At 35.8% G+C, this 144,179-nt stretch overlaps 2 long non-coding RNA genes across 2 annotated transcripts; one reads left to right on the plus strand and one right to left on the minus strand.

Annotated features, from left to right (window-relative positions):
* Positions 1–43,582: 43,582 nt before the first annotated feature.
* LOC135578212 (uncharacterized) lies at positions 43,583–98,823 on the minus strand. Its single transcript, XR_010469558.1, has 5 exons — positions 96,249–98,823; positions 64,045–64,271; positions 52,346–52,427; positions 50,917–51,031; positions 43,583–50,691 (listed from the first exon to the last, which is right to left on the minus strand). It is a non-coding gene; the product is annotated as an uncharacterized LOC135578212 (long non-coding RNA).
* On the plus strand, positions 91,552–100,552 carry LOC110363495 (uncharacterized). Its single transcript, XR_002421627.2, has 3 exons — positions 91,552–94,422; positions 95,789–95,846; positions 99,452–100,552. It is a non-coding gene; the product is annotated as an uncharacterized LOC110363495 (long non-coding RNA).
* The last annotated feature ends 43,627 nt before the right edge of the window (positions 100,553–144,179 follow it).

Raw genomic sequence — 144,179 nt, forward strand, 5'->3', positions numbered from 1 at the left:
CTTTAATCACTTAGACAAGCTTATATTAAAGACAGAAAATTTTATGGTACCTTGGTTGGCAATTGAAAAAGGCAGCTTTAGGATTTCATCTCACCCTAATGTAGACTTCAGAATAAAACAATAGACACATTCTTTTGACGTAACTATACTTCTTCAACAACTAGAAGGGAAGGCTAAGGGTCTGCTCAGATGTTGATGGCTACTATGCCATGATGAATCTCATTTCAGGACTCTATGATGGAAATATAGGTTGATTAAAGCAAGTGACAATATTCCACAGAAAAAAACATTGGCTCAAATTGCACTTTTTTTTTTTTTAAGCCATTAAATCAAACAACATGATGTTGCTCTCCATTTGTTTATCTGACATCATATGCTGTATCATCACTTTTGCCATCCATTTATTTCCCTGTCATCATAAGAATTTGTCTCTTATAATTTTTTTTTTTTTTTTTGCAGAAGCCATCCACTTGAAGAACAACAAACATAAAAGAGAAAACAAAATAAAGAGTTTTCTAAAATGGCTAGTCCTTGATATTCTTTCTTACTAGGCGTGCTGTGCCTTTAGTATTGACTTTTTGTACTTTACTTGTACCTTTTCTTTCTTCCAGGTTTTTTTGAATACCCTTATACATTGCCTGAGAAAAAAATAATCTCCAATGAGTTAGTGGTAGCTGCATTGTTTTTGCTTCTTTCCTCCACCCATAATATAGCTCTTTTTGAGTGTATTTCAGCAAGATATCTCTGCTGCTGTGCTTGCTGAGAAAGGTTTGTAGTCCTCATTCCATCTTTAAACTGGATGATTGTCTACAGTGTATATTCAGTCTATTTCTTAATGATGTCCTTCTTTCAAAGAACACAGAAAAGCCTTTTCTTTGTGGTGTACAACGTAGGCTGATTCTTTGTTCTGATCAGTCTTATAACTCTGGATTAGTTACCTAGCCCAATAACTGTTGAAGCTATTTTGACATTTATTAGGATGCTCACAGGAGCTTCTCGACACCAGAGCAATGTAGTCTGAAACACTTGTACTTCTGTTTTGTTTTGTTTTGTATAACAAACATTCCCACCGAGTGCCTGGAAACCATGCTTGTGGTTGATTATAGAATTCAAGTTGCTCCATTACGTGAGATATTAAATGCTGTGTTCTATGTATTAGCTTCTTACCTTTGTGTTTTTATTGACTAGGGAGAGATAAATAGGATTTTCTAACTGTTTTTCTGTTTGAAATACATCTGACATTCAAGGCTCAGTTTATAGCTTCTACTTGAGCCAGATCTCAACACTGGCACACCTTCTTCCAGATGCTTCCCTTAGTCAACCTCTTGCCTCGTGGGTTTTCATGCTGAGGTTGAGTGATCTTCACACTTCTGACACACCTTCTTCACATGCTTCAGCTGGACTGAACTGATATTCTTAGATCTTGACTCAGGCTCCTTCTTCTCCTCTAAGCTTTGTATAAATTCTCTACATTTGTTACAGGTTCAGACATGAAGCTGACCACTAGTGGAAGCTTTCTCTCTTTGAGTATCAAATTCGGTGAAAATAGTGAGCTAATTCTTCTAATAGTATCAGAGTGTAGCTCCAGGCAAGAAGAAGAGTAAAGCTTTTCCTACAGACAGAGGAAAAGACGTGCATAGAGAAAGACCTTTTTTAAATAACGTGGGAGATCGAGTGTGGTTTTTATTTGGTTATTTGGTTGTTTTTTTGTTGGTTGGTTGTTTAAAGATTTCCAGAACTAATATTCTGGTTTTGTGTGCTGTAAAATGACTGAGAATCAATGCAGAGACCATTCACTCAGTGAAGAGTCTGATGAATAGAAAACATTAGGAAATTTAAACGTAAGTAGTATATTCTCAATATGAGATGTTTTTCGAAGAGCAGTTTGAAACAAAGTATGCAGATGGCTTTTTAAAATATGAGCCAGTCAAAGAAAATATAATGAAAATATATAATAAATGATATATTTTAAGTCATTGCACTTGTGAAAATGCATTATCATTAAATATGTAAATTGCTAACTGATGCACGATTACATGTATTTTAATCCGTGAAGATCTGGAATTCTTGTTAACTAACACTGGACTTTTTACAGAAGGAGAATAAAAGTGCCCAATTCTGTTGAATTTCAATGGGATTTGTTTACTTGACCTCTTTTGGATATCAGTTATTGCTTAAAATCACAAGCTTTTTAAAAAGGCATTAAACTGTGGGAACTTTATGAGCACCCTTGAAATATTATGAGAGAAGGAAGGAAGGCAAGAGTAAAGAAGGAGAAAAGGATGTGGGGATAAATGGCAATAGGAATAATTACATATGCACAAACTTCTAAATAATATATATTTGCCCATAATAAATAGTATGCGACTGAAAAAAAGACCAACCAACACTGCTGAGGTCAATGATCTATGCCTAGAAGTAACCTTGGTAACATCAAATTGTGTGTGTATGAATTATAATGAACACTTTCTCTTATTCTAACGTAAAATATGAATAGAACATCAGGGACTTGAACCAACTTGAACTTTAACTATTGAAAAGGAGATTGAATCATACTAAAGTTCACATCTTTAAAAATTCTCTTTTAAAATGTGATAGAAGTAATAAATTCTATTAAGATCAGAACATGTTTTATAAATAAAATTTCACTTAAATGTGAAAGTCTGTTAAAATCTAAAAATTAGGAAGCAAACAAATTGAAAGTCATGTAATAGCAAAAACAACAACAACAACAACAAAAAGACCCCACACAAATGCCCAGCAACTCCCCACCCCAGTTAAAATGGATCCTGAAAGTGAACAGGCCTAAAATAAGATTAAAAGAGAAAGATCACAGAGGAATGGAATTAGTTTATTCAGATGAATATGCAGTGTAAGACACTAAAATGCAAAGAACAAACCCAAAGGTTAACAATACATCCTTGACATTTTCTGACTTATCTGGCAAAGATGCTGTATATCAGTAAGGCTTTGAACAGTCAACAGCTATATAGCCTTTCTATGATAGCTTCCATGATTTGTAAAAAGAGGTTGAAATGTAAGTTTTCTATAGAAGATATGCTGTGTTAGATGTCTCTGGTGCAATCTGTAATACTTTATTAAAATCTGTGTAGCAATAAATAGTCAATTTAAAAAGTGATGGCATTTTAATGTTTCTCTTTAACAAAATAACATTTGATATTAAGTAATAGGAATTAATCTAATGTGAGTAAACTAGAAAAATCTCTAAAGATGTTTCTTTACTAATGTCTTTCGGATAAGGCATGCAGGAAAGAGGGGCAATAGTGTATAGGGGAAAAAAATATTAGATAATGTTATCAAGGCTTCAGTTTGATAGCTGAGTAGGAAACATATGAACAACTTTATTCTTCATAAGATTTGCAGAAATTTGTTTCAGTAATTGCCCATTGTCTTCAAAAGCCTCACAAGAAATATCCAAAGATCATTTTTAAATGCATTTGAGACTGTTTTGGAAGGCTGCCTGTGCTTTGGCATGCTGAAACTCAGCCTTTTATCGTCCCAGCAACCAGACAGTGCTGCAACACAAATGTAATGGTCAAGAGAAAGGAAACTAGCTCAGATTATGCACAGGCAAAGAAGAAAGGACCAGTAGATTGAAAATGTTCAAGATAACAATGCCTCGATGAGGTAGCAGTAAAGTGGAGAACTTCTTGGAGGACATATCACAGGCTGAGATATTTCTGTCATTAGGAGAACTTCCTTGAATGTGGGACATAAGGCAGAAGGAGTAAATCTATGGATTTATTAGAGTGAAGAAAGGAAAAGATACATGGCCATATAATAAAAAGAGATTAGGAAAAGAATGGGACCAAATGGAAGGATTCAATTGCAGGATCCAATTTCATGATCCTTTGACATCAAACACTGCAGCTTTCATGGGTCCCAAATGAACACACTTCAGCTCCTATTTGCTGTTAAGTTGTATGTGAAAGGAGAAGGCATCTTAGATCTTAATCACTATTAGCAGTAGTATGACAGGCTATTTTTTTGCTTGACACTTCCGCTAATTCCTAGACTTGATAATAGCTTTCTTTCCCTATGACACAGAATACTTTTAAAATGATTGACACTAAATGTTATTATACTGTTAGTGGACTCAGAATTAATTTTAATCAAATGCTGTAGAAATGCTTTAGTTGTGTTTCTAATATGTTGTTACAGATTTCAGTGATATACCAAACTGGTAATTTATCATTTTCTGCATATGCCAATTGACACATTAATATTCAATCTATTTGTAGCAAAAGTAAAAAAAGAATAACAGATCTAAAACACTCTTTTTTACAAATGTTAAATAAAGTATTTAAGGGCTAAAAAATAAAAAATCCCATCTTTGATTGGAAATGTTGAACAAGTCAAAAAGTGATCAGCCTCAGAGAGTAAAATAATTATTATCTATATCTCTTCTGGATTCACTGGGCCAGATTTTTAATTCTAGTTAGGTGATGTTCAGTACAGGATCAGTAAGTAACAGTAGGCAGTTACTTTATTTTAAATTTTGTTTGGAATCAGCTGGGCTATGGACTGACCTTTCATGAAGCTGTGCCAGCGGTGGTGGATCAGCAAAATGATTTCACACGTGGCTTATTTTGACTACATCTACTACACAGATTCAGCAGAGAACACCACAAATGATTTCCCTATGCTGTCTTCATACATCAGTTATCCTTACAAGAGCCCTGTGGGGAAGATAACTATGAATTTCTTCATAAGTAGCTTCTTTCTTTTGCTTTTCTTCTCCAGATCTGTGATCTGGAGATTCAAAAATTTCCACTGATTCCCTCAATTTATTTTGTCTGCCTTTGCTCTACAAGAGATAGGTTATTAAGACAGGGAGTGGCAGAAACAGTTAAACTTTATTTCCTACATTTGTGTATTAAAACTATTGCTACATTTGAGAAAAGAAGAGCTCTACCTGGTGTATATTTTCTGTTGTCTAAAGAGATGGGAACTTGCCATACAGCCTTTGCCTCTGCTACAGAGGGCTCTATTTTTCCAAAAGTGGTGAAACATGTGGGAAAGTAACACTTTTTGAAGTCTCAATTCCTTTGCTGATCTAGACTGAGACTGGCAAGGTTTCTAAAGAAATCAAGAGGATAATGCATGTGGAAAGACAGAATTTATTTACCTAAACTGCTTACCCCTGAGAAAATGAGATGAAAAATGACTACCCACCACTTATTTTCACCATGGTTAAGGGCTTACAAATGTTAATTAAATTCCTCTCTTACTCTCAATTACTTGCTACATTTTAAGTTTCCCCTAGTATTAAAAATCAGTCAGGATTTTCAGTGTTTGACTAACTTTTTAGGGACAACATTGACTCACTTTAGCATGGCTTCGATGTGGTGCCAGCCAGAAATATTGAGGATGCTTCAGTAAAAGTGATATTAAAATAAATGGCATCTGGAAATCTTAAATTATATGACATTATTTTGCATTGGTCTGAAATTTGAATCCCATGATTTATCTATTTACACCATAAAAGCTATCACTGGAGTAGTTACAGCCATCTAGAGGGTCACACGTTGACTTAAATCTTACCATAGAGGTATAATGAAGTCTCCAGGAGAAATACACATGATTCCTGTATTTTTCTACCAGTACAAGTTTGCAACTCAGTGTGCAAATTCTCAGCAGAATGCTCACAGGTCTTTGTGACTTACTGTGGAATTTGTGAAAGTAACATTTCAAAAGAAAATTTTGCAGCAGGGGCAAGAAAAAGTGGCATTTAACTACTGGAGTGGGATGCTGTACACTGTGTACAAAAAGGCTCAACATTTGAGAATAAGGTCAAATAGAAACCTCTCTCATTCACTACATGACTTAAAGATGCTATTGCAGAGTTTCAAATGCAGATTTGAATTACTTTTGTTTGGATGTATATCTGTTAGGAGGGTTAATACCATATGATTAGACTAAAATACATTTTCTAATTTTCGTCTTAAGAATTATTACCTGACAATTATTTACCCTAAGTGGTATGTCCTGTTAGAAATAGTAATATTCTCTTCTTAACTGTTGACAATCACTTACTTTGCTGTATACAGTGTAGAATATGAGTTACATTAACTATAACACTATAACTAAAACAAAAGTTAAAACATAATGTTGTTGTTGGGGTTTTTTTGTTTGTTTGTTTTGTTTTTGTTTTTGTGTGTTTTTTGTTTGTTTGTTTTTTTTTTTTCTCTTTGAGGTTATTCATTATAGAATCCCTCTCCAATAATATTTCCTTTTTAAGGGAAATCTCAGTAGACATTTTGAAATAGAACTAAGGACAAACATGTTTGTTCATATTATTTAAACAAAATATTTTCTGGTGGGAAAGAATCTGAGCAACAAGTCTGAAAGTTAATTAGGCAATTCAGTGGCAAGCCATTTGGAGAATCCTAAAAAAAATCCCTCTCAGGCATTTTGAAAACTCAATAAGAGCAGAGGGAATTTGTGAATTGTTGTCAAACTTTCAAAGCAGCATATTAGAACATTAAAAAGTCTTTTGACATTTGAAACTTTTAAGACCTATCCACCAGGGTTACTTGCTGTGGTAAGGAATACATTAACCAGAATAATCCTTAAAATAAAGTATGATAGTCAGTTGAATTTGATTATATTGACAGAATTAAAATAATTAATTCAAAGAAAATTTGCACTCCAGAATGCCAAGAGGAAACTCAGAATTGCTATATTTCATGCAACAAAACTGAGTTTGCATAAATATAGCCCAGCTTTACATAAGTAGAATGTGAGGAAGAATGCAGGGAGAAAAACTATGTTTTAAAATAAATTTTTAAATGCCTGCTTAGTTGAGGGATCAAAGAACTAATGATGTTTAGCTCATCTGAGAGACTGTGGGCTTATTAGTGATTGCTCAGCTACTGAAGTGCAAAATGTGAGGACATTTGTATGATTCACACACCCAAATGAGCTGAATATTTGCCTAGATTCCAACATAAATATGAGGAATAAAGTATGCTATGTTGATCACTTTCAGCCACTTTGCCCTGCATTTCATGTGTTCAAATTTTATATTGTAATCATTTTGGGAAAGGAGCACTCTGAATTGAATTGATATGGACTATTTCTGACAATGAAACAGAGAAGATCTTCTGAAACTCAGGGAATGAGTGATTCACTAAGGAGTAGAGTATTATTCAGGAAATATAAGAAATAAAGTGTTAAGGCTAAACCATATTTTCACACAGAGGGTCCATCCATCATGTAGCCTAACCCCCTTTATAAGTAGTGGTCCTTGAAAAGAGCACTGATGAACCATATACGCAAATACCCATACTGAGTGAAAAAGTGTCCATTGTCATTAGCTTCACTTGTGCTGCAGAGAGACAAGGGATTCTGCTCCGTGCTAGGGAATGAGAGAGGAATGAACTCTGTTTTATGTCAGGGAAAATGCTCTGTTCAATAAAATTTGCCTTGTATTACCCATCCATATGTATAACCTCGAATACTGCTGAATTAATTTTTTTTTGACAGATAACCTGTAGGTTAGTCACATGAAAATACGGCACTTACAAGAATTGCTCATTTTGCAAACATAAAACTTCTTAATAAAATTCAGTTACAGTTGTGACTTTTTAGTATTTTGCAAGCTAATACAGTAACACTTCACTTCTCGGGAACCTAGAGAAAAAAAACTAAGAAACTTTAATATTGCAATGTCATCTTCTGAGATTAATATCCCATGAATTTTGGAGCACTTTCTGCTTCAAATTGTTTAGAAACTCACAGAACCTTCAAACGTGACTGTATGCCACTACTAATCTTGGTTTGAGGCATGGGGACATACATTAAATTAGAAAGCAGGTACAAAAAGACACTGTGTGGTCCCTTTGGTCGAATACTTTGGTCAAGTAACTTACTGTCACGCCTAGAGTAAACTCCAGGAAGTTAATATTTCAGGGTTCTTGTGACATTTGTGAGGGATTTGGCTGATTTTTATGAATTAATTAACTGGTTAGTTTTCTTAGATTTGTTCTGTAGTCAGAGGAATGAGTCTTCTTTAGGAAGTAGTTCAAAGGGCAATTCCTGTTCTGTCATTATAAATCAATGAATGACACCATCCATGAGCAAGGAAATAGCTAGCTAAGATTTCATAAAGGTGGATACCAAAAACATTTTTTAAAAAGATCTCTCTGTAACATTTAATGATAGGGAATAAAATTAAGGTATCAGGTTGAAGGATGCAAAGGTCATGTTCTGATGATCAGAGCTTGGGTGCTTGACCCTGTGGAGCTGGTCAGAACTCCTGCAGTCTTCAGACAGCAAGAGAGGTTGTTTATACTGAAATTCCTTCTATATTAAAATTCCCACATGAAAAAAAACCTGTGTTGATTGCTCTGCCTATATGACCATTTACACAGTTGTACAGCAAGCTGGCCACTGCCCTGACATGAGTGACCAGGGTTTGAACTTTAACTTCTTGTTTGATCATACCAGAGGAACATTCATAATATTCAGGTTGTGTATGGGTTCTCAAGCAATATCAGAGGTAGCGGGATGTGGTTTGCATGGTAATGTAGTCTGACAACGTAAGTCAAACTTTATCAAGGCATAAGAAAGATGAGTAACAATGCACCCACATGACAGCTGACCAGACTACTAATCGCAAACACAATATCACAAGCGATGCCACAGGTCCAGTGGTTCTCTCTTTTGAATGCAGGTAAGAGTTATGCCACCCCTTGGCTCTGCCAAAAGTAGTACGATTTGAGACATTCATATCCTACATGGCAGTAGTGTGCCCTCTATATCATTTTGGTTGATGTGGGTGGCATCCTGCCTACATGTCAATGTTGGTCAAGGGGCAGAGTGCCAACGTTTTAAACAGATGTATATAATACAATTTCAGGTGTTGTTGGCCTACAGTTACCACACCAGAGATGCAGCAGACCCTAAGTCCATTTCCTAGTTGTCATCCCCTTGTAGATGTTCTACATGTACCCAAAGTTTCTAGTGATCTGTGTTAAGAAAGATAGATCCTATCCCTTAACAACATCTCCTAAGAAACTAGATAGTATATAGAGAACTGAAATCTCATGTCATAAAGCAACATGAAAATGAAGGAAAGGCTTAGTATGCCTTCTGTTTATCTTTCTGTATAAAAATTAGTGCTTGTTTATACACAGTCATGGATAGGAACATTACACAGTCTTGTGTTTCTCTTAGAACATCATCTGTAAAACTAAAAACTGGAACCCAGGTTGCAGAGTCCCTGGAATGTCTTTCCAGCCATCTTTGCCCTATGTGTTGGCAACAAATTTTCATTTTTTAAAATGCATACCTGAAAAACTTAAATCCATCCCAAATAAAGCATTGTATTTTTATTTTCAGATACTTTTCCAGATCTTGTAAAAAAATCTCAAAACTTGAACTACTCAACCTACATTTTCTTTAGCAGCTAAGAAGCCGACTTGGCAGCCTTTAAAGAAAAAGAAAGAATTGCAAGTTTTTTGAAAGCTTTCAAGTTGTTATATAAAGTGTGTGGTAGATTGAATGGCTTTCTTGATTCATATGCTGAGAGTAAGAGATGTCTTGCACAGCCGCTGTGCTATCAATTGGTCTGACCTAGTTGTACTGCCAAATTCTCCTACAGTTCAGAACTTGCACTTTATCTCTTCCTTACACACTGAACCTCAGTAAAACTCACCTGAAACTGTAGGCAGTTTTCAGATAGTGACTCTTTACTAGTGTCTGTGTCCATTCAAGAGTCTGAACCTTGAAAAGCAAACAAACACTTGCAAAACATACTACATATATTAACCATGTCTTGCAGAACTGAAGGTAACTCTCTTGAGTGTCACGGCTATGAATTCCATGTTTGAATTACTAACAATCTGTGCCACTGAGATGACTGTAAAATCAATAGGCTTACACTGGAACTCTGTCTACTGCAACTTTAGCCATAAGAAGCAAAGCAAAAGGCAACCGTCTGATCATTTAAATCATTGTGTGATGGTAAATGCTATCGACTAGTTGTTGATGAGGGAGAGAAGTAGGAAATAGAGGGGTTAGGTACACCTGTCCCTATGCTTTGCATCAGCTTGTCTTTTACAAACATTTTTTTCTGTGACTGTCTCCAGAGTTTCTGTCAGAAAGGATTCGAGAGAGGGGAGGGATTTTTAAGTCTTTGACTGTAAACATGGCACTGTGTGGGTTTTGTCTGAGGCTCAAACTCTCAGCTTGGATGTGTGGTAGCCGCATTCCCCTGTTACCCTTTGCTGAGAGGTGGAGAACAGCAGTGTAAATGTCTTCACTTTCCTACTTTAAGTATCAGTAAGAGGTCTGCAGAGAGACATGAATGTCAGCAAGGCCTCCTTGTACTTAACACTATTACTTAAATAAAGTCAAGTGGATCTGCAGCACTGTTTTATTCAGACACTCTTCCACAGTCAGGCATGTGTGGCTGCTGTGACAGTGAGAAGCCTCTCAAAGCTTTGAACATTCACAGTGGCACCTTATGGGAAACAACTGGTGCTGCTGATACCTCTCAGCAGTAATTATACTGTCTGCAAATTCAGACAGGTTTTGCTGCCCAGATACAGTTGGGTTGAATTTTCATACTGTATTTCAAAATCTGTAGAGCAATATTTTTTTGTTTTAAACTAAAGATTTGAGCTCTTCATATACTAATAGACGCCAGGAGCTCTAGGGATGGATGTATCTTTCCTATATCTTTGTCTGGTCACTTTTGGGTGGGCTTTTTCTTCAACTGGTAAGGAATCGTGATATTAAAATCATCAAAGATGAGAGTAGTCTGCATCTGGAAGATGCTGCAATCCATTGATGGCCTAAAATCCTCACAAAGCATGAAGTACTTCATATCCTGCTCCTTATCTCTGCTACTGCTAGCTGAAAAGAGCATCAAAACTTCTGCCAAGTGCCTTATCTTTTTTTAAGACCATCGAGCACATTCCACCCACAAGTAGTATAATATGTTCCAACATCTTCATGCTACTAGATTTTCTTGAAGTATTTTGCAGTTAATACATTTCTAAATCCATCTGGGACAATTATTTATATCACAGAAACCATCTTAAAATATATACATGACGTTGAATTGTCAATATAGTCGTGTTACAGAATGAAACGTTATTTACCATTGCCCTAGTCTTCTTTTCATAATTGTGTTTCCTGCTGCTTTTCAAATAGCTTTTACATAGTTGCAATTGCCAACTGCAAATTGAAAATATATGCATATTGATATAACAGAAATAAGAACACAATTACATTAAAATCCAAGCAATTTTTAATGCCTATTGCTTTCTTTTCCTGGTATATTGCTTAAAAATAAATATTTATGCTTTTGGCATCTTCAGGCATAAATAAACATGTTTATACCTGTGTAAACGTGTGTGTCATCTTGCATTAATTGTAAGTGGCATTACAAGACCACAAGCTTTGAGAAAGAAGGAATCTTAACAAGGAAATATACATAAATAACATTTCTTCTTGTTTCTGAGAAATTCACACAGTCTTGAAAAAGGAACTGAATAGCTATTTTTTTTTCCACTTCTTTGATAGCATTAGTATGTTTTTTCCTTGAATAAAAAAATAGGTCATGCTCATTATTTGGTGACTGCATAAAAAATTCCTAGTATTTTTTTTCTTCACCTCTGAATTACTAACTGAAGCATATTATGGAACTGATAGGAACACAACTTGCAACATAACGGTAATGAAAGTGAAATAAAGCTATTATTACTGCTTTGTCTTTTGTTCTTCTTCTCTTGTCAGAAACAAACAATATTATTTAGACCACTAGTGAGCTATTTACCACAGCTCTAGAAAAACCTTTCAGCTTGCATGACAAACCATGGGTTAATCTTTACTTTCACTCATTAAAACCACCTCCTTCATAGCTCATTTTATTTGCTTGTTACTTAGCAATTAATCTAGTCCCAGTCCAATGTTAAGTCCTGGTTTCCGGTCTCAAAGCAGACAAAAAGTGTTTACTTTTTCTGAAGGAGGATACCAAACCTAAAGAAAAATTATTAGAGTGCAGTATTAGCCTTATTCCTCTGCCTGATCTCGCAATGAACATTGCCAGGCCTTCTTTAGACGAACTTCTAAAGCAAAATCCTGCTTACTGAATGTCTCTACCCACTTTGTCTGTACAAGGGAGTATTTTTGTCCTGAAATCAGGAAGTTATCTGTCCTGAAACTGCATAGAAAGGTAAGGATAAATATGGGTAAATAAGGCATTGGTTTATTTACCTTGCATAGTAGCTACAAGTAGGGATTTATTAAGTGTTCTGGATGGAATCAAAGTTACTGTTTCCTAGAATAATACTTTAAAGAGACCAGAGATAGAAACGCTGCCTACTATCAGTCAAGGATTCATTCCAGATGAACTTTATTGGCAGAGAAAATTCAAATTTTATCTTCATGGATGGTAAACTTAAATTGAGGTGCCTAAAACCGAAAAATGAATTACACATCTAGACATCACCTCAGTGCCAGTTTAAGCAGCTAAGCTTAGTAATGACGCTGTAAATACATCATCTTCAGAGAAATCTAATTCATATATTATCTTTCCAGCCATTTATTTTGGTGTTCATGCATTTTAAATTTCTGTATATTCTGTTCAAACCATAATATTTTCCTTATAGTCTTTCAAAGAACATTTATACTTGTGTTGCAGTTGTGGTTTATATTCTTCTTGCTTCAGTCCCTTAAATTTAAGTGCTACTTCTGTGTGTTGAATAGGGTATTAAACTTGACAGTAAAATGCAAACCAAAAGCACTAAAATTCAACTAGTTTTAATACTTAACTCTTTTCCTCTGTAAATGATGGTTTTGTTGACTAGAACAAACTTTTCCATTCTTACTAGCTCTGTTCAAATTCTTGAGTCAAATCATTTGGAAGGCAAGTGTTCTGGCACATGAAACAAATGACTCTTTTCTAACTCATGCAGTGGAAGAAGTCAATTATTGTTCAAATGCATCTAAGGTAGAAACTTCATGCCTACATTTCAATAGAACTACTAGACCTGCTGGGCTGAAACACTGCACTCTTTTTCATCAGAAATGGTGACTAGGCTGAAGACTTAATGTTGGTTGTAAATACTTGGTAAACATTAATTGTTTTACATTATTTAGAACATGCTTAGTACATCATTTTCATTCTTGTTATTTTAGACATTTCATTCTCCTACTCTCTTTCCTAATGTAATTAACATTAAGATGTTTGTCAAGGATACAATTTTAAGGACACCTTCTGCCAAAGAGACCTCATTAAGAGCTTTGAAATATAGAATACTAATGAAAGCCTCTTGTGGCAAGACATTTAGTTAAGGACCCACGCAGCTTGGGGTGTCTCAGTTTAAGATATTACTGCTAATGATGCAGACAGTCTCATTTAAGGAAGTATCCGTTCACTGTGTTCTGCTGAATTTAGTTACAGCAATAAAGACCCAACAAAATCACTCATTCACAAGAAAAAAATACCTCAAAATAACCTGAAAGGAACATACATTATTCATTTTTTTTCCAAGAAATTACTTACAGAGAAAATAAAGTAATATCCAACACTGAGAAGGTGTGCAAGTTTACCATATATGGTTTGAATTTCTGTTTACTCTGCTTTCAAGCAAAAGCAGACTGGTTTAATGGAATAAAATTTCAAGGTCATAAAACTAATCTGTTAGCACTGCCTGTATCATTTCAAGCCTAAGTGGCCCATGCCTCCCCATGACAGAGCAGCGCCTCAATGGGACATAACTGATATGTGCTTCTGGAAACTGTATTCTTGGTACAGTTCTGTTGGTTTTACATCTGTAACTGTCACTAGAACCACTGAAGAGTAAGGCTATATGCCTGTGGCGTTGAGCAAAAGGTGAATGAGGATTTTGAAGCTTCTAGTGCTGCATAAATACAAGACAGCTGTGCTTAAGTGCCATCTAATGTATTTCAGCCTTCCTTATCATCCTCCAGCTAGCTCTCCAGCACCTACATGACCACTGTCACTGTATCAAATCCTGTGTCACTGCACACTTATTCTGTCTTTATCCTCTTTTACAGATGTTCACTGTCAGAGGTAGGGCACTGTCAGAGGAAAGAAAATGGAATAGATGGATCCTTCGTCTGAGGGTATGGCTATATCATGTTATTTTCATATGCTGCTACTCTTTTCTCCCTGTGTAACCCGTGTTACAGCCATAGCCTCTTTTTATATAATGAATTCTGTTAAAGAGACAGAAACTACAGATAGTTACCTGAGATGTAGTCATTCCTTACAGAGGACAAATAGAGAGTGTTAAATACCATTTTGTTGTACCTATTTGTTAATGCTGATTAGTGATGAGCTTTAAAAAAAGTATTATTTTTTTGGAACATTTATTTCATTTAAATAATACCTGGAGAACATTCCTCATTATACCTCAATGTTCTTTCAAATTTTGTGGTGGTTTTTTTTTTTTTCAATTTATCAACCAATCTAGTATCTAGGTGCTAGCCAAAGGATTCAGTCTTCAAAAAATATACTCACCCTGCTTAAAATGGAAACACTTCCCATGGACTAAAATAGAAGAGAGCATGAGTAGAATGTTTTACTCCAGCATCACAAATAGAAGGGAAATACTTCACAAAAAAATGGTGGTTTCTGAAATGTTTGTCTAAACATATATCTTATCATTGTACATAATGATGCTGCTCAGTTTCATGGCCATTTTTTAACTGCTTTTTGTGCTTTCAGATAGCAAGCATCAATTTTTCCACAGTCATATTAAAGATATTTTTCTCTTTTTTAATGAGGTCAATGTCAGTTCTGTTACGTACTATTAGAAAATCAATCCAGTGTTTACATATTTCTTCTTCAATAATACAGTGTTCTCACCAGTGATGAAATACCCTGTAGTATTTTGACCCTGTTTCTGGGCATCCTGACTCATCCAGCCTTCTGTCTGTCCTTGGCCTCTTTCAAGTTCTTATTCCAAATAAAAATGAATTCTATTTGAGGGACATTCGAGTAGTTGAGGAAAAGGGAATAGAAGAAGTCCGAGGGATTGGTGGATACTGAAAGTGCATGCATAGCTGGTAATGCTTACGCGACTCTTTATAAAATACAACAGTCCCTGATTACAAACATTTTTCTCACTCTGTAATGGATTGCTATTTGTGGAGGAAGGAGTTATCTGCCATTCTTGGTCAGCCAGCAGGGGTCAAATTGAAGCTAACTTATGCTGGCTTTGAATGGTCATGCCTAAGTAGTGTGTCTCACTCTTTTTCCAGAAGGGCAGAAAGTTCAGAAGAAGTCAGAAATGTTAATGTTCCTTGCTGTCCCAAACCAGCCAAAATACAGTCCTCTTGCTCATTAGCAGAAAATTCGAATGGGTTCCCGGATTAACTCAGGGCAATAAACATGTAAATTCAGGACTTCTAGCCATGGGAGATTTTAAAAACAGGTTTGGCTTCTAGCTCTGGAAAGAGACATCTGAAACATTTGGGTTTCTGTCATCCCCAGCATTCACAGAGAATTTGTCAATTAGACATGTTTATTATTGTTTAGTTGTGATACCATGTACAGGGCAGTTGTATCCAATTTCACAAAATTAGGTGGCCATTTAGACCCGAATATGTTAGTCTATTTTATCATGTTTATAAATACAGAAACCCATTATCTACTGATTTATCATGGTGCTTAGAGTTGTTCTACAGTTTATGACAATTTACTTACCAAATAAAGCATGAATATTGTTTTCAATTTCTTTGTGCTCCCGGGAGAGTGGTAAAACTATTTTGGGTAATAGGCTAGTAACAATAAGAGAGTTAAAACTGGAGGGTTTCTGGAGTTTCTGGAGAGATGTATTTCAGCTTGAACTGCAATACTTACCTGTGGCATGAATGAACTAATATGACATTTGCAGACTGTGAGGGTCATTTAAAAATTCTCCAAACCACCAGAGCACTGATATTTGAATAAAATAATAAAAGCACACAAAAAGATGCAAACCTTTGTATTTAAATGTCAGCTTTTCTGAATAACTAATTTTGTAGTTAAATTACTACCTTTATGAAGAGATCTTTCAATCAGTGCTTTCCCCTTCTGTTCTGAAAAGTGGGTGTCTATAGCACCATTCTTTCCATGGGGAAGCGATGGATTCCCCAACATTGAACACTTTTAGGATTCAGCTGGATGGGGTGTTGGACCATCTTGTCTAGACTCTGCTTTTGCCAAGAAAGATCATTGTGGTCCCTTCCAACCTGGTGTTCATTGATTCTATCATTCTGTGCTTTCTGAACTGCTAGGAGCAACACAGTCTCACTCTGACTTGGGCAAAGTGGTATGGAAGGGTTGTGTAGTGATTTATTTGTCTAAATTTATCTTACTCTCCTCAGCTTTCTCACTGTTTTTTGTTTTGGTGTTGATTGGGTTTTTTTGGTTGTTTGTTTTTTTTTTTCTTGTGGTGGGAAATGGGATCTCTTACTGTCTCATGCACCAGCTCCTTTCCTATAAGTGCCAGCTTTAATCTGATCTGCTTGCTTTCCTCAGAGACTCATGCTCACAGGAAACATACATCGGCTGAAACTCTTTCCTTATATGACTAACAACACAGCCATTCTCTCCTGGACCAAAGACTCTGCCACCTCTCACCTGGTGCTATCCACAAGGCACAGGAAGAGATCTGCTTGACATAAACAAATTACTGTGGGGAGTTCCGTCTCCCTTCCTAGATATATTGCAGGTGGGAACAATTTGAAAGGTACAAAATTAAATGATGCTATTTTGCAGCAGCTCTTTGATGTTTCCATGTGGGTGCATCTGGCTGTATTAAAGTTCACTGGATTTTGCAAATGCAATGAAGTATTTTTTTTTTTTTTCCCTGGACATTGCAGCTGTGCAGCAATTGTATACTTCATCACATCACTCATTTGTCATTTACTATCTGTGCATGCCTAGGGAGCAGTAGGTCTACTTGGTCATTTCTAGAAAGATGTACCTAGATGGCCAGGAATGAGTCAGTTATGCAGTTATGCAGAATCTAAGTTGACAGGTCTTGAAACAGAAGCCATGCAGCTGCATTATGTGTTATTGTGTCTTAGTATGGCCGCAAACGTATCTGCTTCTAGCTGATGGTTTGCACCCTGTCAAACAGAAAGACTGGAAAAAATGGTAAAGACTTGGTCTGAAAAGCATCAAATAAAGGCAATCCGTAGTCATATAGGCATATTTTAAAGACTTGTATCATGTGTGTATTTACTAGGAACAAGTTGAAAATGCATGTTCTGGACATCTAGAGGTTCCAAACCTAAAAGCTCTTGATAAATGAAGTTAGAAATGGCTGGGCAAGAGGTGACCTGTGACAACAGGCTCTTTACAGAAAACAAATACATTCAGTTTCTTTTCCAGATCATTCTTTTTCTTCATTTTTACCTTGCTTCTGGTACTTTCTAACAATATCACTGGGCAAGGAATTTTGTACATAGTGTAATTTTTTCTGTTCACAAAAATCAATTTTGCAATTCACAAAAATAAATTTGAAAAATCAATGTCAATGTCATGTTTGTTATGTAAGAATAGAGTCACACTGGTTGCTATTTGCCTGCAAGTTCCAACATCGCATACTGGTGGCATAAATACATAATTTTTCAATCACAACAAATATTTGATTTAATTTCCATTCTATAACAGATATGATTATAGCTTATTTAAATAAGAATTAGCTGAAATAAATTTAGAAATAGAAATAAGTTAAATTTTTGCTAGTGTTTTTACTTTTTTTTCATTATTCTTGTTAATATATTGCTATTTCTCATGAACAGTAGCAGAATTTATACCTGCATTACTGGGCAGTGAAGCTGCACTTTGCTTTTTTTATGGAAAATGACAACTTTAGTCAGACTTCCCTTGAAAAACGAATGAGGGTGACTTTATCACATTAGAGTTTGAAAAGTAGAAACTTGAAGCCCAAGCAACATCTAGTAGACAAAGCTATAATAATGGCCAGTCAAAAGTGAATGAATCACAGGATCATAGAATTGCTGAGGCTGCAAGGCACCTCTGGAGATCGTCTAGTCCAACTCCGCTGCTCACAGCAGGGCTAGCTAGAGGAAACTACTACAGGAAGTCTCCAGTGAGATTTTGAGTATGTTCAAGGCTGGAGACTCCATGACCTCTCTACACAACTTATGCCAGTGTTTGATGACGATTACCATAAAAAAAAAAAAAAAGGTTATTTTTTTCCTGATGTTTAAATGGAATTTCCTCTGTTTCAGTTTATGCCTTTTGCCTCACCAGGCACCATTTAGAAGAGTCTTGTCTCTGTCTTCTCTGGTTCCCCACCAGGTATTTATATACATGCATAAGACCTCCCTGAGCACTCACTTATCCAGACTGAACAACACAAGCTCACTCAGTTATTCCTTGAATGTCAGATGCTTTAAGACTCTGATGCTGAAGTTTTTCCAATATGTCCAATATGATGCTTGTACTGGGTTCCACAGGGTTGAACCCAGCACTGCAGATTTGTCTTACTGGTGCTGAATAGAAGGAAAGGTCACCTCTCTTGATGTGCTGGTGGCACTCTTTCTAATGCAGCCCAGGAGGTCTTCTGTTCTGCAAGTGCACATTGCTGTCTTCTGGGCAGCTTGTTGTCCACAAGAACTCCCAGGTCCTAGTCTATAAAGCTGCTCTCCAGCTGATTGGCCTCTGCTGTGTGTACTGATGCACAAGGCTATTCCTACTCAGGTGCAGGACTTGGCTTTTTGATTTGTTGACCTTCATCAGGTTCCTGTAGGCCCATCTCTCCAGCCTGTTGACCATCTGGTATATTAGCCACTCCTTCCAAGTTGATATCATCACAGTTACTGAGAGACCAGTCTGTCCCACTATCCAGGTCGTTAATGAAGACGTTAAACAGTACTTGCTGTAATATGAGCCCCTGGGGTCCACCAGCAGTGACTGACCTATCAGGCTGGTCAGGTCTGACTTCCCAGTCAGTCCATGTTGACTACTCACAGTCACCTACTTTGTGACTTGATATCCAAGCCTTCTTAACAGGTTTGGGAATGGCTTCCAGGGATGAGGTGATACTGACCAGTCTGTAGTTCCCTGGATCCTCTTCCTTGCCCTTCTAGAAGACAGTTTTCAGTACTCAGGAACCTCCTTTGACTCCCATAAATTTTCAAAGGTAATTGAGAATGGCCCAGCAGTGACATTGGCCAGCCCCCTCAGTACTCATTATGGATGCATCCTATGAAGAAAAAAGACACATTCAAACTGTAAAAAAGGAACAACTTCCTGAATGTATATAAAGCAGGCACTGTTAGAAAAAAATCTGGAAATCAAAACAAAATGTGTTTTGAAAGGAAGGTTTTAATTCAATCACAGCTATTAATGCTAAAATAGGAGTTACTGTGGCATAGTGCATTATAAAAATCCTGTTTTCTATTAAAATTTAGTCATGTCTTGTACAGAAATAAATTGCGTTTAGAGCACAAAGTCTAAAATTGTTTGGAATTTCAGGTTAGTGCAGAGTCAATCTGGCTTCTTGGTAAGAGGTCTCTGACATTGATAGAGAGTGGTGTGTGAACTTCCGATAACTTTTCCAATAGAATATAACACTTGGCTTTTGACCCAGAAGGGCCAAAGTGATTTTGATTTCCTAAAAGAAATTCTTTCTTCACAGACTGTACTGCCATAATCCAAATCACTGGCAGTTTTCAAGTAGACACATTTGAAAAGGAGTGACTGGGGTAAAGAACAGAGCAAAATGGTTATTGATATTGGTCTGTTCCTTTCATATGGAGTAAGGACATGTCTTTGAACTCCATATCTGTATCTCTGCCTACTGCAGGTGTCCTGAACTTCCTGCAACTATACAGGAGATAAAAACTCTTTTATAACCTGCATGAATTGCTACCCAGAATCTGTACCTGAAATAGAATAAACCACCTTGATACTGGTAGATTGATTTTAATATTGTTCTAGTCATTCTACTGTCATTCCCTATTATTGGCCATTGTCAACTTTTCCCGGTAAAGTAAGAATCTTAATATGTTGGGTCACAATGGACTGAAATACATTGTTACCATAATTTATGCATGTTTGGCATCTTACAAAGCACAGTGAAAGCTTTCTGCTTACTGGGATGATGGGAATCAGTTATATAGCACACAGGATGCTCTTGAAAAGGACAGGTCCAGGTCAATAATATATAAAGGACTTCAGAGACTCTTTAGCACCTGTCTGCAGTCAATAGGACCTAATGTAGAAAATTATTAAAATAAAATAAAAAAGTATTTTCCCTGAATTACCTCAGTAGTTTAAAGTATTTAAAATAATTACTGTCTCAAATACTGTTCTCAAACTTCTTTCACCTCGCTGGGAGTAATTGTCTTCTTCCTTGCAGTATCACACACTAAGCCAGAATTACTGCCATTTAACTTGGCAATGTTATGCTAGACTAAATGTGGCATAATAATTACAAAAATCTTGAGCCAGTCTGATAAAAGAACTGTTGGGTTCCTAAAAGAAATGCATGGATTATCTATGTATCCAGCAGCTTGGATATTTTCTAATAAATTAATTTTTCTGGAATCTAATGGTGTCAGTTATCCTAGGACTGAAATGACCCTGTATAAATGGCCTTGATAAAACCTTAATAAATGAAGAGTTTTACATTGTCATTACAGCAGGAAACGAAAGAAAAACTGTTCTTCTCAGCATGTGGCAGCTATTCTTACTGCCTGGCAAAGATAACTTTCACCAAATTACTCTACTCAGCCCTCCTTTCACTTTGATGCAAAGTGTGGCTGTTCATTGCTTTTGTTCCTTTCTACCATGTGGAAGGATAATAAACCGTACTTTCTTGATCTTCTTTCTGCTTAGTATCTCAGTCCCTCAACATATCTATGAAACGTTCTTCTCCAGTATTCCAAGGAAAAAATTACATCTGCTTGCTGCCATGGTCTGTTTAAGTGATATACATCTTTTGAACACAATGGCAATGTATCTGAAATGATTGCTTCTGAGAATATGACAATTGGCAGCCTGGTAATACTTGCCTACAGGTAAGAATGACACCATAGCACTCACAACACTGGAAATTCAATGCCTGACATAACCTCTCAGCAGTTCATAAATAGTGGAAAAACACTAGCCTAGCTGAGAAAACAATGCCGTATAGTTCTATATATCAGTACGAAATATGGCATTGCCTCAGCACACAATGTGTTGTGGTTTGTTTACAGAATAATTATTCTGATCTCATAAACTACATGCGACTGTCATCTGTTAATATTGAATCACCTTATATTCCATGACAATTGCTTTTGAGTTATTGTCTTGTTCCCTGCTGAATGCCATCTCTTTTAATGAGACAGTATCACCTTATTAGAATGCACTTAGGAAAGTGTGACTGTGGCCAGGGCATTTCTAAAATGGTTGAGACAAATTAATATTGTCAAACCCAAGAGAGAGATTATAAATTCCCCTTTAAGCTGCCTTTGTGTCTTTCAAGGACAATTTACCCCCTGCAGATTCAGCTGGTGCTTTAAGTACCTCACACTGTCATTCTGTAAAGTGTTTTAAAATGTTTTTTAAACTCTTTTTTTTTTTTTTTCTGCTTACTATTACTTTATCTATAAAATAAGAAAAAAATAACTGCAAGTTTTAAGTTGTTATAGATAATAAATGAAGTTATAAACAGCATTGTCAAGGGAAGAAAATTATTTTAAGTAATTTTAAAATGTAATAGTTATATTTGGCTGATACATCTAGAAAGAACAGTTGAATTAGTCACCATTCAGGTTCAGTTTCATTTCAATAATTTGTTTTAGAAGTAGCAGACCTATGCTATTGAATATTTATTTCATTTCAGAATGAATTATTTTCAAATTCAACATATACAATTCTAAAAGAATTTTCAAGTTCAAGGTAGCTTTAGGGTTTCTTCTATAACAAATTCATCACGGATATAAACTACAGTGTCCAAACACATCTCCTGCAGTGACACAACTCACAAAATTTCAGCTTCTTTACCTCAGGCAGATCCAAAGTCAAATGAGCTTAAACATTTTCACAACTCACCTTTCTTCTTGCAGCGTCACAAAGTGAGGTCTCTGCAGACTAAATTTACATGGACATCGTTTGCACACCACTCTTCACTCAGTGAACTCAGTAAGAAATGCTTTTGCTTCTTTCTCCCAGCTAAACCTCCACTCGTGTCTTCCCACAAAGCCTTCTGTGAGAGGCTCTCCGTGCTTGTAGAAGGAGCACCTGCTCAGGATATATCTTGCTACTGCTTTAGAACAGTTTTCTTGTGCATTGTTTCTGACCCCATAGAAAGCTGGCCCATAAAAATGCAATTATTTGAAAACAGATGGGGCCTAAAACGACCCAGATAATAAATGAAACTGTTGTATTTGTCTTCTGTATTTTTTGCCTTCAGTGACAAATTTGATCATACTACTAAAATTCATTTAACAACAGTAAGGGTTTGAAGTTTCTCTCTTCCATAGCTTATTTTTGCATCTGATTATGATATTGGAAGAACTGGGTCTTGAAAAAGACACTAAATATTTGAAGATTTACTGTGAATGTTTCAGGCCAAATATGGGAAACAAACTCATAAAAATCAAAACATTACCTAAGAATATGTCAACTTGTTAGAAAGTCTACTGAGGAACAAATTCTGTTCTTCAATTCTTTTTTTTTTTTTTTTTAATTTAAAACAAATATTCCTGTTTATATTTAGTATATCATTAATGAAAATTTTAATATCTCAATGACCTGTTTTAAAAAATATTTACAGAGAAATTTCAAATATTTAGGAAAGTATAAAAGTGTATAGTTATTTGGGCCATCATTATAATCAAAAAAGATCAACACAACAAAAATTCTGAATGTTGAGAGAAGTATTTCCTCACAATAACTGGTATAATTTCTTTTCTTCCTCCTTTTCTGAAACAAATTTAACACTAGCTAAAGGAATAAGTCAGTCAAACTTATTCTAACTACAATTGGTACAGGTGCCGTATTTCATGTTCCCTGAATATTTGCCTTTGTCCAATATCTCATCTCTCTTACACCAACACACAATTTCAGTGCAGACTCGGAGGTCCAGAAGCTGACCAGAAGAAGAATGCTCTGAATTACAGTACACAATAGAAAATTGTATAGGAAGAGATGAGAAGATCAAGGTATAGTTCAGTTTCTTCTTTGAGTTACATTCTTTGTATTTGAAAGAATATTGATTTATTGAGGTCACAGGTTCAATAATGTTTATGGGTGCTGGTCTTCATCATGCTCCCATTTTACTGATGGTCACACTCGCATTTAGAGGTTTCATTCATTTTTTTACCTTGGTCAACTTCTTACTCCTTTTTTACTTGAGCAGTGAAATAATCAGACTTAAAAATATGCACCATTACCATTAAGACTATTTCAAAATATTTTTGATTAGTGTTTACCTTTGCCTCAAAGGAGACTTTCAACTAATTTTAGTGTCAGCATAATCTTGAAGTAGAGCAGCTTTGATGTGCTTTGCATTAATGTTTTTAAATCCAAAATTAAAGTAAACTGACAAGTACAGTCAGGAAGGAAGCTATCTTTAGCCTCCTGTGTATTTCTTCTGCAGAAGAGGATTCTATATTATTTAGATACAAATCCTATTAAAGTAATTGTTTTGCTTTGTTTTCTTTCTTTTTTTTTTTTTTTTAAATGACATTTTGTTAACTGGTTTTAAAATACTGTAGTATAAGGGAATACATAAAATTCTTTAAATAGTCCTGTTTGGGCTATTTATGAACTTTTGTATCAAAAGTTCATTGCTGACATATAAACATTATAGTAATGCAATGTACTTCTAGGTGGAGAAAAAATGGTCTTGTAGATGGGGTGGAGGGAGTAAAAGGGATAAGTATACTTTGAAAATAGCTATTCCTTGCTTTCTTATCCATCCCCAGCTTACAATTTGTGATAAACCCACCTATTAATTTTCAATACTTCATGGTCATTAAGTTTTCCGATAAATGTAGCTATTGTACCTAATGATGCAATATCATATCCAAACTCAGACTAGGTAACCCAGGACTGTTTATTTTACAATAATAGATGCATTTAGCCCAATCTTGTCAGGATGTTTTTGAAGTCCAGAATGAATTAATTAAAGCAAGGAAACATAACTTACAAACTTTTGTCTTAAATCCATGACTTTTCAGACTAATGAAACAGACTCCTTCAGTGACTACAGATTTGTGTCTTAGGCAATCTGAAGAAGTAGCTTTTAGGCAGAAAGAATTAGTTTGTGTATTAAAAAAATCAAATAAAAAGATGCCTTGCATTATGTCTGGCTACCCAAACAAAACACCCTATCATCTTGTCAAACAAATGAGAGCTATGTAGGATGGAAAAGGAAGGTTTCCTAAAACTTTATTCATAAGAGGTGGCAGTTTTCTTTCAAAATGAAAGAACTCAATCATACTGTGACTTGAGTTTCTGTTGAGAAAACATTAGCACTACATTATCACTTTTCCTCACTCATTTATTCTGCACTAGTAAAGCTAATTTTTCAGTGGATTTCATTTTCATACTGCAGAAAATATCTGAACACATACTGTGTTAGAGTAAAATTCTTTTATAATATTCAAAATCAAATTATAGTGAATGATGAACTCTACCTTTTTTTCCTTAAATTTCCAAAAGTCTTCTACCTGGACTGTCATCTTTGTGTTACTTCCATCCTCTTTCTTGAAGAGGGCAAAAAGATAGCCTTGACATCAGGGCAGTAACCTAAGAGTGATCAGAGCGGACCATGAGTACCTGATCTTTTCACGTCTCTGTGAACTTGTGTAAACCTTTTATGACCAAGTCTAAGAAGCAAGTTTTAGTTTCAAGTGATTAGCTCTAAAGAGAAGAAAGAAGAGATCCATAGGTCTGTATTAAGTCCACAAAATCAAGCATACTGGCTAAAGGATTGTGTCAGAAGTTGAGAACAGGGGAATAAATGTTTCCCTTCCCTACAGCTTAAGTACCAGCCCACCTTTAAGACTTTAGGTCTAAACACAAATTTATAATTAAATACCTAATGTCATTCCTTTCAGTCCAGGGAGACCTTTGTTAAATGTTTAATTCCTCCAAGCATATTGGAAGCCAAAGAAGTGTTTCAATCATTAGGCTTCATCAGGAAGATGAGCTGAGGGACCCTCAGTGTGTCTTCATCATATGGTTTCACTTTGCGTAAGAAAATAAGTATCTTCTAAAGAGATTAATTTTATTGCTCATTATAGAGCACTCATCTCCAAAGAAAGAATCAGGGTTCTAGTTCCTTCTTCCAATAATATTTTGCTAATTTATGCTGGAAAGAGAAAGCTGTGTTTCCCTCCACTTCTGCATATGAACTGACCAAAATTAGTCTCTCATGGCCTTTAGCTGAGTCAATGTTTAATTACTATGTAGTGATTTCAACAGAAAAAGAAAATGAGAGCACCCAAGTTACTAGCAGTTAGTAGCAGGTACAAGTACTTAGTATATGGGTTTCTAAATTAAAAACCAAGCCTAAGGCTACACAGTTGGAAAATAGAAAAGAATAAGATCTATATTCTGAAAACACTGTCTGTTTACTTGTTAGCTGAAAGACTTTCCAGGCACTATCAGCAATTTTTTAGTTTTGCTTTCTGTGTGACTTAATCTGTAAAGTGTTCTTGGTAAATGTTTTGCTTAAGCTCTCTAGATAAGTGATTAGCATACTTGTCTTGCCAAAGCACTCAAAGCCGACAGGTCTGAAACAGTTATAGACCTGATCAGAAGGTCTCTAGGCACCTAAGGAAATTTAACATTGGAAATTTATATCCTGATGGACTTAATTTACCTTAAGTCTTAGCATGAGATTTTGGGATACAATTAGGAATTTAAATGCTTGAAGTTATAATACTTAATTTTATGATCTAATATTTGCTTCTTCTATAAAATGTTTCTGTCCTAAGATATTCTATAAAAAGGATAAAGCAGAATTACTCCAATGTACAAGTATTGAATAACCAAATGTATTAAATCTCACAATATTTAATGATCAGGTATGAGGCAATGGAGCAAAATGCCAGCTCTTATAGATAACTAACAAAAGACACCTGCTATTTTGATATAGTAGAATTTACTCAGGGGCATTACAGAACGTTTTACCTTTGTCAGCAAAAAAAAGCCCTGCAATGATAACACTGTTACAGTAATAGCTAAAGATTTTTGCTTATATTCTTAGGCTCTGCAGACATTAACTAATCTATAATCAACTATGGCATAATATAATATGACCATGTAGGAAATGGGATAGATTTTGGAAATAAAAGTTACAGTCAGGTTTTCCTTTTTGAAGTTACTCTGTAGTTAATGCTTTATTTCTGTGTAATGTGAAAATATTTCCAAGATGATAGAACGCATAAATTTAGTGTAGTCAGTCTTACCAAAAGCAAGGGATATTTAGTTTTATCTAAAGAAAAAATCAGCAAAACATGGCATATTTTCATTAGTCAAGGGCATACCGGTGATGAGAAGATAATACTAGAAAAAGAAACCGGAAACTTTGCTTCAAATCCAAAGTTAGGAATTGGGTAGACCTGTGTCCCAAGAAGAGGTGGTTGTCATAGGGTGGAGATGGACATGAGAGCTCTGGGTTTCAGCTGTGCCACAAAGCTGCACCTTTATTTACTCAGCAAGCTTTAATCTGAGCTGACGGAAAACATCTTAACCAGATGAAGTCCTTTCATCTTAACTGCCCTCAGTGTTCGTGTCTTGCACCACCATGAACATTGGCAATAGCTAATAAGGAAAATGATGAGTAGGTCGCTGTTGAAGCAAAATGAGCTTATTACCTGACACTTCAACATCTTCATTAGAGAAGATTTATGCTAACTACAGAGACAACATCATTAGATTTATAGACCTAAATTAATAAAAGGCAAAGTTGCTCTTTACTCAATGAAAGCACTATTTTTGAGATTTATATCAGAAAGACACTTCATCAGCTTCTGTTTAATAATTTATTAACAGCATGGACTCATTCAATTATTTATTTCTAATATTTTCACTTTCTCCACCAAAAATACGATTCGTTATAAAATGCTGTCAAAGGCAACTAATGTAGCTGAAGATTAACCTCTTAAAAAAAGCCATAAAATTCTTGTTTAGAAACCCATATCCCCAAGTTAATGACTAATGATGACCTAAAAAATGGCTAATAATTATCGTCTTAGAACAGTATCTGACCATCCACTATTGCTTCCTGAAGACAAATATTTGGAATACATTTTTAAAGAGATTAATAATTTTGCTACTGACAATATAATCTGTACCTTATAGAAATAGAACACTTATTAGGAGTAACGGGATGAAACTAAGGATAAGAAAATTTGTTCTGAATATCGAGACAAACTTCTTAACAGTGAAATCTGTTATACTATGCAGTAATTTCTAAGTGCACATTATTTTCGTATTTATTTTATCCTCACTGCCCTCCTAGTCATCCTGGTTTCCGGAGTGAAGTACTTCATGGAGTCTGATTTTAAACACAGATGACTGAAAAAGAAATCCACATTTCAACCTATCCTTTCCATGATTGCTTCTGTTTTCTTCTTTCTGTACAACACTTGCCTACTGGGCAAGTAGGCAAGCTCTGAATAAGAAATAAGTCTACCTGCTGTGGTAACAAATTACTTTTATTTTTAAACTCCATTTGCAAAATATTCTTCCAGATGCTATAATATTGTCAGATATACAACAACATACCATTTTTACTGTTTCTTTTCAAAACAGATATTGGCCTGGGAAAGGATTTCTCTAAATGCTTTACATTCTGCCACTTCATAAATTATTTAAACAAACAAACAAACAAACAAACAAAAAACAACAAACTTTAACACACTTGGGAAGGAAAGAGGTCAGATAATAATACTGTAATGCCAGATGTTCACATATATTTTCCCTGATAGTTTGGAAGAGTGCATGGGAGAGTCTTCCATGATCCTGGGAATCATCTTTCTTGAACCAATTAAGAAGGAAAGACATCAGGAAACAAAAAACAAACAAAACAAAACAAAATGAATTATTGTTTGATTTGGGGAGGAAAGCTTTACCAAAGATCAGTGATGATTTCTTGGATTTGGTGTCTACATGAGGCAACATATATATGTATGTGATACATACCTCTAATTGAATTTATAAGAAAAGCTGCACTCAATTTCTGACCTTTTTGCTCTTACTCGGTCTACCCTCAGCCTGGCACATGATGATGAGCAAGCAATCCAGGAGGATGTCTAACCAATATGAAAAACACACATTTTATTAGTTAATTTCACACAAAGCTATGTGCAACCAGTAATAACTCTTTACGCCTGTCTGTTCTTGCTAGGTATGAGTAGATTATTTTAGGATGGACTCTCTTTAGGACATAAGCAATACTTTATTTCATTCAGTCACCATGAGGGAGATGGGTATAAATAGGACATAATTAATTATGGATTTGTAGTAAATAATGTCACTTATTTTCTCCTCAGAGATTCATCAGAGGAAAACTAGACATTTTTAAATTAAGAAAAGTATTGGTTATAAAGGGTTTTGTACATAAAATGCTAAGGGGGTCCTGAGGATAAAAGTAAAAAAAAAAAGGAGAATTCATTACAGATTCAGAATTAGAGTTATATGATACATTGCCTCTCTTCCCATGTTATTCCTCCACAACTGAGAGTCGTGACTTAAATATTATATTCCTGTTGTGTTTTTTAATATATGGAATATTTATACTTGAATAGCTTTAGATAAGCATCTATAGAAAAGTGCACATATGGGTCAGATGGTTGTCCCAGCCTCAGATCTCTGACAGTGGTCACGAGGAAAAGCTCAGAGAAAATCATGGGTCAAAGGGTGACATTTTCCCAAAAAATTTTCCAAGTCTTCTGTGAAGTGTGGTTCAGAAATTCGCTAGGCCATAAATGATCACCTGGATCACCTGCATCCTAGACTGAACAATCCTTGCCATTCCTTCTGTAGAGGTGACACACCTATCAGTAAAATGTGGAAATCCTGTAAGTGTATTTTGTTTTGTGATGATTGCTTCATCCTTTTAAGTCTTTGCTGTATTGCTTTCAAGTCTCTTAATAAAGTCTCTCTTTTGATAATGCAAAATATTATTTGAGTCCAGAGAAACACACAAAATCTGCCATTGGTTAAGTAAGAAAGAGAACTCTCAAACCATTATCTTTAGTAGTATGTACTATATTTAGTCCATACTCTCTTCTTTTTTAGATATAAATTCTGCAAAGTCCTTAGGTTATAAATTACTTGTTCAGTCAGTAGCTGTCAACACTCAACAAGTGCCTTCAGAATACTTTCTGATCTATAAGTCCTTAGACAACCATGGTATATTACATACTACTTTATCATGTCAATCACAATTGCGAACCAAAAATCTAGCACAAATCACAGAATCACAGAATGTTAGGGATTGGAAGGCACCTCAAAAGATCATCTAGTCCAATCCCCCTGCCTGAGCAGGAACACTTAGATGAAGCTACACAGGAATGTCTGCAGGTGGGTTTTGAATGTCTCCAGAGTAGGAGACTCCATAACGCCCCTGGGCAGACTGTTTCAGTGCTCTGTCACCCTCACCGAGAAGAAATTGCTTCTCAAATTCAAGTGGAACCGCTTGTGTTCCAGTTTGAACCCATTACCCCTTGTCCTACCATTGGCTGTCACTGAGAAGAGCCTGGTTCCTTCAGTGTGACACTCACCCTTTACATATTTGTAAACATTAATAAAGTCACCCCTCAGTCTCCTCTTCTCCAAGCTAAAGAGACCCAGCTCCCTCATTCTTTCCTCATAAGGAAGATGTTCCACTCCCTTAATCATCTTCATTGCCCTGCGCTGGACTCTCTCCAGCAGTTTCCTGTCCTTCTTGAACTGAGGGGCCCAGAACTGACACAATATTCCAGGTGTGGTCTCACCAGGGCAGAGTAGAGGGGAAGGACGACCTCTCTCAACTCACTAACCACCCCGCTTCTAATACACCCCAGGATGCCATTGGCCTTCTTGGCCACAAGGGCACAGTGCTGGCTCATGGTCATCCTGCTGTCCACCAGGATCCCCAGGTCCCTCTCCCCTACGCTGCTCTCTAATAGGTCATTCCCCAATTTATACTGGAACCTGGGGTTGTTCCTACCCAGATGCAATACTCTAAACTTTCCCTTGTTATATTTCATTAAATTTTTCCCCTCCCAACTCTCCAGCCTGTCCAGGTCTCGCTGGATGGCAGCACAGCCTTCTGGCGTGTCAGCCACTCCTCCTAGCTTGGTGTCATCAGCAAACTTGCTGATAGTACACTCTATTCCCTCATCCAAATCATTGATGAATATATTGAATAATACAGGCCCCAGTACTGACCCCTGAGGCACTCCACTTGATACAGGTCTCCAAATAGACTCTGCCCCATTGACCACGACTCTCTGGCTTCTTCCCTTCAGCCAGTTCGCAGTCCACTTCACTACCCGATTGTCCAGACGGCACTCCCTCAGTTCAGCTGTGAGGATGCTGTGGGAGACAGTGTCAAATGCTTTACTGAAGTCCAGGTAGACCACATGCACCACTCTGCCATCATCTATCCACCTGGTTACGTCCTCATAAAAGGCTATGAGGTTGGTCAAGCACGACTTCCTCTTGGAAAGTTGGAAATATTAGTGTGTTGTTTTTCTCTATTAGAAACATAGAAGTGATATACGTTAGAAAATCATTAGCAACTATTTATCTTCAAAGCTAACTTGTTTCTATATGGTTTTGGTATTTTCAACTCTAAAAAGGAGTGTGGTATAGTTTATCAAACTAAACATTCCCAAAGGACTGCTGAAGAAAGCAGCCATAGGTGGTATATATCCTGATTTTTGAAAGGTGAAATTATTTTAGCCAATAATATATTAAAAGTCTTTTATTATGAGTTGTTTCTGTGATTCTTAGATGACCTATTATTTCATTTTGAATGCTTTTAAAATGAAAATTGAGACGCTTAAAATACTTTATTTTCAATATGTATACTTTCTAAGAAGGTAGTTGCACTTCGCATATGCCAATAAGAAGCTTCCATTTAAAATAATGCTCACATTTATTCTGGCATGAAAGAAACAGACCTATATTTCACTCAGTGAAATCATAAAAAATGAATATTTTTATTCTCCAAATATGGAACTATGGTATGAAGTCTTGTATAAGGCACTAAGGGATCTCCTTGTGCCTTCCTCTCTGTGAGAATGAAAAACATCTGGCACCATAATCCTCTTCTTGTCCAAAACTTTATATGTTTTAAACAAAGGTTTTTTAAAACATGAGCCTCCTTTTTCGTACAGGAAATTTGTTAGCTCAGGATTTCTGCTTACCGTATCACTGTTTTTTCTGTATTTTTTGTCTCCTGCTGAAAGTAAAAAAGTACCTTCTGGTGACCATTTAGAAAAGATAAATACAAAAAAGCTGACAAATGACTGAAGTTTAATACAGAACATAGTCTGTTGGTCAGAAGGGGCTCTGGGGAAACAGGGTGCTTATAAGTGAGGTGTCATACTCAACAAAATTTTGCTGTTCTCTATATGAGAAGGAAGAGGACGAATATTTCTGATAATAAAATAGAAAAGTTTGTTTCCTGTAGATTTTTTTTTTAATGCAGAATTGCTTACCTGTCAGTTAAGGTCAAAACTATTATGTTTTGTGTTTTGTTTTGTTTTGTTTTGTTGTTTTGTGTTTGGTTGGTTGGTTGGTTGGTTTTTTGTTTGTTTATTTGTTTGTTTTGTTTGTTTGTGTGTGGTTTTTTGTTGTTTTTGTTTTTTTTTTTTTTTTATATGGTTGGAATGTAACTATACTTAACTGTGAATTCTCTCTTTGTATTGTATCTTCTGTCTTGGATCATATCCTCCACTAAAATAATGTAGTATGATCTCCATGTTGGATTATGATCTCCATGTTGAATTACACTAGAGAGAAAAGTGATATCCTGGATAAGAAGAAATTTATTACTTTAAAAATCTGGACAAGAATTATGGATATTCTGCTTCAATACCACTGAAATCTGTAACAGACTTGTTATGTGCAACACATTTAGTATAGATAAAAATGTTTTTCATATTATTAAAACCTAATGTTCCTAGGAATAGTGGGAAATCATTAGTTGTCTTAACTTTCCAAATACCTGTGAAGCTGAAGATACAAGATTATCTTGGACCTACACCCAGATCTGGGTGGGGAGGTGGCAGAAATAACACAGAAGCATTCCGGTGATTATTCATGTTAAAATGCTGTTAGGATTAAGCAATACACCAGAAAAGAATGGAAAAATTACTCAGTTTGACAAAGAAAACAATGCTTTAAATGTCAGAAAGTATTTAAATAAGAGTTGTCAGAAGTCAAGCAGAGCTAGATCAAGCAAATGAAATTATACAAGAGTAGTTTAGAATGCATGCAGAGGTTGAGCTTTCCACTTTCTATAATTTTAAAAAGTAGATGTCTGCAGCAAATAGCTGGCATTTACAATTTGATAGCTTCCAAAGTGTATAAGGAAATCTTCGTTTATTTTGGGGTTTGGGATTTTTTTTCCAAGTTTCTTGATGATATATTCCTCCTTCTCTGCTCTCTGCATTACAAGTGCTTGGGTGGAGGCAGCATGTAAAAAGAAAAAACAAATGGCTTGTCTTCCAGGAATAAGGCTTTGAGGCTGGTATTTTGATATCTGTCAAGTAATGTGTGTATATCTATCACCCTGAAAGGGAGATATGTTACTGAGGACTTTGGGCACATTGACCTATGCAAAGAGATACATTCTGGCTGCTACTCCCCTTTCTCCGCAGTTCCTGTCTCCTATACACAGCATTGGGGTGGTGGTGTCTGTGAGCATAGTTTTCCTCTCAAACCAGGCCTTTCTTTCCAATGCTTTGGAGTTTCAAGTGTGGTATGCCAGTGTAGGAGCTGGGTGGCAAGTTCCTGTACCATGTCCCTTATACACCTGAATATTTTTGTTTGAAATTCTCCCTATTATTTCCCATTCAATCATTTCTGTTAAGCAATTTGCAAGGAAACATAACATGACAAAAAAGATGAAATTGAGAGTGAAATTGGAAGTGACAGATCACCATAAAATGTTATCCGAAAACCAAGAAATGAAATAGTCTTCTGCAAAACAAACGTTATGGAAACAATGGTTTTCAGTATAGAAAGAAGTCTTTTTTAAGAACTATAAAATCTCGAACTTTCACATCTTGTCAAACTTCACAAAGTCTGGGGTTTGTTCAAAGTTCCATTTAGCTGCCATGTATTTTTCCCTTTATTTCCTTTTCCATCATTTTTGATTACCAAGATTTGATGAAGTGTTATCAAAAAAACATAAGTACTGGCCACTTGAATCAACTTGCTTTTCTGTCAAGAATGTCTCAGCAGTAGATTTCATTCCTCCTTTGAAAGATTTCACTTCAAGTCAGATGGAAAGCATTATTTTGTAAAGAAGTACCTTACTGCTTTATAGCTCAATTTCCCAGTGCTTTTGGAGAGAGACAGAAAGACTTAGGAGTTGAAGGCACTTGACACCCTCCAGGAGGCACTCTGCACGGCAGAGGATTGAATCATTAGATATGGTACTTTTTATCGTGCATATACCAAAAATATTGTTTTTTCAGGTCTGTTTTGTTCATTTGTAGAATGTTCCACTTTCTGGTAATACTTTTATAAGTAAGCGCTGTACTTGCTATACAGTAATTGAGGGGGTTTGGGTTGATTTTTAACCTGCTTCTGTAAATATTATAGAAGACCTGTCATTGCAAAATAAAATATTAAATATAACTTCTTGAGGTGGTTTTACTGGATAGGTTTTATTCTTTTATTTGTTGTGGAGCGTCTATTTAAGATGGAGTGAATATTGTTTATTTTTTTATGTGTTTTCCAACACATTTGTGAAGTTCATTACATTATTATTGTTATATGGATTATGTGGATCAGAAGAACAAGTAGAAAAATGGAGCAGAAGTGCTATGCACTCAGGTCAGCTACAAGAATCCTGGCATATAGGTAAAATAACACAGCAAGGGTTAAATTAAAGAGAATGGCGAATGATGTGTAAACAGGTGGGACAGTTACATCAAGACCAACAGAGGTGCTACGAATGGCAATTAGTGAAATGAGAGTTCCAAATGCTGAGAACAAAGAGGGAAGAGGTTTTTTTAAGGAGAACAATTACGGAAACTCTGCTGGGTGTACTACTTTGTCTTGGGTAGACTTCAATAGATAATGGTCAAGGAAAGAAGTGACAGCCTGGGCAGAAGTGGACAAAAAAACTATTAAATAGGAGAGATTTTAAAAAAAATGTATTTTGGGGGTAAAATCTAAATGGTTTTAGAAGTGAACTGGAACATTTAATGTTGATTTAAGAAACCCTTTCAAAATACAGTAGTTGTGAAACTACTGCAGTAAAAGCCACTGCAGCTTTGAGCAAGTCTGTGCAGACACACCTCTTGGTGTATCTGGAAGTTATTTTGTTATTATCATACTTGGTAATATATATTGTGCAAACTAAAAGACATCTAGTCAAGAAGGCTCTGGTGTAGAATATCTATTATTGTGTACTTCAGCTGCTGACTGCCAAACAGAGATATTTAAAACTTTTTTTTTCTCTATCATTATATCATGCATTGTTCTCATGAAGGTTTCATGGACTGGAAGCTGTGGAAATCTATTTCTTCTTCAATAAATCTCATAAGTAATATTGAGTCAGAATATCACACTATAAATCAAGAGAGATTTCCTTAGCTGAAAATAGTATGAGGAGCTATACATTTTAACCATCTCAGATATTTCATCATTTATTCATATTACATCAAGTTACAGCTGCACTGGTACATTATGCAAAAGTGCTAGGACAATTTGGGAGAACAAAAATAAACACAAAATACAATTGGAATAGACCTACTGAATACATTCATTTCAGGTGAGCAAAAGTCAGAAAGGAAAGTTTCCATGCTTCAGCAATAGTTCTCCATTTTTAGCTCTTACCTGGGACTCTGTAAACAGTGGAGAATAAACGCTCCTTTTACCCTTTGATTTTTTTCTACTTTTACTGTGCTCTAATGCCTGAAGAATTCAGTGTAATAAATTAAACAGAAGACCATATTCAAATATATAACCTCTTCTTAAAACAAATGAGGTAATTCAATTGGGTTAATTTGTTACATAAATTTGAATTTTTTGGCAATATAACAAAATGTATGAAACACTGCATTCAATTGGATTATGCTCCATTAGATCAATTAAGTGAATATAACTCAATCATAACGTGACAGAATAAAGACAAATATTGAAAATTGATGAGCATTTACTTTCCTAGATGCATGAAAAGGTGAAAATTCATATGACAAAGAACATAGCTTGTATTAGGCAAAATTGCCTTTTTTGAATTGTCAGTTTACTATCGTGAGGTGAAGACATCTAAAGATGCCTTTTATATGAGATTTGCAGATTTATCTGAGCTGGAGAGAGCTATAAAAAGGAATGTCTCAATATATAGTGTCCCATAGGCACATATATAATGCCCTAATTCACCATATCTCTTAATGGTCAAAATCCTAAGGCCATTAATATGAATATTGTTCCTTTCTTAAAGTACTAATTTTAGCAGAATAATTGCTCCTCTCTGTTGTCCTGTATCTACAAATTCAAGAACTCTATTTTGACAAATATATGAATTTACTCTCCTAGCTTTATTCTGGAACAACATGGAGATTACAGAACTTTCAAAGCTGTAGCAATGATCAGCAGGAAATACCAGTATCATCACAGAATTACTTTGTTTTTTCAGACCTTCCTGATTTTCCAGAGACACTTCATCTCTTAGAATCTTTAGCCTGTATTAATTGTAGGAACATCTCTAAGAAACAGTTTTGTTGGGGTTTTTTTTCAACTTCAGTTGCTGACACTGTCACTTTTTTTCACAGATAACATTGAAGCATGATTTCAAAACTATTCTTGGTGTTTCTTAGTTCTAAAATTGAATGAAAAAAGCTAGAGTCAAACACTTCTGAACTTTTTCAAAAAATTGAAGTTTTTACCTCAGTATTAGAAATGGTTAAATGTTTGATGATTTTTTTTCCTATGCACCCATGAAATTACTACTTCTTAAAGGCTCATATGAACAATAACCATTAATGGGGAATGGAGTTTTTCAGAAAGTTTGGTTTGTTTGTTTGTTTGTTATCTGGTAAGTTGGTGAATCCAAATGCTGACAAGGAAACAGGAATTCCAAATGAACCATACAATGACAAAACACCAGAGTTCACACATCATGATAATATGTTAGTGTAAGTGCCTACACCTTTTTTTGTTTCAGTTCCATCATCTTAAATATTTATTTTCTTATTTTTTTCAACTCAATAAATCACAATATCAAAAAGACTGAAATTTTCTGACTTGCATTTGACATTTCCCACTGGGCGGAGTTTATTCCTTCTATTTATTGGTGTCAACCAGGTTTCAGTCTCATGCTGAGCAGATGCTTCACTAATGCTTTGCAGAGTAGTTAATCAAATATTTATGCAGCACATGAAGGAAATATACTTACATTTCACTGCAGATGATTGAATAAGTTCTATACCATTTCCCCAGTGAACAGAGTCACTTCCAAACACTTTCAATTATTCATGTCCTAATTTGCAAATATTGTAAGGAATTCTTATCTGGAAATACATGCTAGTCCTGCAGCTGAAGAGAAAGAAAAAAATAATTCTTTCCATGTATAGCAGATGTAAGAAAAAGAATTATTCTGTTCTCTCAGTATTGCGTGTTCAGTGTCAGCTCCTGACTAATTTAGAAATCAATGTTAATCTCTAAGCATAGGTAATTTTTATTACCTTTGTTACATTTGGAATATTCTGATGCTTTGTATGCTCTTGTGTCTTGAAATGTCCAAGTGGTTTAATCCTGAATAAGACAAAAAAGTAATATATCAAAAAAAGTCATGTATGCAATATCTTGCCTCTGCCCTCTTAAGTGTGAATGAAAGCATTTTGAGGAATTTGAAATTGAAAGGTAGGAAAACCAAGGTCCTGTTTCAGCAGACTTTTTGTTTAGGTAGTCCTTACTCATGTAAACAGTTTAATTTACATTTTGCTGGATTAGGCACTAATACATAATGTATACCTTATTATTCTTCAGTTGCTTTCTTTTTGTTGTGACAGGCAGAAAGCTTGATTTGATTCCTAGGTAATGCATTGAACATTAATTGAAATTCTATACATAATTAAGATAAATGTGCAGTTGCCTGATAGAGAATATTATGTGTATAAGCAAAATGTATACAGAAACAAAAGGAAGAAAGTATTACTTCTTAAATCTGAACTGGCATCAAGCTAGGAGGAACTACAAACATGCTTGAGGGGAGTACTAAAAGGCAAATGATCTTGAGAAACTGCAGAAGTTATTAGGAAAATAAATGTAATTCATAAGGAGAAAGATCAGGTTTACATACAGGTAGGGACAGTGAGATCAAAAAATCCAGAATGGGAATTACACATCTGAGCAACCAAACTGGAAAAGCAGATCTGGAGATGAAGATGAACCCAGATGGATCATGACTGAGTAGCATTATACTGTGATAAACAGGCATAAGGATTTTGACAATGTGTCAAGCTGTCTTTCTGCTCAAGGCACTACCGATAAGGCTTCAGTCTGAATACTTTGTCCAGATTTTGGTGCTATACTCTAAGCAAGAGATTGGGCACCGAGACAATAGCCTTGAGAAGACAAGAAGAAGAACCAACACTGATCTCACCCGGAAGACAGACTGAAGAAGTTACAGTATATGCATCACTGTATTACCATTTACTTCATTATTTGTCAAGGAGGTGAACAGATTGATCTTATACTGTCCCAGTCATATATTCTGAAACAAAATATCAAGCTGTTTCATTGTTCCTGAGTAAAAACACTTTAGAATTTTTTTTCTCCATTGAAAATTTTGGAAGTTCACTCAGAAAAGGTTGTGGGTATCAGCACTTGTCACTTACAAGAAATTCCATTTTCTCATCTATCACAAGGTAGTCTATTTAAAGTATAGACAATGTTCTTTATATTATAAAAGTTAAAACATGGCCTAAAAACAAACAAATAAAGCCCCAAAACCCCCAAACAAAACAAACAAGTCGTCCCCCCCAAAAAATGCAAAACAAAAATCAAAACTAGCAACATCACAGATGAGTTATTTTTCAGCTGGAAGATACTTCCTGTTGTAAAAAGCTCTGTACCTTAGTATTCTTGTCTGGTATTGTGAGGTCTTTTCTCTTTTTGCAATTAATTTTCTTAGCTGTTCTATATAAAAAAAACTTCTGCTGTGATAAAGAAAGTGTAAAAAGAACAGAGAAATTGGAAACAAAGATAGGAAAAGGATTTTGTAAGGTGAAAAGACAGTGGTGTAAAAATTTCTGTAAAATTAATTTTTTCCAGTTGAGAACCTATGCTGAAATTTACAACAGTCTTGGTCAGGTCATTGAGGGGACAATCATCCTGGGTTGGAATTTTAACTCAGGCAGAAAGAATATTTTTATTCAATGAAACAGCTATCAAGATGGTTTTACTAGAAAGCAGAGGAAGACAAGCTGGGTAGGAAACCCAGCTGCTGTGCCACAAGGTTTTAAAACAGAATTTACATGTGAAAGAAAATAAAGAACAAATCGCAAAGATTAAAAATACTGTACAAAGTTTGAGAACTGTGTTATATAATATAAAATATATCTTCAACAAATGTTCGTGAAAGCAGGTATAAAACACAACTATGGCAATAAACTATAATACATCCAAGAGCCTTCAGATTACAATTAGTAATTCAGATGTTATTTCAATTAATACACATTAAACTACCATATCATTAATATTTCAGTTAAAAAGTCACATTTCATAGAATGAATTACTTTAGACATCCACCAAGGACAATAAGTGATGTAATAAACCTACAGCAGAGTTTATGATAATCTGCTTCAAAGATTTGTATTCATTAAGCATACATTATTATATAGAGAGGTTTAAACTCTGCATTTTTTTTTTTTTTTAAAGCTTGATTTTGATTGGGATGACTTACTATTCAGAAATAATATTTTTCTGTAAGCTTTTAAGTCAACCACTTTGTACTCCCTTTTTGATGGGGAGAACTATTTCATGCAGAATGATGATAATTTATTGCAATTTTCTTTGACAAATATTATGAGGAATTTTTCAGGAAAATATTAAGAACTGCAAAAAACATTCCACATCTTCAACTTAATCCAATAAGTGCATTTGCTTAGTTCAGAACAAATGTTAAAGGTCCTTCCACACAGTGTAAGTGTATTACAAGGACCCGAGCAGCGAAGGGACTCAGATACTCTCCATTGCTTTCATTTTGACTCATGTACTTCTGTGTTGTGATCTCTGTTCTTTTCCTATCATGGTGCGAAATTTTATTTCAAATTAAGTTCATTGTATAAATCCTCTTATTCTCAGTAGAGTTTTCCCACTCAAAATGTCTCCTATCCTCTTCCTTTCATTTTTCTTTTCCATTTGCTCATTAGTCTTTGTTGCCTTATTGTGGAATCTGCTACTAACCAACTCTTGGTTTCACTGCTCCCCTGAGTACTGTATTCTATTGCACAATGATGCTTGAATTCTCTGTATATCCACTCTACAAAGTATTTTAGCACACGCTTAGTAGTTCCTGAAAGAGGTAAAGTTGAGGCCTTATTTACATACCAAATTATTCTTACCTTCCTCTTAATCTTCACTTCAGTCAGTCCTTAATATGAAGCTGAAGTATTCCCAAACTATAGGACAATTATTTTGAGAGTTAGAGCTAAACAAGGGAAGTTAACTCTGACATTGTTACAAGACATTGGACACTGCTATTACATTTTTCTTACCTATTCTCACTGGCCACTTTAGCTCACTGGTTTAGTAAATGGCATAAATCCAGAAAAAAAAGACAGAAAAAAAATTAAGCCTACAATGATACTGACAATTTCCAAGATTTTATTCCCTCTTCCCTCCTCCCTCTGCCCCAATATTTAAGAATTCAATATCTAATGACATCCTGTGGCAGTGCAAAAATATGAGAAGTCAAATACTTAAGTTTCTAGGAATTTCCAGCTATAAGAATGGCTTTAGAAAAGGCAGAACTATGTTCTTCAGAAATCCCTCTGAATCAGCCATTCTTGAGAAATCTCTTCTTGTTTAGAAAGACTAAAAAGTGGACACAGTAGTTAGATGAACTTATATTAAGAGTCAACAGGGCCAGATTCTTGTGAAGCTCTGAAGTGCCGTAGAGGAGAAGAAGAATGATGTTAAACAACTTGAAGAACAGTGTAGCTAATCACCAGGTAGCTAAAAAAAAGAGTATGGATATTTCCTGTTCCTACTTCAAGTTCTGTGAAGAATAATTTCTTTTGATAAAGTGTTATAACATGCATTTGTGACTCCATTGATCCCAGGACATTTTATAGTCAGTATTCAAAAAGAAGAATGTTTTCTGGCACTAGGATTATCACCCTTTAAAATGGAAACAAATATTCCTTTACTGTCTGAGTTCTTCAGCCTGGTTTTGTATACATGACAGGAGACCATAGACTGCGTATGCAGAGACTCTATGTTTTGCTTTTGATGATGCTAAAGCAGTTTAGCACGTAAACTGTTTAAATTTTTATTCTGGCATGTGGGCCTAATCATTTAAACCTGGCAAATATATTCAAGCATCTTTTTTTGAACATATATATATATACATTTAAGAAAATAATTTCAGTAATCAACAGCATCACAAGACTATTAGATTTTATTTCTATATACTTATTGAAATGTGGCTTTAATCTGAACTGTAGGACACACACTCTCTCAAAAGCAACTGCATTAGCTGATGAGTTTCCCGGACGCAGGTGCTCATTGTCTACGGGTCCTGTTTGCACTCTAGAGATCTTGAGATTTGTTGATGTATTATAATTCGTTCTTTTAATATCACCTGATAGATTTTTATGAGAGTGGATTAGGGAGAGATTTCATAAGTATTCTGCCTTTAGCAGAGATGAGGAGATGTTGTGGAGTGACAGAGTGCAGAGGGATCAGGAGCCTCGTTGACCAGGTAGCTGGATCTGATAAACGAGGTGGTGTCACAGCCTCGGCTCTTTCAAGTGCACAGCAAGACAAGCCTCTTGCACTGCGAGTAATGAGTCTGCTAACCATTCAAAATGGAGGAGCAACACATGTGAAAACTACAGGCCTCTTTAAAGAAATGTACTGCAGTGAAATATGCCAAGATTCTAGCAACAGAGTCTAAATGATTTGTAGATAAATTATTGCATAAGGGCCAACTTGAATTCATGAGGCATAGGTTAATTCCAGACTCTATAATGAAAGGTTTTGTTTGAGTTCAAATTGACAGTGATATAAAGGCCTGAGTGTTTGCAATTTTTTTCAAGACTAAAAGTGTTTAACAAAACTGGAAAGAATAATGAAATAAATTATTTCATTATTGAACCCTTGGTGAGGTTTAGGTAAGATTGTGGAAAATTTTCATTCTTCTGCCTCCAAAAGCAGCAACTAGTATCTGCAAGGAGGTATTATACAGTTTCTCCTGGTTGGTATTTATCAATGTGTATGTGCAAAATGAGGGTGCTTCCTTGTTTTTATTTACAACTGTAAATTTAGAAGTTTTCTTGCAGATTGTGTGGCATTCCTTACATGGAATTAACAACACTCCTAACATTGATGGTCTTACTACACATTTTGCTGATACTCAACAAAAAATTATATTAATTATGAGCTATATTGCCGATTTGGAAACCGACAACATGTATATAATTCAAAGGAGCTCCTCTTCTGCATGTCCTGGTAATGTTCTGGCTTCAGTCTTGGGGTAAGAATGAGCAGTGCACCAGTCCTACTCCTTCCCTTCCCAGCACATTTCTTCCTCAGTTAATGTGTTTCCATGGAGATTAAATCTGGCATGAGGGACCGCAGGTGTTTTCCAGAAGAGACCATATTTTCATAAGTAAAGAACCGGGATCCTGGTGTGTGCAGCCCAGCAGGTAAGGAGAATTTGTGTAGCACTTAACATATTCATGTATAGCAGTTCATCACAACTTTGAAGTATTTATTTGGAATTAATGCAGCCTTTACCTGATTTCTTACTTTTCTTCCACCTCTGCAAAGGTCTAGTTTCTTCCTGAACAATGCAAACGGCAGCACTTAGACTGAAACAGGTAAGGTAATGATAATATAGTTCTCCCTGATGTTTTGTTGTTGTTGTTGTTGTGTTTTTTTGTTGTTGTTGTTGCTGTTTGTTTGTTTGTTTGTTTTTAAATAGTTCTATGGTTCTGATCTTGTGTGGCTCCAGAGATCTTAGAGCAGCAACTTTTCACAACTTTGAAATTTTCTCAGCAGTCCAAGCTGAAGTTATACAACTGGGCCATATCAATTAGAGCTTTGAACCCTTGGTCCTGGGCAGCTAAACCTCTGTGGAGGTGGAAAGCTTACAGAGAGAAGGATTTACAGTATGCTTCTAGCCTCGTACATAACAAAATAATATATTCTATGAATTTGGAATCAAAACCCACTGATGATGGCTCCATCTTGGCTTGTGAAATAATGAATTGGAAGCATGGTGAATAAAATATACATGTCTTTTTAAAATTCTGTTCTTCCAGAGGAAAGTCTTGGCCTATTAACACTAATAAACTCATTTTGGAGTTTTGAGTAGTCTCTTAGCTATTTAATGTATTTTACAACGATGGAATGAAGTCCTCTGGAATGTCACTTATCGAAAATGATATTGATTGTTCGATTGATTGATTGATACAAAGGAAAATAAAATTTCAAGTTTAGCAATGTGGAAGTCAGCCTGGCCTCTTACAGCAGTGGAGCTCTCCTATGTAACTACCCACATAAAAGCAAACAGTGCTCATGATTCTTGTATGTCTCTGCAAACCAATGATCTGATGGTTTTCTGGAGGGAGATTAAAATCCAAGTTACTGACCCTTTCTGTCTGCCTGCCCCTCTAAGAGAGGCTGCAGGAACTTCTGATCCTCCTGTGTGCCAGTTCCTTTCAGCCCATTTCACAACCGGATTAGATACCTCTCCCAGCAGTGGATGGGGGAAGCTCACTTCCGTCAGAGAAGCCTGGGTCAGCAAGAGTCCCACCATTTAATTTTAAATTGCCTCTGCAAATCTGTCAGAAGCCTGATTTAAATTCTTTATCCCATACCTCTCCACCTCTTTTGCCTCAGAGAATTAATGTGATAGGCCTCTGAAAGCAATTAATTAATGATTGAAAAGTCTCCAGAGGCTGGAAATTGAAAAGCTGAATTTTTTACTTGTATAGTGAAGTAGTCAAGGTAAATAACATTCATTTTTAGAGACCACTGTACATTTACCATTTGATTTTGTTCACTTTGGAAAAGAAATGTCTTTCTTCTAAGTACATAAAAAATTATAGTAGCAAAATATTAGTTGTTATTTTTTTACTGGAATTTGAGATATGATTTCTCTTTTTACCTGAAAAACATTCTTCAATTCCTTGAAAAATACTTTTTAAACATTGAAAACTTTTTATTAAACAAAAATTGTGAGTTTTTTTAATGAGGAAGAGGAGCTGAGAGATATAATCTGTAGCATGACATAGGTCTCATTCTCAGAATGTTGATAAAGCACTGCTACTCTGTGTGTGTGCAGGCATGTGCATGAATCATCTGCTCAGGTGAAAAGCTTACATTAGCAGCAGTTGCGCCCACTCACATAGGCAGGAAAATCAGAGCCAGACGAAATGCCAAATATATTGCAGCATGAAAGGTCATTTTGAAAATTTCTGACAGTCCAGAATGTTAGAAGGTCAAAAATCAACAGCATATTGTCCTGTTTGGTGAGACTGTGCTGTTACACTCTCTCTATGGACTCTTATTATCTAAAATAATTGCTGCTCTTTTGAAATCAGACAACCATTCAAATACTGTATTCCCTATTTTAGTAAGAAATGAATCAAATGCAGTGAACAGCTTATTTTATTTCAGCCGTCCTTTTAACATGCAAATAGTAGAGTCTTTCAATGAACACAGTTCTGTTTATGCTATTAAAGACAATGCAGGAACAATTGATAATTTTCTATTTTAGGAAATGTGTACCTAAAACTTTCCTGTATTTTCACCTATGTTATAATAAATGTGATAATAAAATACTTTTTTTTTTTTTTTAACTTTCCTCATGTTTGTGTCTAAAACAGTAACGCCATCTCTGCTGATTAACAAGGTATCAGTCTCCCTATCCTGTAATTTATGAATTTCAGTCACAGAAAAACATGTGTTTTTTTTCCTAGTTGTCTTGTTTTAGAAAGCCTTAAAATGCTCTATGAAAAAAAAACAAAACACTGAAGAATTGACAGACTGAAAAAAATCTGGTGGATCATCACTGAACGAGAAGCAGCAGAATATCTTTCCTCAGTTCACCCTGATACTTTGCAAACAAAATAAAAACTCTTCCATAAAATGTAGAGGTTCCTAGAAAGCAACTTCATTTTAACTCGCAATTTCAAAAGGTGCTCTTGACAACTCTTTAATGTAAGGTTTTCTTGGAATCTATTTTTTCATCCTTATGTTATCAGCCCATCCCTGTTTCACAGTATGCAGACTCTGCACCTCACAGACACCCTACAAAACCACCTTGCTGTCTCCACAAAGACACTGTGATATCCATGTTTGAAATGATGTCAGTATCAAAGGGCCCACAAGCCATGATCTTGGCCAAACCTTAAAAAAGTTTTTATCAGCAACATGACGTAACACAGTACTTGAAATTACATTAGTGAGGATTACTGAAAGCTTTGCCATGACTTTAACTGTGTTTCTTAACATTTGAGAAATATGCGCTCCTGTAATAGAGTTACGAAAGGCATGAAGAATAAACGGGGAAAAAATTTTCTGTAAAAGTGACATTAATGTTACTGCAAAATTTTAAAGCAAAAAGTATTGAATTTCTGTGAATGCATGAACAGTTTTTCTTTGCATGTCATATCATAATAAAACATCAGTCAGCTCTGAATACATTTATGGAGATATCTTAAAGTAACCTATATGTATAGTAACAGCAGCAATTAACAGTTATTGAAAATTGTATTTTGGATTTAGAGGCTATATATTTCAGTGTATTTCATCAGTTATCATCATTTTTGTTAGAGTTAAAGAGGAAATATCTGACTTCTTTATTACAAGTAGGATTTTTAGAAAACAGAAACTTAAGCTATAAAACCAATGAGACCTTTAGAGATGTTGTTGAGCTGCAGAAACTCTGATACAGTGCCTGGAAGTAAGAAAATCTCAGCTTGATTCTCAGCTACTAATCATCTTACTTTTGAGCTAACCAGAAAATGATTTTTTAAAAAGTTGGTGGAATTTTAAAAAAATACTCCAAACTTTTAATGTAATTTTGGTTATTGCCATTAGCTTCTTAAAAAATGGAATCTAGATTTACAGAAAATGAAAGGTAGAGGACAAATATTTGCCACCCTAGTAGGCCAAGTATTATAACTGACTATCATAAATTCTACTCCTGATCTGTAACCATGCCGTCTAAAATGTCATCTCCTGTGTTAGAAACCCCTCAGTGGTCTGGATCTTGTTTCAAACCTTCTGGTGTTTGCCTTTGCCTTTAAAAACAGGGCTGCAGTCACCGAGTCTAACATTGCACTTGATGTAGTAGTAGAAAGCTTCTTGGATTGAGGTCATTGTTATAGACAAGCTTTGAATACAATAAACAGATTCCTGGTTTTATAAAAGGAGATTTTATTCTTGCAGAATAAGCCAGAGTTCTCATCTGTTTTGCTTTGTGATTTGTTCTTTGAGAAGAATTAATTAAAATGTTGAAATAAATAAATCCTAGGTCTTCTCTTGAGGCTTTCTTTTTTTGGCATTTAAATCACTACCCTCTCTGTTGCTACAGACTTAAAATAAAACCTGAACCTTTTATTTCTGAAGAGAAAGTTTATGCAGAAAAAGTAATTCTAACCTTCTATTCTGATTCCTATGACAATAGTCCCATCTCTAAGCAAGCACAACTGTCTGCCAGGAAATGTCTCAGATGTCAAGAGTCAAAGTACAAATATTAGTGAACGTAAGTATTCTGCAGACAAGAAAGCTCAGAATAATTTTGTGACCTTTCAATTAAGTAATGCATAATATGTTTGTTTGCTCTTACCCTCAGTTTCTTTTTTTGGCTTCTGTGTATAAGCGAAAAACTTGGAATGCATCTAGCTGAGGAAAAGTTAATATGAAGGATAATGTAAAAATTGTTTTTACGCTACTTTATGGAACAAAAAATTACTATAACTTATGGCTGTGGCTTATACCTACAAGCAGGCTCTCATTTGTTTGAATATACTAGCTAGCATCTGCTAGGTATTTTTAAAGGTTTTTGCTCTTCGCTGCTGATGTGAAAAGGCCTGTCATGTTCTTTTGTTAAAAGTAGTGATAGACTTGTTCTCTGCTAAGAGGTATACATAAAATATGTACAGTAATAAAAAAAAAAAAATCCCTTAGGTAGTATTCTGTAATATTACCATTTCCCATAAATAAAGACTGTAATAAATTGGACACCAGAGGTAGGATACATCGTACATAACTTTAGAGGTCTACATTGCAGAGTTTTATAACCAAGCTGAGCTCCTTTCACAGTTGGTGGAAAGGAATGATCATTTTTGAAGAGTGATTCATCAGCCCTCTTTTAGATATTCACCTTAGGGTAAAAGTCATCGTGCCCTGAAAGTGGCTATTTCCCTCTCGCTATGAAGGGAGTAGTAGGATGACTCTTTCAGTGTGGATGATTACCAGAAATAGAAGCCTGCATTTCTCAGATGAATCCCCTATATGACTGTGTGGGATCCTGTGCATCCATTTGCTGAAAGACTTTGGCTAATGTCAGAGTGCACAGTGCTTTCCCATTTATAAGACCACCTACAGGTAGCTGTAGCTTACTACCAAGAAACTGTGCACCTTAGAATAATTTAAACTCTGACTCCACAGATGCCAAGCAGTATGCCACTGGAGATGGATCACATCCAGATTGTTTCTTAATCCTGGACCCACCCCTCCATTTCATGTTGGAGGACAGATGTAGTCGCAGTCCACACCATTAGGCAGGCAGGTGAAATTCAGTTATCTACAATTCAAATTACTTTAGCAATACAATTTTGGGGACAAACGAGGTAATCACGTGACATTGCTGAAAAGGCAGATGATCGCACAAGATGACTGTGCCAGGAATGGTGTGCCCCTCACCTAAAAAGGGCAGGTTTTATCATGGCTGAGAGTCCCCCACACTCAGTTTTTCTCTGAATGTCATTTCAGGCTAGACCCTTAATGTTGACCTGCATCCACACAATGTACATGAAACCAAAGTATTTATAGTGTTATATGCTCAGATCTGTCATCAAAATCATGATGGTTTCAATCTACTTGGCTTAGAGTCAAAAGAAGTGGCAAGACCTTTACAATTTTCATCCTTTTAACTGCTGTTATTCTTGCATAGCCTATAGCCTTTAGGAACTATCCATTTCAAAGCATCTTCTTAACAGTCCTTTTAATAGCTTTAAGATTCATTTTTTCCCCCAATCCTCACATATTGCCTATAGAAGAACAAACCTATAACTTAGCTCAGGTCACTTCAGTAAAAGTAATAGCTTTTTGCATGCAAAATGTGTAATCCCTTTTTCACCTCACTTGGTTTTCAGTTATTACTGCTCATTACTGTTTTAAAATGCTAATCGGTATGCACTTTTATTCTCCTATTACTCAGAAGAATCTGAATAATTTTTCTGGAACTGTTTTACAAAAATTGCACCCGTAGACAGAAGCAAAGTTTAGGAAGTTTCAGACCCGAAGTTAATTTCATAAGTTTAATAGAATACAAAAACAGAAATTGTAATGAACACTTCACTATATTGTTAGTGCTAAGAAAAAGCCATAGTAAAAATTAAGGATACATGCACGTAACCTTTCTTGTCAGATAAATAAATCAGTGCTTAGATGTCAGTAAAAAAGGTATTGAAGAAGCAGCACACCATGGGAGCTCAAAGAATTATATTTATTGAGCATTCGTTACACAGAGATCTACTAGTGTTTACCTGTTGTTTTAAGTGCTATAATTCAAAACAAATCTCTGTATGCTGCTGAACATGGGTTCATATTCTCTAGCAGAAAGAATTTTACCCTTTTATAAACATGAAAAATTCCTGTTGGCTTTAGTGAGAGTTGGACAAATTTGTAGGATTTAGTCCTTTTGCTCATTTTAGAAAAGAAGTGTACAGCAAATCACAGACATCTTTTTGCAATGCCAGCAGTTAAAAGGTACTTTCTATTTAATCATGGTGTTCTCCTAAGGTTACATTGCCATCTTTACCTTCAAATTAATCTCTTCCAAACAGTCTGTGTTCTGAATACCCATCTTTCCACCGTGCTTGATATATCACAGTGCGTATGTTATCTCAACAAGATTAGAGGGACATCTTGCACATTCCCCATAGGTATTCTACTTTCCCTAGCAATGCTTTTTTTCTGGAAGCAGTTATTCATTCACTTGTAACTAGAAAAAAAACAATATAAAAGGTTTTTCCCCAGTGAGATTGGAAAAGCAGTTCCTGACAGACTCAACACTCTTTACAAAAAGAAGTTCCAAGGTTCCCTTGTGCAGAGTCAAGGAAGTGTTTACATACTCAATTTAATATCTTTATTGTCATATAAAGATGCACAATGAGGTACTCCAACATCACCAAGTTAAATAAAACTGTGAGATTTTGGCCACAAGAACAAATGAACAGTGTTCAGCTGTATTGCCCATGTTAGTGGGAAGGTGCCTGAAGCTGTCTGATCTTGCCCCAGCTTTTAAGTATTTTGTTCCAGTGCCGTGTGTCATTCTATGATTCTAGGGAAAAGAGACTGAATTTGTCTGTTTGTTTGTTTTTTTATTTAACTAGGCACTGAGCACATTAAGCTCAATTATTCACCTAAAGTTTCCAGGTTTACAAGGTAGACCAGAAAAATTGGCGTAAGACAGAAGAGGACCGAGCATGCCACGAAGACCGCCTGTTTATTCTTGAAATTTTTCTCATTGAAGCGAATGTTACACAGCAATGAGACAGACAGTGTAATTTCAGGCATCTTTTATACACTAGGATCAGTGGATCCACAACCACTTCATGCCAGAGTTCCAAATGAACTAATGCAAATCCAGCAAAAAGTAGTTTTTATTAGTCTACCACTCAGGCGTGATAATAACTAACTGAAGAAGAATATTTTTTTTCAAGTATCTACATGTAAGGAAGGAGACAGAATTGAATTTTTCATCAGGAGTTGTTAGTTTGTTACAAACCCAGTAAAAAAACAAAACAAAACAAAACAATCACATTCTGCAAAGTATAATTTAAAATGCATCCAGGTTGTGTAGAAATTAAAGTATCTTCTGGCAGTTTGCTAGTATTGCTACAGAATAAAAGTCCATTTCAGATACCAACTAGGGACTAGCTCAGCACTCAGGAAGATCAAGGGTAACACCTGAATTATTTGTTGAAACAAGAAACTTGTTAGTATTTCTCAAGTGAGTGAGTTTATATCAGTCATTCTTTCTTCTACCTGTAGGATCCAGTCACACAACTTCACAGCATCACCAAATTCAGAAGATAAAAGAATAGTGAGGAGTCAGGACCATAGAGTAGTATCTCTTTCCAGACTGTTACAGAGGAAGATAAATTCAGAGAGATGTAAGTCACAATTGCTTTCTTTCCTCGAAAAGAAAGCACATTAACTTATTGGTTGCTTCTTGTTAAGGTCTTCTGTTCCAAACTAGAGGTGTATTCCCACTCTTATGCAGATTTCTGAGAACTTCGATTTATTAAAAGATAAGACAGTTCTTCTCTGTAATTTGACTGCAGTCTCACCTTTTTCCTGGTTACCAGGCTAACTTCATTCAACATATAAGCTGTTGACATGCAAGCCACAGAATAGTACTTGTGTATTGTATTGTTCCTGATTAACACATGCCTTTGATTTCCCATTCCCATCACCTTCAACAGCTGAAGAAACAGTGACCTGAACATTCAACCTGAAGGTCATATTCTAAGTGTTTGTAGATTTCACTTGCAGGTTAAAAAATGTTTCTCATCATAGTTTCTCAGACTCCTTTGACATAATGAAATACATGATTTGAGATTTCAAACATTTGAAGATACTAAAAGATGTGTTTTTGAGAGGGTGAATAAAGAAAACTACTTTTTTATGCTAATGTGCAAAAACATAATGTCCTTTATCTCTGAATTACCTGTTTTGTATGTCATACAAGCAGTATTTGTTAAGCCAGTTATAAGGTGGCTCCAAAAGAAAATTAGACTCTTAATTTCTTATGCATGTAGATCTGTACTCTTATACATATAGATCCTTCTAGATATTTTCTGAGAAACAACCTTCTGACGTACCATGAACCAGAACACTGAAGGAAAAACCTAGAGCTCTGAAGAAACACAACAGGTTTTCATTGCAGGAGTGAAGGACTTTCATCTGGTTGTTCTCTGCATGTAATTCAAGGTGATGTTCCTTGTATTCCTTGTAGACCAATGCACAATCAGTTTGTCAGGGAGGCTGGTTGTTAAAATGTCAGCTTTTAGAATTTTCTGTGGGAAATAACATACAGAGATGAAACTTCCAAAGGAATTCCCCAAAAAAGAACAGCATATCTCTTCATATCAGTTTTAGTCATTTAGATATGTGAGCTAAGCACAACTAGTTTCCACATTTACCTGAAAGATGTTGGGGATTTCCTGCTTGTAGTTCTTCCCTTATGCATTACTGTATGATTAGACAATGTCTAACAGAATAAGATTAAAATTAGCTATTACCTTCAATTGTTCCACATTCAGTCCTTCAACATCTTGTCTATTTAGCCAGAAATTCTCAAGTGACATGAATTCAGCATGAGCACTGTTTCCCAAGATGCTGTGAGAAAATTAAATCCTGCAGGGATTTTCTGGTAAGTCAGTGTAACATTTTGAAATTCTCCAAAGAAAACATGAAGTGGGATTAAAGACAGAAGACAAAAATAGAGAAAGGCAAGGACAAAAAAGAAGGCTAAGGAAATGTAGGACATGAACAAAAGAGTAGATAGAGATATAGCACAGCAGAACTGCAGACAAGCAAAGATTAAGCAAACTACAGAAAGCAAGCAGAGGATGTTCAATCATTATAAGATTATAGAAAAGCAAGAATTGCACAAAAGGAGCACCAGAAGCTGAAAATAAGGATGATGTTCTGATCCATTTAAGATAGCTGTCAAAACTTCAGCTGATGGCAGAGTTATGTTATAAATAAGCAGGAAAAAAAAAAAAAGAAAAAACATGAATAGATATATCTTAAACATACACACATATAGACTGGGAAAGCTGGAAAAAAATACATATTCTTACAGCACAGCTACAAAAATGATGTAATCATGAACATACTGAAAAACAGCTTAATTGGTACTCATATCAATCTGGCAAGAATAACATATGTGGATTTAGCTTTGTCATCCAAAAGCAGTGTGGAAAAATATCTATGAAAACGCCTAGAATGGAGAAAATATTCTTTATTTTTAGAGTTGATATTCTAGATTTAAAACATACCTTCAAAGTTTTTTTATGTTTAACAGTCCTATGTCCACAGATTTCTCTTGGTCTGAACATTTATGTGCTAAATTTTTAAGTTTTAATAAACTTCACTTGCTTTAGTGTTGAAGTTTTATCAAATATAAGAAACAGAGTTAATCTTCTGTCAAGAGTTGCTGTATCTACTCAGATGAGTTGCCCCAAAATGGAACCACAAAAAAATAATTTTTGTAGAAAAATATTTTGAGAGGGTATGTTGAGAAACTTGCAAGGTCTTAAAAAGATTAGAGAGATTTGTGTGTTGGTGTGAGTGTCTGGCAAACAGATTATCATGAACCAACTCTGCTGGAGTCTTGGGATGTCATCTTGCAGAGCTTGTCTATGGGAGGCTGTCAGGCACCTTTGCAGGTCTTTCAGCACCTCATGGATGCTAAGGTAGCCACCTTCTGCAACCTTCCCTTCGGCTCTGCACATCCCTGCTCTGTCTGCAAGGCAACAAATTTGGTTGTGGAGACATACACAGCCTTTCTGAGAACATCTCTTAAAAAGGAATGACTTCACATTACACGTAACAGTGAAATAAAAAATCCTCTCAGGCAGGATTCAATTTAGTTAGAACAGCCTCTACAGGCAGTCTCTCCCCAGGGATGTAGTTCAGCAAGAAAATTATGCACTGTACATGTACCTGATGAAGCATTTGTTCAGTGATGTTTCATATTCAAAAGATACCAGGAGAGAGCTCTGGTCAACACTGTCATATCGCTGCACTGAAAAGGAATTGTATAAGGAACAAAAAAGAAGTGTCATTCTGGAAGTGCAATTACTTTGGTGTGTTTTGCAGCAAGTCATTCAGGTATAACAGTGTTTGAAATCTGCAGAAAAATAACCTGATACACAGAGTTTTGTTGAAAAGTAATGATTGCAAGGAAAAACAAAAACAGAAGCCAAAAGCATACCAATTTGATCTAGTCACATAAGCTATTGCAGACTGCTGATTTTGTTTTCTTTTATTGTAGTTCCCAATGTTTTTCCATCCTACTGAAACAGCTGTTATGTCTGTACACTTCAGAGGGGAAGATAAAAGAGACTTTTTTTTTCTTTTTTTTTTTTTAGAAATAAAACTTTGTTGTTTGTATGTGCTGCATTACTAGGTAGGAGTAGAATCAGACAGCAAAACAAATGTATCCTGCGTATAGCCAGACTGAAATGTGCTGCAGCAGGACTGTGTCTAGACCAATATGTTATACTATCTGCAAGGGAAAACTAAAACACTGAAGACATCAGACTAGATTCCTAAAAACACTTTTAAAAGCTACATTGTCCTGAAGTCTCCACTACTGTTTCTGCTTCATATTCTTGCTTTTGAAGTTCACCTGAAATACTTATAACAATTGTGTTACATCATTTTTTTATTTATACATAACACACAGGTCTTTTGCACACAAAGCACACAACGTACCCTTACCTGAAAGTTCCATTTTGTGTCATGGGAGTAAAAAAAACCAGTTAAAGACTAAAGCATATACACTCATAAACACCCTTGCTAATCTTGCTCCAGCTGGAAATGTGTTTTCACATTTGAAATATTGGTATCTTATTGACAAGCTTATTTCAGTGCATGCTTACCATGTGTAATCTTCTTTACATTCCCCTTGTTTGCACAGAACCTTCCACTTGCAAAAATATTTTGTAATCAATGTATTTCCTTTCAGTGTTCAAGGGTGAAATCAAAATGTATACGCAATGTCTCTCTTGAAGGAAAACAAGTAAGTAAGTAAAAAAAAAAAAAAAAAGTAAATAAAACTAGATGAAAAAGAAATTGAAACTGCTTGAAAAGATTGGTGATGATAACAATCCATGTGCTTGAGCTCTTTATTTCAAGCAATTTAACCAATGAAATATTTTCTTCTGACAGCAAACTGCTTCACAAGATAAACATGCATTTATTTTCAAATTAAAAAAATCAGTGTTACCAGAGTAATCGTGCTATAGATGAAGTACCTGCTTATTAACTCCAATCATAGACAGGGGATAAGGAATGTATCGTCCTTGGTTCTGAATATTCATACGCATGTGGCACCAGGCAAATTTTCTGTAACCTTCTCTTTCCTTTTCTCCCTGAAAAAAATTGTGGCTGCTTACAGTTTGGGGTACAGTTTTGCTTCTGCTCCTGTTTGAGGGAATTTCCCTGGTTATTTGAGTAGTTAAGTTTCTGGTTGGTGCCTAAAACTGAAATAAAAGAGCGTGATTGCGTATGCAGTTTACCAAGCAGAAGAAGGTGGGTAGCTGAAGCTGTTCTCACCATTGTGATAACTGATAATTTTATATGTTTGAATCATAGAATACCATAATAAATTCTACCTTATGTCTAAAGGGTATACAGCACAAAGATAATGGAGTTGGCAATGGACTTAGGAGCACCAAATGGATGGTGTCACATGGAAAAGATCAGCTAAACATTGTATTATTTTGAATTTTCAAATACCAGTAAAATGTAACCACATGCAAAAATAGTATGTTTTGTTATACTACATTTTTTGTACTTCTTACAGGTGAGAGAAAAGAAAAACAAAGCAAACCCAGGATGGGGTAAAAAGCTAGGTTTCAATGTTCATCTGATATAACAACCGGAGTAAAAAGTATCTGTGGCTTCGAATTTATTAAAACAAGTTTTACTTGGAATTAAACTAGTAGCTTCTTAAAGACAGGCCCTCACTTTATTTAGTATTGAACACTGATTGCACTGAGCCAACTGGAGGGCACAAGGCTGATATTTGTGTGTTGATTTAGCTGATCAGAATAAGCAGAATGTAATCTGCGGAAAGAAACAGGTATACTATAAAATGTAAAAAAATGTGTAAACAGCTGGGGCTCAGCAACCAGCATTATTTAGACTACAGCCTACAGCAACTTTTGCTCAGGATGTGAGCCCTTTTCAAACAAACTAGACAAAAATATACTTCCTAAAAAGCTTTGTTGATCAAACGATATCTTCAAAGGCATCACAAGTAGATTGTCTGATTCTACTTTAAGTGCCCACAAGTCTATCTCTGGTAGCCAATAAAACATTTCAGTTTGAAATTAAAGCTACTTGGGTAGTAATTAAAGATTGTGAATAAAATTCATAATATATTTTTTCCTTAAAAATTACTCAGAGTCAAAACTGTTGCTTATAAATTTTTCCTTCCTGGACTCATCCAGCTGCTATACAAGAAAATTATGACTTTGTGAGGACAGGAGCCCTGGTTAGCTCCTCTTACTCATTCAGGTCTGTTGAGAATTTGTAGTACCTTACATTATAGAGCTGAATGAAAACCAATAAATTGTTTTGTCATAAATAGCATCACTTTGTATCAGCTCAATACTTTTAATGTCTCCTTATCAGGCTGAGAATAACAGCAGACGTGTTATGAAATCTGAGTTTTTTCCCTGGCTTTTAAAAGATACGGATATATATCAGAATTTCAGAACAGTAATACTATAGAGAGCAGCAGTTAAGTGCTGGAGTGAATCCCATAAATAAAAAAACTCTATCCTTAGTTATTAATGAGCTTTCAATTCAGTGTTTTGTTGGATCAAAAACCTCACGAACAATGAGATTCCAGACAATGATTGGTAAAAGCCTAGTCAACCCAGCTTGAAAACCATGTATCTTGGATACATAAGAGTAAAACAGGGACAAGAGAAAACCATCAGGTTGTGATTATTCTGAAGGCCTTAAGAATTTTGTAAAAAAAAAGGGGGAAATCTGGAAAAAGCTATTATTAAGTCAGTGTAAAAAGCTGAAGAAACCAGCCATGTCAGAATGGCTGTGTTTACGTTTGCCTAGCTTTCCTGGGAAAAAGATGAGGAGAAATGCTTTGATATGTAATAAACTGAGGAGAAAGAGGATTTCATAGTAAACCAGCTAAGTGTATCTTAAAGGTCTTCATGTTGTAAAAACTTCCATTCAGGAAGAACAGAAAAGAGGTATCTTGCAACAGAATGTGGGTTTATGACTATGTGCCTGTGTAAGCTTCAACTAGGTTAGAAAAAAATAGTTAAATATTAGTTAATATTAGTTAAAGATTCATTCAACTGAATGATACTTCTGACATTTTTTACACTGTTCTAAATTATTACTCTTACTTTGGAACTGTTTATACAGTATGATACTCAGTGCTCAAAAATTAAGTTATTAAGCAGGCCTTGCTTCACTTTTGATCCATATCAAAACCAAAATGTTAAGTGGTATTCCTGAACAACATACTCTCTCATATGCAAAACCAAAATAATGTGGGAATTATAAAAATTGAATGCTGCTTTGATTTCCTGATAAACACTGTAACATTGCAGGAGGAAGCATGAGAGCTTTGTTCTCAAGAAAAAAAAAATCAAATCAGTCTAATGATATGGAAAACTATGAGATGTTTAAGAAGTAGTAAAAATCTTTTATAGATGTCTAGTGTTGTTTGCTTATGAACTCTTGCCCTAGTCTACAATCACACTACCCGTGGAGTCATACAGCCTTCTTGCACAATGAGTGACAGTTGTTTTGAAATATTCCAAGTTTTGTGGTTATTATTATGGTTCACAGTGTGATTTTTTCCCCTCATGCAACTCAGTGAATTACACTGCCTGTCATTTACTGTCTGTGTTTATTCTCTATATACTAATATTACTATCTTTGCTATTGTCACACAGCTGTGCAGCAGAGAGAAACTGCCTTAGAACTACTGTTAATGTCTTCAGGGTTAGTGGCTTTAAATCATCTATATCTTTGACTAAGCTATCATTTTATATCCACTACCCTATCTAACTGTACTTGAACATTAGAAAATGTTAGCTATGAATCTCAAGGTCTAAAGCCTTAAAGTGCTTGTTCATCTTTACTACTAACAAAATATTACCATAAAGATTATTTAGTATAGTGGACAGAAATCACTGATTTATGATTAAAAAATACATTAAATTAAACTGAAAATTTACAAGGAGAAGTTCAATAGTTTCTACATATTTGTGAGGGGCAACTATGTAGAAGAGTTATATAGTCTCTAAAATAAGGACCGGAGATCAACTGGGATGTGAATCACTTCTGTGAATTATCAACAGTACATTTACCACCTTGGGAACAAAAGACCATTTTTGCCCCAAGGAACTGACAGCCAAATTCACACCTAGCCAAGATGATCTGGATATAACATCAAAACATTTCCTAGAATATGGTTTGAGATTAACAAATGGCTCCAGTCACATATATCATTGAGTCAAGCGATGCAAGTTTATTGTTTAGATCTGGTAAAATATTTTTTGAACAGTGCAAAAACTTATCTTTGCATCATTAAATAAGTTAAATATTCACAATATATTTACATATGCTGTAACAGAATGTAAACATTCATACAGCCGGTATAGTAAGCTAATAATAAGATAGCATAAATTGAGGTCTTTGAAACACAGTGAAAACAAAGATGCCTTTGGAGGCAATTAGACACATTTTATCGAAATATCAGGATCAACAGAAGACAATCAGTACCATGTATTGCATAATATTTAGGTTGCCAGTCACAGATGAAAAGACTAAACTTATCAAGGTTATATGCAAACATCTATATAAATCTCCTACCTATACCCATATATACACATTTATATGGCATATGCATTAAAAACAACCAAAAAAAGCCAAATCCATCCCCATACCCAAATGATGGCCAAAGATAACAGAAAACACTCAGTATCACCTGGAAGAAATGGTTGTCAGTGACAAATTTGATCATAAAAATGATTAATATGTTTTGAGTAACAAATGTGTAAATAATTTGTGAATTCTTTATGAACTGGTTGGTATCAAATTATGTAAACTATTCATCTAACATGGTTTAACCTGGTCTATTACATTTTAGTATTCTACTGAACACCAGCTTTTAACTTATATTCATCAAATAACAAATTTTTAAAAGTATAATCTAGCTAAAGTTGTTTTCAAGTAACAGATTTTCCCAGTAACTTGCTAAATTCTATCATATTTTTAAATTTATGATCTGAATCATAGGTACTCATCTTAACATGTTAGGGCTGTCTTACCCAAAGCACATTAGGTTATGTTTTAAAAAAAAGGGGGAAGTTTAATCACATTTGATATTCTGTAGTCAATTTAGTGTCAAATATTCATTAAGGAAAAAAAATCACATAAAAAGGAAAATGCACCCTGAATAAAATTCAATGTAAGGTCAGATTTAATATCTCAACACATAATGCAATTTCTAAGTTACAGCAAATGAGTTCTATGAGTATTAGAAAGGACTAATACAAGCCTGGAAACCATCTTGACTATCAAGGGACATGTGTTTCATTTTCAATATGTGATTTTTAATATAAATATTTAATGAAAATATTATTAAACTCTTCAATTAATGAAATAAACTGATGGAATTACCACCAAAAGCAGCTTGCTTAATATTCACTAAATGAAATGGAAACATTTATCTTGGATATTATATGAGTCTTTAGAGAGGTTTCATACTTTACAGTTTTTAGGACTATTTAAAACATCATTATTGTGAGTTCTCCTGACTGTTTTGCTAAATAGGATGATAGAATTAGGGGCGAAGAAAAACCATTGTATACCAAGGAAAAGGAAAGCCTGACTTATCTTTATTCACTCACCAGAACCTACTTTAAAAGTTAACTTTTCCACTATTTAAAGTAACATAAACAGTGTTTCAGCTATCAGAGAAGACTGAGCAGTCATACTTTCTGATGACCATTGTGTTGTGACCTAGAAAAATATGAGAGAAATGTAAGATCACAGGTGATCACTTAGTCCAGATTTCTTCCTAGATTTGCCTAGGTCATTCATGCCTGACCTTTGCCTAAAGAAGTATTTTAGCAGTGTGTGTTGACAGAGATACAGAAGGAAAGCTAGAAAAAGTAAGTTTATCATCAGTCACTAGAGATGAACATTCTGAAACTTCTGTGCTAAATTATTCTTAAAACTACGAGAGGAGGGATTGCATAAAATCTCTCTCCCAACCTTTTCTTAGAAGAAGTGTTTAGTATCTGGTTTAAAACCTAGCAGCAAATTAACCTTATTTTCTCTACGCTGTTTCCCATATTGGCAAATTGGACAAGCTGTAAGATATCATTCTTGTTGCTGACTTCAAGATTCCTTACACTTGTTCTGCATCTTCTTCAAAGGACAATTGTCAGTGAACCCAGGATGCCAGCTCAGGTTGTTTCACTGCCAAGCGTTCAACATCATAGAATCATGGAATGTCCTGAGCTGGGAGGGACCCACAAGGATCATTGAGTCCAACTCGTGCCCCTGCATATGACAAGTCCACTATTCAAACCATGTGTCTGAGGGCATTGTCCAGTCTCTTCTTGAACACTGTCAGGCTTGGGGCTGACAGCACCATGGGGAGCCTGTTCCAGTGCTCCACCACCAGCTGCGTGAAGAACCTTTTCCTAATGTCCAACCTAAACCTCCACCGGCACATCTTCCTGCCATTCCCTCAGGTTCTGTCAGTGGTTGCCAGAGCAACCAGTCAATTGGGACCTCCCCAGTTAGCCAAGATTGCTGATATATAATGGAAAGCAGCTTAGTGATCACCACTGCCAAGACCCTGAGCACCCTTGGATGTCTCCCATCTGGCCCCATAAACTTGTGGGTGTCCAAGTGGTGTAGCGGGTCGCTAATCATGCTACCCGTCCCTGTCTTCTGGCTCAGGGGGGTGGGTACCTGAAGCGCAACTCTTCTTGCTATTAAAGGCTGAGTACCTCAGCCTTTCCCTAATCTTCTGTCACTATGTTCCCCTCCACATCCACCAGAGGGTGGAGATTCTCCTTAGCCCTCCTTTTGTGGCTGCTGTATTTACAGAAACATTTCTTGTTGCCTTTTATAGCAGTAGGCAGGCTTAGCTCTAGTTGAGCCCTTCTAATTGTCTCCTTTCATAACTTCACAGCATCTTTGTGGTCCTCCTGAGTAGCCTGCCCGTTCTTCCCAATGTTATAAATTCTCCTTTTATTCCTGAGTTCCAGCCAAGGTTGGAATTCAGACAGGCTGGTCTTCTTCCATGTCGGCTCATCTTTTAGCACATGGGAACAGACTGCTCCTGCACCTCCAAGATTTCTTTCTTAAAGAGCCACCAGCCTTCCTGGATGTCTTTCTCCTTCAGGACTGCCTCCTAAGGGACTCTGCCAACCAGCCTTCTAAACAGATAAAAGTCTGCCCTTTGGAAGTCCAAAGTATCAGTTCTGCTGACCACCCTCCTTACTTCTCCAAGAACAGAAAACACTCCTTTTTTCATGATTACTATGCCCAAGGCAACCTTCAGCTAACATGTTACTCACGAGTCCTCCTTTATTCACAAACAACAGGTCCCGTGGGGTGCCTTCCCTAGCTGGCTCACTGACCAGCTGTATCAGGAAGTTGTCACATGTTTAGATCACATTTATGCAGCTAAAGTAAATTAGATTAGTTCTCTCCCTAAATGTAAATATATAATTAGGCACACAGTGATATTTCCACTTCCCACAATTATGACAGAGGTACATCCTGATATAGCAACTATACTATATGGAATCTCAAAAATTGTTACTCCTTTCAGCCAATATGCCACAGAACGGGCAAGAAGGAAATTATGTTGGAGAATAATATCCAATCCTTTCCTTTTATTTCACTTTTGAAAATCTGAATGGCAGAAGCATTGGGGAAAAGTGGAGGCATTTCTAATTGAATTTGTATTACGTATTTACACAACTGTAGTGTCTTGATGTCAGCTACAGCGAGCATTCCTAGAGTTCCAGGGCTTAGGATTGCCCTGGGTGGGGAGACCTGTCTGATGCTTGTAACCTCTGTTAGACCTTTCTTCATTGAGTAATAAATAATGTTTGGGCTTGATTCATCCTTTTGTCTCATCTTCACAATGATAAGATCCATGACAATGTCTGAACCAAAATTAAAGGAGAAATTACCATCTCATGTTACATTTGGGTTCTGTATAAACCCCACATTCTTTCTGCCTATGCTGCTGTTGAGCTAGTCATTCCCTGTCTCTTATCTGTGCAGCTGATTAGTCTTCCTTGCTTTGCACTTGTTCCCTTTTATGTTCAGTTATTTTTTTTTCTCCAATCTTTTCCAAAATTAAATGATATAAACTATTGTATCTTCTTGCAGCCTATTTAGGAAAACTACTGAAATTATGAAACACATCTGTCAGATCACATACAAACACTTCCTCTGAATAAGCTGTTTGACAAATTCTTAAATCACTATGGCTGTTTTCCAGCTGTTTATGTATTAAAAGGGCAATGACGCCTTTCCAACAACTGCATGACTAATTCGTAAATAACAAACCATTAACCAGTTTTAGGGATTTTTTTTAAATCTCAGTGGTAGTCTATCCAAATTAGCATGTTCTTCCCAACCTAAACTGGAAAAAAAGTGTTTGTGACAAATACATCTGAACTGCAAATATACAAAGTCTGGGTATGTTTTGTTAAACACATTACCCAACTATGTCATCTAGTCATCTATTATTGACAAATTTTCACTTTGAAATGAGCAATCAAGTATTTTGAACACAAAAGCAGAAGCAATTTTTAATGAATTTTTGAAAAAAAATCCATAGTTAAATTGAGATGCTGAATGCATACTGATTGCCAGACATGACACTTGCCCGTTCTCTTGAGAAATCAGTTATTTTTCTTTTCCAGTCTGTGCTCTTAATATGGATCCAGCTCCTCACATAATCCATTTCTGCTCTCTAGAATTACATGATACCATTGTTAGTGTTAACCTGTCTGGTAAAGAAGCATTATTTTAAAAATAGGAAAACAGAATGAAAAGCAATGGTAAATACCAGCCCACAACGGATATTTTACTACTATGACTAGGCATATAGAAATCTGACATTTATTAGGGCCTTTCGCTCCAGAATCTCACAGTGCTTTACAAATATGGCACAATTTCGCCAGTGTGACACCACTGAAGCACAGCCACCCTGGGGTGGAGTATAGCAGCTATTTCACTCCCACTTGACAGCTGTTGGTTATTATGACCTGCTTCTTTTCTGCAGTTATTTTTCTGGGAAGTATATGAGGGAGAAATCTACTCACCAGGAGATAGGCAGAAACCATCTGCCATGACTAATTTCACATTTAATCCAGGCAGCAGTTGCACCAAAATCCCAGAAATGAAAACTCAGTTGCTGTTATAACTTGAGCCAGTTGATGTAATATGAAGCAATATGTTCAGTATACTTCCACTATATTATCCACGAATCCAAATCTCCATTAAAATACAAAACATTTTTAATACCTTTCCAAATTCAAGCTGAGGTCTTTTGAAATATTTAGATTTTTTACAGTCCTACTTCCTGGACAGGTTAACTGTATTTAAGCTTAGAAATCTGATTAAAGATATCTTTGTATTATCTTACCATAGATGAAGTAAAATGGGAACGTGTGACCTGTGGTCAGAAAGTGTAGATTATTCTGTCTTTAAATATCTAATTGAAGTACCTATCTTGTATTAATGAAATAGTTACTTTTAATTTCTACTGTGGTCAATGGAAAGAGATAGATACTCCATAGAAAAAAAACAAAAAAAACAAAAAAACTAATTATTCTCTGAAGACATGTCTCTCTCTCCTTTCTTACTTTACTGATGACATGAGCAGCATAAGATGACTGTGTTCTTAATTCACATCTTAGCTGATGCATGTGCCTGTGATCTAAGCCTACGGGGAGCCAGACTGCTTAACCTAGTGCTCTATAATGGCTTAAATGGGTTTATGTGTGTCTGCCTATCTGGATGAAGATCTTGTGATCGAAACTTCTTCTGCTAACTTCTTCAGACTCTGAACTTTAAACCTTTTTAGCTATAAAAAAAATAGTCCTTCAGTATACTTAAAATAACTCTTCCCTTCAGAAATGCACTTTTGCTGCTCTATGTTGCATAATGTCTCTTCTCACTCATGTTAGTTTACCCATATCTATTTACTATCAAGCTGTAAGAGAAATTTAAAAAATTTCTATATCGACCTCATTAATTTCCTATTTGATTTCATTATTTTTTAAAGTTTATCTGCTCTGAGGCAGTACCTGTCTTTGTATATGTATGTAAGAGAAAGTGTTTTAAGGATGTGATCTGAATCTTACACAACAAGGTGAAAATTGATCTATACGTTATCCAACACATTTTACATGAAGTAAATCAGTTAGAGCCAAATCATAATGCATTCTAAATGCAGTAACTCAGCAGCTCAGATAATATGTGACCAGATCAATAAGAACAAAAAAATGTAAGTCAGGTTGAAAAAAATGGATTAGAGAATGATCATGTTAAGAACGAAATAATGGAACAACCTTAACCATACTTTTCCAAACATAGACCTTCCTTTTCAGTAAATGTCAGGAGAGAAACAAATAAAAAATAAAAAAAAATAAAAAAAAAAAAAAAAAAAACAAAAAAAAACAGTTAATAGAATAGTGTGATTTTTAAGCTAATTGGGCCAACCTGAAGGCAACAGGAAACAATGGGAAACTATGCGGAGAATGGATGAGGATCAAGTAGGTTTACATTCACATCTCTCAAGCTAGGCTTTAAATCATTCACCCATGCATTATACAGGTCTTGAAAATAAGATATCAGCAGCATGTGTCACACAATATTTTGGCTTTCTGCCCTTCTACAGCCAATTTTTATACAGTCCTATTGTTAGAGTTGAGCCTTGAAGGCACAACAAGATTGATTCCTACTTGATAAAGCAGTAGCAGGTTTAAGGTACAAATTCTAAGATACTTCTGGGAAAAGAGTTTTCAAGCGACTTGAGAAGGGTGAGGCTTAGGTTCAACTGGGTTACCAGCACAGATAGAAAACACTACATAATCTTAATTCTTGCAGCCAGTACCTGGAATGCTGGAGGAAAGGAATATTGGAGTTTGTACATATTTTATGCCTTCTGTTTCCTTTGCTGACCAGTGGAAACAAATCTGATTTATATTCAAATTCTTTATTTGACTGCCCTTAAAGTGGTCTTTGCATTTGTTCAAGACCACAACTGCTTATTCAAGAACACAACTACTTATTCTAAGAGAAGGAAAAAGTTTTCCAAGAGAAAACTAGCAACACCTCATTAAAAAGCTATCAATTTAAAGTTTTAGAATGTACCAGTGAAAAGTAATAGGCGTTAAACATATTGTCTTTTATAAATGCAAATTACACTAAATATTTATTTCCAGTATCCCAGATGTCTGAAGACATTATTAATAACCTTTTGAAATTAATAGTAATAATAACAACAACAATAACAACAACCAACCTGAAACAGGTCCTTGTTTGACATAAATTGAAAAAAAACCTGTTAACTGCAGTGAAGCAAAAAAATTTCAAGGGCTTACCAAGCTGATGTCCTGACCATGACATTTTAATAGCTCTGAGAACAAGACCTTTTTTTCTTCATAGGTCTTGAGTGATCACACTTTCAAATTGCTGGTAGCTTGCCTCAATTTTAATGGCAGCATTAACAGTTCTTAGTATTCATAGCAGTGTCTGCCTTTTCTGACTGAAAACTGGGAGATCATTTCTAGGTAGAGTAAGATGAGTCTCCCTGAGAGCCACAGTTCTCCTGAAAACAAGACAAAGAAAGTAAGATGAGCAAACTTACTTATGAGGTAATATATATGTTGACTTTATGGCTTGAGAGGTGTAGAAAGAAGTTTATATCAAGCTTTAGATCGTATCTGACAGTGAATTGTGTATGGTCCTGCACATAGGGAGGAGTAACCCCAGGCACTAGTACAGGTTAGGGGTGGACCTGCTGGAAAGCAGCACTGCAGAGAAGGACTTGGGAGTTTTGGTTGACAACAGGTTGATCATGATTCAACCATGTGCCCTTGTGGCCAAGAAGGTCAATGGTACCCTGAGGTACATTAAGAAGAGTGTGACCAGCAGGTCAAGAGAGGTTATCCTTCCCCTCTACTCTTAACTTGTGAGGCCACATCTGGAGTACTGCATCCAGTTGTGGGATCCCCAGTTTAAGAAGGACAAGGAATTACTGGGGGGAGTCCAGCTACCAAGATGATTAGAGACCTAGAGCACCTTTCTTATGAGGATAGACTGGGAGCACTGGTTCTGTTCAGACTGGAGAAGAGAAGGCTGACAGGGGATCTTATAAATCTTCATAAATATCGCTAGGGTGGATGTCAAGAGGATGGGACTGGACTCCTTTCAGTGGTGCCCAATGATAGGATGAAGGGCAACAGGCACAGCCTGAAGCATGGGAGGTTCCATCTGAGTGTGAGGGAAAAGTTTCTTTACCTTGAGGGTGCCAGAACACTGGAACAGGCTGCCCAGAGAGGTTGTGGAGTCTCCTCTGGAGACATTCAAAGCCTGCCTGGACATATTCCTGTGCAATTTACTCTAGGTGAACCTGCTTTAGCAGGTGGGTTGGACGAGACAATCTCCAGAGGTCCTTTCTTAATCCAGCAATTCTGTGATTCTGTGTGATTCTGTGAATCCCTTTCACACATGTGAAAAGTGTATGGATCCTAAATGGATTTTATTAACATTAACTGTGAAAGTCTGTTGATAAAGTAACAGAAGGAACCAGTCTTATGGACCCCATAGGCATGAGAAGGAAAATATGGTTGAAAGGGGAAGTACAACTTGCAAGCTAAAGCAAATCGCAGCTCCAAGGACACAGTAAATCAAGGTCATTAGATCTAAGAATATTCCTTAATCATCCATTAACTTTCACATTATTCTTCTTCACTATAATAAGAAAGTACTGAGCTAACTAATTGTGCATGCAAGGTGAGCAATGGTACTAAGAGACATTCCAAACACTTTCTAGAGGCATAATTTAAAGAAGGAAAAATTCCCACACAAAATACTTAGAAGGAATTGATTCTAGTCTGAATTAAACTGTGGTGCAAAAATTACAGGTTTAAACCTGTGATGAATGTGTAAAATATGGACATAAACCACAAATCATTATTGATAATATAATAAACTGCATATTTTGAGGGGAGGAAAAAAAAATATTGTTTCAGACCATGTTTCCTTTTAATGCTACAAACAGGAAAACCTGAAAGACGTAAGAAACTACAAACAAAACTAACATAGTAGGTCATTCAATATATGATTCGAAGAAGCAACATTGGCAAATGACTTCACTAAAGTATTACATTCTACATTAAAACAGTCAGATCTTCAAGAGAATAACTTCTCACAGGAATCTAGTCCAGGATCTTGCTTCCCCAATGCTTGAAAAAGTTTACAACATTGAAAAACTTTCTCTTCCTGGCCAGCAAATACGCATTTTATTTAAATGTTGCTTTTTTTTCTCCACTCTGTGATTCTTTCCTCCATCTTCTAGTTATATCCTTAGGACTTGGGTCTGTTTAGTACAGAATTTTTTTTAAATCTTCTCTCAATGCTTCTTCATTACCTGGATTACCTGCCCATTTTAACTTGCAAGTCTTTCAGTTCATTTTTTTAACACAGGTGACCAAGACTGTACAAGACACTGCAAGCAAAACTCTCTAAACAGTGTTTTGTCCAATAGCACACAATTTTCCACATAAACCAGATAAATAATATTTACTTTTTCATAAACCAAACATATTGTCAGTTTTCAGTAAAAAAGAAATTGCAACTATGTCAGACTTTTCTATTTCTAAGTTGTTGCCAATTGGTGAAATTTCAGTTAATGGTGAGAAATCTTATTGTTAGGCCCTCTTCATAGGGCTTAATTCTTTGCTTAAATTCCCATTTCTATTACTGTAGTCCTAAGGATCATCATATACTTTCTTCATGATATGCCAGTTCTTTATATTTACTTGCCGCTTAACTTTACATCATAAATAATTGTCATCAAGGCTTTATTTTTGTGCAAAGTTAATTAATGAAAACATTAAAGATACATTGCTGGACTAGTCCTTGAGGAACTCTGCTACTAATCTTTCTCTAGTCTGATAGTTTCCTTATTAACACTTTCTGTCTGCATGTCTTCTAAGTCTTATGTGCCCCACACTAATAAATCATTTCTCACAAAGAATCAGGTCATTTGTTCTTTGGAAATCCCAACAAATTTACAGTATTTTTTTTTTTTCTATAATTCCTATAATTTTAACAAATAAAACTGTAAGTTTAGTCTAACATGGCACACTGTCACTAATCCATTGTTGGATTATATATTCACCTCTTTGAGATTTAGTTTTCTCAAATGGTCTACCATAGGTTTACGGCTAACATTTCTGATCTCTTTTGCATGCTTTCTGATATAGATGTCTTTTTTCAATGATCAGTTCTTTAAAACACTCTATACCTCCTACAGCTTTTGCAAGTAATTTTTTCTTTTGCAAGAGCTTTATAAAGTCTTCTTTCTGTATCCTTCCGTGTGCTTTCTCCCCTTACTGTTATACACATCTTATACACACAAAAAGCCAGAAAAAAGATCTCCACCTGGGCTTTTAAGTCCAGTTGACTTTAGTAACTAGGTCCCTTAATTTTTCTAAGTTTGAGACATGAATTCTTAATTTCAGAGTGAGTTTTTGCTCGTAGTTCTAAGTTAATTTGTGAGGATTGGATGTAAATTTGACATTCTATAACAGTATCTTATATAATCCTTGCTCTTTACAAAATGTAACAGGGAAAATATCATTGCATCTTGCACTTACCAGAAGCACTTGGGACACTTATTTATCCATAATATTTCATCTTCAAAGTACATGCAGTGAATTAATCTGTATATCTATTTCACTATACTGGATTATTACTGTTATGTTCAAGAAGGAGACGGAATTTATTGTTAGTATTATTGAAATCTTAACAATATAGCTGAATAATTTTTATTAGAGGAAAGGAAAGAATAAGTCTATGCAAAACAGTGTCAATAATAAAAAATAATATCAATAATAACAGTATGGTTGAAATTGTTATGGGCACATAGTTTCTACCCCTTTATCCTATGTTATGTGCACCCTTCCACTGCTTGCCGTGATCCTATGGTCGCTAGATCATATTGGAGTCTTAAAATCCTGGTGGTACAAAGGAAAAGAAAACAACAGCCATAGACATCTGCCAACTAAAAAAGTAGATGCCAAAGCTAAACCAAGTGAAGTAAATCTGTGAACAGCCAGGGCTACAAGGTTATGTTATGTTTATGATAACTCCTGTTATTAACCAGAGTGTAAAAAAAAGTAAGTAGGACTCCTCACTTCCATGTCTCAGTTTAAGTATTTAAAGCATGTGAAATGAATCCAGGCCTTCCTACTGACCTGCGTTTCTCAGTGAGCTGGCCATTCACCTTCTCTTTAATTTCTGCACCTCCCCCGCCCCGCCCAAACCAGTCCCCCAAGTGTATTGTGGGAACAAATTAATTAAAAAGTAGGCAAAATTTGGCAGACTATGATAGCAACACCCTGAATACCCCCCAAAATATTTACGATCTATGTCTTAAATTGAAGGCTGTGATTTCATTTTCACTTTTTCTACATGGTCTGATATAGAAGATGCAATTTGGAATGCTTTTTCAACATGAGATCATAAGGTACTGTATTTTATTAAAGGCTACTTTGCTGCATGTAACTTAATTTAATAATTAATCATGTCTAAACATACCCAACTTAGTAAAACACTTTTGATAGAGTTATGATCTGTTTAAATTGCATCATCTAAATTTCATTAATTTTTTAACCCTCATTAGTTTCTAATTATCAGGTTTTGCATACTTTTTCTCAGTGCTGACATTTTACAATCGTACTTACCATCTCATGCTTCCTACACAGACACACAATACAAACCCAAATATTTCCTTGTTCTCATGTTATGCAATATAAAATTAGTTGAAAAAGACTAAAAAAGTTGCTTCTTTCCATTTAGTCTGATTTTCTGCTTTGTTGAGATAATTTTTAGGGGGACACTTCTGAATTCTTGCATATTTCTTTCCAATATTTATTTTGCACACAAATATCACCATATTTAGATATTTTTACATAATAAACATTACAGGAAAACATAGTTTTGCAGAAAGAGCTAAAGTATTAAGTATTAAAATGAGTTTTCACAAAAACTGGAGTGTGTGTAAACAAATATTTTAGCATCTCCACATCTGTCAGCCTCCAAACTGTCTGGTCCTTTAGGAGCTGAACAAATCTCTGGCAGAGTATACTGAGGGAAATAAATGTGTGAACAGACAAACTTGGAATGGCTAAGAAGCAGTTTCTGTGTGATGCATTCAAGTAAATCTTGAATTTGTGATATAAAGTAATATATTAACACATATTCAAAACAAAAGAGGAGGCATACCTTACATATAAGTAAAACCAAGAACTTACTGTTAGTATAACTGACACTTTAGTATCTAATCATTATTAGCTTAGATCTAATTGCTACAGAAAAAGAAGAAGAATGCAGTTAAAGTTGTTTTACACACATATAGCTGCTAGCCCTTTTCCTGGTGTTATGCTCAACTTTCCAGGCTGCCCTGGCTCCTGAGGTTTTGGGCTTCCAGGCCAGTGGCTGTGGTGACGGGCATGTCAGCACCTGGCATACCTTACTGGGAAGGATATGATGTTGATGTTGATTGTTCCTCACTCTACAATCCACTTGATACCATTTTTCCATGCTTGCTAACACCTTTACTCTTTCTTCACCAGTCTGCAGATCCAAGTAACATACTAATTTGCTATATATATTATTTTAGAACTTTGTGAGATGTTGTTTCTTTCCTTACTTTTCTATCCCTAAAATCACTTCATTCCAGCTGCAGGTTGATATTTCTCTGCAGCTGCAGGTGAGTTGATTATAGCTGTGGTGCCTGCGATGCAATAGTCGGACCCCATCACTGACCACACCACGCCTGTAGTCCTCTGCACCTCATTCTACGTCTCTGCTTCTCAAGGCCTTTGCCATCCTACAAGACCTGTGTTTTTCTACACCATCATTGTGTTAAGAGTCATAAACACACAATTTTGCCTATAATAACTGTTAGATCCTGTTAGATACCTAAAAGTAACATTGAGGTAAAAAAAAGCAAAACAAATTAGCCATAGCAACCAGACCAATTAGTGAAATTACTGTCAGAGCTAAATGAAGTTACACATCAAGAAAATTTCAGACAGAGTAACCCTGACAAAGCTCTGTCCTAAGGCCTTCCCAACTTTCTACAGCACTGATGATCTGTTTCAAACAGCAGCAGTACTGTGTTTGGGACTACACAGTACCATTGCATTTTGGTAAGGTATTCATTAATGGTACTTAGTGTGTTGTCTTAACAGCCTCAGAAAGCTGAACCTAGCTACATGCACTTTCCCCTTCCACATCATTATGAAACCATTTAAATCAACATAAAATCATATTAGATGCAAATCAAAGGATTCTGGCACAAGCCAGTTGAAGTATTAAAAATAATTTTAATCACACTGACAGATGGCAGTACTTCCCATGCACCTTGGTGGATGGAAGTGAAACAGTAAAAATTTGGCACCCAGACCTTATATATCCACCTATTTAGCATATTACCTTTAACATTTTCCACTGTGTTTCCTCAATCTGATCAATAAACGTTAATCAAAAGGTATCTGGTACAACACATACTTGCAAAGTTCCCATGCGACTCATAAGGGGATCTGGCTTACCAGAGATACGACTCTCCCTGACCTGTATCTGCGCTTCTTGGCTTTTCAGCTGCACTCCCTCTCCAAATTGTTTAACTTCATGGATGAAGATGATGCTCAATACTTGCTGCAGATGGGCTGGGATGTGTCTGGGTCCACTGGTAGGCAGATAGCTCTCCTATATTAAGAGCAATTCCTATTTCACCTTCCAAAGGAAAAACTCTTATTTCAGACTCCTGTTGAAAATTGTTTGTTTTTTCTTGTTTGTTTTATTTTTTTTTTCCAAATGCATTTGAATACCATTAACTGTAGGCTAAAAAATTCTGCCTTAACCATATGAGTACACAGAATTAAACATTGCTTAGAAGTTCTCATGTAATCAAACCAGGATTTGAATGCCAGCAGTAGAAACAAAAACATGAGCAATAAGCACATGGATTTTCATCCCTCAAGTGCTAAATATTCCCTCTCTTCATCTGTCTGTCTTTTGTTTACTGTCTGTTTGGTGTTTCAGGTTCAGTTTGGTTGTTTTGGGATACAGCCCATTTTTCAAGGCTCCACAAGAGGACTTTACAAAATGTTATGGGAGTTAGGAGCATCTGGCTGGTTTGGCTGAAACTCCCTGACAAGCTTAGTTACTGTGAGAGCTAAAATAAAGTGAGAAGCTGAAGCAAAAGATAATGTTAATGAGAAAAGTTTTGGCTTTTGCATAAGCAAAATAAAAATGCGGCCAATTTCATACATTTGCAAATTTACCAAATAAATGTGAAAATGTCTCAGCAAATAATAAACAGTTACTGTATAAATCACCAAAGTCACTGAGAACTACCAATCAAAATATACCAACCAAAATATACATCTTTTAAACCAAATAATTGCTTGCAATAGAGTAAAGCTATCCTTGGTTTCCCCTTTCATTATAGAAAATATAAAATTTTCTATCTCATAAGTATTTTTACCTTCATTGTAGTTTTTCAGATTCTAAAGTTTTAAGCCAGAAGTCTACAAATAAATAAATAGCTATGGTGTTGGTAGGTGAATACATTTCAACCACAAAGTGGACTTTTTGCTGCACTGTGGTGATCTCTGTGTAGATTTACACATCAATATTATCAGTCTGATTGGCAGTAAAGGCAGATAAGGGTGCCAGAAACTTTCTGGTGGTGTAACACTCTATGCAAAATGAGTCTCTGTTGAGAGAGCTTCTTCCTTCTTTCGGTCCTTTCAGCTGTGTTCCGAAGTGCAGTCCTCTGTGTCTACAGCAAGCCAGGTGACCTTTGAGGTTTGCAAATGTGGAATTAGTGTGTGATGTAGACCTGAGAGAGACAGTCTGTCTTGTTTCTTAGTGGAGAATTAAATGGAGTTCATATCAGTTATTGGTGTGAAGATTCTGTCCAGCTTACAAATCGAGTCCTAAGGAAACAGGATAATTAAGATTTTTATTCAAACTTTGTTGTAACAAAAATGAATTGTGATGAGAAATTCTGTTAATTTTAATGACAAGCTTCTTGGGAATTTTAAAAGATGGAATTTTCACACAATATCTACAATATTTTTCACACATAAGTATGAGTATACTCCTTGACTTTGCTCAGTTGTAATAAATCACTTTGATTCCAGGAATCTGAATGGTTTTTATTGATTATTTCGGAGTTTTCCATCTCCCTGAAATATCTCCTCCATAGAGAAGAATGAAGATAGGTAAAACAAAAGACAAAAATGTAGCAGTGTCTCTTGAAATCATATTTGAATTCATGTCAGTCCTGTAACCTGTCAGCACTAGGAACAACACTATAAACCTGTATCTGGCAGCATCAATGAAAGCATAAGTGTTCAAATAAGAAATAAGACTGCTGCGTCAAGTGTGTATCTACCCATAGGTTTCAGCTGGGTAGTGTACAGATATTGATTTACACCTTAAACTGTGAATTTTAATATATCCCTTCCATAAAATTTACTATTATTAATGGCAACTTTAAATACTGAGTTTATTAGATCGCCGTTGAATCTAAACTCTTGATCTCAGCAACTCCATATAACAATACATTTCACTGTTCACTTAAATGGTGTAGGGGGTGTTTGTCATGTTCAATAAAGTTGTGAAGTGAAAAAATAAAATTAACTTGCTCTTAAGGTACGTGAATCATGGAGTATCACCTGGAACAACCTCTAGGACATGGCAGGACAAGGGACATGGGCATGGGTACCATGGAGAAGAAAGACAGAGCTTTCTTCAGGAAATGCAAAAACTGATGTTCCTGAACTTACTAGTCCATATTTTATTATGGTATTCATTATGGTGTTTAAAACGCTTTCCATATGTTCTTTTACTTGTCTCTTTTCTAAAAGAAAAAAAAAAAACAAAAAAACAGACTTGCTATAGTCACTTACAGGAAAGTTTTTCATGGCCTTATCACTCTTCTCAGAACCATTTATTTCATATAGTCATATTTCTGATGAGTATTCCATGCATAATTGAAACGCAAATGAAGCAGTGCTGTTGATTTCTGATAGCATGATAAGATTTCATTCTTAATACAACTTTGCATTTTTCCTACCAGTTGCACATTGAGTAGAAGTGAGATTTCTACATTATCTCAGATCCCTTTTGAAAAGTGACAGATAATATCACTTACTAAAGCATACAGGTCCTTTATTTTTTCCCCTGTGGTGAGAGATACTTAGAATTCATTGATACTAAATCTCATTGTTATCCTATTATCTTTGCACATCTCTTATGTAGATCTCTGAAATTCCCAAGTTGTCTCTGGTTCCCGACTAATTCAAGTGATATTCATTGCTCTTCAAATGTCTCTCCTTCTCTAATGACTTCTGTTTTAAGATGTTTAATAAATATACAAAACAAGTCCCTTATTGAAGAAATTACTAACATACCTCTAGTAAGTTTTGTCTTGATGAAAATCAAACATTAGCCCAACTTTTTATTTTCTGTCTCCTAGACAAGTTTTCTTCCTTCTTTATTACATTTTTTTTTTTCAGACAAATATTATAAACTCGTAGAATCATTTTGGTTGGAAAAGACCTTTAAGATCATCGAGTCCAACTGTTAACTGTACACTGCCAAGTTCACCTCTAAGCCATGTCCCTAAGAACCTCATCTCTGTGTCTTTTAAAGACCTTCAGGTATAGTGACTCCACCACTTCCCTGGGCAGCCTGTTCCAAGCATTTCCATGAAGAAATTTTTCCCAATATCCAATCTGAACCTCCCCTGGCACAACTCAAGGCCATTTCCTCTCACCTTGCCACTTGTTACTTGGGAGAAGAGACCAACACCTTCCATGCTACAACCTTCTTTCAGGCAGTTCAGGTAGGGTGTGATAGGTTAGGCACCCACAAAACTGCCAGGTGGCTCTTCATTTTTCTGAACTTTTTAGTGCAAGAGATTTTTAAGGTGTTTTTTTGTATGTTTGGTTGGGTTTTGTTTCTTTATTTGGTTTGTTCTTTTTCTTACAGAGCTGCAAACAGCCTACATTTTGCTATGAAACTATGGAAGTGACACCAGTGGGTGACCCTCAATGGGGTCTGGATTGACAGGCCTCTCAAAGAGCAGAGGGATCACCTCTAATCAGCCACCTTCCACAAGAATGCAGATAAGGACCACTGATGTAGGTCACACACGAAAGGCAGAACTTAATCACTGCTCTGCATTGGAAACAGTTTAGCTCCTGTCAGTGACTTTATGGGCACTTAAAACAATCTGTAAGAAAAAGTGTTAAACACTTTAATTAGTGTTTTCTTCAGCTAGACTATCACTTCCTTTTCTTCTCTTTTCCAGATTTTCTCAGACTTTGCATGTTTTTCTGAAGGAAGTAAAGCTGCAACTTGACTAGAAAACAACTTTAACACTGGACAGTTGCTTATACCAAAAGACTTGTGGCATGATTTATTTAACTGAACATTGTGGGAGGTGAGGGTGAATCCAGCTTCTGTTCAATCAGTGGCTCCTGTGGCAACAAAGGAATGTGAAAGGCCCATAAAAATGTCACGTAATAAACAACAGAAGTGGATTTAAACATGGAGACTTCTGACCCAGTGATTTCACCTTTAGATTAATTTCATGGAACAATTGCTGCAAGGAAGAATAATATGAACTTAGTCTACCCAGAACCTTACCTGATGGAATTTGTAGTCATAGCTCTTCCAACAGAGTGAGTGAAGAGAAAGGAAAACTCAGCAGTGAGGAGTACCTTATGCAGTCTTTTCTGAGTGCTCTGTACATCCAAGAGTCAGTTCTCTGATCTCATCAGCAACCAGATGCTGAAATTGGACAGCCTTAATAGGATCACAAGCCATTGAAAAATTCATGTTGCGATATATCACAATTAAATGAAATTATAGCTTTTCTGGTGATTTTTAAAGTAAAGGAACAGGTTCATTTGCTGTCAGTTGGAAGGAGAATGTGTTCATACAGAGTATGTTTATGTTCTCATGTATTCTACACCCAATTCTCTGTTTGCATCTTGGCCCTTTGCCTCCACCCCACCATCAACATTCTCTACATGTTTAGCCACATTTGGATTTTGCATTGATGCTTTCCATCTGTGTTCTTGAATGAGGAAACTTGCATGTAGTGAAGAGACTAACAACACTCCAGTTTTACACCTGGATGGATAATATGTTGATGTAGTAGAACCTGTATAAATGTTGTTAATATGGACACAACTATTCATGTCCCCAGCTGGACAGTGGCCACTCTAACTGCAAACAAAACAGGAAAAGATGACTGCCAACTGGGCAGAGAATAATGAAACAAAACCTAATTATTTCTTCATGCAAGGCAGACTTCAGATACTGACCAAGGCACAGAATAGTAGCATGACAAAATCTTGCATTTATCCTCCAGAAGTAAGTATATTCCTCTTACATTAAACTGCTCTTTTTCTCTCCTAGATGACTTGGTACACGTCCACCTCTTGTCTTCCCCTGCACCACCCCCCGCAACATGCCCCTTTTCTCAACATCAGCATCATGCACCTCCCAGCAAAGATACTCAAATGTTCTAATTCATGCCTCACCTTTCGCTACAGTAGGAAACGTGACCTTGGGAGGACAAGTTTAGGACCAAAGGAACAGTGAAAGGGTGAGATTTGCTTGTGTTAGTTTTTTATCATTATAGGAAATGAATAGTACTAATTGGATGGTTTTGATTATGAATGTTATTATCAGTGAAGATAGTCTAATAATAATTAATTGTTTAGACCATCAAGACCTTATTTGCTTCATATAAATGGTGTGTTTCTGTAGTCCATCTAAATTGCATGCCATGTTTGCTCTGGACTCCTTTCCTGTGAACTGGCTGTTAAAATATAGATCCAACAACTTGTGGAGAATAGAGGTAGCCTAGGCTGCAATTTGTAGTGCAACACCTAGCTGCTTGCCATCCACAGATTCCCCCAAGTACATCTACATTGTATGAAACACAGAATATTCTGAAATAATCTTAGCATACTCTTGGCAAGAGTATATCCTAGAAGGACCTCCCTACACTTTATTTATTCCCATTGAAATACGCAATTTCTTAACACAGAAACTCTAATTAAATTGTTACATTCAGTATTTAGGCTGAACTTGTTGCACCAGCAAGTGAGACAGCGTGAATGCTGCAAGGCTGAAAGAAGGCAAAAGTAGACACAAAACACTTTATTTCATCAGAAGGGTGTGCATTGTTTTCATCAGTTTTGAAAAACAGTGATTTGCAATAATCCAGCTAAACACATTGCCCTAGTCCCATCATAGCACAATAAACAATTGCTTTCAAAGAAATCCAGGTTTCAAAAGTGAGAGGAGAAAGAGACTCTACATCATCTACTAATGACTGTTGTTACAGATTTTACTTTACTCAATTGGCTGATGGATAGCATTGTACAGCTCTTACAGTTCTAAAGGGGATTGTAGCAGAAGGCTATTTCTTAGAATAGCAGTTTATTGTGCAGAAGGTCCTGAAAATGGAAACAAAAGGGAGACACTTAATCAAAGCACTAATGTGGGCTCTCTGTGATGAAGCTCTTATCATTCCACCACAAGCAGTGTATGGCACTCAAAGACAGATGCTCTTCAGTGGTAACAGAGGCTTTTAAATCATTATTTGCACTTTAAATTTAGGGAGATATTTGATTGCTTCACAAAACATTAGTCAGAAAGGAAAATAACTGGGAAGATGAGTTATGAGCTTTTTTTTTTATTATTTTTTAAAACTGGAGCCTGTGGTAATTTCTTATTAAAAGCAAATCCAGTAGTTCTGGTCCAGTTAATTTAAGTTCTGCCAGCAAGAAGGTATCTAATTACAGACAGTTTCATTGTTCCAATTACTTTGGATATATCTCTATAAAGGAAAGTGACTGATCTGGTAGGTATGATAGTCCTATAATGGATTTTGAATATCAAGACAAAAAAATTCAGATAAGCAGGGGTTAGCTCAAGGGAAGCGCAACTGCCTAGACTGATACTCAAAGGTGAAGAAATCCCTTAACAGCTCTGCCTAAAGCATAAGGCTAGAAGGTTTTCACTGACACATTCTGAACTAGAAGCATCACATTAAGAATGAGACTACTATAGCTTTAATGCAGAATCAAATAATTTGTAGCCATTAAAACAAGATGCCAGAATTATTCTATTGTTTGATTGCTTGTTTGTTTTGTGTTTGGTTTTGGTTTTTTGTTTTCCACAGCAGCTACGTTAACCTCAGTATTCTTGTTGCTTTCAGATAGAAGAAAATAGTTTATTTTCATGGCCTTTTTGGTACTTCAAAATACTATGGAAGTACAAGAGATTCCAAGCCAGATTTCACATAATTCGATAGTCAGTGACCTTCATTGAAAGTAATGCTACAGACTAAGTGTTTAAACTACTGCTTCATTTTTATGTTATTATTACCACATTAGGGCTTCAGTCTATGCTACACACAGATGTTGAGTTTGGCTAGGCAGCAGTAAAGTTGCATGCTGCTTGGGGTTTGTTTATTTATTTATTTGTTCAGTCAGTCATGCAGTTTATTTCAGTTAAATAGAAAAGACATGCAATATTTGTAATTATCTGAAGAATTCTGCTAGTATTGTTCTGAAAGCTTGCAGAACAATTTTGTACAGCTCTTGAATAATAGGGAAGAATATTCAATTCACTTGATCTCCAAGGGTGACATTGGGAATTCTTCACAAAACTTAATAGGAGTCCAAGTATTTTACATGTAGTAACATACCAGTCAGGACTGTTATTTAGTGAAAAGGGAAGTGCACAGGATCAATGAAAGAAATATCAAATGCACTGATGTACAAACAAAATCAATTACCCCACAAAATATACAAATAATATAGACTCACTTACAGTAAAACAAAACAAAATATAATTTAATAGGTTTATTTATCTTGCACTAAGAAAACTGTTACTGTTAATAATTGTGTTTAATTTGTTCCAAAAAGAAAGAAACATGAAAATGAGGATTTAGTTGCATGACTGCAAGCTTCTTGATTATTTAGAGACAGAATGCGTTACTGTGAAACTATGATTTTTTCCCAGGCTAAAAACTGAAAAAAGCGTGAGATATAATTGAGGAATCTGAGCTTGAATTCTTCAAAATCACTGATTTTCCTTGAAGAATAATAAACAACATTTTTCTGGATTAAATTGCCAAACAGCTACTGATGTTGACATTTTGAGAACTTTTGAAATAGTAAATACTCTTAAAAGTGTCAAAGATAGCAGAAGTGTTCAGAAAGGCAGAGCTTTTGCATAACATTCAGTTCCTCTGTATTCACTGTCACAGCAATGAAAACAAAACTACTGGAAAACATTTCCACAATGTAAGAAACATTGAAGTATTTAAATAGAAAGTTTTCATTCAGTCTAAACTTGTTTTTAATATTATTTCAAGAACTATAGAAAGTCGTTTGAATTTTAATGCAAACAGAATGAATTTGTGCATGTATCTAGACTCCCTTTGCCTTTAATTTTTATTTCAGATTTTAAGCTTTGAATGTTACTTTAAGTGTTATTACCTCCTGCCTAGGTAATAAATCATCTGAGAAGGTGAAAAGATTAACTACCACAGTGGTGCAAATTTACATCAGTATTTAATATAAAGATCACGTGACAAGGATATGCTCACTAGAAAACAAAGTAGAACAGAGAGGTATAAAACAGTTCATCCACACATTGTATACATTTGAATGATGTAAACTTCAAGCTCTGGTATAGTAGAAGATCTGGTTGATCATCTTTCCAAGTCATATAAAATCATGGGATTTCTGGTTTTTGAGGCTCACTGGATTCTTCTGGACAACTTCTTCCCTTCACCACTTGAGATCATCTTTTTTCTGTATTCTCAAAATCTCAATCTCTAATCCCGTTAGCCCTTCTTTTATTTTCTTTTATTTTTTTTGTTTGTTTGTTTTTATTTTTGTTTGTTTGTTTGTTTGTTTTTTCTCTTGCTCTACTTTTATTTTTTTATTCCATAAGAGCTTTTTCTGGTAACTAGACTGATTTTCTTTTAGTTCAATCTATTCTCCACTCCTAGTCAGCTTTGCCCCTGTCTGAAATTCATTGTTTTTTGTAATTTGTTCACATTATTTTTATTTTCTGGATCTTAAAATGTATTTTCTTCCTTTTTTTTTTTTTTATTACGTATTTTTGGGTGGGATGGGTGTTGTTTAGGGTTTTTTGGTATTGTTGGAGCGTTTTTAATTATCATTTGTCACTGTCTGCAACACTGGCTTTTGCATTAGGCACTTGCTACATTTTAAATTCCATCCACATGCTTTTGGCTTTCTAAGTACATGAGTCTGATGATGCTGCCACTGGGAAAAGTTTAGTTTCATTAAAAAAAAAAAAAAAATCAATCAAATCAAGTCCCCTTGTACTTAAGGGGAACTTCTGTCAGATCCTTTAACATAGAGGAACTGGACTGCAAAATGCCTTCCAACTTTTTATATGACACCTTGACTGGACTTTTGTTCTATCATCTCTCACTAATAATCAACTCAATTTATACTTAATGAGTATAAATAGTGGAATTTTTACCGTCATCACATCTGGCAGAATGTAGGATAGCTACTGCTTCAATTTTATTGAGAAACAGAGATAAATTTTTTAAAGTCTTCAGTTTTGGGGATGTCTTCAAGATCTCATGCAGTGCTCAAAGACCTTTATTACAGATTTATTATTAGTGGCTCTTCTCTTATTTGAAAGACAGAAGAAAGAAAAACTATCATAAACTGTCTCTTTTTCCTCCATACTACTACTTTGTAACAATTTCATGTCTTAACACTGTCTGTGCTGTGTTCATAGATCTTATATGGTGTAATCTTTTATCTACTGGCATTACTTAAGCTTCCATCATACTTTTCCAGATCTTCTAACATGCAGTTTAAAATATTTTCTTAAAGCATCTGCCAACATTACTTTTGTGATCAAATCCCCATATGCAATCTTGCTTCCTCACAAACTCTATTTTAATCAAAGGAGACAGCAGAGAACCTGTCTTCATCTGCAATTTTTTTTATACTGCAAAGATGTTGTACTTTCACCCACTGCCACTTTTCAGAAACAGTAGTTTCACAAATGTGATAGATTAATAGTCAGCTTTCCTTTTCATTCACTTTCATTTACAGTGATTATTATGAACAGCACCGCATGTAAAGTATCTCCTTCCTAATATTGAATTTAGAGAACAAAATGAGACCAACAGAGACAAAGGAAACACAAACTGTTCGTTCCCCTTCCAGCTGTCACAGGACATTGTATTTTCTGAGTTTGTTTCTTTCTATTCATATCCTGTACAATAAAACGAGATAGCAGCACTTAACCATGAATTCTTCTCTCTAGACTTCCCTGACATTTTTTAGAGGGGAAGAGACAGGACAAGTAACATTAGATTTTTCTTAGGGTATTTATTTTTCTGTATTTGTATTCTTGGTTATCTACTGTTTGGGTTTCTTTATTTTCTTTTCTAAAAGAAAGCAAAATATTAATAATTGACAGTAGTATTTGAATTAGCTACTCTGATGTTTCTTGTCTCCCAGATAGAATGATAATGAGTATGAAAATCACAGGAACAATATATTATTTTATGATACTTTTATCTCCACTAATTTTACCATAGCAGGCATAATTATGCATCTGCATATTAAGAATCATGGAATTAAAAATATATATATGTAGCAAGTATAAATAATGCCTCTTCTCAGTAGTTAGGTAAAAGACTGCACAGTCAATATGACAAGGCTATTAGAAGAGGGTAGATTCAGACTAGATACAAGGAAGAAATTATTTACGTTGAGGGTGGTGAAAAACAGGAAAACATTTTCCAGGGAGGTGGTAGATGCTCCATGCCTGGAAACATTCAAGACCAGGCTGGACGAGGCTCTGAGTAACCTGGTCTAGTTCAAGGTGTCCCTGCTCATTGTAGGGGGGTTGGACTAGATGACCTTTAAAGGTCCCTTCCAAGCCAAACCATTCTATGGTTCTATGATTCCATGATTCTAAGAGTAATACCTAGTTACTTCAAATTTATGAGCTCCTGAGGTAGCTTTGTACTGAAGTAAACCATACAGAGGCTACATGAATGAGGTCTCTCCAGCTAGGGGAATCTCTCAACTGTTCAACATCCAAGACTGTTACCAAGCCTGAGGACATTATGGGTTTTCACACTGTACCTCTGACTGAGAAGGCGAAAACCCTATTCACCCTGGGCAGAAGAAAGGTGATAGATGACCTGTTTTAGCTATGTCCCTCTTGAAGAGAAGCAATGTGTTCTTTATTTGTCCATATTAGAAGCCTATGGGAAAACAGGGATTTAATCTGAAACCCACTTCTTGTAACCAAGGTAGAGCATGATTCAGCTAAATGAACACAGGCATCTGTTATCACAAGGTTCCCTGTGTTCTCCTGCCTGGAGTCTACCAGATGCCTGTGTTTAAGCAGCACAGATAGATATGGAGAAAGTCATAGATGATCTCATCCATCTCTAATGCTATCTGCAAGTTTCATGGAACAAGGTAACAGAAAATCTGAATAAAGATGTAACAATGTAACAAGGTGGATGGATGATGGCAGAGCAGTGGATGTGGTCTACCTTGACTTCAGTAAAGCCTTTGACACAGTCTCCCACAGCATCCTCACAGCTAAGTTGAGGAGGTGTGGTCTAGACTATAGAGTAGTGAGGTGGGTTGCAAACTGGCTTAAGGAGAGAAGCCAGAGAGTGGTAGTCAATGGTGCGGAGTCTAGTTGGAGGCCAGTATCTAGTGGAGTGCCTCAGGGGTCAGTACTGGGGCCAATATTATTCAATATATTCATTAATGATTTAGACGAGGGAATAGAGTGTACTATCAGCAAGTTTGCTGATGACACTAAGCTGGGAGGAGTGGCTGACACGCCAGAAGGCTGTGCTGCCATCCAGCGGGACCTGGACAGGCTGGAGAGTTGGGCGGGGAATAACCTAATGAAATTTAACAAGGGAAAGTGTAGAGTCCTGCATCTGGCAGGAACAACCCCAGGTTCCAGTATAGGTTGGGAAATTACATATTAGAGAGCAGTGTAGGGGAAAGGGACCTGGGGGTCCTGGTGGACAACAGGATGACCATGAGCCAGCACTGTGCCCTTGTGGCCAGGAAGGCCAATGGCATCCTGGGGTGTATTAGAAGGGGGGTGGTTAGTAGATCGAGAGAGGTCCTCCTTCCCCTCTACTCCGCCCTGGTGAGACCACATCTGGAATATTGTGTCCAGTTCTGGGCCCCTCAGTTCAAGAAGGACAGGGAACTGCTGGAGAGGGCCCAGCGTAGGGCAACAAAGATGATTAAGGGAGTGGAGCACCTCCCTTATGAAGAAAGGCTGAGGGAGCTGTGTCTCTTTAGTTTGGAGAAGAGGAGACTAAGGGGGGACCTCATTAATGTTTATAAATATATAAAGGGTGAGTGCCATGAGGATGGAGCCAGGCTCTTCTCGGTGGCAAACAATGATAGGACAAGGGGTAATGGGATCAAGCTGGAACACAAGAGGTTCCGCTTAAATTTGAGAAAAAACTTCTTCTCAGTAAGGGTGACAGAGCACTGGAACAGGCTGCCCAGGGAGGTTGTGGAGTCTCCTTCTCTGGAGACATTCAAAACCTGCCTGGGCATGTTCCTGTGTGACCTCACCTAGGTGTTCCTGCTCCAGCAGGGGGATTGGACTAGATGATCTTTTGAGGTCCCTTCCAATCCCAAACATACTGTGATACTGTGAAGAGTAGAGAATAAGAGATTATGTTCCTCCTGCTGTTTGGAGCTTCCAGGATCTCTTTTCCACACCCACCGTCTTTTGTTCAGATTAGACCCACTTCTTCAATTTCAAAAAAAAGAATTCTGGGCAGAATGGCTAAAATATAATACCAAAATATATATCAGCTTTTATACTGTTTAAAAATATTTTAAAAACTGATATTTTATTCTATGCAATAAAATACAATGGGAAGACCTGAAAAATACAAGCATGACTATAAGAGTCAGTTGCAGAGTATATCACAGGTTATTCAGTTGCACCGTTGAGATACTATTGCACTAACTAGCATGAACTTCCTTTAAGATATTTTCTATTCAGGGGCCATTCATTGTATGGCATGTGGGCTTCATGAAAACTCCTCTGCCTCTCGATTTCCACTGTGAAGTGTGTATCATTAAATCACAAAATGTTATTTAATTGTCATTAATTCCTATCAACCTACTTAGTATTTCTCATGACCCATACACAAAAAAACCCAGAAACTCATATTTTTATTTTCATTCCACATTTCTACTGACTTACTCAGAAAACATACAAAAGCAGCAGGTATATAAGAAATAATTAGATAGCAGAACCTTAACTGGAATTCAGTCCCAAGGGCTTGGTCTGGTTTCTGAAAATATTTTATTCCACTCCAAAGAAGAACTGCTGTGCTAATCCACCTGGAATGCAGCATTTCTTACTTACCTGGCAGGTGTGAAGTGTTGCATGCTAAACAGATTATCTCACCCTCCTTTTCTCCACCTCCTGCTTTGTTCAGGCAAAGCAGAAGAGGGAGGAGATAATCCTCTTCAATTGAAACATTTATTACTTTAGGTATGGGTATGAAGTGCCTCTTTCCGAGGGGAGTCAGCACAAGACAGTCTGCTTATACAAGTGCTAAACCCATTGTAAACAAACTAAAGATTCATAACAATCTGACCTCTGCTTTCTTGAGAAAGTTCAGAACTTTTTACTGCTCTTTGCAATGGTTAGAATTCCTCATGCTCAAGTAATATCTTTGTTATTAGATTATTGGTATTGGGACCTTTGGATAACAGGGGTTGTGAAGCAAAGTTGTGAAGGATTTTTTGCCTGTTGTTTTTTTGGGGGGGTTTTTTACTTTAATTTCCTTACTTTGTTTGTTTGTTTGTGGGGTGTTTTGTTTTGTTTTGTTTTTTTAACTTTCAGATTTAGATCTGCCAAAATATATGTTTAACTGTTGGCAGAGATTTGGGCTGGGTGGATTTGCTCATTAAAAGAGCATTTATTCTTCTTCCTGTTTCATAGAAAACAGCCTCTGTGAGTGATTCTTCGTGTTCTGTATAGAATCATAGAATCATTGAATCATTGAATCATTTTGGTTGGAAGAGACCATCAGGATCATCGAGTCAAACCATAACCTAAATCTAGCACTAAACCATGTCCCTAAGAGCCTCATCTATAGGTATTTTAAACATCCCCAGGGATGGTGACTCCACCACTTCCCTAGACAGCCTGCTCCAGTGCTTCACAACCCTTTTCTCTTATCCTGTTACTTGCTACCTGGGAGAAGACACCAACACCCTCCATGCTACAACCCCCTTTCAGGTAGTTGTAGACAGCGATAAAGTCTCTCCTCAGCCTCCTTTTCTCCAGGCTAAACAGCCCCAGTTCCCTCAGTATGTGACATTTCTGAGCATACGCCGAACCTTTATCAAGTCCATATTTTAAAAACAGCAAGATTAAAAAAAATATTTGGCCCTAAAGATACAAAGTAAAATCTTTACTAGAAAATAAGTTTTATTTACCTAAAATATATTTTTTCTGTGGAGACCTTATGATTTAGTAGTTTTATAATATATTATGTAATTACGTAACAACTGCTCTCTAGGAACACACAGTGAACCATTTAGACAGGCTTCATCAAATTCAGTACATGCACCAAGGCATAAGAGTTTATGGCATTCACAACTGTTTAGAAAATGACAGAATTTTCCAACTTGTTTTGTTTCCTACAGCATATGAGAAGTTTTGGCTTATTTAATCCAAAGCAGAGAAGAAATGAAAGAGAGAATGGGCCAGGAAATGAATACTGAAGCCTACGTCTGTCGACAGATGTGCTCTTCTAGGAGAGATTAACTCTTGCTGCTGTTTTTCACTCTCCTCCTTCAGGTGAGTTTAAATAGTACATGGCTACCCTTTCCTGGCTACATTTTCTTTAGCAGTTTATTACTCCCAACACAGTTACAGCTTCTGGCTACAAATATGCTGAAGAAGTTTCTTCTGTGGTGAGGCGTTCCTTCATTTCAGTCAAAACCAGCTGGATTACTGCTGGGCCATAGGAGTCTCAGTCATCCTAAATCAACTTCGCTTGTGCTCCCACTCTGGATCCCACCATGCAGTGCTCTCTAAGCTGGTGTTAGCATTGGTTCTGCTCTGCATTTATTCTGAAGCAGTTTGGTTTGACAAAGCTTGAAAATATAGGAAAATAGTATCATACAAGCCTGAGTACCAACACAAAGGACAGCGAACACCCATATGCCCATAAGACAAGAGACAGAAAGGGACCTTAGTGGCTCTAATTTAGGTTGGTCTTCTTTTGTATTTGACTTAGCACAATTTTGCTGAAATGGAGCAATCAGTAGAGTCTTAGTCAACAAATTAACAGTTCAGCAATTTCCTGCAGGAACAGGGCGCTAAAGCAGAGAGGGAAGGGCTAGAGACTGTAGACACAGTAACCTCTGGAAATGGGAGAGAAGTTCTGCAAACCTGCCCTCTCTCTTGGAGCAGACAGAATAACAATTATGATAACACCAAAGGCAGTGGTTTGAAATTATAATATTTAGATCCAGACACGGACAATCTAGAAAAAAGCAATTGATAGAAGTAGGTGAGGAAGTATTCTAATAAAAAATGTTCCTTAGAGCTAAGAGGATGCTAATTTTGTGGAAGTAACTTCGGGAAATATAACTCTGCCTGTTTCTTTGTATCCTCATGCAATTTCATTGAATTCTAAAATTTCCTACAAGGTATTTGGTGTTTCTGTATTGCCAGAAGAATTCCTCAAGGAAAAAGATATCATTCTGCGTGTTCTCATGCAAATTGAGCAGCAGGAGCAGTTTTGCCAATTAGGAAATCAGTACAGCATCCGATAAATACTTAACCTAGACTTCATTACAGAAAGCTTTAGGGACAAAGTCCCAATATGTCTACTCCTATTTTTAACTGTCACTCAGATGCATAAAATACAAACAGCACAGTGGTGTTTCCAAAGTAAAAGAAACAAAGAAAAATAGAATTGCCACACAGTCTTTCCTTGTACTTATGCCAGCTGGCAATGAAGATGCTTGGTTAGACTGACATTGATTAAATCACTCTCTTGTGCAGAACCTCTATTTTGTACTTTCTGTATCTCTCTTAACTGTGTGAAAAATTTTGTGTGAGACTTGCTTCTATTATTCTTTCTTTTGAGAGAATTTCTAATTCATTTGCAGCACTATCAGCTTTCCAAAATTCGTGTAGAGGTTCAGTAACTATGCTTGCTTTATTTGCAGCCATTGACAATGTGCTACAGAAGACAATTGAGGATAAATAGCATGCCTACTATTGAAGTGCCTAAAACACTCTCTCTGTTCCAGGAATGCTGTTACTTTTTCTCAATAAAGTCATTTTATTCAATTCTGAGGCAAAACAAAAATAGAAACCAAAACCTCTGAGCTAATTTAGTGTTTGCACCTATTTGTTTTATACAATACATAATGTCATTGAGGAAAATACTTATCCAAAATGTGCATCTTTGAAGGCCAGAACATTCTAGAAGCTGGCATGGTTAATGCAAAAATGGGTTAGGATATACATAATTGCATTCAAAATGTGAATACACATCTAGATTTTCTGTATAAGACATACAACTCTGTATTCTGATGAGTCATAGGATCTGCTTAAATGACAAGGTGATTCAGTGATGAGAGGAGACTGAATACTTTTGTTTGTTTGTTTGGTTTTAATTCAAAGGGCTAGGTATTGTACTTGTGAATACTGGGTAGCTGAATAGCTAAGGCTCATTATGCTTTCAGTAGATATATTGTGGATCCAGGTATTTCATTAATGTATTATTTGCTTTTTTTCCACTCACTGTTCTCCTGCTAATAAATTTGTCAGGCAGTAAACGAACAGAAATACCATAAGATCAGTTGAACTGAACAGCCAATGTAAACAATCTGTCATTTCTGTATAGGACATCCAAAGCATTCAGAAAATGCTTATGAATTCTAAATATCTTCACAACCAATCTCTATGCCTCATAAATGTTTCTCAAATTAATGAAAACCAACATTTTTCAAATTTCTCTTTGATGAGTATTACTGTTTGCATTTATTTCTTCTCCAGTCTGTATTTTTTTTTTTCTTGCCTGTCAAGAGAAAAGGAAACTGCAATAGGATCTGAAACAAATAATTGAGGATGCAAGAGGGATCTTGTTATATAACTGTATATAACAACAGTGTTGGTAGGTCATTTTGTATTCGTTTGCAGGTGACACATGATGTCTCTATGGACCAAAATAGCTTTTATTTGGTGTTTTAAGAATTTGATATATTAAGCAACTCCTGAAAAGCAGAGTGACTTACACTGTTGCTATGCAGAATTTAGTGACTCCTAGGCATAAAAGATTTTTAAAGAAATCCAGTTATCAGGTTGCTGATGTGTAGTTTGCACTGAGCTTGTTTATTTCTAAATAAGCTGTCTTTTATGTTTTTCTGACATAAAAAATTGTCATACATAGTAATACAATAAGTCATTTCTGAACCTTCCTAATGAGATCACCAACGCAACTTTAGCACCCTGGACACAATTACTTCTCTGTTACAGTCAGTTTTTAGTACTAGGGAATCCACCACAGTTTGCAGAAGTTTCTGGTAAAGGAAAGATTTAGCTGTGATTGACTCTGTGCTGTGGTATATGCTATGGGAAATGGATGTGAAATAGGATGATGAGTATGGAAAGATCTGAAGCGAAGAGTTTTGGTTCCTCGTTTATTGGTACCTATTATCTGTTGAAAAATAAAAATGTAGAGGAGAGAGATGGGAAAATAACCTTAATATATTACCAAAATGAAGATAGTTCAGTTTAAAAGCCCAGCCTGTAATTTGTTTGTGTAGGTCTATTGCAAAGATTTTCACCAAAAATGCATTAAAAAGCAAATATTCTACAATATTATTCAAAAGATTTCCACATAAAAAGTGTATTAGGAAATCAGTGTGTTTGGTTTGATTTCTCAGCACCTGACACATTTCTCACATAAAATATTCAATCAATAATCATCCAGCATGCATTTGGTTCTCACTGTATATAGTTGTTCTTTATTATTTCAGCACAGAAAAAGCTCCCTCTGTGTTTTGTGGCAGAGGGTTTTATTCTCTTTCTAAGTACATTTATGCATGATGAAAGCTAACTAAAGGAAAAGCAAATCCTTACTTATCCTGCTGCCACAACAGCACCAGCAATGAAAATGAATGGACTGCAACTGGATTGTTGCAGTGGAAAGGAGCTGAACAGAACTAGACTGGACACTTTATGGAGGCCAGAGCTGGAATATATTCATCCATAAAAGTATCAGAGTACAAAATGCACTTAGAGAGACGTAAAATAAAAAAAAAGCATCTGTTCATGCCCTCAATGACCCATTGGGCAATATGGTTTCTTTACCTCTTTCGGCGTATGAAAACATAGTAATTTTTAGTACAATCATACTCAGCTATCCATCACATTTATGACAAGTGTGACAGTTAGCAATTCAACAGCAGCAAAACAATTTTTTCCTGTAAGAATCAACATCACAGACAGGAGGGTAAAGGCAGAAGGAAGGGAATTTTTTGCAGAGAGCTAAGAAATGCACTTAATCTAAATACAAGAGTACAGTTTATACGGTTTAAAGAACAGAGAGAGGCAGGAACAAGGCTATCAGGATTGTCAGACAGAGGAGATGCCTTTTGGCATCTGGCTTTTCAACACAAACCACTGTTAGAAGAATCTCAGCTGCTTTACCTATAAGAACTGAACACTCCATGTAATATTTTTTTTTTCACTTATGCATTCTTACAGCCTCTCTCTGCACTATCACTGTCACAATCAAATCAAGTAAGGGTGAAGGACAGAAAAATTAGGTAAGGATGTTTATAAGAGCTGAGTGTTTAACTATTGGCAATGGAACTCAGATGTGATACCTAGAAAAGAAACAAATAGCCTGAACTGCATTACATTGTGCATTTTCTGATTTTTATAGGACATTTTAAAGAAAGTAACAGCAGTTGTTTTTCAGCCCTGGAATCAACAGCAGTTCAGCTCTGGAATGAGAAACTTGTCTATCAGGACAACTATATGTAAATGCAAAATATATCAGAGGTTTCATATTAGAAAAACAGTTATGTAAGAAGGATGTTCTTCAAACATCTTCAGAACCAGGATTCATGAAGTATTCCTTTCTATAAAAGTCTGTTTCTGAAAGGAGAAGAAAAGAATGCATAGTATGAAGAACAGCCCAAATAAAGAGCTGAAAAATGAAAATAAAAGCAGGAAACTGAACTGCTGACATTTCGTAAGCCAACTCTTGACCATAGAACGATTTCTTGTTGCCTACTGCACTTGCTCCAGAAGACTCATTCTTACATTCATGTAAGAGGGGTAGTAGAAAGAGGAGGCATTTTCCTGGATCATCTGGAACAGATGCTTGTTTATACTTATTATTAGTTAGTTGTATTACCCTTGAGAATGATTCTGACCTTCAGAGACAGTATTTATTACTAATAAGGTTATCCCACTTTACATCAAATTTTGCAAGTCTAGATAGGGAAAATGTGTTTCTAGAAAGACTGATTCCAAAGGATTAACAATTAAGAAAGCATAGTAATTACCATACTTGCAGTGCATATGGAAAATGGAATCTATAATCATTCTAGTGCTTTTATCTTTTTTCTTAGTCAATTCTAGCAAAGGAAGAAGTACTTGGATTAATAATGATATTCCAAGACCAAGATTTACCTGAAGAGTTTCCTAGAAGAGTGAGAATATAACTACCTATTATTTGGGTGATATTTGCTTTTTGCCTAGCATGTTTAGCTAATCTTAAGTGTAAATTCTTTTGAGAGAAGTACAATGCACATTGGCTAATATAAAGTTATTTACTGGGAGATGAATCTCTGGACACAGTATTTTAACAGCATTTGTAACTGCAAACTGAATATGACCTAGCCCATACACAGGAACATTCATGTTGAATAACTGTGTATCACTACAATGTACTGTCAGACCTCACATGTACAAATACTCTGACCAGCGACTTTCTTGTTTCACAGCTAATTGCAGAGAGCTAAGTCTCCTTCCTCTTGCCTTCTTCAGGAAAGCCACACTTAAAGAATATTTACAAATAAACGTCTGGTTTGGGTCCAGATGTTGCCTGACCAAATGGCTGGTGTTAGTTCCTGAACTGCTGCTGGCAAGGAAGCCTATGCAAAATTCTTAGGCAAATGTGGAAGAATGGATGAGACAGAGAGCACAGAATGAATCTAAGCACCTTGCAGATGCCAGTTCACAGTCATACAGGTTTATGCATCTGCACATCCACAGGTGCACTAGATGCATTGTTCTTCTGTACTAGTGTCAGTATCAATAGGATAAGGTGTAATGGTTTTAAACTAAAAGAGGGTAGATTCAGACTAGACATAAGGAATTATTTTTTTACAATGAGGTGGTGGGACACTGAAACAGGTTGCCTAGAGAGGCTGTAGGTATCCTGGCCCAGGAAACATTCAGGGTCAGGTTGTATGAGGCATTGAGCAACTTGATTCAGTTGTTCTGGAACTTGAGGGGCAACAGACACAAACTGAAGCTCAGGAGATTCCATCTAAACATGAGGAGAAACTTCTTTACTTTGAGGGTGCCAGAGCACTAGAACAGGCTGCCCAGAGAGGTTGTGGTCTCCCACTCCAGAGACATTAGAACCCATCTGGACACATTCCTGTGCCATCTTCTCTAGGTGAACCTGCTTTAGCATGTGGGTTGGATTAGATGATCTCCAGAGGTCCCTTCCAACCCCAGTCAGTCTGTGATTCTATGATTCTGTGAATTCACCACCGAACCGTGTACACATTTGAGATTTTATACTGAGTCTATATTATTCTCGTGATTATTGGTGTATCTTTGTCTGTACACAGAGATGATAAACACTTCCATTTTTCATTCTTCCACAGGTTGATACCTAGATTTTATCTAATGTCTCAATTGTTGTGAGTGTCTTGGATCACCTCTGTATTCTTGTTCATTGACAAAAGAAACCAAATATGCGTATTTTCTGCATACTTCACATTTGATATTGTGGCATCTACAGCCTCTGTTGAGTGGCTCTGTCAATTTTCAAACAGATATAATGAGAACCTAACTGGATAAATAAAGACATACATTTCAGCTGGTGCTAGTCTCTGATCAGGGAACATGCTATGAAAATACTTGAAAATCTCCAGCTTCTGAAGAAGAAATCAAATTAAACCTTCAAAGCTGGTGAGATAAAAAAGCCAGGATCAGGAAAATAACAGGCAGAAGATGGAATTTATGAAAACTTAATGTGTATATTTATTTCAAATGATAATGAGTACAGGGAATAACATTTGGGCTGATAGTAATATCTAGGAGCCATGGGGCAGTGCTTCATAAATACAAACTTTTTCATCATTTCTGAAAATTTTCAGAAAATTGCAAAAGAAATATTTTTAAAACAATTACTTAGCCCACAACTAGGACACATACATACATGCACATCTATTTGCTTTTGACTTTAATGGGCTTACACAGTAGGGAACACTGATTAATTCTGTACAAGTTAACTCAGTTTGCATCATATAGTACAAACTCTGAGTTATAGACAGCTATTGTAATTCTCACTTTGTTATATTCACTATACAGAAAAAAGCTACAGGTGCCATATTTACAGAGAGGTTAAATTGTCTTGTAAATTGCATATCATTAAATTGGTAAAAAAGCATGTCTTTAACACTAAACAAAGTAGATGCATGGCAGTATAAAGAAGTGTAAGCATATGTACTGCCCAATGTTTACCTTAAAGTTGCCTTAAATCCAAACTCATAAAATTTAACTGGATGGATAGAAGGGGCCTTAAGACTTACAACTTTTAATTGATACTTTAACTTACAGAAGACTGATATTGGTGAATTTTGAATTCTAAAGATAAGTATATAGATCATGGACCTTAAATAATTCATTTAGGCCATCTTTTGAAAAGTTAGTCAAAAGAGTAACTTACATTAGTCGTGCCTTAGTAGTACAGTTTAGTATATTCACAATTTTCTGAATGTTGTTATATTTAGTGTACATCAATAATCAATACATGCAGCAACAGGATACTCCTTGAATTATCTATGATTTTGGTATTTTTGCCTTCTTTTGTTTTCTAGGCTTTTGGTTATATGCAACTATATGTACTTTTTAACTTTTTTTCACAACTAGGACTCACCGATCTGCTCAGCCTATTGCAAACGCAGGTTGAGATTCCAAAATGGCCCCAGAAGTGTGGTTCAGATGACTCCTGTGCCTGGGATACATTTAATCACCCCAAGCCAGGAGCTATACTTACGAATCAGACCTTAGTCCTTTTTATAAGCACTGCAATAAGGATGGTTGATTACAGTACTCTGTACAGTTTCTGAGGGCATTAGAGATGGACATTTGGCTTACCCTTTTTCTGACCTGTTGGAGAGCTAGGTTTTCAGTCCTTCTAGCAGATGATCTGTAAGAGGTCTGCTTGTCTACCAAGACAAGTGATGTGTTCCTTTAATTATGGCGGTATATCGTGATGTTGAAGTTCCTCTGTTTAAATCCTACTTTTGACCTTTGGAAAGATGGTGGTATTTTGCTAGTGTACTTCTCAAATTTTCAAATTTTCTATTTGGTTGTTAATAAAAATAAAGTTAAAGGGTTAGGATAGCAATTTCTGTCATTTTACTATAAAATTGGATTACATTGCATTTTGTTACTCAATTATTTGAGGGAGCTGTAAAGGTCTTACAGGGAAAATTACATTTATGACTACACAGGGACTGTTGCTGAGTACTGAGAAGTAGAACAGCAATAAATCTATGCTAATAGATGTGCATGTGAAAACATTGCCTAAGCTGTTTCCCTTTCGTATCTTGACATTATAAAGCTACTCTGCATTGCTGTTGCCTCATAATAGTCTTGTGATGGAAAGAAGAGGACAATATTGATTAAACTGAATATACAGATAAGACTGAAAAGAGAAAATATGCCTATCAAATTTTATGTAAGTCCTTGGGAAAGTAGATGGCCTTCATAACCCTGAATGTACCCATTTTCTTTCTAGCCATTCTTCCATGCCTTGCAGAACTAGACTTTGAAACTGGTAGAACCATCTCTTTAAAGATACAACTTTCATATTTAGACAAACTTCTGGTGTATTGCAACTCAATAAAGCCTACGATCTTGATTGTCTATCAGATACAATCATGGAAGCAAGTGAAGAAAAATCACCAAGGCAAAATATTTTGTGGAAAAGAGAGATGAGTTCTGTGCTTTCAAGTCATCTGTAAAAGCCATTTTAAGAAACTTAGAAACAAAACAGAACAAAACAAAACCCAAACAACAACGAGAAAACTCCTCACAAATTATTTTTTATCTATATTTAGTAATTTAATCATACTGTAACTATCTGACAGTCTTGCCCCAAATCCGGGTAGAAATATTCTTCACCTTAGTATTTCTGTAGAAGTTTCCCCTGGAGTGGTTGCATTGAAGTCAACTGCAAGTCGACCTAACTGGAAGTGATGAGTCCTGAAACATCTAATCAGAAAGGCAGGATCTAGGGAAAATAAGTTATTGCTTTGATATCTCTAATTTGGCTCAGGTATAATAACTAATCAATGACCTTCTGCAAGCATGAACAAAATGCTTTTGCAGTAAGTGGTCATCCTTTTATTTAATCTAATCTTCTTAAATATTTTTCAGTTGAGGTTTTCCAGTAAGTACTGAGCAGAGTGCTGATGCACTGTCACATACTTGGGCTGGATTAAATTCGTTGTTTTGGTTAACTATCAAATAGGTGTATGTAATGCTCTGCTTAGAGTTAGCATGCCACTGAAAGAGTCATTGAAATGCACATAGGTATATAGCGCACCCTCAATGTAGGGAGAAGTCTCTGAAGGAAATTAAGATTGTGATGAGTGTTATACATAATGAAATATAAACCCGAGTTTTATTTCCTTGTCATTTTCTTTAGATGTATAAATATATCTGGGGAAGTGCACTGGTTTTGGCTGGAATAGAGTTTATTTTCTTCCTAGTAGCTGGTATAGTGCTGTGTTTTGGATTTCAAATGGGAATAACGTTGATAACACACTGATGTTTTAGTTGTTGCTAAGTAGTTGAGGCTTTTTTCATAGTCAAGGACTTTTCCATTCCTCACAATGCGCTGAGTGCACAAGAAGCTGGGAGAGGCAACACAGCCAGGACAGCTGACCCCAACTGACCCCAGGAATATTTTATATCTTATGACGTCATGCTCAGTATAAATTTTGGAAGAAGAAGAAAGAAGCGGGGGGATGTTGACAGTTATGACATTTGTGTTCCCAAGTAACCATTAGAGGTGACAGAGCTCTGCTGTCCTGGAGGTGACTGAACACCTGCCTGCCCACGGGAAGTGGTGAATGAATTCCTTGTTTTGCTTTGCTTGCGTATGCACGGCTGTTGCTTTACTTATTAAACTGTCTTTATCTCAACCTGTGAGTTTTCGCACTTTTACTCTTCTTATTCTCTCCCCCATCCCACCAGGGGGGAGCAGGAGAGAGACTGTGTGGCTTGGTTTCTGACTGGGGTTAAACCACATCAGGAAGGTAAATAAGCAGGTATGTAACCTTAAGCTTATGAGTGACCTCTTTCATTTCAGTTAGGATTTCCTTGTAAATCTAGCAAACGTATACCACCAGCTAGTCCTGTAATTTCTAAGTTTTCAACCCTAATGTGAAATTAGCACCGTTACTAAGTACGTACAGATCCCTCTCTAATAAATATGGGATACTTACAAAAAAGGAAACATTGGTTTATTTTCATATACCAAGCAACTTTTGTGCATATGGATCACATTTCTGTACTGCTTTGCTCCTGGAAATGTGCAATTCTCCTTCCTACGTGGAAATTTTTACTGTAACAGCTTTCTGTTATTGCTGACTTTGGGTCTAACGTGGAAAGCACTAAAATATAGTCTGAGCTAGCCCTACAAAGATACAGAGCACCTGTATTCAAAAATGGAATAAAACAGGAGAGTCATTCTTTTATTAATCTTCTAGATATTTAATGTCTGTAACATACATTTCATGATTATAAGCATTTAATTTACATGACATTCAAAATAAAGCACACTTCTTGCTTCAGAAAAGCTACATTTTCATTTTTGAGGTTGACAAGTCCTAGGGCAGGTAGCATTCGTGTTTGGAATTGCCATCTTATAAGTCTACAATCAACTTCACAAAATATCCATGCAGAAATTAGAAATTCGAGCTCTGCTGTTCAGTGATTATAAATGTGTTCTTAAATACATTGTTTGCTATAAGTTCCAGAGGAAGTTCCATTATTTTATTTTCTAAAGAGATTCTTCAATAGACTAGCAAAACTTTAAAAGAAATATTAATTTGCATAACCTGTGAAATTCAGAGATTAAGAATGTGACTTCATCTTAAAATAAATTCTGTATTCACCCATGCCTTATCTCTGTAGCCAGAAGACCTCTACAACGTAATTTACCGATGAACAATTTCACCCTAGGAATGACATATTTTAAGTAGTTCTGAAACTCAAATAGTGACTCATATTCCTCATTAGCTGGCAAGAACCCTTTAAATTGTGTTTTTTTTCCCAAATAACAAATTTATAGCTGAGCACTGCATTAAATTTCTAATGTATTAGTTATGAGTTTTTTAGTTATTAATTTTTAGTTATTAGTTATTTATTTATTATTTCATACAGAATATCATTATTTTAAAAAAGGAGAAAATGTGATAATGAAAAAGCTGAAATATATAGGCCTGACATGAATTTGTATTTATGCATGTATTTTGTAAAAGAATGCTTTCATATTTTGACGAACAACAGGAAGAATGTGTAAGATATATAAGTTGAAGATTTCTAAAATAATGTTTCAGTTCTCCATTTTTCAGCATTTTGAAATTTTATGAAAATTATGAATATGTATAAACTAATTTTTCCCTTTATCAGTTTATAAGAAACTCACAAGTTAATGGCCAGCTTTTGGTTAAAGAAGACTGTTAAGTAGGTAAGTGTTCTAGTCAGTAATTCTTTTGTAAACAAAGAAATGCCATCTCTTGACTGGTTATGGCAGTTACTTCGCCATTGGCTTACTATAAAAAGCTACATTTGCAAGTAGCCATAGACATTTGCAAAATACATGTAACTTTCGTTTCTATTGGACATCTGTATGAATCTGTCTTTTTCGAAAACAAACAAACAAAACCCACAAAAAAAACCAAACAAAACCCAGGTGTATTTAAATACAGTTAAAAGGATCCTTTGTGGTATCTCCAGAGTATCAGGGGATAAAAGGTAAAATTGTTTTCCAGTCACTCTGGTTTATTCTTTACCAGGACTATTTTTCCTAGGGCTGAATAATGTAATCATTTTTGATAACCTGACCCTTACATAAGAGAGACTAGCTTACCTTGTGCCAATCAGATGTTGGTGTGCTTAGGCCACAGACAGACAGTGCGGTGGAGAACAGCCCTTCTGGGGTTCAGGAAAAAGATGTGCCTCCTCATCTATAGAACTCCAACACTGTCCCCTGGCAGAAAAAAAGCCTGGGAGCCTGCAAATCTCATAGCACCTTTCTGCACGCTACATTGGGTCCCTCTGGGAAGAAACGGGTGGATTCATCTACCATAGAAGAGTTAATGTGTTTTGACAGAGTGCAGAAGGAGCTGAGCTTTGAGCTGTGCATGTTGCTTAGGCTTGCTTAGAGCCTGGCATGAAGTGTGGAGCTGGCTATAAATAAAGCAGACAATTTTCAGCTCAGCTGTGTCTTAGATCATATTTCTAATATATAGACTAGCCTCAGACATCTGATCTTCATCTGTTTTCTCCTAGTGCAGAAATGATTCAGGAGCTGCAGTAATGGCAATGGCAATGCAGTATCTCTAAGCAGCTAGCTGATATTACTGGCCCACTGTTTTGGAAGTCATGCAAAGTAGCCAGTGTATTCATGGTTTTGAACTTAGTAAAATTAAGGCTAGGGTAGGATTTTAGAACTCTTTTCTCACACAGGTTCAACTATGTGCTTAGAAATACTGCATCTGGAACAAAATATCCTTCTTCTGTTTTAGATACTTTATAGCTGCTATTCAAGAACTGTAATTTATTGGTGAAGTGTGGTGATCCATAAATTAAATTTTACAAAGACAAAATGTTTGTCTTGAGATACAACAAAGAAAGTACTTACAGACTTCTAACCTGTAACCAATTATCTGCATTTTCCTATGAATGTTTTTGACAGGTAAAATATTGAGCCTTAGTGATACAAATTTGTCAATAAATGCATAATAATTTTATACAGTGCAAACTTGTGATTTCCTCATCTATCCATTGTATAAAGAGAATTCTTCTTTAGAAACTGATAACTCAATATGTTCCACTAAATAACAAAGAAAAATTATTTTTTGGGTTGATACATCGCCATGCTGAACTCCTTAGTTATTTAAAGCTTGGTAAAGATTCAATAACACAAAGACAAGCATTAGCAAGTAAAACTAATGCTGTCCACACTGCCACCATTTCAGAACTCTGAAATGCCCACAGGAACTCCTTTGTCCCCCATTTATTCAAGGACTTGCATATTTCTGTATCATGCTGTAAATACCATGGTAACTGAGACACACTGAAGGTCAGAAAAAACTCAGTTTCATGTCTAAGCCTTACGAATACAACTATGTAGATCTGAATGATATTTTTCTCAGGAAACACTGTTGTCAAGACTGTCAGCATTTCACAGGAACAGAGGAATAGGTGGAGGTTGGAACAACCTTTTTCTTTTTCTTTTTCTCTTTCTTTTTCTTTTTCTCTTTCTTTTTCTCTTTCTTTTTCTTTTTCTTTTCTTTTTCTTTTTCTTTTTCTTTTTCTTTTTCTTTTTCTTTTTCTTTTTCTTTTTCTCTTTCTTTTCCTTTTCCTTTTTCTTTCTTTTTCTTTTTCTTTTTCTTTTTCTTTTTCTTTTTCTTTTTCTTTTTCTTTTTCTTTTTCTTTTTCTTTTTCTTTTTCTTTTTCTTTTTCTTTTTCTTTTTCTTTTTCTTTTTCTTTTTCTTTTTCTTTTTCTTTTTTTCTTTTTCTTTTCCTTTTCCTTTTTCTTTTTTTTTTCTTTTTCTTTTTCTTTTTTTTTTCTTCTTCTTCTTCTTCTTCTTCTTTTTGACATTATCTTGTATATCCAAAGCTTTCTGTGTTTAGACAAGACTCTCATAATGCCACAAATATCTTTCACAGAGCATGACATCAGCTTTTACTTGATCTTCATTTTCTCGCCTAATATTTTGTGTCATTGGCAAGACTATCCTTTTCCCAGTTTGTTTACACTATTAAGGTGCTTAGGCCTAAACCTTGTCAGCTGAGTTCTTATGTGATTATTGAGGCTTGAGGGCTTTTTTTGAATGTTAGTAGTTTATTTCACTGGAGACAGAACTTCCAAACTGTGAATCTTCATATAAATTTGAGTCTCGCTGAGGTATTTTCAGCTTTGCTGACTGTCAAACTGAGAAAATATTTAGTAAGTTCGAGAGAAAACTGACTTTTCTTCAGCATGTTAACCTATTTCCCTTGACTCTTACCACTAATTGGTCTTACATAAGTGTTATTATAGCTTCTGCAGTGTAATTGTGTGAAGGAAGCAGGAGATATTTTTCATGCTTTGAAGATTTACCCCAGTTCTTTTGGCCAGTTCACAAAAATATTTTATTTATTTTTTTCACTATTTGTCACTTCAAGTTCTACCTGTTTTCTACTCATCTATTGTAATGAGCTATTGTTTAATTTAATACACACTTTTTATTAGTGCCTGTATATTGCAAATATGAAATTATCATTGTAAAAGATGTAGTGAAAAATCATTTTAGGAGGACTACTAGAGCTATCAATGCAGATGTGGGAAAACTCACTTGAAAATACTTCAGTGGGAATACTTGACAGACAAACATTTTATCCTGTATAGAATTAGCTGAGTTAAAATAAAAAAATATACCATGAAGTTCATAAATACCTTATTTAAATACATGCTTACTCTTCTCTTTCCTTGTTATCAAAAAAACAGTAACAGTAACATTTATACTATATTATGTTTAGATCACTTCCAGTATATGAATTTCTTTTTCATGCATGATTTTATTTATTTGAAGGTAGTGTCTATGTTGGAGAAACGGAAAACCTTCTTGAGAACTTGATAAAAAAAAAAATCAGCTGACCTTTCAGTCTCCAAAATTGGCTAATTTCACAGAACAGATAAGGAACAATGGGTGTATAAAGCACATTATGGTTTTGACACTGTAAAAATTTCAATTTACCAGTATGTTAGCCTGTCTTTAGAGTTAATGTTTTGATATACTTCAATAATCCACTATGCATCCTCCACTAATATAATAAAGTATACTGAGAAATTAATAAAGGAAAAGGAGAAAGAAAAAAAATAACAAAAATAGTTAAGAAAGTTAAAATACAAATGATGAAGAAGTGATAAGAGGTTACTTTGGATAAATATATAAAAAGAAGATACGTAAGATACGTTAGCAAGACACAGATAAGAAGTAGTAGATGGAAAACGTCAAGATACATATATACACAGGTTTCAATTAAATTTGATTATTTTTAAGTCAACTGACTTTCTTCTTCCAGGTCTAAGGGATGTTTGTGACACCAGAAGAGGAGCAAAAGCAGTCCAGAGGCAGCTGTAACCCTGTGACTACATTTATGCCTGTAAACTAGGGAGTGCTAGGGTCTATCCTTTTATGTTGAAGCCAGATGGCATAGTCATGTCAAGTTATCCTATCAAACTCCCTTATTCCCAGGAAAAGGCTGGGTATTGTGGAATAGTTACTGTTTCATGTTAAGGTCCAGATGATGCCTCAATGTTTTTTGGGAAAATGCGCCTTGGCTCAGGCCAAAATCAGGACATAGCATTCAATCCACTATATGTATCAAGATGGACGATTGAACAGTAGGGCCTGGGGTCTCATCCTTTTTAACTTACTCATGAAATCCTCTCAAAATAAACTTTACCACACTTGAACCTTCTTTAGCCTGTGGCCATTTTTCATTTTTGAATAATTTCTTTAATTTCTCCCTTGTTATAATGTTCCTGAATTGTTGCTTGATAGTTGGAATTATCCACATACATATAGGACATTTGATGCACTAAAATCTAGGCTCTTGTCTCAGTTTTCTCTCTTAATTGAACTATGCTAAGAAGGCAGAAAAAAGATTTGTAATAATAGGCAAGCAACGAAGAAGAACATTAACTGTGAAAATAGTTATAACAAACCTGCAGTGAAAAATGAGTGAGGAAATGCTGCGACTTAAAAATCTAAACATGTGTAAACATGGATAATATTTTAGCAAAGGCAAGCAAGTTAAAATCCTGACAACTCAGATAAATGGTTGCATGAGTCTTTTTTATCTATAATCTGAAGATGATTTCTCTAGAAACCTGTATTCTCTTGGTTTCTTTTTTTTTTTTTTTCTGTCTTGAAGTCACCAACCAAAATATATTCAGGCTTCATACATAAAGAGTTATCAATATCAGAAACAGACCTGGAACAAAAGGTCATTAAGGTCCAGCACACAGCTTTCAGCAAGATTGTTTTTACTCTTGGTGTGTTTTGATATTTATCTTCAGATACTGACCAGACTTCTTGTTTAACCGAAAACACACCAGTAAAATTCAGATCACTGATGTAATTCATATTGCATATTGCACAAACTATTAATGATATTGAAAGCCACAGTAAGCCATTATTACCATGGTTTTTATTATTGATACATGGGTCACTGTATTAGTATGGATGAGGGAATGTCAAACAATCAATGAATTATTTAATTCCTTCAATACTGAAAAGTTGTTTGGGAACAAATTCCTGAAGACAAATTGTGTATGATCTCTGTATTCTCCAAACATGGGCTGTGATCCCAGGACCACAAGAAAATACATGTCTGTGAGCAGCCCACAGAAGTGAGTGAGACTCCAAGTGTGGAAAGTTCCAGCCAGGGTGATTATGAGTAGCAGCATTTGACCTGCATTTGGGCGGGCAAGATAACAGATTGATGTTGTTTTAGCAGTAGGTCTTTCTGAGTCTCATAATCTTGAAAGTGGTAAGGGAAAATAGAACCAGGGCAAGAGATAGTAACACTGTCTATCTTTGCTACCAGATTCTAACTATTAACACATAAACAAACATCATACACAATACACAAAATGATTTTTGAAAATCAAGGGACTCTCATTTTCTTAAATAAATAATTCCTAATGAGACATTTTTAAAGAAGGCATAGGAAGTTTTAAGGGGACTATAATGAAAACAAAGAATCACGTAGTTAATTTTAATTTTGATTCCAGTATAAGGAGGGCTCAGAGAGAAATATTTTTTGTAAGAGGAAATGATTTTTCTATCATGGGGGCTTCATAATTATATTTTTATTATATTGGATGAAAGTGGAACTGGACTGAGATTTTGGCGCACAATGGGAAAAGTTGTGCATCATTTGTACAATATCTACTGCTGGAAGTTCTATGTAAACTTGGTCAGCCTATCTGCCTAACTCTTCCTGTGCATGTTTCCCAGCTCTCTGACATTTTCTCCAAGTGATTTCCTTGCTTCTCCTCTCTCTTTCTCCTCTTGATCATACAGCAGACTGAATATTTGCAGCTACTTTATGAAGAAGGTTAAAACACCCACAGGCCTGGACAATCACTTAATAAGGCTCTTTCTAAACCTTAAAATGTAACTGAATGACAACTCTGCCATACAAATCACAAGGCTGCCCACGCAGCTGGATAACTCTGTTCAGTGCAATAAATAGCACAAAGTCCATAAACAAGTATTTTTCACCATTTGAGTTTTTCATCACAGTTGATCATTGCCCATGCAGTGTTTCCTCTATAAGACCCACCTCCTCTGCAAAGTCCACAAAGCTAGTTAACTTACTGTACATAAGGTTATATGGAAGACAAATAGAGCTACAGCAGTTCATAGGCTGTGGCTGCATTAGTAATAGTTATTAGGAGTCCACAAAGCAGTTGTGAATTCCTTCATCCAACCTATATAAGGTATATTTAGAAATCCTTTTATGTAAAGCATTGTTTTTGTTGAAGATAAGTAACATTACTTCTTTAGTCATTCACATTGTTTTTTCTTCTGAGGAATTTTCACCTAAAAATATTGTGGAAGGGCAAGTAAAATATCTCAAGTAGGTTTTTATTATTTAAAATATGACTTTTCCATTAGTAAGTCTGTGTTCCTATTCAACAGACATTTCCGTTGTGAGTGTTTATATATATCAGAAATAGGGTTGGCATATTTTAATGATCATATTTTTTTCAATATGACACTATTATGCAATGTACCAGATTAAATCTCTCTCCTAGATGCATGTTAGAATTCAGACAATTTGGCACCTGTGCTTTAAAGAAAAATAATCTCTGATTTTTACATCCTAAGTGTTTCAAAATGGCAGTGTGACCTTTCCCACAATGCACTTTCAATAAAATAATCACCTTTTAAATCACCTTGTTATTGAACTTTTAGAGAAAACAACTCTGTCTAAATGATGGTAAAAGGATACTATATTTTCTTTACCAAGACATTTAGTATCTAGGAACAATGATAGCTTCATGGTAGAGCAAGAAAAGATTCAATTAGAGCACTACTAAATAAACGAGAAGAAAATCAGGTAATAGCTATTAGAGGCTTTTCAAAGTTATAAATTATGGAGAGTTTCTATCAAAATTGATATTGGACTAAAGGTATACTTCAAACCATATGAAAGTTTTTAACAAGTTTTTAAACACAATGACATTAATAATTCTTCAAGAGACTGAAGGAAATAAAGAAATGGGCTCTTATAATGAAAATGAAAAATACCATTTATCGACATCTTAGTGCTAAATTCAAATTACTTGTAATACTTATTGTATTGAAACGCTCAATGAATATGTAAATTTAAGAAAAAAGTATTAATCTCTTTCAGTCTTGAGCTTTTCTGGAATCACAAAATACTGTATTGTCATTATCTATAAAACCTTTTCCTCGGTGACCAACCTGAACCATTGTCAATTATTTCACCCACTGAATGTTAATCTTAGATGGACAGCACATCTTTAAAATTTCATGTTTTTTCCCTATCTTTTATTTTTCTCCAACTTTACATGAACATATAAAATAATGATTTGAATAGATAATTTTTAGCTTTCATTTTTAAAATGAATACATATTATTGAATTTCTGTTGTAGTTAGCATATTAAAAAAAACAGCATATCAGGAACAACGTTGATTTTGTGCTATAATAAAATCTCAGAAGTTTTGTGAGGCAAAAAGCACAGCTATTATGCAAGAAGCGGAAAAAGGCAAAAGCCAACAATTTCTCAGCATTCCATTATTAACTAAGGACCCTAACATGGAGGAAATAAAACAATGATGTTTATTCCTTTGTTATGGAAATAATAAATTTAATTATTTAGAATATGTATTGATTAACATTCCAGGATGAGCTATGAAATTTCCATGCATTTATCTGAGAAACCAGAAACTTAAGCAGTTGTAGAAATTGACTGAATGGCAGAACTGAAATGCTAAAAAAATAAGATTAACAATATATATATAGAATTACTAGCAGTTTTTTCTTTGTAGCTCTAAAAATTATTCATATAATGAAGTTGTGGTCATTTTTATGCTAATATTCACTGTGTTATTAATCTTGTTTCTGAAAAGTCTGTGTGCTCAGTGATAAAATTTCCTTTGATCCTTGGAAAGGAAATATCTATTCAAATTTGGCTAAACTCACATTAACATTACTATTCTTCTGTGGCAAGCATGATTTTTCAGTATGTTTCTGTGCAAGAAGAAGCTGTCTTTCAATTCCCTGTTTAAGAATTTGGACTTGCTATTAATATAGCTAAAACCAGAGTTTAGACACATTGTATCTGTGGCTATGACTGAATACAAGAAATTCACACAACAGGATCACTCCTTTCCCTTTGCTCTCTGCCTCCTGACAAGCAGACTCATAAGGGTTATTCTTTGGGACACCATTCATCTCCACAAGGTTTCTTAAGAATATTCTCCCTGAACAGTCACCCTTCCATCCTTATACTATTATCTTGGCTGATTCATTAAGATGTGAAAGAAAATAGTGACACACTGGGTCAAATGAAGGAAAAAAGTGAAATTTTCCATTCTGGTCCAACAATAGTGACTGCTGGACCTGGGACCAGAGTACAATGTCATCTACTGATTTCCTTCCAAAAGTCTGTGTAACCTTAAAGGATGTCATATTTCTTACAGTGCTCCTCATTTTAGATACTGTGAATTATATCCCTGCATGGCAAAAGCTGCCATATAAAGCCTTTAAGTTACACTGATCAGAGATTTTACTTGTTTCAGGCCTAATAGAACATGGATCAGGATTTGTTATAAACCTCCCCTGCAGAAATTAAGAGATTAGGCAGAACTCAGTTTAGTCCTAGAAATCTCATTTGCTTCCTTGTTTCTGTCAAGATTTCCCTCTTCTGTGGGTGGGAAAGGGATGTGAGCAATACACTGCAGTTTACAGAAAATTTTCACTGTGAATCTAATTCAACAGCAATCCTCCCATCACGATCCTTACTTCAGAGATCTGGATTGTACTTTCAGACTGTTGTCTGCCTCTTCCCTAGCAGATAAAGATCTTTTAAACTTATTTGGGACTCTGTTCTTTTTGATAAAGTGCTGTAGGATTAACTTCCTAAAAATTCACGACTTTGCTATGGCAACCTCACATGGAGTATACAAAACTGCAGCAGTGCAATGCTCTTTTTTTTTAAAAAAAAAAAATAATAATTATTTTATTATTATTTGGAGACCAATCCAAGCAAGGTCTTTGAAGATACAGCATTTGCAGTCTTGTGTCATCTCAGCCACACAGTAAGTAGGAGGCCTCATGTATGGAGCAGGGAGAGATGTGAACTCTACTACTGCAATGTGCAACAGGTTAACTTTGACAAAAATATGCACAAACTGCCACTCTGGAATCCTTTTGCTTCTGACACAGCGACAAAAACCACGACATGGCTTCTAGGTACTACTGGGGAAAAAGAAGATAAATTCTGGAAAGTATTGTTTTTGGAATGAGAAATGAGAAACTCAGAATTTCTTGTGCTACATTGTATCTATATACATTTTTGGGTATAAAATAATTAAATTAGTGCAGTGTAACCATTTGTATTCTGAGAAATAGTAGCTACAATCTAATGAGATGACTGTCGGAGAATTGCATTATAGAGTTCTTCAAAATGGAGTGGGAAAATAATTACATCGAAGAAGCCCTGGATAGCTAATAAAGGAGCTGACTTGATCAGTATGGTTACTATTTTAGAACAAAACTGTACTTTCTCTACAGCTTTGAGGTATAATGATATTGTGACATACTTATGACATGTCATTTCTATCAGAAATATTTTCCTGCTCCGAAAGGTACGCTGGAGACAATGCATTGTAAATGTCACCAGTTACACATTTTGTGCAACACGAGGGAGGGACTGAAGGCTGTTTATTCATGCTTCTGAACTGAACAGTAAACACCTACCTTGGTTGTACAATTTGTCCAGCGTGGGAGATACTGCCAGTTTGGGAACTCAATGACATTTGCTGGGCTTCTTCTCCGGAAAACTTTGCAGGGTAATGGTGTAATGAAGTGGATGCAAGTCTCACACTTATAGAAGATTTCACTCAATAGACCAAATGGCAAGTGAATAACATGCAATGTCCATTTACCTCAAGGTTATTTCAGATTAATCTGACATCTTTCTTTTAAAGACAATTGACAGAAATCAGCAAAACACAAGCATCTAATCCTGAGTTTCTGAATGGAAGTGGGTGTTCAAGTTATCTGTACAGTGAAGGAGTTCACATGCGTGTCTTAAAAGTGTCTGAGACAAACACCCAGACTGGGAACATCTGAAATATTTTCTTTCTCATATATGTAGTCACTTGACTAAAACCTCTTAGAAACTGCTGGTTCACAGCGTACTTACTGTTCCTTCTCAGACTTTGATACAAAACTAACTCTTGTGCATGAAGACATCAATGACGGGTACTAACCACCTTTTCCATAACAACCTGGTGTTTGTAGACCTGGCCCAGAAGATAGGTCCTGGTCAAGAGATCATTTATGCCCCCTGTGTTTGTATCACTGTAAGGCAGTCAGCAACAGTAGCCTCAGGAGCCTTTGACTCCTTCTCTTCCAGTTATCTCAGCATGTCGTGTTTAGTTTTGTTTTCTAGTCCAGACATCTGAAGGCAATGCTACTGGGAATTTACAGTAGCAAGGCTGAAGGCACTTAGCATGGTGGAAAATGTAAATGCTATCATTACAGATGCAAAGAAACCAGGCAGCAAGTGCCTTTCTGAACTGCTTTGTTAAGAACTGGCTGCAATTCTCACCTGCAAAGAAGTTTCTACTGCAGAGTCTTTGTCACAGTATTTCTCAAATTTCAGCTAGCTTTTATTCATGTATGCTGAATAACTCTTACTCCAAAGTGTTGTAATTCCTTATTTCTACTGAAGGCTATTTCTGCCCCATTTGCACTGCTGTTTTGTTTGCATAAAGGAAAATATTTTTCTGAGATTGTATAAGATATGAATTTCAGTGTATGGCATATCACTTCTGTCACTCGGCAAAAGAGATGCTGTCTTCATAGTAAGCAAAGACAAATTTATTCTTTGTAGGTAAATGGTTTGTTTCCAGACCCAGTCAAATACCGAGTCTGTTAGCATGTATCAATCCTATTCAGTGAGTGACTTGTTTGTAGTCAAGTAGCTATTAGTCCTAGCTGAGTCCCCACAATAGCCTGGGCTGTTGCAAGTACAACTGTGTATAACAGACATTGGAGCTGTGGCAAACAGCACAGAAGTTCTGAATTGAATTGAATCAAATTGAATGAGCAGAATCATTTATCAGGTTGGAAAGCAGCAGAAAGCTCCTAAGGGGGTATTTTTCCATGACAGAAATTAACAGAAGGGCAGATAAGTTACGATTCTGTTTCTGGAAAGCCAAGTTAAAGAATGTCTCTTGTCTGAAGATCTGGAATTGAGACTGTGTGAAATGTCAGTCATCCTGGGAATTAGCTGATTTTGAAAGTTTGCTTCCAGAATAAAACTGATTACCTTCAATTCAGCTGTGAAGTGCATAATTATTTTCTTAAAATCTCTTTCCCTTTCCTTAACTTCTCTTTTGAGCATAAAAACATCATTTTACTTTTATCCTAGAATTTTTCTAGGAATTAAAAATGATTTCGTACTGTCTGCATTTCCTTAGGGATACAATTTCTCAGGCAATGAATAAATTTCTTAAGGGAGCACATCTCTGAGATAAACACTAAACAGAAAGTGGAGATTCTCAGTGGAGGCACCTGCCCACAGAGCTGGAGAAGCCTTTCTGGGGCTAGTAACATGCCTAGAAAATGAATGCTCCCATTAGCTGGTAGCTGTTTGGTTCAGATCCAGTAAGAAAGTGTAGGACCTGAGGGGTTTCCTCAGAGCTGTGGCATTCCTTCTATTAACCTCACTTCACAAATACAGTTTAAAAACTGTAAATCAGTATTCTAGACGTGTATTTTCTTGTATTAATATGATTTCTTATTTGAATTGTTCCTTTTGTAGTGTGTCTGATTTGCATATTTTGTTTTCACTAACAAAAAACTGTTACTTGGAATGGAAAGATTAAATTTCTTGATTTAACTTGGTTTCATCTCTTGTTTTCTAACATATTACAGTTATCTAAAATGAAGTTTTTTGTTTATTTTACATTGTTTGTCTAGAATAAAGGGTGATAATGCTTACATTATCTGCTTATCAAAGCCAGTATAACTCTAATGGATTTCTAATGCTGAAAACAGAAGTAGAATTCTAACTCGAACTTTATAGAGCTGGCAAATAAATATTGGACCGGCACATTATATTAACCTTTTGTATTGCAAAGATCCCTTTCGTCTTGTCTATCTGATTTACAGGTTACAGAGTTGCTGTTCATTTTCTGTGAGCTTTAGTGCAGCAATATTTGGATTTAGATTATGGCAGGGCAGGGCACTACTAACTTACAGGTGTGTGATCATCTGGCTCCGATTATCATCTTTCCAGTTGTCATCTCTTCCTGTTGTAAAAACAAAAACCAAAACAAAACAAAAACCCACCAACTTTTAAGAGATTCTCCTAATGATCTTTCAAAATAGTATTACTAGGAGAACACTATCCATACAATAAGAAATGAAGTTTGGTTTAGGGCTTTGTTTGCTTGTTTTAGTTCATTTTTCAGAGGTAGAACAAGCCATGTTTTTTGCTTCAAGTATATCTATATTCAATATCAGTCTTTCATCTTTATTCTTTTAGATATGCCTTTGAAGTCAGCCTGTTGGAGATTCTTCTGTTAGGTGGCTTGTTTCAATATTACTGGCCAGTAAATGACATGAAGACCAAAATGAAGTCAATATTTCTCCAAGAACAAGGAAACAGGATCAGTTATATTCTATCTACACTCATAATAAAGAAGAAAAACATTATTTTAACAAAGACAGTATAGAGAAAGGAAAAGGTGACTTCTTTGATACAGCTGGAATAACTAATATAAAGTAGGTCAGAAGAGGATAGAAGTATATATTACTTGATTAAAAATAAAATTAAGGGAAAGCTAGATAATACGTCAACGTACTGTGCGATATATATAGATGCTTAGCCAAATCCTTGAGTGAAAGATATCATCAAGGAAGGAGAAAAATATAGTTCAGAACCACAATTCTTTTTTGTTCCCAAATTGTGAGGTCAGAAAAATACCAATGAAGTCAAAAGAAAAGCAATTTTCTCATGGCAGCTCTACATCCAGTGCAGTATGTTTTCCACCTGAGCCCAAAAAGCAACACCACTTTCCAATATAAGGAAGACAGAAAGGGAAAATATTGACTCTGATCTGCTCATCTTGCTGACAAGAAGAAAAGTAATTACAGTAATAGTGGGGATACTGTGTGTCAAGGACTATGTGGTAGTATTTCAAAGGAGAATAAGAAACAGCGTGGAGAAATTGAACTTACATAGCATGACATTGTTATGCAATGTAACATCATTCTGTCAGAGATTATAACTAAGAAACTTTAAAAAGATATCGCTGGAAATATATTTATGAGTATAGTAACTACTATGCTCTCCCCAGCCTTAAATACCACTATTACCTCATCCTCTGATTATGGAAAAGAGTCACCAAAAGCATATCACCTTGTTACAAGACTTGTTACATAGAAGTAAAAGTAGTGTTCACGTGTGAACACATGTGAAGTTCCACATTAAAATTTCATACCATAAAATAGATGCAAACAGAATGTGTAGAGTTTCAAATACATTTGGTTACAAGACTTTTCTTCTTGGGTCCTTTTCCAGAATTTTGTAATAATTTGTTTTCTTCTTCTGCCCTTTCTGGCCTTGTGAATAGGTAAGTGAATAAGTAATTTGAGAGAACAGACAAATAAGCACACTAACAGTGAAAATATCTAAGACATTTACAAAGGAAGTTAGGAAAAAAAGAAAATGTAGTGTTGAATGAGCTACTAACAAATACAGGATGTAGAGATTAGTACATATACTCTCAAAACTGACCAAAAAAATTCAGATATTATGCATAAATCTTGACATTCTTTTCATGCTGTAATACAAACTATTTCATTTCTAATAATATTTCAGTCTGTTATGAACTGCTCACTTGTCTTTACATCTAATTTGACAAATACTAGAAAGGAGGAAAGGTTCAGGTTTGGCTTCCTTATTCTTCATTTTAATCAGAGAAACTATTGGTAGAACAATCTCCTAGTAAATTTGAGCAAAGGACATTACCTGCAGCATCAATATTTTATTGATTCCTGACATACATACAAAACCCACGACTGTTACTGTAATTGTTTTTCTCTATTATTCTTTACTGTTTAATAGCAATATATGTTTTTGAAGGCAGAACAGAGCTTTAAAGGTCATATATATATCTGCTTTTTGTCAAATTACAGAAATACTTGAAAACTATTTTAATTCTGTGCTCTTCCTTAAAATAATTAAATATAATTTGTGTTTAAAACCTGTTTTATTTATTTTTTATATCTTTGCACATGTTAAAATTACAGGAGGCATATAAAGATTCGGTGGATATTGAAAGGTGGTTATCTGATAAAACAAAATGGAGGCAACAGAAAACAAACAAACAAACAACAACAACAACAATAAAGCAACAAAAACCCCAACACAGCAGAAAAATGCAAAATATCCCTGAGGTTGTTTTATATGGGATAATAATTATTTTATTTACTATTATTAGACATTTATGACTATCATTCCCATTTAAATCCTGGACAAAACAAGGGGAATCAATAAAACCATTGTGTATTATTGTGCTGTGCTAGGATTTTGTACTCTGTGGTCTTCCCTGCAAAGAAAATGCGTGCCTTGACCTTACTTAAGTAGTGTAGGTTTCACCTTGACACAAAGAACAATCACAAAATGTATACTTCTCTTCCCAGATTAAAATGCAGAATATAATTTACATTACCTAATTAAAGCTTTCTACTAGATTCTTTTCAGTTTACATCAGTCAAATACAATGGTGACACTTAATTTTAAGATACACACAAAGATCCTTTCTATAGTCATCAAAAAGAGATGTGGATCTTCAGGCAATTACCTATACCATCACAAGGCAGATGTCACATGGAGGTGTCCTTCCAGTAACTTTGGAATGTAGAGTTTAGATTAGACACTTGCTTTTTAGGAGAACAGATTACGGGAGACAAATGCTAATTTTCAAAAGCCTCAATCAGCAGATCTCCTACTTTTTTATTTAATTTAAGTATTTCACTACATAAGAAGCAATGTGGAAAAAAAAATATCAAAATAAAGGAATATGTTTCCTATTGGTTTGCAACTTGAGAATGGATTTCTTCTAATAAAAACTGACTAATGCACTCCTTGTATTAGTAGTGTCGATGACTTCTCTGTGTTATATCTAATGGCAAACAGAAATACATTGAACTTTTCCATCTGAGGGTCATGGTTAATTTCTCTTGATTTTCATCAGGACATTTGTTTTCACTAAGTTTTTATTGCCACACAGTGTCATTGGGATAACAACCCCATGGTAAAGCCCAAATAAAATTCCCTATGGACTAGGCAACAATAGACTGAAATAGTTAAATGGATTCCATTGTTAAATGGCATCCTGTTAAAATTGATTTGACTGTATCAGGGCTTAGTGTTCACAGCTACTGACCTTCATGCAATCATTCACTGTGGCTGAACATTGATTTTAAGAGACAACTACCTTCAAAAATTCAAGGAAAATGAACTAAATTGATATATCAAGGTGGGAGTCTGAAGAAGAAAAAAAGAAAACTTTCATAGATTAGTTGTGGGTATGACTGCCTCATAAACCAGGGTTCAGAAAAAGAGGGTTAATGCATCTGCAACTATATCATATATTATCTAAGACACAATTGTTGTGCATTGTTTCAGCTCTTTTATGTCCTCTGATGCCTTTAAATCCATTTGCTCATACAGCCTATCCAGCTGCATGAATGCTATTATGGGCAAACCTCAAAATCACATTTCCAACAGTCATACCACAATGCTGTAAAGAAATATCAAAGCTAGGATGCAGCAGTTCCTGACAATTTTTCAGAATATTTTCTAGCCCTACTGCACTCCATGATTGATAGAAGAGTTGCAGCCAAAAAAACCCAGCAGAAAATCCATCAGAATCAAATGAGTGACATAAATTATTAAAAGAAGATGTTAGTGAAGTCCTTACACCATGACAAATTCTGAGACTTGACTATAAGCTAATTAAAACATCATCACTTTTTCTGAACATTGAAAAATGTGCTTGTTAGGAAAGGGGCTAAAAGTAGATGCATCATCAGAAGAATAAGATTTTATTTTCATGTAGAGTGGAATTTTAGGCATGTAATTTGCATCTTCACAAACTAGTTACATCTTGTCATCTCATAGTCTAATTATGTTCTGTTTTCTCTTAAGTGGTTATCTTTGTATACTTTGTATACTACTCTTACTATAGAAGTCCTGCCAATATACACTACTTTGTAAGCATTTATTTTAAATTAGAACAAAGCTGAATCTGAAGAATTCTTCTCTAGAAAGATAATTGTACTGTATGGAAAGAAGTGGAGGAGGCATAGGAGGACAAATAAAATGGCATGGCCTGATCTTTGTTTATGAGAACATTTTCCCTTCAGCTGTTTGTGGAAATATAATTTCCATTTTGCCTTAAAAATCAGTCAGGTAACATTGCTTAACACATATTCTTCCTTGTCGAACATTTCACTGATGCTTCATTCTGTTGACAGCTTAATAAAAGGTATTTCACCCTTAGCATGTTGCTGAAGCTGTGTGTCATTTTCTTTCCATTTCAAATGACATTTGTGGAAGCACGAGGCCCAGATACTTTATAAGAAGAATCATTACTAGGATTGCTAACTTCTTTCTTGCTGCCAGCCTTACAGTACAGAGAAAAAGGAAATTGTGCACAATGTTTTCTATTGTGAAGATCACTTGTGATAGACAAACAGGTCTTAACAGTGATATATAAAGGATATGAAAGTTGCAGATTTTTGTGCCCCTTCGGAAAGTAACTCAGAGGGCCTCAAGACTCTAGGACATGGGAAGAACTTACTAACAAGAATTGTCCTGTTACTTTAAATATGTTTTTTTCAACTACCATATATAAAGCAAACTGTATATACATAGTGTTTTCTGTGAAATTTTGATAAACTACTTATTTCCAGTTATCTTTTAAAACTCCTTGTAAAAGAGTTTAGAAGCTCAGAGTGAGATGTTTGACTAAGACTAAGGCTGTCCAAGGAAGGGCTTTTTCCCTGCAAAGGGGACAATAAGTGAAGGGAAAAAAAGAACCAACCAAACAAAAACCAACTACCAACCAACCAACCAACCAACAACAAGCAACAACAAAACACCAATCCCCACAAACAAACAAATAAACAAAACAATAAATAAAACAACAAACAAACAAACAAAACCTACACAGAGACACAGAAACTCAACAGATGAGGGATAATTAAGACAATGTCAAACATCAAATGTTTCCAGTCAATAGCTGAGAAGCCTTTAATAAACTCCAGGCACAGCTCTGGAGAAAGTTGACCTGGACTTTGTAACTGATAAGAAGAGGGAAGGAGTAAGAGGATGAGGATTTGAGATATTTGAGGTGTGGGGTCCCTGGGTGTCAGCAACTGGAAGGAGTGGGATCTCAGTGCTAGACACTGGAGCAGGTGGCAGTCTTGGCCCAGCCACTGGCGTGGGAATGGAGTATGTCCCAAATATCAGCTACGGGGAGGAACTGGAGTGAGTGAGTGAGGAGAGTGAGGGGCTCTGTGCTGGTGGCTGGAGAGTTACCATGGGTCACAGCCCATGTGCTGGATGCTGGTAGGTGTGAGAGTATCTGAACATACCCCAAACCTGGTGTGAGTCAGGGTGTGTGTGTAGTTTACCCAAAAACCTCAAGCTGGAAAGGGACAAGTAGGATGCTCTGGGTCTTGCAAGGGTATCAGGCAGGCAGAGGTCTGCGCTGGTATTTCAGGGAGACCTGTGGTTGTGGGCTGCTTCTGAGATGAATGTGTGACTGTGTGCATGTTTGTTAGCAAGCATAAAGCTGGACCAGCTGCAGAGTACGAGACCCATGGGGCAGATGAGAGACCCAGGATGTGAGCAGGCACGTTGGACAGGCAGAAGGGCCATGCCAATACTTGAAGGATCCATGAATGTGATTGTGAATTTACAGTGAATTTACAGTTATGTATGTCTCCACTAGTGACCTTCAGCCTGGACCAGCCAAAGAAGAGGAGGGGCTGTCTGTCCTTATCTTTTATGTCACTTCTGCATGTGGGTGCAGTTGAGGGCAGCATCCTGTTCATGACTGGTTGTGTAGCTGGCACTGTCAGTTTCCTCTGAGTGTGTGTGTGTGTGTGTGTGTGTCTAAAATATTCTCTCAGCCACACTATCAGTTGAACCTTTAAACAGGACAGCATCTGTCACATCCCTCAACCTGGGAGGGAGGACCCAGGTCGCCCAGGTGCCCCAGGCTGGGCTTCAGTGGCCAGGCAGAAGAAGACCCCAGCCCTAGAGCTGCTGGAGGAAGCAGACATCACCACTTAACTGTAATGTGCTGTCAAAATATGCTTAAAGTTATTCTGTTTTTTTTTCTTGCAGCAACAAAAGAAATCAAGGTTCTTATCTTTAAAAACAGATTATTCGATTAATACTTCACATAAAATTCCTGGACATTTTTATTATTTTGACTCCTTCCTAGAATCTTGGGTATTTCACCTTACCACTTCTGAAGTTTCTCATAACTTAATTCCTACAATATCCAATAAGGTGTTATTTCGTGTACTTTAGTAACATTACTCCTTTACCTTCATAATCTTCCCATTTCCATTATGTCTTTCCATTTTGGGCTCCCATTCTATCTTAAACATAAATTATTATTCTCTTCCTCCCAAGATCTTGCCTTAATTTCCATAAAATGACATTTTCCTGCTTATCCTTCTAACAGTTAACTGGGAAGGTATACGCAGGGATTTTCCTTGACAAATGTTTTCAAATATTTTGAGATATTTTAGAAAACATGAACTACTCAATCAACTGTATTATATTTTCTTTGCCCCTTCTCTTTCCCTTATGATGCTTACAAAAATTGCATAAAATAGAACTTTTGCTCCATTAAGTATGTGGAAGAGACATCCATGCATGCTTGAAAGTCTGTGGCTCATGCCTCTGTAAGTAAATGCAGCTCCCTGCTAAAGAACAATGATGGATAAATTCACTGAAGAATAATTTATAATTATTTCCCAACTTCAAAGTCTGATCTCAAGTGAGAATGACTTGGACCAATTACAATAGCATAATAATAGAAATTTAATTCTCTGTGTTTCAAGCAATCAGCAAAACCAAAAAGGCTTAAAAAGCCAAAATAAGAGTAAAATTGTTACCTATCCTGTGTGATGACTAACTAGACAACAATTGTTTTTGAGAAAATATTCCCTATAACCGTAACTTACAACAAATTTATACTTTTATGTATAAATTAACGGGCATAACATAACTGTTAATAGAAAGTACCATTAGGTAGATCTCATTTAAATGGGAAGTGAATTATTCTATGCAATACATGTACTATAGCTCTTTCAATGCACAGAAAATTATTCAGATACATAAAATATCAAGAACCAGTCAGTAATGGATGTTACATAAAATGAAAATGTATAGGATGCAGAATGTACAAGGAGGAAACTAATAGGTTTAGATTTACAAGACTTTTAAATCACAAATGAAAGAAATATGAAAATACTATGAAAAAAATACTCAGTAACACTGACCAGGTCCCTGGGTTTTGTAGAAATTGCTCTTTAAAGTCTTTGAAGGGTCATGGTTTGAAAAAAATTGGAATCCATCTCATTCCTATACAAAAAACTCATAGAAGTTGACAAGCAGAATCAGAACACAGAACCCTGATTCTTATTTCTGTGTGGGTTTTTTGTTTGTTTGTTTGTTTTTGTGACTTTGTTTGTTTGTTTGGGTTTTACTTGTTGTTGTTGGGGTTTTTTGTATGTTTTTGGATTTCATACCAGTGTCCTTAAAACTTGATTTGTTTACGATAAAAAGACTGCATTCAAAAAATATATTTGAAACTGCAGTTTCTGTACTTTCATGTGTAGCCATAGTGCTGTATTGTTATCTGCTTGATTTGCTTTCATGAATGTCATTTTCCATTTGCAAAATTTGCTAAACTCTCAGAAGCATCCTTTGAAAACAAAAGCAAGGAAGTGACAAAAAGAAGTTAATGATAGGAATGACGTGGCATTTTAGAGGAAACGTTCAGTCAAACTGTCATATTTTCATTGTCATTATTTGTTTACATGTCAGTATTCTTCAGAGATCTCAACCTATATAAAAATTCAGCGGTGCCAAGGATATTGCAGTACAGTTTATTCTCACAAGAACCTAAAATTGGAATAGTAAAAAGATGGGATAAAGTGGATTCGTCCACAAAGACCTGAATCTGTAAATAAAATGAAGGTTTGCTTGAAAATATAGGCATCTTGGATGACATGAACATCCCTAAATGTAGTACACTGACCCTACACTCATCCAGTGAATGAGTCCTGTCCCCCAGACCAAGTGGCGTGACCTGAACCCATAGTGCTTGGAGCTACCTCTGTCTCAAGTGGAGTGTTGCATTAATAATACAAGGCACCCATCTCAGGTTGTGTCCAACTTTCATATGGTGCTCTGCAGCTCACACACAAAATAACTATTATTTTGTCCATATACACAAAATAACTATTATTGTGTGCTTTTTCTAGTTCAAAGTGGTGTAACAATACGTTATGAATTTGCTGAATCCAAGCTACAGATTGGCTTGCCTCAATTTCAACCAGTTTGTTACAGTCAGACTCTTGTTATGGCCAAAAGATGCACATCATGAATGAAAAAGGAGGCATTTATTGTTAGCCTAAGTAAATCTATAATCTAATAAAATAATTATTGTTAGACAGTTATCATTATGTTAAAACTTATATTTTGTATAGGAAAGGTGATATATCTGCTCAACATTTCTACAATTCATCCTGGTATTACCTGATCACCCTTCCCCTGCCCCTCTGGTACTTAAGATTGTTGGTTTCAATCTGTGAGGGTGGGCCATGGCAAACTTTTGACATTGCAAATCCTTCATGGGCATGAGGGTGATGTTAGGTTGGTCATTTCTTTCTCTCCACTTCAGGATCTGCCTTGCATCATTTTTACTTATATGGTTTATACTTTATTTATTGGCTTGTGAGTCCACAGTATAGCCAAATTTACATTCATAATCACTATATCCTCCAAAACTGGTTTTACTCAGCTCCCCGTGTTGCACTCTTTTTGTGACTGGTTAATTGGACATTGGTAAGTAGCTCAGACCAGGAGCCACCTGATTTCAATGGAATTAAGTAAGGTTATTTTTTTCCTATTTTATTTTACACATTTGACTGTGTTCAATTTTTCTCCCTTAACAGACTACTTTAAGAAATGCTTATCAGAAAATTTAGAAATGCTGAGTAACATTTAAATGACTTAACCCATTTCCTCTTCAGTAAACTTGATTTTTGAGTGAAGTCCATCTCAACATTAAAAGTATTGAATGGCAACCCTCAGTTGTCTGAAAGCTATATTAACTCATTGGAGCAACCTATTTTGGCAGATGTTCTCATCCAGAAAATAGATAACATAAAATTCAATGGCTTTTACCCACAGCATCAGACAAATTTAAGCCACTCATAACATCAATTTGCAGAGAAGTGGCAGACTTATAAATTACTTTAGCTTTATAGGTAACATGAAGCAAACATACGGTGGAAGGTATTTGAAAAGACATTTATGAGTCCTGTAAAAATGCAGGGTACTTTGTCAATGCTGATTGGTGTTCCTAACTCTTGGGTCAACTTTCAAACATGATTCACTACTATCAATGGATTTCTCAGTTTTCTGGACTGTTTTTGTGCAGTCTTTTTGTTTAGCTAATAATAAAATATTATATTTAATTTTTAGTTTTAAAAACTGAGTTATGGTGACTGTTATTAGCTACAGCAAAACTTCAAAAAATCATTTTCTTAATCATATTCTTACATTTTATAGGCTGTTTGCTACAGAATTATATGAAATAATAATTAGTGCATATGCAGAACAATAAATACATTGCTGAAAATAAATATAGGCAAAAATCACATCAACTTTATTTTTTTTTTTTTGATGTCAGTTCTTTCCCTCCAACCACTGGCATTGTAGCCTGTTGCCCTATTCTGCAAGCACAGCATGGGACCTCGCTTTGTAGAGCTTCTCCTCACCCTTCAATGTGGCGATACCTTCACTGTTTAATCTTCAGCCCCACTCGGGAATGCAACTCAGTTTTTCAAAGTTGTCACATAAGCTGCTTCCTTCAGGAAAATACAGTAAGTGACAATCATAATACTGTGTATGAGACAACAAACAAAACTCAGGAAGTCTTAAGTGTTAGCTCCAATTAAGTATGTAATTAAATATAAATATCACAGGCTTCCTTAGCTTTATAGTAGCCTTCATAATTTCTCATGAAATGACAGATTAGGTAAGGATTCTTGGTATTGGTGTGTGCTAAAGGATACATTTTTGGGGTTTTTTAGTTTCTTATTATCTAAATATAACTACTAGTGATAGTATATTCCTAAACAACAACTCCTAAAAAGATTGTTTTGTTAATTTATAAAAAGTACCCTATAAAAACAAGACAGAAATTTTGATGAATATTATAATACTGGAGCCCAATGAGTTATACAGTATCTTTGTGAGTGCCTTGATTTAAAAATGACACCTATTGAAAATATATTGCATAGCTAGAGACCTTAGCATAATCCTCATTGACTGAAATATGCATTTAATTTATAAAATCTCACCTATCTCTGGGTGTTTTTCTTCTGTCCTTTTATTGCCTTTGGGTTGGTAAAAGAGTCTGTGAGGATGTGTTGCAACTTACTGAAGCAACTTCTTTGGAGTTAGCTCACTAGCAGTATGTAGCCATTCCATCTATTTCAGAATCAAATACCTAAACTTTCCATGATACAGTTTGTTTATGAAAATTAGTGGTCTGAATATCTCTTTATGTCCCATTTTGAACTGTGAGTCTGTCGTATTGAAAGTTGATGTGACAAAACAATTTTTCCATTTTGCAAATTCAAAAGTAAAACCACATACCATAACAAATACCATTGTTTAAATAGAAGCTTGTGAAGATTAGTGAAGACATTCCATTATTATTTCCTTTTTAACCTGATTACACTCACAATTACCACATCAGCATAAACTCCGGTGTATTGTATGTTACAATAAAAATTGTTTCCAAAGAACTTTACAGAAATACAGTTTAACAATATGGAACTTCAATACAGATAAAAATTAAAGACAGAAAAAGCATACCTCATGATAGGAACCTAAGAACATCAATAACAACATGAGAGCAAAGGTCTGTCTGCTTGATATTCTGTCTGTGCTGTAAGCAAATGTAAAGGGAAGAATGTGAATGGGGTCAGAGTATATGATACTTTCCTAAACACTCTTCCAGGTTCTGCTATATTTGCCATAGGATTCCTGAGGTAGATATGTTATGTGTAATGCATTTTTCACTTTTTAAAGAAGTAAAGACTTCGTGTTGAACTTCACAGAATCAGTTGAAGTATTTCGCCATTTCACCATCATTGCTGTTGTGTGAATAGACAGATAATAGCTGATATCACTTCTCAGCTTTTGAAAATCAGTACTTATTATTTGTATTTTTCTGTAGAAATTTAAGTTGAAAATTGCCTCCAAACAAGACATTTTCTATAATTATTTTCTGCCTGAGGCTTAACTGATAAAAACATGAAATATTTAATGAATGATTATTAATGCTTTTACAAATAAAGTCTATGATTTTTGGTGTGTATTATATGTATGGGAATGGTGAAGGCAGGGTGGTATAGTAAAAATTCACCTCTGTATTCACTTGATACTCTGCAAATGCTAGGTGCTAGCTTATAGTAATTGCAGTAGAGTAAATGAGAAAATCAGTTTAGGTTCAGTCGAAATACTTAATTAGCTCACCTGCATCCCTTTGCCCTACCTTTGATAAATCTCCTCCTGTTTTTGTCCCTTCCTCCTCAAAAGCTTCATCAAATCTTGGACTCTAAAAGAACCTTGCCCTTATAGAATGCTGATTTGTCACTCTTGATATTAATTTAGCTTGTGTGGGGCTTCTTTTGTTGTTTGATTGTTTTTTAATTCAATTATGCTTCCAGGCTGTCTTGCAAATGTATTTTGCTTTACCAGATTCAGTGTCTATATCAAAGAGGTGGCAGTATTCTGGAAGGGCACAGGGATTTAAAACATTAAAGTGTCTGTTATTATATGGGCTTAAAAAAAGAAAATGAAAACAAATAACGTATCTGAATTCTACAACACAGAAGATCAGAATATGTCCGTGACACACGAGCAGGCTGAGAACCTAGCTGGGTCTAGGAAATCAGTGCTGGACAGCTGTCTGTCATTCACTCAAATGGCTCGAAATTACTGTGTTGGAGGTTCTCTTCTCATTTTGATGATGCAGTTCCATGAGTCTAACCACTTCTCAGTCTGATCTGACCTACACAAGTCTACCTCAGCAGTTTACTAGAAACTGGGCAGAAAATGCCAGTTATTTGTGGTCTTTATGGTGGCAATACTCCTAAGAGTATTACCAGCTTGCCCGTTCTCTGAAGTCCTGAAGTGCAAAAGACTCAAATTAAAATTGAGGCTGCAATTTCTTTAGCAAGACATGTGAAGCAGGATAAAATTTGTAAGTAAAACTTCTTCATCTTTTGGAACAAAACACAGAGACATGAAAGGAAAGGTGAATAATTTAAGGCAGACACGTCTTAAAGAAGGAATGACTTGCCTTAAAAGCCTCTTTGGGTTATTATGGGTGGAAGTCTCATCAATCATCAGAATGAAGTATAAGACTGTAAAAAATATGTACCCAAATCCAAGAAAAGAGAAGAAACCCTTCTTGAGGAAGACATGGATTTTTTTTAACAGTGTGCAAAAAATGATGACAGAAATTGTTCTGGTTTTACCTCTGTTAGACAGCTTTTGTCCCATTCCCTCTTTTTACTCTTCTTTGGTGACGAATTTGAAGAGTGTAACAGAATAAAATTGCCTTAACAGTTTGATACTCAACTATGAAAGAAGACCATGTGGCCTATAAACACATACTGTGAAACAAATTTACTTATATAGTCTCGATTTTTTAATAATTTTAAATAAATATAAACTTTTCTGTTACTGTCTAAATATGAGTACTAGTTAAGTTACATAGAACAAAACAGACTTATTTGAAAGATAACAAAGGAAACAACATTTGCCATACTGAATTATAAATATTTATAGCACAAATACTGTCTCTTGTAAATGTGTACTGTAGACATGAGAAATATTAAAAAGGATATCAAAACTTTATAATGATACCGAGAATTTCCAGAGTTATAACACGTAATTTTGTACCTGTTTCAGATTTTAAATTACCCCTAATTTGGCCTAGGATGAAAATCCATGGGGATATATTTTGCCATAGTGCCCTACTGGTTTTGGTTGGTAATGGGGAAGGATGTTTTTCTGAACATTTTCTATCATCCCTCAAAGGAGACAAGATACTGAATAAAACAGAGAGTGGGTTATCCATCACAAAATCATTTACTGAAGGTGGTTTAAAATTGAAATTAATAAACTAAGTTAGACAGTGAAGAGTTCTGCACAATGGCACACTCTCAGGTGATGCTAGTAACCTAAAGGGAAGTCCTACCAGATCTCAGCTCATGCAGATGTTCTCACAAGCCTTCACAGCTGCAGGAACTTGAACAGAGGGACAGATTCATATTGCTGAGCTCTGTACAAAAACAACCAACCAACCAAACAAAACAAACAAAGAAAAAACCAGCAAAACAAAACAAAAACAGCAGTTTATTCCTTTCATAGCTCCAGAGAAATAAATATAAGTATGAAATTTCCTGGCATGTGTTGTATTGGAGAAAGAAAAACTTAAAGATGCTCACAACACTCTTGTATGTGAGAAGTATTGGTAGATCACTCCACCAATTACATTCTATAACAAATTATTATTCATATTTAACACAGTTCTCTTCATAAAGGCCATTAACATTATGACATAAGAATAGGCACTCATCCAGCCAGGTCTCACAGCCACTAATGTTTAATTAGCTGTTTATTAGATAATCCATCTTTTATGAGGTGTTCCCAATGTTTAGATTTGACAGGCTATTATTCTAATGATTAGGAGATTACTTTGACTATTAAGTTGTTTTAGAATTAAATTTAAGGTCTATCACTAGTGGGTTTATATGACAAAGGGGACAAGATACACATGTTTATAGACTATTAAGCTAGAATGAAAGATTTCTCATTGCTTGCAGAACACTTTGGATCAGAACTTTGGAAAATGAGTTTATTTTGGTTTCTGTAATGTTGTGATAAAATAGGAAATCAAGTATATAATATTTGACTTTTTTGACATTTCTGAGAAATTTTATCAGAAAATCTATTATAATATTACTATGTAGAGTATGGTTCTATTGATGGAATTAACATCACATTTCAGAAAAGGAAAAAGAAAGAAAAATGGATTTTGGCAATATTTCAAGGTGTGTCACTTCCAAGAAATTAGAAGCCAGATCTCCTGTTTGTTTCCTGCTCTTCTCATTCCACTGCAGTGCATTCTGTCAAATGTTCCTATGAACAGTATTAATCACTACATGTTTTTACAGTAGAAATAAGAATAACCTGTCACTGTCATATGATGTAACATCTAATACTATGCCCAAATATGGTTTTATTAACAAAGAATGATATATTTTAAGAAAGAAAAAAGAATGTTTAGGTAGTGCAATAGGTAAGTAGGATGGAAAAATGTCAGTTTGTGTTGTTGATGGAAAATAAGAGAGTGTTTTAGGCTACCATTGATGGCTATTTTTGACCACCTGTGATTCTCATGTTACACTCATACAAAACTCTATAAAGCAATGACTGCCTTCAGGTGGTTACTACATGATCTAAGTCAGATGACCTAGGTCAGATCATCTGCTGGCAAAGTTTTTTTTAATGAAGGCATTACTGTTCATGTTGTGTGAAATAAACAAGAAACAAAGGAGATACAGTTTAAAAAACATTAAAGAATTCCTCTGATTATCCAGGCCACAGGTGAAGAAGCTACAACCTAATAAAAGATCAAATTAAAATATCTGAGAGCTGGGGAACAATGCCCCTCCGAATGTAAATGAGGCTCTGGTTTGTGACTGCTTACAGAATCTGAACGTAGATAAGTCCATGGGACCTGATGAGAATCATCCAAGAGTCCTGAGGGAATTGGTTGATTAAGTTGCCAAGTCACTCTCCATGATATTTGAAATGGCATGGCAGTCAGGTGAAGTCCCTGGTGACTGGAAAAAGGGAAAAAGCACCTATTTTTAAAAAAGGTAGACAGGAGAGCTCAGGGGACTACCAGCTTGCAAACCTCACCTCTGTGCCTGGAAAGATCATGGAACAGATCCTCCTAGAAGCTATGCTGAGACACATGGAGAACAAGGAGCTGACTTGAGACAGCCAGTATGGCCTCACCAAGGGCAAGTCATACCTGACCAACCTGGTGGCTTTCTAGGATGGAGTAACTACATCAGTGAAAAAAGGAAGGGCTACGAATGGCATCTATCTGGATCTCTGTAAAGCCTTTGACACAGTGCCCCACAACATCCTTCTCTCTAAATTGGAGAGATATGGGTTTGATAGGTGGATTATTTGGTGGAAAAAGAACCGGGTGGATGGTTGCACCCAGAGGGTAGTGTTCAATGGCACAATGTCTGGATGGAAACCAGTGACAAGTGGTATCCCTCAGGGGTCCATACTGGGACCAGCGCTGTTCACTATCTTCACCAAGGACATAGACGTTGGATTCGAGTGCATCCTCAGCAAGTTCATGGATGGCACTGAGTGGTGCATTTGACCCACTTGAGGGATAGGTTGCCAATCCAAAAGGACTTGGACAAGCTCAAGAAGCGATCCCATGCAAACCTCATGACGTTCAAAAAGGCCAAGTGCAAGGTCCTGCACCAGGGTCATGGTAACCCCCAGTATTGATACAGGTTAGGGGATGAAGGCATTGAGAGCAGCCCTGCAGAGAAGGATTTGGGGTTGCTGGTGGATAAGCTGGCAGTGTGCACTTGCAGCCCAAAAGGCCAATCGTATCCTGAGCTGCATCAAAAAGAGCATGACCAGCAGGTCGAGTGAGGTCATTCTGCCCCTCTACTCCACTCTGATGAGAGCCCACCTGGAGTCCTGCATCCAGCCCTGGAACGCTTAGTACAGGAAAGACATGGACCTGTTGGAGAGAGTCCAGAGGAGGCCACCAAGATGATCAGAGAGCTGGAACACCTTTCCTGTGAGGACATGCTGAGAGAGTTTGGGTTGTTCAGCTTGGAGAAGGCTCCAGGGAGACCTTTTTGCAGCCTTTCAGTACTTAAAAGGAACCTATAAGAAAGACGGGGCAGACTTTTTAGAAGGGCATGTTATGACAGGGCAAGGCATATTGGTTTTAAACCACAAGAGTGGAGATTCAGACTGCATATGAGGAAGAAGTTTTTTACAATGAGGGTGGTAAAATACCAGAACATATTGCCCAGAGAAGTGGTAGATACCCCATTCCTGGAGATATTCAAGGCCAGGCTGGATGGGGCTCAGAGCAACCTGATCTAGTTGAATATGTTCCTGCTCATTGCAGGGGTGTCAGACTAGATGATCTTTGAAAGTCCCTTCCAACCCCAACTATTCTATCATTCTATGAACTTTTCTTCATGTTCTTGAAACAAATTTCCTCCTGTTTCTTGAAACTCTTTCTTTTTCTTAGCTGTCTCCCAAGCTAAAAGTAAGTCACAATAGTCTGAATAGCTATTAACCAGGCCAGTGTTTTAAGTGATGACATTTTATAGTCAACTCGTTATGACTATGTTAAGCATCACAAACAAAAGAACACACTAACGTTGTCCTTGGAAAAGTGAAAAAAAGGCAAAACATGGAATTCATTATGTTTCTCCGGGAGCAAGCAATGTTAATGTATCTGTCAATCATTTTAAATCTATGACCACCATACAGTCTCCCTAGGCAAATTTTTAATTTATATGCAATTATATTACAGATGTACTTTCCATATCTTACATAAATAAGTTGGCAATATATCCCCAGATTTTTGACAAATTGCAGAAAGGATTTTTATTAATAATTTTGTTATATTTTAATGATCTTGCTTGTCGTCAGGTCATAGCTTTTGCTGTATTCTCTTAGGGAACTAAAGCTGCACAATTTCTAAGTAAATTACTTTAAATTAAAACAAATTAACCATGAATCATGCAGACTGACCTTTACCTGTTAGTTGTCATGCAAGATTGTTAGCTGTAAGACAGTAAATACTGCAGGATAAATGATTAATTTAAGTCTTATTCACATTAACATGAAGAAGATTTTGATTCAGCAAAATATCCCAAGTGGATTTCCTTGTATGAATATGACAAGCGGAAAGGAGCCATAGGAAAGTCAAGAAGTGGCAGAGGAGTGTAGAAGGATGAAAAAGACACAGGGCAGAACAAACTGCCATAAACAAGTTTGCATAGGTATATATGACCTTTAGGGAACACGAACACACACCTAAATCTTCTATTCATAGACAATCAGTGATCCTGTTACAATAGCAACACACTGGATTAGCTAGCTACAACTACTGTCGGGCACTTTGTTACTGCCCTGTCAAAGATGGCATACCCTAAAAATCACAGGCATTTCTGACTTTGAAATATGCCCGTAGAAGTTGTGGGTCCTAAGCGCAGCAGACAGACAATGTGGCCAAGTGCTTAGTTGGTTAACTTCCATCCAGTGAATTATGCCTCTGAATGGCAATAAGTGTTAAGTAGTGGTACATAAAACAAAACAAAACAGGAAGACTTTAGATACTGGATATATGTCTTTCTGTAAAGAAAATAGCTATGTCATTTGAAGATGCTAAGCATGTTTAAAATAGGTGATGTATAATAGATATAATAGATATAGAGAAGTGAAAGGCATAGAGACATATTTAAATAATAAAGTAAGCCATGTTCACTTAATGTTTTATATTAATGGTGTTATGAGATTCTTGGTGTGGAATACATGAGCCTGGACTGCAGCAAGTGGCATTGGGCTGGAAAGCAGAGCTGAAGCTCAGCAGTTTCAAATGGAAGTTTTTGATGCAGTTAAACAAGTGGGGCCATCTTTTCATGTCCTGTCGTACTGAGGACGAGAACTTCTCTCCTGTTAGTTGAGTCAGAAAAACTACTAGTTCTATGGAAGATTAGCTTTTGGTGTTTTATGCATGCATAATGCTCTGCAAGTCAGAGACCTGATTATGAAGAAGGTCCATAGGTGCTATGATAAATAATAAACAAACAGTAATAGCAGAAAGAATCATGATAATGCAATATCAAAAAGGTATTTTCTTCTAGGATTTAGGAGAGAGTGTAACTTCATATCTGTCAACAAAGACGACTGGTTTTCATAACAAATAACTCTGTTGTAACAAAAATTTGCCTTTGTGTCAGGTAAATTTTATTCTGTGCTACTCAATGTGCTGTTGTAATCTATTAGGCTGGCAATTCTGAGTAAATTTATGATGTTCCCGAGAAACTGATTTGTTATTCAAGCACACTAAAGCTTTCCCTTTCTTTGACTTTGGGATTACAACGTGTTCCCCAAAATACGGTAAGGTATAGTTCCTAAAACATAAGGCAAAGAAATAAAATATTTATTTCATTTTTCTGCCAGTACATTTCTTTCATCCGTATAGTCAAGGAAGATAAGTTTTTCTCTTGGTCTAAATGTCCATATAACTAATATTTTCATTGTTTTTTCTAGGAAGAGTTCCATGACATTTTTCATCCTCACCTGATAATGACTTCTGTATTTTTCATCTTGTACTGCCTTTCATACATTTGATTCATACTCGTAACCTCCAAAGATGTCTTAAGTAAGTAAGATCTCTTGCTCATTGTAATATATAGATTTCAGTAGAGCACACATTATTGTGCTAGTCCCTAAAAATTAGTGCTGATTAACCTGGCCATATCTGCATATCTGTTTCTCCATATATAATTCTAACTATGATTTGTCAGAATCATAGAGAAAACCTCCCTTGCATTTCCTCTACAATACTCATTTTGTCAGACTCAAGGTCCAAAGAAGGCCTTTTACTGGATTTAACCAAAAGAGAGTGACTGTTTAAATCATCTTGATTAGTAATTGAGAACCATTGAGTTCATTCCATGCCAAGATATGGGCACACATGCCTACCTGCCCTTTTAGTCAATGATAATGGGTAGGCATTTTAACGTCAGAAGCTTTAGAAATGTCTTGTATGTCCAGACCACAACTGTGAATATGCAACCTTTTCAGCTATGCTTTTTTGGACAAATAAGTACACTATATATTCTTTATACACATTAATCTACACAGATATGTACATGACATCTAGACAGTGTACGTAAAAAGGGTACCTTATAAAAAACTTGGCCTGGAAAAGTATGTCTGAATGGTAGACATTTAGTCATGATAAGAGCTGACCTCTCTTCCACAGTAAGTACCTCAGCCTGTTTTGTCCATTATGAAGTTTGTACTGAGAATAATTTGGACAGTCTGACAGTTACCTATTCTAGGCTTCATTTGACAGACAGCATTTGCAGTGGAAGAAACAGGTCCAGGGATTTGCTGACTGACATGTCAGCTGTCACCTCTCACGTATTATCGGTCATTTACACTTATTATTAAGTTTCAGCTGCTATGATGAAAAGGCAGAGATATGCATGTCTATCATAGTTCTACACTTGCCTTATTTAACTGTACAAAGTCATAGGACTAAATAATTGGAAGTTTGTTCTGCAGTACTTTTTATGCATTTCAAGTAAGTAGAAAACATAATTGCATAGCTCCTCAGACTCCATAAAAAACAAAGAGAATAGATTTATCCGAACAGTATTTTCATTTTAGGTAGATCAAGTCACTACCTGATTTTATATCAGTCTATGACAGTGGAGTGAGATATTTTGCAAGATTATTTCACAAACCATGAGAGAGACCACTTTTTCCTCATCTGATTGTGGTCCACAAGACAGTTTCATAAAGTGGACTGTATTAAATTTTGTGCCAACTTTTTACTTAACATCTTGTACCAACTTTATTTAACAACTCTAACTTCAACGTTACTCCTCCTGGATTGTATAATGTCAAACAAGTCTAATATGAATAAAAAAAAAAAACATCATTAGCAATTCATCCTTACCAACATATTTTAAACGAGTCTAAAGTAATGCTAGGGGACAGTAGGAAGATGTTGAGAGCAAAATTAAAAACTGTTGGGATACCCAGCTGGTGTTCAAAGTCTTGAAACTAAAGAATATGATTTTACCCCTTTCCTTATTCTCTTTCCTTGCTAAGAAATTAATCCTCTCAGAAAATGTTGCACTGTACCTACAGCATTGCTATTTTTTTAGTTATAGTGATATCTGCAAATGATGCAGCCTATACTTGTGTGAATTAAATTCATTATTGTTAAACTAAATGCCCTCACTTTCTGAACTTCTTATTTTCCAACCGGCATGCCCATATATTCCCTTTAAAACTATTTATTGTTGCTGTAGAAGCCTAAATACAGTCTGAAGAAATATTTGAATACCTGTCCCAGTTTTTCAACTAGCATGCCAGAGAAAGATTTATTTAATTTTATGTGATTCACAGCAGCTTTTTTCCATTTGACTTCTTAAGCTGGCAAGACAGCTCTCTCAAATACTGGCAGCGTGTTTCAGGATGCAGCAAAGCCTGGTCGATCCTCATGGGCTGGATTCTGGGATCTGCAGGAGCTGCCTGTGATGCAAGTGAGAACTGATGGCCCCAGACTGATTTGAAATGGACTCCTGCACTATGGGCAGGAGTGGGAGAAGGAACAGGGAAGACTCTAGGAGAGGCTAAATCACAAAGGTTTAAACAAAAGGTCTGATTCACTCAGCTGCTCTTGTCCCAAGGTAGCTAGAACACTTATGCCAACAATGAAAGAATTAGTGTCCTTCTCATTTCTAGCAGTAGAGTTTTTAGAATAATATCCTGAAAGCGCTAGACTGCATTGCATTTTCATGTGCAAGCTCTCTTACTGATGTAATGCCATCCATAGTATCGGTGTCCATGGGTGACCACTTCTGCCAATGGTTCTTTTCAACGTTACACTGATCGTCCCCCATGTAAAAGGTATTTAATGAATTCACTCCAAATTTGCCAATAGTTTAGGGAACAAACCCTGTAATTTTCTTGGAGTCATTTTTTCACACAGAAATCTGGAAACACAGAAAACTGGAATCACAGAATGTTAGGGAATGGAAGGGACCTCAAAAAATCACCTTGTCCAATCCCCTTGCCAGAGCAGGAACACCTAGATGAGGTTACACAGAAAGGCATCCAGGCAGGTTTTGAATGTCTCCAGAGAAGGAGACTCCACAGCCTCACTGTGCGGCCTGATCCAGTGTTCTGTCACCCTCACCATGAAGAACTTTCTTCTCAAATTTAAATGGAACCTCCTGTGTTCCAGTTAATACCAATTGCCCCTTGTCTTATCATTGGTTATCACCGAGAAGAGCCTGGCTCTATCCTTATGACACTCACCTTTATATATCTGTAAACACTGATGAGGTCACCCATCAGTCTCCTCTTCTCCAAGCTAAAGAGATCCAGCTCCTTCAGCCTTTCTTCACAAGGGAAAAATCTTTTCTTAGGAAGTTCACAAAGTCTTAATTCTATTATTTTGTTTCTTAGCAATGGCCTACAATAGCTGTGTCTTGTATTTGGGTGTCATAATCATTTGACTTGGGAAGGCTCAGAAACCAATACTAATTATTTTTAGATTCTCTCTGCAATGAATGGAAGGCAGCGGAAGTAACTCTACTGACAGCAATGACCCATGAATCCACATCTAGCAGGAATGATAAGGTTTTATTTTTCTTCTCATTGTTTCTTAGACACATAAGTAGGTTAAGCATATTTTATTTATTCGTAGATTAATGTGAAAATAATCAAATTATATAAATAATTAGTGAACTTTTTTCTAAATTTTTATGTGGCTAATATATATGTAATGAGGGAATCTGAGCAATTTTCAAAGCTTATTAAAGCACTCTATAAATTTCCTGAATCCACTATTTTCTATTAATTCTTTCTTTGTTTTCTTTATTTCTTACAGACATCTTCATTCAGCAACTGAAAAGTAAAGGAAACATGCCCAAAGTAAAGAAAAATGTTATAGTTAATCTGTTTTAAGATAGCACAATTTTCATGTTAACACTACAAATTTACACAAGAAAATAACTATTGTCTCAATCTGAATTCATATCTGCTGATATAAAACTGCGTTAGTACTCTTTTCTGTAATGATTACATTGACTTTGAGTGAGGAGAAATTTGTCTTTTTCTGTTTTGTCAGTCTAAAGCTTTCATGATTTTATGTCAGAAGACTTTAAATGAATGTCAGGCAATGAGAGGCTGTGGAAAATAAAAAGCCAGTTTTATGGCAGCTTTCATTTTCTTTCAATCTTTCTATACATTTCCATGTCTCTGTAATTTCATTGAATCATTGAATCACAGAATGGTTTGGCTTGGAGAGGACCCTTAACAATCGTCTAGTTCCAACACCACTGCTGTGAATGAGGCATCTTTCACTAGATCACGTTGCTCAAAGCCCCATCCAACCTGACCTTGAACACTTCCAGAGATGAGGCATCCACAGTTTCTCTGTGCAAATTGTTCCAATGTCTCACCACCCTCATCGCAAAAATTTTCTTCCTTATATCTAATCCATATCTACCCTCTTTTAGTTTAAAACCTTTATGTCTTCTCCTATCACTGCAGGCCTTGGTACAATGCTTATTTCCGTCTTTCTTATAAGGACTCTTTGAGTATTGAAAGGCCACAATGAGGTCTCCCAGAGCCTTCTTTTCTCCAGGCTGAACAATCCCAACTCTTACAGCCTTTCTCCATAGGCGAGGTGTTCCATCCCTCCTTTTTGTGGCTCTCCTCTGGACTTGCTCCAACAGTTCCACGTCTTTTTTGCACTGGGGGGCCCAGAGCTGGATGTAGCTTTTGTGTAACCCAAGGTACAACTGACTTTCTGTGCTGCAAGAACATGTCACCAGCACATATCTAATTTTTCATCTACCAATATCCCCAAAACCTTCTCTGCAATGCAAGTCTCAATGCACTCATCACCCGGTCCATATTGATACTAGGCATTGCCATGACTCAAGTGCAGGACCTTGCACTTGGCCATGTTGAACTTCATGAGGTTCACATGGGTCCACTCCTCAAGCCTGTTAAAGTACCTCTGGATGTAGCAGATGTCTGTTCCTCTAGCAGATCAGCTGCACTACTCAGCTGGGTGGCATCTGCAAACTTGCTGAAGGTGCAGTGTCTATGTTATTCTGCCTTCAACTAACCTGGAAGAGTGTTATTTTTACTGTAATTACACTTTCACTTTCTTTCCATTGACACCTATCAAATTAAGGAATTATTGTCTTAAGGTGGCTACCATGAACATCTGGACAACTTAATGACTTGGCCTACAAAACCTGTTACACATGAAAAGCAATCTAAAAGACCCTATCACTGATATTTGGCCATAATACTACTTTTAGATGTTTAGCTGTGAAAGGCAGAGGGAATTTTAGGTAAAATTTATAATGAGGATTCCTGAAAACTTACGTGAAACTCCTTGTTTACAGCATATTAGTCAGAACTTCAACTAGTATAATTGGCTTAATTCTACTGTTCTTAACAGAACTATGTTGATTTATATCATCTCCAAAGAATGAAGTCTTGAAAAACTAAGAGATTTGTTATGAAACTGACTGTTGATAAAGTAGCTGAAATGTTCTACACTGTGAAAAATACTTTTGGCACCCAAAGATGAAGACTTATAAATTAAAAATGTTTCAGCTACAAGTCTCAAACAACTCTATACAACCATGAATCTCTCTTTAAGGGTTCTATTTTTTTATTTCCTAAACCATACAATGAAAAGCAGCAAAATAAGTATAAAGACAAAAAATGTTTATTTTACTGTAGAGAATAAGTAATTATAACTATTACTAAATGTTACTTGTTATTTCAATCAGAGAAACGTGATTTTTTTTCTATTTTAACTTAACTATAAATATTTACAAATTGCAATTTGGTGAAAAATTGCCACGATATTTTTCTCACCCAGAGCTCTGTGCTTCATGTGGTATCAAATAGTGTTAAATTATATTTTACAGAGATCCCAGGGGGAAAAACAAACAAACAAACAAAACCAAAACAAAACAATAACCAACCAACCAAAAATACCAAAACCCAAACAACTCTGGTAATGAAATTACCATAGTACACTTCCACTGATTTTTATGTAAAGCTTCTTAGCTGAAAAAGAATGTCATTGAGACAGTAATTATCCGAGAAAACTGCAAAGCTGAATGCTTCCTAGGTGAAACCAAACATGAGATACTAATTGGATAAAAGACACCTATATTTTTGCTTAGAAATGTGTTGCACATAATTTCAAGTATAAATTTATTAAAAACATAATTTATCATAGAATCACAGAATTGCTTAGGTTGTAAAAGACCCTTAAGATCATCACGTTCAACCATTAACTGCCAAGTCCACCACTAAACCATGTCCCTTGGTACGACATCTACACGTCTTTTAAATTCCTCCAGGGATTGGGGTACTTAGATTATCCTGGGCAGCCTGTTCCAATGCATGACAGCTCTTACAGCGAAGAAATTTTTCCAAATGTCAAATATAAACATCTCCTAGCACAACCTGAGGCCATTTCCTCTTGTCCTGTTGATTGGCACTTTGGAGAAGAGACTGACACCTGCCTCCATACAACCTCCTTTCAGGCAGTTGTAGAGGGAAACAAGGTCTCCCCTCAGCCTCTTTCTCCAAGCTAAAAAACTCCCGTTTCAACAGCTCTTCCTCATAAGATTTGTGCTCCAGAACCCCCACCAGTTTTGTTGCCTTCTTTTGGACATGCTCCTGCACCTCAATGCATTTCTTGTAGTAAGGGACCCAAAACCAAACACAAACACCAATGCCAAGTACAAGGAGACAATCACTTCCTTAGTCCTGCTGGCCACACTATTTCTGATACAAGCCAGGATGTTATTTGCTTTCTTGGCCACTTATGCACATTGCTGGCTCATGTTCAGCTGCCTGTGGACCAACACCCCCAGATCCCACTGGGCAGTTTTCCAGCCACTTTTCCCCAAGCCTGTAGCATTGAGTGGGGTTGTTGTGACCAAAGTGCAGGACCTGCAACTTGGACTTGTTGAAGTTCATACAGTTGGTCTCAGCCCATCAATCCAGCCTGTCCAGATTTCCCTGTAGAGCCTTCCTACCCTCAAGCAGGTGAACACTCCTACCCAACCTGGTGTCACCTGCAAACTTAGTGAGGGTGCACTCGATCCCCTTGTCCAAATTATTGGTAAAAATATTAAACAGAACTGGCCTCAATACTGAGTTCTGGGGAACACCACTTATGACTGGCTGCCAGCTGGATTTAACTCGATTGACCACAAGTCTTTGGGTCTGGCTATACAGCCAGCTTTTTACCCAGCAAAGAATAAGGCCATCCAAGCCATAAGCAGCCAGTTTCTCCAGGATAGTGTTGTGGGAAATGGTGGCAAAGACTTAACTAAAGTTAAGATAGGCAACATCGACAGCCTTCTCCTAATCCTCCAAGTGGGTCACCTTGTCATAGAAAGAGATCAGGTTAGTCAAGCAGGACTTTCGTTTCATAAGCCCATGCTGACTGAGCCTGATCGCTTGGTTGTCCTGCATGTACTGCATGTTGGCTTTCAAGATGGTCTGGCACTGAGGTCAGACTGACAGGTCTGTAGTTCTCCAGATCCTCCTGACCCTTCATGTAGATGGACACCACATTTGCCAGCTTCCAGTCAACTGGGACCTCCCTGGTTAGCCAAGACTGCTGACGAATGATTGAAAGTGGCTCAGTGATCACCTTTGCCAGCTCCCTCAGAACCCTTAGATGGATCCCATCTGGCCCCATAGACTTCTCTGTGTCTAAGTGGTGTAGCAAGCCTCTAACCATTTCACCTTGGATTATGGGGGCTTCATTCTGCTCCCTGTCCCTGTCTTCCAGCTCAGGGAACTGTGTATATGGAGAACAACCGGTCTTGCTACTAAAGACTGAGGCAAAGGAGGTATTTAGGGCCTGATTTTTAAGAGTAATCAGTCTTTTTTTCAATGGTACTTTGTCATTATGCTAAACCTTTAAATATTTGAACAGAGGTACAGGAAAAAATCCCACATCATAATTTTAGCTCACCTGAGAGATGAGCAACCAGGATTCACGAACCTTTTCTAATTATTTTTAATGTATATAAAGAACAGTTCAATGTGGAGAATCACCATCAGTGGAATAACTAACGGTATGATAAGCTCACTCAAATGGATCATGGAATGTGGTGATTCTGAATTAGAGAGTGCTAAACCTTGTTCTTCGCTCTTGTGTATTCTGAAAGTATATCAGAACTACTGCCTTGTCTACTTTTGACCAAATTCTAGCCTGAAAACTTATCCATAGGTTTATTTATCTGTATGTTTATTTTTTACATATATGTAAACATACAAACACACAAATATCCATTTGGGTCAATAAAAAAAAAAAAAAAAGGTTCCATGAATCATATCCTATTTTCTGAACTAAAATAGGACTAAATCTAGAAATTTTTCTAAAGAAGAGATAAATAAAGGAATAGATACTGAATCTTTGGATATATTAATCTTTACATTCTTCTTGTTTATAGCACTGAGCTTTTTGTAACCTGAACAATACCTCTAGAGTGCATACTTTCTTCCAGACTGTTCACACTGATCAAGGTTTGAACATGTTAAGCTACTTCTTCCACCAGTACTCTTGAGACCTAAATTGTTAATGCTGAAAAAAATCAATAATGAAAGTAGTTTGAAATAAACAGCATAATTGTATTTTATATGAAATTTGATTTACATCTTTGATGAGAGAAGAATTTGAGAGGTTTAAATTAGTAATGGATTTTCGTGTGTGTTGAAAATTACATCAAATATTTAAATTGTCTGGAACACCTGGGGCTAAATCTACAGAAGGACAGAAGTGTCATGGTACTTAGCAATGCAGTAAGTATTTATGCTAGATACAGAAGACTTTTTAAAACTTTTGGGGACAGTCACATAAAGGAACTAACAGCAAACATAGTATTGAAAGAATAGCCACTAACATAGATTATAAAAAATGCTAAGTGAGGATATTGGTTCAATCTCTGACACTCTTGTGGGTGTAGATGACTCACTCTACCGAGCAGAGAGGGAAACATCATGTTGATGTGAGAGCTGAGGTTCCCAGTTAAAAGAAGACTTATCACCAGCCCAATAGGTCAATGCACTAAACTTACTGCAGGTGTGCTGCTCAGTTATACTGCGTGCTCGGAACAGTCTCAGTTAATAACATGCCCTGGGTGCACCAGGGAGTTATGTCTTCAGATGTAGAGTTCCACTGTGAATAACTTCAGATGGGCTGAGGAGAACAGGTAGGTGTCTCTAATCAAGATACAAAAATCCAAACTCTCTCCTTTCTTTAATCATGTGTATTTCAACAGTTTCATGTTAAGGAGCAAGGCAAGGAGAGAGAGGACAAAGGGGAATAACTGTCTCTTCTGTCTGCAAAAATTTGAAATCACATCTCTTCTCTGAATACATTTATTAGCTACACATTATATGCAATAGTTCACTCATTGGACCAGAGAATATGAACATAACTTTAGACTGCATTTAAGAAAATCACTTGGGAATACTCTGGTTTTACATCTGGCCCCTGCGCTATCAAATACTTTGGATAAAAACAAGAGAATGGGATTCATGTTTACCTCTCCTAGGCAAATGTTCCGTTGACTAGGCTAAAACAATATACCGTCATTCTTTGGCCTGTTGAATAAATATACATATACTACCATGGTTTATCTAAAAAGAGTAAGCTTAAACTGTTTCAGGTGGAGTAAGAAACTGAAAGGAGATAACCTACATCCTAAATCAATGCCCTAGCCCTTTAGGTGCTGGTTAGTTAAACTTTCTCCTCACTAAAAAATGGTAACTCTTACCTTGATTTTTAATAAAAAATGATTTTTAATAAAAAAAGGAAACCTAACAGAAGGACACTAAAAGAGGTGAGAAAACACATTATTTTTCTTAGTCTTTCTTAATTCCTACCTTAACATATGGAGCTGTGCAATGGCTTTTGTAGCTCTTATTCCAAAAACTCTTTGTTCATTTCATAATAAGCTACTAGTTATAAAGTTATGGAAAGGCAAAGCAGACAAACTTTCACATATTTATGTCCAACATAAAACTATAACTAAACTAGCCACAATATAAGCAATAATGATCTCTTTGTCTGTAGATTCAGTCAAATAATTTAGAATTATTAATAATTAAAAAAATAGTAATTTAATTTAATTAATAGTTTAAAAAATAATTCTGTCACATATGTTTGTAATTATAATCTTTTGAAATGGTAAAAAAAAAAAGGGCAGGAAAACTGAAGATATGGGAAAGTTGAAAGTAAAATTTAATAGTTAGCACCTTAAAGAACTGTTTAATCAGGGTTAAAAGTTGACAGAATTGAAGAGAACGTGGCTCTAAAAAACACTAGGGCTTCTTGTGTATTTCATTACAGAGCTGAACAGGAAGAAGTGAGATCAATTATTTCAATAGACTTTGGATCAGGGCATAGATAGTTTTAAAATAAATTATTTGAATTAATTACTCCTAAAATATTTATTTATCATTTGTTCCTTTTCTGGAGGGGATAAGAGAACTTAATATGTATGACTTCTTTAAAGTTTTGGGATAATATATTTGTGAATAATTTTCCCATTATTCACATTCCTCTACCAGCACAGCTTGAAATTTATCATACTGACTGCATAAAGTACTTCTGCACAACTTGCTTGACTTCATGAGTTAGCAAATGAATGCCTTAGACTTCTTTGGAAAAAATAATCCTGAAGTACACTGGATTTTTACAATGCTTCTGAAAGGAAAAAAAATAAATGGCTTTTTTCATTATTGAAAATGACAGCATACGGGAGAGTAAGATTTTACATAGTATCAATGAAGAGGACATCTTACAGAACACATTTTAGAAGGAAATAATATAAAATAAGGCTTTTTTCAAATTACAGTTTCCACTCTTCTACTATAATAAAATATGTTTATGGAAAGAAATGGAAGAGCATGTGGGTTATGGGTCAAGATTGTCTCTGTGCAAGAGAAACTGGCTGTATCCCCAAGCTTGGCTGAATGAAGAACTACATCAACAGAAATTATTTTGAAAAATCGTCAGTTTTAATAAGCAAGACTGTGAACAGAATGAGTTGAAATACCCAGAATGATACTCCGTTGGCTTTTGTTTGTTTTGTTTAGTTTTTCTGAATACTAAACTTTTCAAACTGATCAAGTAACTGGGATGTTTGAGTATAGAAAAATGATTAGCAACCAGACAAAACTCAGACACCCAGGTCAATAAGTCCTTATGAGGATTGTTTAGTCACTATAAGCTAAGATAGTGAAACCTTCCAGTATTTCAAGTCTGGAGAAAACGTGCTATTCATTTCATTGAAATAATTTCTGATAATAGTTTCAAACATGGATCATTAATAAACAGTCCACAAAAAAATAACAAAAGAGAAATGCAGAGATGGCATAATTAGCTTTGCTTTTTGTCTACATAAGGATCTGTCACTTGATATGATGCAACTGTTCTTTCAGTCACCAAAAGTTATGATAATAAAATCATATTCCTGGTGTAATCAGAGCAGCTTATTGCTCTCCCTAACAAACCATTGGCAGCTTTTGGAGAAGCATGTACCCTGACCTGTCAAATATTGTGCTGTAAGCAGGAAAATCACACATTTGTCTATTTGCTCTGCATTTCCTATCTTCTCCAGGCAATTCTACAGTGTATTAAGGCTACTGCTTCTTCGCATAAATCCTTAGTTATGGAGGAGCCGATCAATGGCATTGGCATTGCCCCTGAGTGTTCGACATGAAACTCTACATTCAAAGGAGAAGCTAGACAGCATATTCCCTGCCAGCAGTCTAGTTTTCTAACACAGTCTGCTATATGATCTAGCATACTTAAGCATATATTGATCTCGTGACCCTTGTATCCACACATTGTGCTCAACTTCTTTCCCATCCCTTTGACCTTACTACATGAATGATGTGAGGGATATAGGGTACTGATATTTTCATACTTTTGATGATCTGTGCATAAACAATACTGTTACATTATGTTTGTGCTCCTGCTTGCTGCTAGAAATTAACAATGAGGTTCCTTCTACTAATTCCTTACATTCAAGATTGCTTTTATCAATGTTTTGGCCATCTTTCTACCTGTTCTGAATCCTGTCCTTTTTCTCCTTTCCAGGTTCTGATTTGGAGCATGATCCATCATTTTCCTAGCCAGTCGCTTTCCATTTATGCTTTATCTCCTCACAGTAAGCCAACATGCTGCACTGAGGTGTCATGTTGGGGTGTGTTGTCATATATGTGTAACCAAATGTGACATAATGCAATGCTAAAGGGCAGCTAGAATTACTCCCATTTCCAGACCAGGAAATTGTTGTCACTGTGAATATCCATTCATGGCAGATGCTTATGACCTGCAATAAATGCCCATTCTCATGTTTATTCCTGTCTTACATAAGGATAAAAAAGCTAGAGAAAAATGGAGTCACATAGGTGTCATCCCCAGATGATTATTTTCCTCTTTATGGTTCCAAATACTACTACTCTTTCCATACTTCATATTCATCAGAATCTTCCAGCTTAGAAGGAAGTGAACCAAAATTTTATGACTGCTGTTTTGCAGAGTCCCAAGTGAAAATAATTATAATTAAGCACAAAGAAGGAGGAACCTATCCAGAAGTCTGGACCCAAAAGACTTGAGTTGTGATCCACTGAAGACATCCTGTGGAATTTTAAGAAAGTTACATGGTCTGGATTTCATTTTACCTGAACAATGTGTATGCCTCAATCCTTTCTACTTTCAAAGGAAAGGGAGACACACGTTTATGGTGCTTATCATCCTTATAACCTCTGGAAGTCTCTGTTTTTTTTCTATTTAGCAAAGAGAAAAGCTAGAAGACCTCCTGAGAATATGTGCCTTAGATTCGTTTGTTCCATTTCAACTTACTGTGAATAAACTACCTTGTGTCTTTATGCCTTAGTCACCCATCTTTTAAATGGGTATAATAGTTATTTTTTATTCCAGAGGGGTATTATCAGAGCATAACTGTGGCATTCTAATTTTCAAAGGTAATGAGATAATTAACTATAATGGGTAAAAAATAAACATGTTAGCATGAAAAAAAAACAGGAGTGCTGATGCATGTTCTAGATGGTTTTGGAGTTTTAAGAAAACAGATCTTTTTAGTCAGAAGGAAGTATATGAATGCATGTAGGTTCTTCTTCATTCTACTCAACAACAAGATTGTTAGGGGATAAAGTACAATAATTAAACAAGATTTCTTTTTATTTTATCAAATTTAATAGGGGCATTTTTAACTATATGCACCCACAGAGTACTCTGACAGATACCTGGAGAGAAAAAAAAAAAAAAAAAGAAAAGAAGCATTCATTGTCATTCACCTTGAAAATACATGAGAAAGACCACTCTCCAGTCTTTCCAAGCACACACAAAGAAAAATATTTCTTCCTGCCATAAAAATTCCGACATAAATTCACATCTTTGCATAGTGTCCTAGTAACACCCTCCCTACTGGCTGTCAGCATGTGTATTTAAACCCCTCCTCCAAGTGGTTAGATGAAATACGGGCAGGAATTGTCAATATGGTGAACACTCATTATTCCACTACACAGGGTGTTCCAAAAAGATGGATCCAATTTGAAATCACTATATCTCTGCAACCGTGAACCGGCTGTGAATGAAACACTTACTACTTGAAAGGACGGGCCATAGAGTTTCAAAAGATTACTGCTAGATCCCTCATTAAACCATCTGTAAATTTTTGTGTGAATGTAACATGTTGCTATAATGAAAATTACTGCTCTGAAACTGGGTCCACCTTTTTGAAACACCTTGTAGTCTGTAGGGATGAAACACTGCAGAGAATTGGCTGAAGGTGTTCCTACAGTTCTTGTGTGCAGAACCATATGGACCAGGCAGCATGAACATATCTTTCCAAAATAGACCTGGAAAGCACATACTGCTGTGATCTGTGTGCTACCTACATTGTGGATAAATGATGGAAGAGATACTTTTACAGAGCATTTTACAGTGCTTATGCAAGCAATAAGTTCACTAAGAAAGTGTGTTCTCTGAATCACAAGCAGAGGAAAAAGAGCATATGTAGCAGATGCCACGATTTCCAAAAAGCCAGCATTATTTCATGACTGTCTGATGAAAAGCCTGCCATAAAATAATCTCTTTACCAGTTTGTCAGCAAATTTATTTGAATAATGGAATAATTAGAATGAAGTGTAACTTATTGTCTGAGATATGCTTAAATGCATAATGCAATGTCTTTTGTGTTTTAACAGGAATATGAATATGTGTATATATGCTAAAAGGAAGACATACAGGGATAGTTTGATAACATTATCTTTTCCCTTTCTAAGACAGAACTTTATTAAAAATCATCTTGAAATGAGTTTTTCTTTTCCTATAACATTGGAAGTGAAAGTCACACATACTCCTGTCTGGAACTGTGCCAGATTGGTCCAAAAGTTCCACTTTGAAACCTCAAGGCAAATGAACTCTTAACTGGAAAGCTTGGCGTTATTTGAAGAGACACGTAGGGCATTCTTACTCACAATTTAAAACATCTGCCAGGAAAGGTGCTGTCATTTGCCACTGATCTAATTATTTCTGACAACAGATGTGAGCTAACTACAAACACGTAACATCTTTAATTCACTAATCGAATTTCATTAACAAAACATGAAAACTAATAAGATTATAAAATATAGTGCAGTTTATGCACAATATATAAGTAAAAGTGTGATTACATTTAATAGGTGAAAGGGCAGGTTAATTGAAGGTAAAAGTTACATTGTCTTTCATCGATGTATTTAAAGTTTAATTACTATGCATGCATGAGACCAGCTGTTTATTAACAGTCCATAATTTTATAGCAGCTGTGGTAGTTAGTACTCCTAAAATAATAAAAATACTCCTACATTGTAAGGAGTATCCCAATCAATTTGCTTTTCTATTTCTGTAGATGAATTCAAGTTTGAATTTATAATACAGGTCAAAAAGAGGTTTAGTATAGGCTTTATAAACTGTTTCTAAAGGACATAAAATCTCAGACAGGGAAAACTGAAATCTTCTTCTAAACTGTTCTAGACTACAATACCGGGTTGGTTTGGAAAAAGCATAAGTGCCTGGGTATGCATAATTTTTTTATTCTTTACCTACCCATCATATGCGTAGCTTTGTTTTATTATATCAAGACTTCACTTCTCGAAGCACTAACATGCACTATAACCCCTTCAGTGTAAAAATAAATAAATAATACCTCTCTCTTTGTAAACCCTTAAAATTACGATGCTGAGAAACTGCTTTTGCTATAGAGATATTTGATATAAGGCCAAGGTAAAATATTTGTTAACCTCACCGCTAGCTAATAAAATCTAATACACGCTCCTGGTTATAGGCAAAATTCTATGAAAAATCTCACATTGCATGCATCCTTATAAAAATATATATATTTTTTTTTTTCCTCAAATGTTTGACCGTAGTTGAAATGCTTAGGAAAGAAATCCTTTTTAAGAAAAGATGTTTCACTCAGTTCTTAAAATGTTACTACGGGCTATGAAGTGATTTGCTATACTTTTAAAAGTTTTATGATATATGCTTCCATATTTCTATACCTTTGAAATTAATTATCATATGTGGATCAGTTATGCTACAGAGCTGGTCTATACTTTATTAACTGCATTAAATTAATGTATTCACCAAAATTGTGTCAAAAAAAATTAACTCTCTTTGAGAATATTATAAAGGTTTTGTGAGAACAATTATATATATAATAACCACATAGGGCCCAAAACTAACAAAATACCCACTGTGTAATTTTTCAAATTGCCTTGAAAGAAGTGTATCCAGGAAATGCTGAGTACCGAACTGGGGGAATCTGGCAGGTCCTCTAGACTGAGGTTTTCTAATGACAAGAAAAATAGTGTGCCTCTTTAACATTATAAATGAGACTTGTTTGGTCCCCTTCGCTTCATGCTTCTGTTTCTTAAAACCTTTAAAAATAAAGCCTGAATATTTAGAGGTGGGAACGTGACAGTACAAATCCATGATGGAATCAATATTTTGGGGTATATATGCGGTCATTAAGGCATCTTATTTGTGCTGCACAAGTTGTAGGCATAAATGATAACCAAGCAAATGTACCTGATCAGCCATGAATACATAACTTCAAAATCTGATCTGAATAATTTGTTAGCAAAAGTGCTGATTTCTCACAAATTGCTAGTCAGTAAATTGAAAGAACACAAGCTGCACCAAATATAAAGAATCGTGAGAGCTGCAGAACGCTATTCTGTATCAGGATTGACTCTGGCAGACTTCCAGTCAAAAAGAAAATACTTTGTTTTGGAAAAATTAATTCATAGAACTAGTTTTCTTAATTCTGTGTTGATATCTCTGATGAATAAAGAGATAATTTGTTACTGATCAATATGAGTTAAAAGTGATAATTTAACTATCTTGGATTTTGTGACATTGTACAACATGACTAATACATTTTCTAAATAAAAGCATTAAGGATATGATACAAAACAATACAGTGTAAGAATAAGCAAGTACTTTTGAGGATATCAACTATGTAGGTCAACAATGGAGTTTAAGTGTCCAGTTCTGTGCAACTGCCATGCAACAGAGGTACAATATTTGGGATAAGTCTGCCCTAAACTTGGTAGTTCAAATACAACAGTTAGCAGAAAATTTATTGTCTCTACAGTCTACTTCTGCTTGTTGATTTTTATTACACTGTTTAGTGACAAAGTAAGCTGGTACTAAAGGGAACCTTTACCTTACAAAGCATGAAGCTATACTATAGCTTACAGAAGCTATAGTATAGTTGTTTTCCATGTGTTTATCCCTGAATGTGGAATACCAGTACCAACAAGGGTAATCCTAACCTCAGTCTGCAACACAATGTTGAAGTGAAACTGTCAGTATCGTGTCTGTCTTCAGAAAGAAAAAGGTGCCAGATCTCAGTATCAAACAAAATACCTGTTTCTATCTTTTTTTAAAGAGAAATGAGAGCATATTCCTTATTTATTTGAATTTATTAAGAATAAAAATAAAACAAAATTAAAAGTCTCAGACTGATTTTTGATACTCCTATTTTACTACAGTTTTCATTACAATTTGATTTAATATTTATCAACCATCATTTGATTTCCAGCCACACAATTATCAGATCTTCCTTTCTAATGAATTAGAAATCCTGTCCTGTATGTACACTAAATAGAACCATGTTCCTAAAATAGTCCAGACCTTCTAGAGGTCTTAATTGTTCTTCTATATCCTTCCTACTTTTTTGCCTAAGTACACTCAATCTGTCAAGCTCTGTTTCTGGGTGTGAATTCCGACGTGAACTGCTTTCTGGTTAACCTGGGAAAGTGTTTCATTTCTTTCAGAGTCCAGTCTAACATTAGCTACTGGTAACAGATCAGAAGAAGAGCATATTTAGAGGATTTTACTTGCAGTGGCCTTAGAAATCAGAAGTTGAAGTAGCCTTTTAAATTTTCTAAATATACTTGCTTTTGTCTTCATTTTTTTGTTTCCTGCTGAACTAAAGTACCAAGGTAATAGTGTTTTCCCAGAAGGGAAGAGTTCAGTGACTTCCTCTTATGTCAAATACAGACCTTTCACTCACAGTCTGGTCCTCACTGACAAGTAAAGAAGCTTACATGTCTCATGCAGATATCATTTGAAAAGACCTTATCTCTTTTTGTCAGAGAAAATCTCAGTTGACTCCCCATACAGTTTTAATTTGTCCAGATAGAGGTATCTCTAAAAAAAACAGTTTGCAGAGTTGAAGCTGAGACTTTTTCTCCTCAAAGGATAACAAATGCTGAGTCAAAAATGATTAAAAGCAGACATGAAAAAGAGCTCTCTTGGAACATTTCTTGATAGTTAAAAGCAATACCATAGCCTGAAAAATAATGATATCTGAATAGTGAGATCTCTCTTCCACATAGTCACAGACATATTTATAAAATAATATTCTTTGCAATGCCTTATTGTTCCTTGTGCCTCTATGGCAATATGAAAATAAAATCAGATCACAGGTTTATTCATTTATTTTTTTTCAATACATCAAATATCCATGCATTTTTGGTCATAGATCTCATCTGACTGAAGTGACTTGTTTTCATATCCTTAGGACAGGTGTAGTACGTTGGCAAATTAATAAAAAGTTGAGTGTTCATCTGCTTTTCTCTTCTGCTGTACATATGCAGAAGTTAAATTCTTCTTGTAAAACTGTTTGAAAATGTTTTGCTAGGCACAAGTACAGAAAATATTC

The sequence above is a fragment of the Columba livia genome, chromosome 1 (genome assembly GCF_036013475.1).
Source record: "Columba livia isolate bColLiv1 breed racing homer chromosome 1, bColLiv1.pat.W.v2, whole genome shotgun sequence".
Classification (NCBI taxonomy): Eukaryota; Metazoa; Chordata; class Aves; order Columbiformes; family Columbidae; genus Columba; species Columba livia.